General features: G+C 31.7%; 2 protein-coding genes and 1 long non-coding RNA gene across 9 annotated transcripts; 2 read left to right on the forward strand and 1 right to left on the reverse strand.

Annotated features, from left to right (window-relative positions):
* The first annotated feature begins 1901 nt into the window (after positions 1–1901).
* On the forward strand, positions 1902–55806 carry LOC134716179 (exocyst complex component 6B-like). 6 transcript variants are annotated; one of them, XM_063578999.1, is made up of 26 exons: positions 1902–2090; positions 3959–4124; positions 4484–4622; positions 10988–11033; positions 11901–12105; positions 16309–16470; positions 18391–18459; positions 19093–19176; positions 19628–19672; positions 21372–21418; positions 21813–21933; positions 22485–22556; positions 24932–24981; positions 25688–25841; positions 28201–28215; positions 28893–29002; positions 29979–30090; positions 32266–32345; positions 34916–34970; positions 35742–35814; positions 37308–37414; positions 39845–39865; positions 44338–44479; positions 45126–45199; positions 47571–47683; positions 49614–55806. In XM_063578999.1, the coding sequence occupies exons 1-26, from the start codon at positions 1933–1935 to the stop codon at positions 49753–49755; spliced, it is 2562 nt and encodes an 853-aa protein (XP_063435069.1). In that variant the 5' UTR covers positions 1902–1932; the 3' UTR covers positions 49756–55806. The 6 variants fall into 6 exon arrangements, with proteins under 6 accessions (XP_063435069.1, XP_063435072.1, XP_063435070.1 ...); XM_063579002.1 differs by lacking the exon at positions 39845–39865; XM_063579000.1 differs by lacking the exon at positions 28201–28215 and having other exon boundaries at positions 1903–2090.
* On the reverse strand, positions 7664–10870 carry LOC134716180 (uncharacterized). The gene is made up of 3 exons (XR_010106835.1): positions 10465–10870; positions 9249–9316; positions 7664–8806 (listed from the first exon to the last, which is right to left on the reverse strand). It is a non-coding gene; the product is annotated as an uncharacterized LOC134716180 (long non-coding RNA).
* Positions 55807–56210: 404 nt separating the features above from the next.
* On the forward strand, positions 56211–104987 carry LOC134716181 (uncharacterized). Of its 2 annotated transcripts, none has more exons than XM_063579007.1 (4): positions 56211–56234; positions 68144–69268; positions 90332–92214; positions 104877–104987. In XM_063579007.1, exons 2-4 carry the CDS (start codon positions 68815–68817, stop codon positions 104892–104894), a joined length of 2355 nt encoding a protein of 784 aa, XP_063435077.1. In that variant the 5' UTR covers positions 56211–56234; positions 68144–68814; the 3' UTR covers positions 104895–104987. The 2 variants fall into 2 exon arrangements, with proteins under 2 accessions (XP_063435077.1, XP_063435076.1); XM_063579006.1 differs by lacking the exon at positions 56211–56234 and adding an exon at positions 63918–64266.
* The last annotated feature ends 443 nt before the right edge of the window (positions 104988–105430 follow it).

Genomic DNA, 105430 nt, shown 5'->3' on the forward strand with positions numbered 1-105430 from the left:
GTATATATGCCTTGTAGTGTTACTTTGATACATCCCGCCATTATGGTATTGTGTTATTGTGTTATTGTGATATTGTGTTATTGTGTTCTTGTGTTATAGTGTTCTTGTGTTATTGTGTTCTTGTGTTATAGTGTTCTTGTGTTATTGTGTTATTGTGTTATAGTGTTCTTGTGTTATTGTGTTCTTGTGTTATAGTGTTATTGTGTTATTGTGATATTGTGTTCTTGTGTTCTTGTGTTATTGTGTTCTTGTGTTATAGTGTTATTGTGTTATTGTGTTATTGTGCTGTTGTGCTGTTGTATTTTTTTGCATTTGTGTCATTCATTTTTGCTAAAGTGCTTTGTCTATATGCCTTTTTGTGCTTCCTTGATACATATTTGTTTGTAACACAATTTTGACTACTGTATCCAAATTTTTGACATTTTTACCTATAATGGCAGTTTTGTTTTGTTCACACATCGTTGTCAATATAATGGAATTTGGTTCGACTGGCATACAAGTGAGAGGTTTGGCTAGCTATAAAACAGGTTTAATCCACCATTTCCTACATTAGAAAATGTCTGTACCAAGTCAAGAATATGGAAATTGTTATCCATTTGTTTGATGTGTTTAATTTTTTGATTTTTCCATTTGAATAGAGACTTTCCGTTTTGATTTTTCTGGCCAAGAGTTCAGTATTTTTGTGAATTTGTTTTTTTCTTACACATATTTGTATTAGTAATCATATATTTTTTAAGGATTTATGATGCGTTTAAATTTAATCACAAGTACATGTTGAAAATTTAACAATACTGGTTGTAATTGATTCTATGGGCAAAGAAAGATAAGTCCAATTTTACAGAATATTAAAGATGTTAATCATTATCTTTACTCAGAAAAAACGTAAATTAGTAAGTAAGTATAGTTATTTAAAGTCGGCATAATATATAAACACAATAACAGACGGCGAATAATGCCCCCCCCCCCCCCCCTTCCCCCCGAGAACAGAGAAAATTTGAGCCTTTATCCAATCCTTTTGTTTGGATGCTTAAGGGCATACGATACACTTCGATCCCATAATGATTATTTACGAAAATGTGCATACAATCTATTTATCACCTAAGCAATATAATGTCAAATATGTAATAAAAAGTCTATTTTCATGTGTTACTTTAAGAGATAAATGGGTCGACATATCAGACATCGTTACTAAAAAAAAAAATTTTTACCGTGATTTCTATCTTTTGGATAGACACACCTTACTTTTTTTTTTTTTTATTTCAATAGATAACCCAAACAGATTTTTGTAGAAACATTATGAAAATCTGCCGTGTCACTTACATAAATATATAAACCTTTTGAACATAATTAGTTTTTAACAAAGTTTCAGGATTTTAGGAAAAAAAGGCATTTTTGCAGTATATTTATCCTGGGAACAGTATTTCTGTTAATATATATGTTCCTGATTTATCAAATATAAAAAAAACAATGTTAATTTTTTTTGTTATTAAAATTGGTACAAATAATCTTCATAGGTATCAAATACAATGTTATTTTTAAAAAGAGGGGTCCATGTACTCGTTCAAATTAAATAAGATTAATGATACAAAAAGACACAGCCTCACGGTCGAAAGGTATCGAAGCCAATACCTGCCCTGTAACTGTAACGTATGCCTTATACGATAATTTTTTTTGCTTGGAAAAAGGACGGTCAGACAAACGCTCTGAACGCTTTATATAGGAATTATGCAAGCTTTTTATAAAAGCTTTTACTTGTTCTTCGTTAAACAAGTTCCTTCTTATATATGTGATGAATTTGTTTTAATTCACCATTTTAAAGGAGAAAAGTTTCGAATTGAAGTCGAAATATTTCTAAATTTAGGTAAAAGGGGGTGGTGAAGTTATTTTACCACCGGAAGTTGCCTTTGCTTCTGCTCCAAAAATAAAAATAAGATGGCGGAAGCAACACCCAAGAAACCTCCTGATTGGAAACATATAACTGAACCTATTCATGACGCTGAATCCTTGAAACAAGAATCAATCAATGCCAACCATGACCATCTTATAACTGAAATTGAAACTTCTGATGGCCCTTTAGGGACGACGTTGAGGTAGAATCCAGTTGTTAATGCAATAAAATGTCCCTTATTTATTTATGATTTATGAAGGCTTCTCTACTCGGTTTATACTGGATGTGTCAATGCGTTTAATTTAGTTTATGTTTTTATTCAATACTTAAAACGAACATACTTTTCATAAAGAAAACTCAACTTTGTTATTTCGTTAAAAACTCGACATGACATCACCAGCTGATCAAAGAAGAATTATCCACTATTTCCCAAAATAATAACAAACAAAAAGCCAAACACAATGATGTAAAAAGTTTTCTATTTATAATATTCATTGTCAGTCAGTAAAAAAGTAGCTGACCTTCCTTAAAAGCTGACTAAGTTAAACCAGAGATCATACCAGTCAACTGACCCGTTTTCTGCGGGTGTGACATGAGATTTTCACAATTCTGAGGGATCACCCGGGACACCCGCCGGGTCATTGAAATCACCCGGGAATTCCGAAAATGACCCGATTTCACCGGTATTTCTTAGCCTTGCGATTGATTTCATATGTAATATTCTTTTGAAATACCGGCAAATTCGTAATTCTTCCATGAACAGGAAGTTCATCTAGCTATGTAAACTGTCAATTTAAGTGACCCATTAAGTGCATGGCTTTACTTGACAGCTTTGGTGTCAAACACACTGTTAATTAACACCAATTACCTTAGCTTTAGGTCGTAAATAAACTGCTCTACATTTGTTTACAAATAGAGTTAGAGTTACTTCCCCTAATTTGTCACCATTCAAAATTATTCCTTATATTTACGTTTTATGGGTGAAAAAGATAAAATGATATAAAATTTAGAATTCAAATACATTTTGAAAAATAACTTTTTCATTATTTTAATACTTTTATACAATTTAAAAAAAAAAGTTGAAAATTATTTTTTACATTTATACTTCCTTTAACTGTATTACTATATTTTATCTTAGTCTAATTTCCTACTTTGTTCAGAGTTGACCGACCGTGCAAGGGCTGTATAGCCAGTCAAGGTCGTTAAAAACTTCCATTTGTTGTTCAGAGTTGCTGTGTGAGCCAATAGTCTCAAACATTTTAAATTACAATTGAAAAAAAATTCTAGTATCTGATAATTACAAAAAGTAAAGAACATAAAACTGTATTACACAAATTTATTAAAATCTTTAAAATGCAATGAAATAATAATTAATTAGAATAAAATGACTTAACCAAGTGAACATGCATTGATGTTTTGGTATTTTCCATATACATAATAAGAAAATGTACCATTAATACTGAAATTCAGCTCGAAAAAGTTCGTACACGTTATGACCTGAGATTTGATTCTTCAATGCAGGTCATGACCTGCATTTTCATCGTCACAGGTTGACAGGTATGAGAGATTATAGTCTTAGTACAGGATCCTAGCTTACACCAGACATATGATCTGAACTTCATTAAAAGAGATTTAAAGGTTAATTCTAAAACAGTTAAAGAAAAAGCATACATAGCACTAGTACGACCAAAGCTAGAATACAGCAGCTACATCTGGGACCCACATACCAAATCACAAACACACCAACTTGAGACTGAGAAACCTATACCTGTATTTAGACCTTGATATTAATCATGTTAATGACTTTAAAATAAAGTTTAAATATACTTTGTAAGGCATAAGATTGTGCACTCATGTAAAAGTTTAATACCATTTTGATTATAACAGCTATTTTCTAAGTTATGATAAACAAAATAATTTTTGAAGTTTCTAGGTTCTGTGTTGTACTATTAATTTATTTCTGCAAATAGAATTTTTATAGTAATAATTGATAAATTGATTTTAGATGAAAGTATATTTTAAAAGCAAACTGTAGGCATGATGTCAGCATATGTTTTATGTCTTTTTTAGGGCTGTTTATGAAGGAAAAGAATTAAGTAAATTCAGAATTCGACTTGATGACAAAATCAGAAACCATGATCGTGAAATTGAGCGCATGTGTAATTTTCACTACCAAGGTTTTATTGACTCTATCAGAGAATTATTAACTGTACGACAAGATGCTGCAAAGTTGAAGGTTTGTTAAATTTTTAGTTGCTGCCTCATAGACATTTTCCCAATATCTCTTAGGGACGACATCAAAAGTTCAATGTAGGATAAAAAACTTAATTCACATAGTTTTTTCACTGACTCAACATACATTTACATGATATGTAAAAAAATGGATAATGATACTATTACTTTTTCATAGGAGTACATGTTTTACATTATTGTGTTTAGTAACGGATGGGGTAAAATGTTTTGCTTGGGAAGGTTTTGAACAGTTTTCTGTAGGAATAGACATTTTTTAAATACAAGCTGTTAGGTCGCAGAAAAAAAATTAGTTGAATATCATAATATATTTGGAGATTGACATGGAATTTTTGTTTTCTTTAGGATGAAGTTCAGCAGGTAGACCAACATCTCCAAGAATCATGTGTTCCACTGATGACAAAAGGAGAAGAACTGGTGAAATGTAGGAGAATACAAGGCAATATTGCCACTGCTGTGGAGAGTCTTAATTTGTGTCTGCCAGGTAACTAATAATTTAAAGGGAACTTAAGTAAGTCATTTGGGCATTTGATGTAAAGCAATCTATTTTATTATGTACAAGCTGTTGAATATTCACCATATAAAAGTTTAAGGTAATAAACAGCTTTTGAAAACTTACCTCAATAGATAGCAGTGCTTTGTGACTTTAGTATAAACATTTGTGTTGGTAATGGTGTCCTCTGTTATATGAACACTATAAAACTAATTTAAAGGCTAGAATGCAGCTTATTTTAGAAAATTGTGGTTTTGCTGTTTTTAATTTTTGATAGTCATAATTATCAAATCAAAACATGTATTTTTGTGAAGTACATTTGTGTACTGACAAAATTATGAAAAAGATCAAGGTAAACCTCAAATTTTTTGAATTGATATGACAAAATCATTTGCCTCCTGCATCTCTTGAATAGTGGTAATGAAAAGGAAGAGGTTCACTGTAGTCAAATACAGCATTGAATTTCAATTTTATCTTAGATTTTCAAAATTGTGATTATTTGGTTCTCAAATGGATGTATTTCAAAAGTCCTACCACTAGGTTAAACAAATTGCTTCATAAGATCAAATTTTTGGCTTCAGAACATTATATTTGTATATATTGTTAAAATAAAATGATGATAAAATTGAGAATGGAAATGGGGAATGTGTCAAAGAGACAACAACCCGACCAAATAAAAAACAACAGCAGAAGGTCACCAACAGGTCTTCAATGTAGCGAGAAATTCCCGCACCCGGAGGCGTCCTTCAGCTGGCCCCTAAACAAATATATACTAGTTCAGTGATAATGAACGCCATACTAATTTCCAAATTGTACACAAGAAACTAATATAAAAATAATTCAAGATGTACATTTTTCAGACCTAAAAGCTTGAGAAAACCCTTGACTGAACCTAGAATTGAAAATGTTCTGTTAGGCTTGATTGACAAAAACTTCAAAATCTTACGCGGGTAGGTTAATGCTGTATTTTCAAAAAAAATAAAAAATGATACTTAAATTTCAACTTTTAATAAAAAGACTTTTTGTCTCATTGTTAGTGTAATGTGTTATATTTTTTAGTTTTGCTAGTATGTTGACAATATAAATTTTCATTTTCAAAAATAACATTATCAAATTATCACGTGGTTATCACGTGACACTCAAAATCTATTTATATACATGAAAACAGTAAACTCAAAAGTGCTAGCGTGTAGACACTCTTGTTTTTCTAAGTATTGTTATCTATGGATAGCTTATATACCAAAGTATTAGAAAAGTGCTACTCGCCTCCTTTGAATGAAAAGATTAATTAAATAACGGAGATTTTCGACTAAATTGCGCCAAAAATACTACGACCTTCAGATATTACATCGTCTAACACTTAACCGGAATAAACAACATGGACCGAGTAGCAGTTTTCGTAAAATATTAATATTCAGCTTTCTGTACGTGTATTTGAATCGAAATTTCATCATTTCTACACGCTAGCACTTTTGAGTCAAAGTTAACTTGTTTCATAAGTTTTCGGGTCCGTCATTGTTTACAAACGCACAAGTGACTTTCAAAGGGAAGTAATTCTGTCAAAAGAACTAAAATTTTCAGTCATCGGGTAATTGTTGCTGATCTTTATTTAAATGTACTTTTTGTTGCATCTTCTCCATAAACAATTTATTTAATAAAAGAAATATATATTTTACTCGGAGAATAGATTAGAATAATTATAACTACACATCGGCTTGGTATGAAGCCCCTTTTCTTTCTGTTTGGTATATTTTGGCCAAAAAATTATGTACGGAATTTTTCGACGGACACTAGCTTTATCTACCAATAAAACATGACCTCCGTGTATTCGCACAACAGTGTGGGAAGTGTTATTAAACACCATTCAATCAATCAGATAGTTCTTTGAATTGTGTTTTCTTTTTTGTCAGATGAGGTGCCTCTCATGTTTGGGTTTTGCCTCTTGTAACAGTGTAAACTGTCAGAGTGTACAATAAAATCTTGAATCTTGCTCATTCTTCATAAATCATACAGATCCATACTCTGTACATCATTCAGTCGTTGGTCACAGTGGCAATCACACCATATATAATGACAGCTTGGAATATATATTCAATGTCCTGCTTATTTTTTCTCTCAATAAATTTAATTACCACATACTGATAGAAAACATAGTTAAAGAAAAATAGATGTTGATTTCATAAAAAAAAACTTATGATGTATTAAAGTATGGGACTATTAAATAAATTTATACCAAATATGATAGTCCAAGAGCTAATGGAAATTTAATTATATTTCAAATCCTGCAACATTTTCATCACACATGTTCCCTTTACACCATGTACACATTCAATGAACATTCTGTGTCTCATCAAGCATACTTAAAACTCTAGAATATGTATTTATTCTATGTATGTATATATGTACCATTATCTCTGTAACTTAAATTTGTATTTAGTTTATGAGAATAAAATATTCTAAAACTGCAGAATATTTTCTTTTACAGCTAATTTCCTAAAGCTTGTGGAGTAAAAGTTTGGTTGGCCTGCTTTTTTTGTTTGTATAAACATTTACCCAAGCTTAAAGCACTTAAGATTGTCATCTTCAAACAATAAATATAGACAAACTTAAACCTGTAAATATTAAAGTTAAATGCAATTGGGTGTTATTTAAATTATCATTGTACAATATATACAAAAAAGCAAACAAGGTAACCAAAGTCTTGCTCTACATACCAATAGGAAATCAGCTGTAATATGTGCCTTCTTTTTAAGGTATAAGACACAGAAATACAGGTATATATAGGGTGTAAAGTTTTTTTAAAGAAAATATAATAATAATTTAGCAGGGTAAAGAAAAGATGCCCCCCCCCCCCCCCCCCCCCCCCCCCCCAGTTCAGACCCCAATTTGTGTATCTGTGGCCCAAGCCTGTATAAATTAGAAAAAATCATGAACTTGGACAACTGTTTTAATTATCTATATTTTATTTATATCAATATAGAAATATCTTTATAATTGCAATGCTAACCATCAATGAGGTGTTTATTTTTAAGGATAAACAGCATAAAACTAGCAGACATCAGTTTAAACCATGTTGAAAAGTTAAAGTTATAATATTGATCATCTTTTTTAGCTTCATGTAATTAGATAATTGAATTATTGATAATTGCTCTTCAATAAGCATTATTTGGTACTTTCTTAAAAAGGTGGAGTGAATGTTTTTATAAGGGAATATATGGTCAGTGTCTGACAGAAAACACTACAGGGCAATCTCAAAGTAGTTTCACTTAACCCAAGTTATTTAAAATATATACATTCACTGATTGATTGATTTGAAATTGTGTATTAAATGCAGCCAACATGACTTATTTTACTTCATGTGCTACAAAATGTATGTTTTTCTATGTGTCACAAAACTTACCATCATAACCAAATAACATAAGATTTTTTTGTTTTAGTTATAAAACATGTTTCACAATCATAAAAATTAGGGACTGGGTGATCCTATTGATGAATCTATTTGCTAATTTGTATGTGAAAACATTTCATCATTCATAATACTTTTGCTTTTGTTTCACATTATTATTAATAAACAATATTAATAATTTTGATTTTAATATTCCATGAAGCACAGCTAAATATACTTTATCCACCGAATGAAATCACAATTTGTCCACAGTGACACATTTATGAAGTAAAAGTTCTGTGAAACATCCTCTCCGCAGTGATCATAATTATGACACAATATCACATACTATATGTATTCCACTTTCTTATAAATTTTTCCTTTAATGACAATGAATTAATCACATGTTCCAGAATCATTGCAGTTAGTTATTCATTCATTTCAACTTATTTCCTTTTGTTGAACCTGCTTTTTCATACAGCAAATTTTTTTCTCACTTATTTTTAATACAGTCAATTAACTTCTAATTTGTATTCCTTTTAGCACAGTTAAAACAGTCTTGATTCCATTCATTTTGTTACACATATGTATAAGTAAAGAGTCTTTTCAGGAAAATTCATTTTCTCTTTATATCTCATGTACAGGAATCTAATATGAAAATAATATCCTTGTTTGTGTTTCATTTGTTGATCTTCCTTAGAATGACAAGTGCAGTCCTAGTGTCTTATTCATTTTATCAAATGTGCTATTGTATTGGAAGTAGCCATTGTTTCTCATTCATCTTAAAATCCTGCAAAAAAAAATTATACTATTATACACAATATATTTAATTTATAAGCCCCATTGCTATACATACTAGTATATGCATAATATCTATTACTATAATCATTGTGCTTGATGTATTGCTCTAAAAGTGCCCTGTTATTAATATTTGAACATAAAAATCATCTTATTCTTATTCTGTTACAAAAAGAGAACTTCAATATAATCAAATTTAAGTAAGCTTAAAAGCCTAAGCCCTTAGCATCAGCAGTGATTGGTAAAACCAATAGTAAACTTACATGTTTGTAATAAAATAATTGCCATGTTTGTTTACTTTCTTCACACATAAATATAGATATAGACAGATTAATCTAAACTCATAAGCAATTAATCTTTAAATAGCTTTCATATCACTTCATGTGACTATAAAATTAGTGCCAGTTACAATAATATAATATTTGAATGCTTACATGATAATGCAGACTTCCTACATGTCAAGTCACTTGGAAGCAGTAAAAAAAACCAGTGAATACAAATTCTGCAAAAGACAAATATAAAATTGCAAAACCAAAACTTTAAAAGCAATAAACACACCAACAGATTTTTTTAAAACATGTAGGAAATAGGCAATAAAGGAGATATTTAAAAAAAAAGATTGATTGTTGGTTGCTTAACATCCAGTGGCAAATATTTAAAAAAAAAAACCTGTAAGGTATTTAATCTGAATGATATTGAAATATTTACATCAATGTAGATTGACAACTTTTAAAGTCACTTATTTGGATTATAACATTTTAATAGTTATCAAGCAAATCCTACAAGTAATAAATAATCTTTAAAATGTCAATTGAATGAAAGTGGTGATCAATTTAAAATGTTCATATCTTTAACTAAAAATTAAATTAGATAATATCTATTAACTGAGATGAGCCAATTCTCTCATTTTGTAAAATCTCAGTAGCCTGTTAACTGAAATATGACCTAATAGTACCTTTTATTTGTTTGTAAATGCATTTATAAATTATTTTGTCTTTGTGTGACTGGTATTTTCTCATAAACTTAGAAATGACAATGAATATATAATACTATTTGTGAAACAAATCCAAGTTTTATATTTATATACATTCATGCTTGAGTTAAATCACAATTAAAAACAAATAATTCTGAATTGAAACATGCAATGTCATTTTCTGTTTAACATGTAAAAACACCAACACTACTCATGTGTGGACTTTGTGTGGGTGGTGTATAAAAGTATAAAAAAAAGGACTAAGCCTATTAAGGAGAGGTAGACTGGGTATATATGATAAAAAAAAAAGGGGTGCACCCCTTACTACCAAAGTTAAGGTGCTATGTATACATGAATGAATAGTTTTAATTTATTGCATACACTGAACCAAGGGGGAATTAAAGGGGGCCCGGGGAGGTAATTATTATGTAACAGTTGGCATGGGAAAAATCGGAAAAAATCAAGTCTACTATAACTTATATTAAAACAACCTTTCTCCGAGCATTTTTTCCATTTAGCTAACTTTATTGCTTCATTGATTGATTCATAGGTCAACGGTTTTCGTCGTCGGGTATCGAAATAAATGACGAATTATGAATGTTTTGATTCACTTCAACAAATTCAATGAGAAGAAATGGGTACCGATGATAAAGAGTTACAATTTACAACGTATTTACCTCAAAATGTATGCAAAATCCTCCTTTCCATTGTGATTTCCATGTGCCGACTTCTTTGACAAGGTGCTCAACAGCTGATGATAATGAGTGTGACGTGACAAGCTAAACATGGACGTTGACGAATCTTAGTTTTTGGCGATTTTCTTACTCAAAACTGTAAGTGTTCAAGGGAACAACGGTCACGTTTGAAGATATTGTTAATGTCGCAATGATGTTGTCGAAAAACAACAAGTTGATAAATCTGTGATCTCGGTGTAGCCACAAAATCACCACTCCATAGCAAATTCTCCCAACGTCCGATTTAGCCAATCAAAATTCGTATAGTTTCGAAAATGACGTAATAGATGAGATTTCGATGCAATCAACAAAAATCGTCAAAAATGATTTGAAACCGCATTAACCTACCCGCGTAGGGCAAATCTTAACCCTTTGGGAACTTACTCTTTTGTATGCAATATTTTAAATTGTAAATTGTTGTATTAATGTATTTTGATAGAAGAATTTTTTTTCTTTTTTTTTCCAGTTCTTGAAATGTACCGTAAACTACAAGAACAGATGACTAGTCGAAGGTAATTATTCAACTTCTACATTTGGTTTCCTTTTATTTTTACATACAGGTATGATAATGACTCAACAAACAACTGAAATCTGGTTATCTACAATATATTTAAAGAGTATTTTGTTTTTCTTATTCCATGTCTGAAACAATACAAAATGTAGGGAAAAAGATACAGGGGTTTGGGGATCCACATTCGAAAGAAACAAAGATACCACCATGCCACAAGAAAAGAGACAACAGTCAACATTACACTACAAAAATTAAAAAAATAGGCAACAAGATCCCAAAGGAAAATCTGTGTTAAACTTGGCAGTGCTGAGGAAGGGTCAGCTGTTCTTGCTCAACATCAAGACGTTAAGAAATTGAAGGGGAAAAAAAGTATATTTTTAATGACATATAAACTGAATTTAAAACATACAAGTAATTGAATAACCTTCAGCTTGAGAGTTTACATTTTGATGATGTGTCCTTGCATGTTTAGGATCTCCTGTATGAATCGATTATAATAAAATAAAAAATGAATCTACCAAATGGCAATATTATAGTTACGGCAACATGCTCTATGGAAGTAAAAACCAAGGGGAACAATTCTTATGAACATTCATTTATCAAAGGCAGAGTATCTTGAAATCTGTTTGACTGACAAAATGTCCCACAAAAAAAATCATTGGGACAGAGAAAAAAATCTTCTGATGGTTAAGTTTAAAATATAGTACCAGTAGTCCAAGGTCAGTTCTTTTTCCGTCAGACAAACCCTAAAACAATTTGGCATAGACTGATTAGGTATGCAAATAATTATAGACATTTAAATATGGCCAATAATATATACAACCATGATATAATGAATTTCTTTAATAAAAAGTATTCTATATTCTAGGTTTTATCCTGCATTGAAAACATTAGAACAATTAGAGCATACATACTTACCAAGAGTTAACTCCCATTGGTTTGCTCAGACAATGGCAGATGATATTCCTAAACAGAGAGAAAGTATCAAAGAAGCTTCTATGTCCGATCTGAAAGATTTCCTAGAAAATATTAGAAAGCATTCTGGAAAAATTGGAGAAGTAGCAATGTTGCATGTAAGAATGGATTTAATATTATGGATGTCTAATAACCATCTCATGCAGTTAATATGAATGAATAGAAATTAAGGAAATACAGAAATTGTGCATTAAGGGAAAATCAATTCTAATGCTGTCAATGTTTTGAATACCTATTTAAATTTCTTGAATAGTAACTTATAAGGATGGATATTGTATTTATTCAATGAAAAATTAAAAAGTCTTTTTTGACTATGGTTGTTTTCTAAGCATCCCCATTTCACAATACCAATTGGCCCAAATTGTTGCAATGTACAAAATAACTTTACACTGATCCACTGGTGAGAAAAATGAGTCTATTGCTAGTTAAAATTTCTAATGCAATTATTTTGTATCAATGGTTCTGATTGAATGACAGTTAGTGCAAAATTCTCTATCTCCTTGTCTATAACTAAGGAGTGCCGACATTTTGAATTGCTGAATGTATTAACATGTAATTTCTACAATAATAAGCCAAAAAAACTCACATGTTGCACCTAAAAATCTTCTTATTATCAAATTTTATTACATTATGAAGCGGCACAGAAGCCAGAAAACGCCCGGTGTTTGTGTTTGATGCCGGAAGCATACCTATGACGTCACCTAGTGTAGGGACCAAAATGGATAACATCTTTTTGCAGAATTTTTTTTAATGAAGATTTTACTCTGATATAATGATTGAAATTTAATACTCTAGTTCAGGGAAGCAATGTGCAGGTGCAAGATCGATCGTGATTTTGCGTTATCGACTAATTAGATACGAGATTTGATGAACTGGGGGCATTATCAGTTGATTGATTTATCAGATCGGCATCGTTATTACTGTAGTCAGATTAATGAATACTTTATTTTCAAGAAGCATATACATGCTATGGCAATCGAAAATATATACAATACGACAAACAAAAGACAGCAGAGGACAGTAGTTACAGACAGAGACATATAATACAATTGTATTATATGTCTCTGTTACAGAGTATACAATAATATAATGACAATAAATGTGATTGAATTTTCCAAGCTGCATTTAAATAATTGCTTAGTTTTACTGTTATAGAATTAAAATAAATGATCTCACTTGAAGTTGTGCCGATTTGGTCAAGAACAGTAGAATTAATATAAAACTCTATACGCACAGATCTATACGTTGGACATGATAAAACAAAATGATATTCGTCCCCCAAAACATTCATATTGCAGCAAATACAAATTATATTTTCTCTTTGAGTATTTAGATTACGACCAACTTCAACATTTAATCTAAGTGTGCCACTACGCAATTTTGTTAATATAGATACATTACAATGAAAATCTAAGTATATTTCAAAACCAAATACTTGTTTAAATTGTTCATAAGTACAAAGTTTGTTACATCCTTCTAAAGCTGAAGATAAAACTGACATATTAAAACAGACTATTTTGACCGTTATGTTAATTAATCTTAATTACAAAAGGAACGGTTTCATATGTCACCTGACTTTGAGTGTTTACCTTCACGCAAACATGATCAGATTCATGCTTTGATGTTCACTTAGCAGATCGTCTTTATATTTAAGAAGGTAGTCGAGTGCTATTTCATAGCCATATCTTCGGCACTGATCTTAAGTCCTAAAAATAAAAGTCAATCAACACCTAGGCCATATGGTATCATAAAGTTTTACCTTAGACTATTAATCTCACCAGGCGACAGTTAGACACAATTAATATACCCTTGATCATAATCATGTTCTGACAGTTAGGTTCCATTAAAATATATGTTCAAAATGCTAGCCCTGATTGCATAAGTGTATTAGATTTACATAAAGTATAATGTGTTTAATTCAAATGCATCAGATATTGACAATTTTTGAAAGGAGGGGGATCTGGGTAGTTCAGTATTTTATTGTGACATATTGTGAAGCATACATAATATTGTATACAGAATATCTAAATAATTTAACAAGATCTTAAACAGAATAAAAGATACTTTATATTTTTTTGTTGTATCTTTAGAAAGTGAATTTTTACACACATATATCTAGTTTGACATTTGATAACATACTTTTAATGAACAGTTCTGTTGTATATTTATTTTTGTTTCAGAAAATTCACGTTAATAGGTAGAAAAATGATACTAAATTAAAAAAAATTTTTTTTTGTTTTATTACAATTACAATAGAAAAAAAGACACCCCCCTATACAATAAAGCAAGGAGGTCTTTAAGATTTAAGGGTGAAATTACTGCCTACTTGGATCTTTTGACATACAACCTTCTTTTTGACAAATTTCGCGAAAGCGATACTTGCCGATCCTAGATTCCGTCGTCAGCATACAGTCTGTAGTTAAGTTTTGATTTACATCAAAATCGTTGTCAAACATAATGGTATTTCGGGAAATTGGGACAGAAGTTTGCTCAGTCAAGTCCAAAATACAGTATCCGGGGCAAAACTTTGCAAATATTTACTTTCATTTTACCGCATTTTACAAATAGATGGACTTTGTTTTCCTGAAAAGTTTCAAATTCCAAGTTTAGTCTGAGGTGAAAGTTTTTTATACAGTCATCAATAACCGTTTTGTTTTAATCGTCCAGTTGCACGTTAAATGCATATAACCATACAGGTCAAGATCATGATATCTTTCTTTAGTATGGTTTGAACAAGGAACGTGTATACTGTTCCAAGGTTTAACGATCAGACTATTTATACAATATTGAAAACATAACATTTATGAAGCAATGGTTATGTTTTTTTTAATACATCGCATAATATCATTCATTGTATCGACTATGTGTTTGACCAGCAACAACTTTTAAAAAAGCTCCGTTTTACATGAAAATCAAATGGTTTAAATTGTTAGTTTATATTTTCCCGAAACAAGCTAAAGAGATCTAAAGAGAATAAATTATGTAGTGTCACCGTAGTATGATATGCTATTTTGGCAATTATAATGCCTTTCATCAGCATGTTTCTGGAAATTATTCTCAATCGCCAAAGATGATATTTCTGCAAATAAATAAACTTCCTCAAAGTTTTTAACACTTTTCAGGGACTTGAAGGACCTTGTTCCTTCTTTATCAATTATTTCGATCGTTTTGTTTTTTTGCAAGCCGTAATTTTCAAGTTTCCTTCAAATTTCTTTCTCAATTTTCTCCCGTAATTTTCAACACTGGGTCTCGAAATTTTCTACAATATTTTTTATTTTACTTTATTACACATGAACATAAACAAATAAAAAACAGATGACACTGAACGACTTCACAGGTAAACGGGAAAGTGGCCGGTGTCCTAATAAACATCGAATATTGATGTGTACCATATCGAATATTGATGTGTACCATATCGAATATTGATGTGTACCATATCGAATATTGATGTGTACCATATATGACTTTGCCCCCAGTTCATCCAAATCTCGCATAATCTCGTATGAATTTTAATTAAACGCTTGACCCACTCAGAATTCTAGGTCGCGAACAAGCTTTCCCTGAACTAGTCTATTATGAACTTGTTTTGCATTAGAATAGAGATAACTGTATTGTATTTGAAGCTTTGGGGACGTCCATCGGTAGTTATACTGTTGCAAATACCTGTTTACCTGTCTCCGCTACGCGTCGCCAGGTAAACTAAATTTGCGACAGTAAAACTACCAATGGACATCCTTAAAGCTTCAAATACAACACAGTTATCTCTTAAATGTAAACTAAGATCCAAGTTCTGTGTAATAAAAAAAAACATGCCATACAGTTTTAATGACTAACGTTCTGAATCTTTTCATGTGAAATATCAGATACACTCAAAAACTCAAAAGTTCTGGCTTTGAAAGGTTGAAATATTGTTTTATTGAACTTTTTATTATTGCTTTGTTTTCTAAAAAAAAAGTTATTGTATTTTTTTTTTGTGAAGTGATTTAATTTTTTGCCCACTCAATGTGACATAGAAATGCTATGTGTTCATTTGTCATCTATCTGGTCATCCAAGCCCTATTACATCTATTTTTATGAAATTGATATCAGCAATTGCTCTGATAACTTGGAGATCAAGGTAATCTCTTTTTGAGGGAGTTATGCCCCTTGGAAAAAGAAATAATGAAAATTACTTTGTAAGGGGTCTCATGTCTTAAATTCATGTAAAATTTCAAAATAGCATAAATTATTAGAGTTATTGTAATATTGACAAAAATAAAATATTGTATCGTTATGTTTGAAACATTTTCTTTATGTTATAGGCAGCTGAACAAAATAATATGGATCCTGCAATTGTAAAAGCTACTCGCAAGAAAGTGAAAAAGAGAAGAGCCCCTCCCCCACCAAACCCCTTCACAGGGGAAGTAGATGCCCCACCCCCTCCAGTCATCCAGGACGAAGAGGATGAAATAGAAGATAGTGCAGTAAGTTCATATATAATCAATTATGATCCATTATCATTTTCACCAATGATTGGATTGTTACATATATTCAAAAATAAAAGTTAAATTAAGTAAGACTTTGTCACTATTTTTTGTCGTTCATGTGAGTAGTTTTGAATGTTCAAGTCTAAAGTGTGCATCAATTTCATTTGAAGAACTATATATATTTGAAAATTTTTTTTTTTTTGATATATGATTTTCATAAAAAATTGCTGTCATGGAAATAGTTTATTGTTTTTAGCCTCAGCTACGGAAAATCATGTACTTTAAACAAACTGATTTTCTTTACAGTACATTGTATAGTATAACAATAAAAAAATAAAATTAGACATACACATTTTACAGGATAGTGATTTTCTTAGTGATGATGATGATGATGTTTGGGTGAGATGTATTTTGAATATTTCCTGACCGTCTGCTATCAACACAATGCTTTATAAAATGTTTGAAATTATATGCATTTCCTGTTCATAGTTATTTATTATCATAAAACAGAAGAATTTTGAAACACTGTTCAAGAAAAAATTTCCTTGCACATTGATTTGAGCTGTGAAGTCAAGGAAATATTTGCACTTATGTTGATATCCACTATACATTTTACTAAAAATTGAAATCAAGTTTGTGTGTTTAAAGATTCTTGCCAAAAAAGGGTTTCTTTTGGGTCAATTTTCAAGTTAACCACCTCTTTCGTCAAAACAATATATTTTTTGCCACTTTCAATTTTTTCCCCAACTAACATAACATCATTTGATTAAAATTTTCTTTCTTTCTAACAAAAAATATAAAATTGGAATGCGCCACATTGTTGTCTGTTATAATTCTACATACATGTATCTATTTTCTTATCTACATTGTGATGAATTTATAGTCAATAAAAGCAACCTTTTACTTTTAAAAGATACTGTAAATTTGCAACTTGCATCATAAATCATAAAATCATCTTTTTTTTTTATTAAAAGCATGAGATTCATCTCCAATAAGTTTATCAGATACTTCCTTTTCTGTTAAAGGATAAGGACTAAATTCAGAGATTTTTTTAACTTTTGTAATATTTCATCATTGCAATAGTTTTCTTTTCTGAGAAATGATTTTAAAGACACTGCAAACACATTTCGTTGCTAAAATGATTGGGAAGTAAAACAAACATTTCTATCAAAGTTGTAAACAAATTCTTAATGTGACATGACACCATTTAAACACATCAATTCTTTGAACAATACAATCAACACTATTGATAAGTCCAGTTATGCCAATAGCTATAAAATGCAATAAGCCAATTGTTGATTTTCTGTCAAAATTGTAACAAAATTCAGTATTTTCTGATCCAGGGGAAAAATCAAAGAAACCTCAAATAAGAAAACAATATGGACAAAGAATAACCATTCAATTTCTTTGCCAATATTTAATTATAATCACCAAAGTTTTGATTTTTTTTTAACAAAATATGAACAACATTATAGGTTGGGATTTTTGATTAGTTATGAGCCCAAAAATATTGTATTCACAAAGCCTGGTTTTTGTGGTTTACCTGAAGTTAACCATTTGTGAATTTAAATGAACAAAATGACAATGTTTTTTATCAATCTTTCTTTTTTTATGGAATCATAATAACTGATATGTTGCATTGAATTGGTGAACATGCACTTTTGAAAACTAGGATAAGAGAGCTCTAAATTAGGGTCATCGAAGACACTTTTAAGCACACTTATTTTATATATGGCCTCACTAGTCTTACACAAAGATTTCCCCCAGAAATCCCCCTTACTATTAACCTTCCAGTACACTCTGTTGCCATTGCATTCAATTTAGCTTATAAAAAGTATGTAATTTGTAGATTGACTGAATTACGAGTAAAGTTTTCAAGAACATTATTTTATATGTTTTATAAAATGTTTATTACAGGAATTAAGTGCCCAAGATCTGATAGATTTCTCTCCTGTGTATAGGTGTTTACATATATACAGTGTATTGGTGAGTAAATATATTATCAATTAAAGGAGTTGTCTATTCCATGATTTTAATTATTCTGCAACACAAGCACATTATTTTTTTGTTACAATAAATGCTTCGTAAAATTTTAATATCTTAAGAGTAATTGTTTGTTGCCACTGTGTAATAGTTATAACATTGTAAACAAATTTCTTTAAATCACAAAAATGAGTTGTTTCCAGATGACAATTATGAGACTGCTTTGAACTAACTCAAAACCTTTAAATATTGGTTAAAACAATTTTCTGATTAAAGCAGTTAATGAGTTATGTCCCTTAGATAGATGTTGACCAAAATTTATTGTTTATGAACTTGTATTTGTTTTGTCAAAATCATTTTATAATGAGATAACACTATGATTAATTGGTACTCCAAGTTAAAGTTCTAACTTGCAACTGTTATTGTTCAGGAGTTATGCCCCTTTACAGAAATACTGAGGAATTGACCTTTCATATTTCCTTCTTCAGTTTGCTTTAAATAGTTCTTTTTATTAAATTTTCATAAGTAATATGTTTTTCAAAATAGTTCCACAAGAATATTTTACATATGTATTGACTATTCGTCCAAGTGGAACAAATATCAGTTGGCTGCACCAAACCTTCATTTTTTTTTTAGGGAGATCGAGAAAGATTTGAAACATATTATAGAAAACAGAGATGGAAACAAGCTAGACTGTCATTACAACCTCCGTCAAATATGGTGAGATTAAATATTGTTTGGCAGCTCAGTAGCAGGCATCACAACAGTGATTTTCTGATGAGTAAAATTACCAAATTAGTTTTTGTTGTCTGCATAGGGGATCCAAAGAATTCCTATTGGGCTAAAGAAAATTGTGGAAACAACATAAATTATCAGTTGTTAGTCACTAGGGTGCCTTGTAATCAATAAGAAATTACTTCACATATTACTATAAAAAAAAACTTTGTACGAGATAAGCAAAATATTATATTTGAGAGGGAATACCCAAACTTTTGAACTGATTCACACATGATAGGGAGAGCTAGAGTGGTATTTGTATACAATTTTGTTAGCTGAAAATAATCCTTTTACTGATTTAAAATTTAAAAAAAGGGAATATTTTTTTTGTATTTAAAAGAAAGACTATTAAATTGTTATAAGAAATTGGATAAAGGGTAAACTCATTTTTCAGGTCATGTCAATAAAAATTGATACTTCAGATCAGCAGCAAACAGAAGTGAGATTCTAATTACAGGAAATCTAATATTTAACCATTATACTTTCTGTCTTGGTTTTAATCTATTTTTATATATCAAAATAGAAACTTATTATTATGACCATTCGCTATTGTTTATGTAAATGATAATGTTTTTCACAGCTGTATCTTATATTGTATGATTCTATGACAATATATATATATAAATATATGTATTTAACATGTATAGTGAATCTTGTCTACATTGATCCCTATGTGAGCAGGGAAATTTGTGTACTATACTGTTGTATTAGCCTGATTGGCATGACAGATGATGAATACTATAAGGGATATATTTTTTCAAAGTTTACATTTCACAATTTTCAGGGACAAACCTATTTGTAAAGTAAATATTTGCTTCTTTCTTGTTCCTGGTTCTAATCTTCCTTAAAGATGTTGTCATATAGATTTCTCATTTGTTATGAGTTATATGATAAGGTCTACAATCTACATGTCCATCAGACCAGGTTCACCTGACCTCCACTTTATTTCGAGGGTCAGTGATCAGAGGTGGCTTTAAGGGGGGCAGGGGGACTGGGCCCCCTTTTATAAGGATTTTTGTTGTTGTTGGTATTATACAGAATCATTGAAGCATGTCAGGAGTGGGCCCCTTCTTTAGCAGTCAGTGGGCCCACTGATAAAAATTTCTGGATCTGCCACTGATGATCAAGGTTTTAAGGTTATTTGGTTAGTTCTATTTCTAAGATACTATATGCAAGGGGTCAACTATATTTGGTGTATGGAATTATTGTTAGGAGTTTTTGTCTTAGTGGCAGGGTTCATCTGACCATGACTTCATTTACATGGATCATTCATAATGTTAAATGTATGCATTGCAGTAAAACCTTTCTTTATCTTAAAGATTTTTAACATAAAATCAATCATGATAACTATGATTATGATTAAAGCAGGTGAGACAGTTCAGCATGTGCACTTTTATTATGAAATAGCCTTATATGGCAAAAAAATATGCATAAAATCTTATTCCTATGACTTTTTCATACTATCAAACGGCATATTATCATGGCAATCTGTTGACATCAGAATATTCTCCATGTTTACACTTGAAATGTGAACATAACCTGCTTATCATTTCTAATGTAACTTCATGTTTTATTACATTAAGCTTTGCATAAGGCTCATCCACTCAGGCTGGCTGATTTCTATCATGCCTTGAAGAATTTCTACTACATGCCGCCGGAACTTGAGAGTCTGGCCTTTGGTTATCCTAAAGACAGAATATTTCTTTTAGCTTTAAAAATGTACAATCATATTATGGCATCAATTTTCAGTAATTGTATTTTATTATAAGCATTGCACATCTATATAAAAAAAATATGAAGATAAATAAAAAGAATTGGAACTAAGGAGGTATCAACCTGTCATTCTGTTGAGAAATAAATTTGACATACATTTCAGAAATCCTCAGAGATTCAGCATTTTATTTATGTCATAAGATATCATCCATGATTTAAAATTTGAACAAATCTCATCACTTATTTGTGACAGAACTATGTACTGTGTAAGAACTTTAGTATGTAATTCTGTGTGTTTCATTATTGATAAGAATGTTTTTGTATACATACATTTGAGTTGGTCAAAATTAAAGCCATATGCATACTGTATCAGATTCTCAAACAAATACTTGCAAATCTCTTATTCACTTTTCTTGTCTTTTCAGCATGAGTCTTTAGATAGTTTTAAAAGATATTTTCATGATATTGTTGGGTAAGTACACTTAAAGGAACAGCAGTTCTGTGTTTAGATAGTTGCCACTGTCAATCTATGATTTGATGTTTGGTTTTACTGGAGACATGGGATAAATAAACCAACATATTTTTGACTGTTATATTTACAGAACTCATCCAAACAGACATGGCATTACACATCATATCGGATTTATGTACTGTTATATATAATATGTATTGTGTGTGCCCATACATCAAATAACACAGGAATTTGACTATTGTTTAGAAAATACAATGACAAATAGCTTTTTCTTAAATTTCTAGAAGACTGAAAACTACACAAAATAATGTGAATTAACAGAAGTTTGACAGTCTGTCAGTTAACATGTATTTGTGTTCATGTTTATGATTGAAATAAATTGCTTTCATTACAGTTTTTTCGTTGTCGAAGATCATATTTTAAATACAACACAAGGACTTGTTAACCGGGCATACATTGATGAACTGTGGGAAATGGCAGTATCAAAACTAGCAGCATCCCTACGAACAAATACAGTATGTATTATAAATATATTAGCTTAAGAATAGGCTTTCAACAACAGAAGGGATAATTTGAAAATAAATCCTTACAATTTGTCAAACTGATCTTATCATATATGAATTTATCTAAGAAGTTATAATATTGCCAAAATAAATAACTGCCCAGTTGGCTTGAAAATTGTATCTGAGCCTTTTGTAGATAGTACATATTTATAGTTCTCATCCTGAATATGCCCATTGTGCAGAAGGAGTTAAGTCAATGAATCAATTTAGTCAACACATTCCCAACACTTAAATATGAAATGAGCTAAGGAACAACATATGTAACACATAGGGAAGAAGTATAAAAAATTACAAAGATGCATATATAATTTAAATAAAATACTCTACACTATTAAACAACAACATTGCCCTTTTTCCACATGACTGGTTCCAAACACAACTTGAAGGGTAAAATTCACTTTTATAAAAGATTACAAAATCAATGTTAATATGTATTGTTCAAATAGTTATGGCTTTTTAACTGTTTTTGCTCACATATTTAAGGTTAATATGGTTCATTACAGGTACAATGTAAAGATACCAGTATGCTGTTGGATGTCAAGAACTTGATTATCTTGTTTTGCCACACTTTAAGGGTAAGTAACCTTTATCATTTGATGTAGACGGTGTAATAATGACAAAGATGAAGTAAATATTGAAAAAACTTTTTAACTTGATAGTTTTCAATTTTCCAGACTTTATGATAAACAAAACATAGTGTATTGAGCATAACATTATATACCTCCCGGCGTTTTGTATTTGCGTGGATCTTTATTTCATTTGCGCTGATTTTTTCTTTCGTTTGCGCTGATTTTTGTTTTCATTTTCGCCGATTTTATTTCAGGTAAATTACAGGTGAATAGATATAAGAAGATGTGATATGAGTGTCAATGAGAGAACTCTCAATCCAAGTCATGTTATTTTTCATTTACCAATTCATTATAGACTTCTTCCATTTGCCACTTGTACAAATGTAATGAATTGTCAATCACAACATGTATATAACTGTTGTCCCCTGCTCACCACAGTGAGGTGGAAGAAGGCCTACAAGATACATCCCCAGACTTTTTTCCTTGTTGACCGTATCCGTAGTTCTTTAGCATCTGTCTTTCGACATCTACCACATGGTTATGCTTGACCTGTGTTTTGACAATAGAATCCGTGGTAACTCTGGCTTTATATGATTTTATGGTACATTAGTAAGATATGTAGTTATGTTCAAGAACACTGACCTTCCGATATGTATGGCCCTCGATTATTAAAGAATTTACTTCTCGGTCCGTTTCAATGTACAATATGACCATCAAGTTACAAGGAAGTTCCAAAATTAATATGAATCAAAATTAACTTAAACATGGATGAAAAACAATTATAACCAGATTTTACCAATGGTATAGCACAGTACATGTACAAGTTTTAACTTACCGGTAAAACTAATTAGGAGCAAATATAAAATCGGCTCAAATGAAAGAATGAAAATTTTCAAAATCGGCGCAAATGTCATACGCCCATACCTCCCCATTGAATTTGATTTGTATAGCTGAAATATGTACTCTGATACTAAAGTAACAAAACAATGTGTATGTGTATAAACATACTTAAATTGTGCATTGGGCCTGAATCTAATATCTGTTCTAAGTAGTGTTGTCAAAGATTAACCGGTTAACCGGTGGAAAGATCGAATACCGAATACCAAAAACGCTAACCGGTTAACCGGACTTTTTTTCAATTTTGATAGATTTAATATAAATTTGCATGGAAATCATTAAATTGTTATGTTTTATTTAAATATTGTCGTCGTTGTTATTAATTTGACAGATTCATTGTCCAGGATATTGATTGCTATTGTTGATCGTAAATACATAAAATTAATTAGTCTACGGGGCAGCTCGGGGCAGGACCTTAAAGAAACATGATTGGTAAACATGTTTTTTTAACAATAACTTTAAATCAGAGATGCGATTAAATTTTACTAATTAGTTCATTATTTCGTTTTTGATCTAATTTTGTGTAAACCTACATCTAAATGTGTAATCTCCGTAGTGCAAGGTTAAGTCTTACTTTAAACAAAACGCTACCTAAAAAATTGTGAAATGCAAACCAATGTGAATGTACTCAAGGTATACGTGATAGTATGAGTAACATGGTTAAAGAAACAAGCAAACAAAGTAAAGAATCAGGTCGTATGGTGACCTATAGTTCTTGTGGAGAATTGTTTCATTGGCAATCATACCATTTTTTTTTTATATAATTAATCATTTCAAATTGAACCACTCTGCATTATTTTCGAAGACAACAAGAGAAAATTAAACAATGATCGGTTTCAGACAAATTCAATTCTATGAGATCAAGACGTTTTTTTAATTTTTTTTTTTTTTTTTTTTGATATTTTTCAATTTGAAGTTGGTACAAATGCTATATTTGATACGGTGTATTTGTTTATTAAAAGTCAAACTTCACCAGGAATCTTCACGGACAAGCCTTATATATATAATGCTAAAGGACAAACTTCAATTCTTTAATCGTAATATTATGACTTGGATGGAAGGTTGTCAAATTGACACTCATACCACATCTTATAACTATTTGTACATGTAGGGATCTATTGATAAGGCTTTCAAACGACAACTTAAACTACCGGTTAACCGGTTAATCGGTCGAACGATTATCTGAGTAACCGGTTAGGCAAAAGTGTACGATTTGACAACACTAGTTCTAAGTAATATTTAAAACTTGAGTTATCTTCCTTTCGCCATAATTGTAGTGGAACCTATTCGTAGTATTGCCTTTTAATGCAAAGTTTATTTTTAGATCCCACGGCAAAATAGATGCTGTCTTAACTATTCAGTGAACACTAGCACTTAATTAAATAAATTCATTATTATAAAAGATATTTTGAATTTTCTGTTTTTTGTTTTCTCATTTTAAAAATTGGTCTTATCTTTGGTAATAAGGATTACTTTTATTTCAGGGGTATGGTTTTAGTGTTGGTCATGTGCTGGAGCTGCTCCTTGAAATGAGGTAAATAGGAATATTTATAATTAGTCAAAATGATGTAAAAAAAAAATACACGATATTTTAGAGGTTTTTTTTTAATTGAAATTTTTAATAAAATTAATCACTTATATATTTAATCATAAGCATTGATTCGGTTAATTCTTTGTGACTTGATGGTTAACCGTATTCTGTCAAATATTTTGTCAGACTTTCTTCAGGGTTTTTGTCTCACCTGTAAGAAAGTTCTGTTATGTTGTAAACATTTAGATTCATTCTATTGTTAATGTTCTTTGAGGCATCACAATTTGTAGACATTTTAGTATAATTAACAAATGACTGTAATATTTTTTCTGTCTATGAAGAAATAACATCACAAATGTGGTGCACACTGAATAATCTATTTATATCACATCAACTTGTTCTCATCCTGAGATGCATGTAATATTTGCCACTTGAAATGGATACCAACCCATTCATTTATCATACTATATTAAAACATGGGAGAAAATTCGTGATTATTTATTTTGCATAAATTGTGATGTGTAGGTTTCACAAGAATAAAAATCCATTTAGAAAATTGTATTGATTAATCATTTTGTCAATCATTCAACAATGGAATTAATATATACACACAAACATTTCTAACTTTACATTATGCTAACAATAATTAAAATTTACAGAAATGTCTTTGATGTATCAACAGCATAATCCAATGAATTTTATTTAACAGGGACCAGTATAATGATGTTCTGACACGACAGTGGGTAGACATTTTTAATGAAATCTTCAGTGAAGATAACTATACGCCTATCTATGTTGAAAGCATAGAGGAATATACAGCAATAGTCACACAGTTTCCGATCCAGGATGAAAACTTGGAAAGGGTTAGTATTTATAAGGATAACTGCCTATTTTCTCTCATTTTTGTTCAATTAATCTGAAATTTGTTGATTTATTAGAAAGATAATTAGGCAAAATTGTGAGTGGTTACAATAAAAAATAACAATCCTTCCGTCATTTGTGAAAATGTTTTTATGAATGATAATTAAGTCAGGAATAAAGTTTCTTTTCAAGGAAGTAAATTCTGAAAGTCAGACACCAACTTTTTTAATATACATTTTGCAAAATAATGGTTTATTGATTTGATATCAAAATTATACTTACAGCAGTCAAACAGTCAATGTTTATACATGAATTAAAGTTAGGCAAAAACCAAAATTCCTAACTGTTTATGCAGTTCTGTTATTATAACAGTTCCCATTCAAACAGTAAACAAATTCTATATAAAATTCTATATTTTCTACTCAATGGCGGATCCAGAAATTTCATAAAAGGAGCCCACTAACTGACTAAGAGGGAACCCACTCCAGTCAAGCTGCAGTGATTTCCTATATGAACAACCAAATTTTTCCCACCAAAAGGGAGGGCGGGGCTGAAAAACCATCTTAATCCGCCTCTGCTACTTTAAACAATAAGGTGAAATGTTCGTGAATAAGATGTGCTTAAGTTATCTCCCCTATTTTGACCAGTCGTAGTGCCTTCCATACATTTTACATGATGAAAATAAGTTTTGTTTATGTTATTGATTTATTCTCTGAATTTTACTTGTGTTTTTATCAAGTCTTTTAACATTGCCTGAATCAGAGGAATAACAATACTATTTTATAACAGTATCAAAACATTTATAAGAAATCCTTAGCTATTTTCCCAATAAAATATTAACAAGTGAACCATTATCCTTAGACAAAAAAATGAATATCATCATACTATTTAAAATACATAAGTCCTTTTGATTATAGTTATCTTTACGATTGAGTATAAGTCAAAATGGTGTGAGTACAAAGTGGGTCGTAAATCATATAGTTTATTTATATGAATGTTTTCTCTGTATAAATGTTGTGTACTGCTCATTATACAAACAATTTTATCAATCATACGCTGTGGAAGTTCTTTTATTTGTGGATATCAATTATTTTGAATTAGGTTGGGACTCCCCTTCTGTCAAAAAAGGTCTCAAACTATTTTGGCTGTAAGTTTAGGTCCTTATGATTCTACCAAATTGTATGTGTAATTGTCTTCCTAGAATCTTGAGTGCCAAATATTTTTTGCTAGCAATTTATTTTCTTGACTTTAGTGATTAGAAAAAAATCATGAATATAAATTGTCACTAATGTGTAAAACTTGAATCTTTTCTTATTCAAATATATCAATTAACTGCAAAATTGTTAAATTAAAGTGTATGAAGTAGGATAAAAGAGGCTAAATGTGAAATAAAGTATTTGCTTAAATAAGAAGGTTTACACTGACTGATGGAAAGATATTCAAGAAACATTGTTCTTATTGAAATATACATACATGAACGGATTTGTTTAATATTGAAATTCGTGAAAATTGATATCCAAGAAATTAAGACTTTCACAGTGGTAGTATTAACCTAGAATCCTTACAAATTATGTTTAGAAGTAATTAATAAGTGCCATTTCCCCAAATGAGAAAACAGAAAATTACAAATATTTTTCTATACAAAATAGAATATTTTTTAAATTCAGAAGAAGTTTGATTTTGATGAAAAATTCAATGGTCAAAGTCAAAGTCGCTTTGAATAGGTAGAAGCAAAAAATATACAACCAAACTCTTTCTTTTATTACAAATTTCATATTTCAAATGATTTTGATTTTATTGTCTGTTTTCTCATTTCACACAATAGCATGTAAACTATAAAATATGGTTCAATGTCAAACAGAAATCTCTTGCTTATTTTTAACAGTATCAGTGATAGCTTTGTACAGACTTTGGTATTTTTATGAAATAAAACATCACTGTTTCAGAAAATAAAGATTTTCTAAAATGTCCCTTGATATGTAATATTGCATGAATGAAGTAGATAAGGAGTACATTTCATTGAGACAGCGACAGAACAGCACAAATTATGTAGGTGAATATTGGCCCTCTTAAAATCTAAGGTACACTCATAATCTGGTACAATTTAATATTTTTCTCCATACAAAACTCATCCTACTTATGCAGTTACACTATACTAAGATATTAATTAACATGTAAAACAGGTTGCAGCTCTTGTGAGTAACTACATGAAATGTCCTTTTATTTGCATCATATACAATTCCCATGTTTCACATGTGTATATATTCCTTCTGATAATTCCCATTAACCATGAATGCATCAATACCGCTTTGTTACACAGAAGTTAAAGTAAAAAAAATCTCATGTGAAAATTTTATGTAGTTCATCAAAATGGAGGTATGTATTTTAAAGCTTTAACAAAAGATTTTTTTTCAATGGAATGACATTTTAAAAGCTTTATATTATGAATCTACTATACTTTCTCTGACTATTTTTTTTTTAATGAACCATCATCTATCATCTATCTAAATATTCATTTCGGTATGCATGTTGAAATCAAATAGTGGTTTTTTTTCAGATTTAAAAAAAAATAATACTGCTTTATTTCTTTTTATGAAAAAAAGAAAGGGTTGATCATTTTTTTCCCAAAAACTTGTTTACAGGTGTAAACGCTGCTTCTTACAACACTGCCTGACTGTTGCTTTCATATCATATTGGTGTATTATTCCTTCGTTTTTATCAGTTTTACATTATATTGGTTTTGATTACCGATTTATTTATTCAAAGATTTCGTTCATCTGTTTTAGATGAAACTTTGTGGTTATGCAAGGAATATGTTAAGTTTTTTGTTAGTTTGTAAAATACATGTTTGTAGCTGCCTTTTCCTTTTACAATTAAGTATACTAATATATTTAATACATTGAACACATTTTACTCTTAAATTGATACATGTGATTTTATAGGTAAAAGGACTGGGAAAAATATATTCAAAGGTTAAGATATATTTGTATAAGACCTTGTTTTATCTAAGAAAGTTACTTATAATGTATAAATAGTTTTTGTTTATTTTTCAGGAATCTTTTCCAAAGAGATTTCCTTTCTCTCAATTTGTCCCTGATGTTTACAATCAAGTCAAAGCATACATCAATGCATGTTTAAAATACTCAGCAGATCTGCATTTAAGGTAAGTAAATAGATCATGATAATAAATATAAAGTCATAGTTTACGTTTCATGTTTAGTAAAATTATGCACTGGTATTCAAATGAGGTTGATAGCATACATGAAAATTATCGAAATTACACATTAGATAACACATCATAAAAATTAAAAAATGCAAGATAATTTATGTATGTACATATCATGCAGATGTTGAATCATGTAGAAGAATACCTTAATACATGACAGACAAGAAAGACAGGAAAGACACAACACTAATTTATAAAAAGAGATGTTGGATAAAGTTATAATAAATTAGTAAAAAAAACTTTCTCTAATTCTTACTTGATTTATCCATTTCATATCTGACACAGTCAATGCAGTGGTAGAATCAATATTTATTTTAGAAAACTCTGTATTTCACCTTCAAATATAAAACACTCTTATATTCTTGCATAGATGCCAACCATTACGATTTTCCCGTAGTTTTTCTGATTTTGCGATAAAAACTACGCTATTACCGTCAAAGTCGAATAGTTACGGATTCCCAATCATCGCCGTTCAATTTTGTAATACACAGATTTTTATCATGACTATTCGGTCCTGGTCCGGTACATAGAAAACGCCAATGTAATGCTTCCGGTTTCTCAGAAGTTTTCAACCTATTGTTAGGTAAATAACTGACTTCCGAAGAGGCAAACTTGCATATGAAGTAGCTTTACCCCTTTCTCTACTTCTTCTTGACAAAACGAAAATGTACGAGTCGAGAACATCTGAACAATGAATGGAATACATACTACAGACAACATGTTAAACGACAAATTTTAGTGCACATCACTTTGCAACCACTCGTCAGTAATTTTTATTGGTAAATGCACGTTTATGAATGATTACTGAAAACTTTTCAAAAATACGGATAATTTGATAGATTGTTACTGATTGTGTCAGAAGGGGGTTGGCATCTATGTTCTTGTAAATGTGACATCATTTGTATTATTGCAGTCACACAGAAATAGATGATATGATAAGAAAATCAACCAATTTGCTGTTGACTCGAACACTTGGAAGTTGTTTGTCTTCTCTTATAAAAAAACCTAGTCTTACATTGTTACAGGTAAGTTTTATCCTAGTCTTACATTGTTACAGGTAAGTTTTATCCTGTAGTCTTACATTGTTACAGGTAAGTTTTATCCTGTAGACTTACATTGTTACAGGTAAGTTTCATCCTAGTCTTACATTGTTACAGGTAAGTTTTATCCTGTAGTCTTACATTGTTACAGGTAAGTTTTATCCTAGTCTTACATTGTTACAGGTAAGTTTTATCCTAGTTTTACATTGTTACAGGTAAGTTTTATCCTAGTCTTACATTGTTACAGGTAAGTTTTATCCTAGTCTTACATTGTTACAGGTAAGTTTTATCCTGTAGACTTACATTGTTACAGGTAAGTTTTATCCTAGTCTTACATTGTTACAGGTAAGTTTTATCCTAGTCTTACATTGTTACAGGTAAGTTTTATCCTAGTTTTACATTGTTACAGGTAAGTTTTATCCTAGTCTTACATTGTTACAGGTAAGTTTTATCCTAGTCTTACATTGTTACAGGTAAGTTTTATCCTGTAGTCTTACATTGTTACAGGTAATTTTTATCCTAGTCTTACATTGTTACAGGTAAGTTTTATCCTAGTCTTACATTGTTACAGGTAAGTTTTATCCTAGTCTTACATTGTTACAGGTAAGTTTTATCCTAGTCTTACATTGTTACAGGTAATTTTCATCCTAGTCTTACATTGTTACAGGTAAGTTTTATCCTGTAGTCTTACATTGTTACAGGTAAGTTTTATCCTGTAGTCTTACATTGTTACAGGTAAGTTTTATCCTAGTCTTACATTGTTACAGGTAAGTTTTATCCTGTAGTCTTACATTGTTACAGGTATGTTTTATCCTAGTCTTACATTGTTACAGGTAAGTTTTATCCTAGTCTTACATTGTAACAGGTAAGTTTTATCCTAGTCTTACATTGTAACAGGTAAGTTTTATCCTAGTCTTACATTGTTACAGGTAAGTTTTATCCAGGTAAGTTTTATCCTAGTCTTACATTGTTACAGGTAAGTTTTATCCTAGTCTTACATTGTTACAGGTAAGTTTTATCCTAGTTTTACATTGTTACAGGTAAGTTTTATCCTAGTTTTACATTGTTACAGGTAAGTTTTATCCTAGTCTTACATTGTTACAGGTAAGTTTTATCCTGTAGTCTTACATTGTTACAGGTAAGTTTTATCCTAGTCTTACATTGTTACAGGTAAGTTTTATCCTAGTCTTACATTGTTACAGGTAAGTTTTATCCTAGTCTTACATTGTTACAGGTAAGTTTTATCCTGTAGTCTTACATTGTTACAGGTAAGTTTTATCCTGTAGTCTTACATTGTTACAGGTAAGTTTATCCTGTAGACACCATTGGTTATTGCTGTTACTTTCAAATATATATAGTTCTCAATTATTAGAGTTATGGTTTTGGTCTTAAAACTAGGGTACAGTTTGAACAAAATTATGCGACATATTAAAATTGCATTTTTGAATACCGTTAGGTAAGTGAAGTTTAAAAGTTAAGCAGCCAAAACTGTTTTACAGTATTGCTATTATTATTATGATTTATGACAGGGACACTTTTGGAAATAGTTATGGAATCTTTTGTTAACAGAAAACTTAAACTTGTATCTCAGGGCAGAATGTATATTATTTAAAATTTAAACAGTATGAGTGAACAAATTCTCAGTCTTTATACATGTTTCACAATATTTTTATTTTTCCTATACCCTTTTCTCATTGCTTCAAAGGAAAGGAGAACTGTGGATTCATTAATTTTTGTGGGTATCAATTTTTGTGGATTGCTGAAAACGTGCATTTTTGTGGATATTATATTTTGTGGTTTTGCCGATCTCTGCATGAAAAGCTTATTGAAAAATAATTATGTGTGAACATTTGAATTTGTGGTTAACCTGTACCAAGGAAACCCACGTAAATTGGTATCCAACAAATGATAATGAATCCACTGTATACCCTGTCTCATCTATCTGTCCATGTGTCTTGGACCAAAATCTGTTTTCAACATTACTGCATTACTGCTGGTAATTTGGATTTCTATTGATCAGGAAGTAGCAAATCTCTATGTTAACGGTATTATTAAATGACTTGACTGACTCTTTCAAAAATGATAGTTGATATGTACTACTTAAAGATTTCCTTACAGAAACAAAATTGTTCATAATTTTTATATTTATTTTATTTTTAGTTAATACAGATTTCAATAAACATGAACTACTTAGAAAAATCATGTTTATATTTAGAAGAATATATTTCCAGTATAACTGGGTAAGTCTTGTTGTATGTGAAAGTGTTACATATAAAATAATTTTGGTAGATTTTTTTTAGACACATTTTTAGCTCACCTGTCCCGAAGGGACAAGTGAGCTTATGCCATCACTTGGCGTCCGTGGTCGTCCGTCGTCTGTTGCGTCTGTCGTCGTCGTCGTCTGTCGTCGTAAACTATTTCAAGAATCTTCTCCTCTGAAACTACTGGGCCAAATACTTTCAAACTTTAACTGAATGTTCCTTAGGGTATCTAATTTATAAATTGTATCCGAAGTTTTGATCTATCAACAAACATGGTCGCCATTGCTAAAAATAGAACATAGGGGTCAAATGCAGTTTTTGGCTTATAACTCAAAAACCAAAGCATTTAGAGCAAATCTGACAAGGGGTAATATTGTTTATCAGGTCAAGATCTATCTGTCCCGAAATTTTCAGATGAATCAGACAACCCGTTGTTGGGTTGCTGCCCCTGAATTGGTAATTTTAAGGAAATTTTGCTGTTTTTGGTTATTATCTTGAATATTATAATAGATAGAGATAAACTGTAAACAGGAATAATGTTCAGCAAAGTAAGATTTACAAATAAGTCAACATAATGGAAATGGTCAGTTGACCCCTTTAGGAGTAATTGCCCTTTATAGTCAATTTTTAACCATTTTTCGTAAATCTTAGTAATCTTTTACAAAAATCTTTTTCTCTGAAACTACTGGGCCAAATACTTCCAAACTTTAAATGAATGTTCCTTAGGGTATCTAGTTTGTAAATTGTATCCGAAGTTATGATCTATCAACAAACATGGTCGCCATTGCTTAAAATAGAACATAGGGGTCAAATGCAGTTTTTGGCTTATAACTCAAAAACCAAAGCATTTAGAGCAAATCTGACATGGGTGATTTTGTTTATCAGGTCAAGATCTATCTGCCCTGAAATTTTCAGATGAATCAGACAACCCGTTGTTGGGTTGCTGTCCCTGAATTGGTAATTTTAAGGAAATTTTGCTGTTTTTGGTTATTATCTTGAATATTATAATAGATAGAGATAAACTGTAAACAGGAATAATGTTCAGCAAAGTAAGATTTACAAATAAGTCAACATGACGAAAATGGTCAGTTGACCCCTTTAGGAGTTATTGCCCTTTATATTCAATTTTTAACCATTTTTCGTAAATCTTAGTAATCTTTTACAAAAATTTTCTCCTCTGAAACTACTGGGCCAAATACTTCCAAACTTTAACTGAATGTTCCTTAGGGTATCTAGTTTGTAAATTGTATCCGAGGTTATGATCTATCAACAAACATGGTTGCCATTGCTAAAATAGAACATAGGGGTCAAATGCAGTTTTTGGCTTATAACTCAAAAACCAAAGCATTTAGAGCAAATCTGACGTGGGTAATATTGTTTATCAGGTCAAGATCTATCTGCCCTGAAATTTTCAGATGAATCAGACAACCTGTTGTTGGGTTGCTGCCCCTGAATTGATAATTTTAAGGAAATTTTGCTGTTTTTGTTTATTATCTTGATTATAATTATAGATAGAAATAAACTGTAAACAGCAATAATGTTCAGCAAAGTAAGATCTTCAATTAAGTCAATTTGACCAAAATTGTCAATTGACCCCTTAAGCAGTTATTGCCCTTTAAAGACTTTTTTCACAATTTGTTCATCATGTTGACTTACTTTAAAAAATCTTCTCCTTAGAAACTGCTGTATCAATTTCAGCCAAACTTAGGCTAAATGAGTTTCAGAGTATCTAGTATAAATTTTATATTTTATTTCCTTGTATGTCAAGAAACATAGCTCCTATGGCTAAAATAGAACATAGGAGAAAATGATTATTTTTTTTGGCTTTTGAAGAAAATAGGACGATCCAAAAAACATTTAAATAAATTGAAAAGCCAAAATAATCATTGATGAGAGATTTAACCAAAAGAATTAAGGTGAGCGATTCAGGCTCTTGAGAGCCTCTTGTTAATTATATCCCCACTTTAAAAAAAAAATGGGGGTATATGGTTTTACCTTTGTCAGTCTTTCTCTCTGCCCAATATATATTTTTTGTCACATCTTTCTTTAATTTTAGGGATTTCTGAAAGCTACATGTATATTGAGTGATGTGTTTTACACATTATAGCCAACTTTTAACTTTTGGTCACATTTTTATTTGTCTCGGGAACTACAATACAAGTATTTCTGAAATTGAGTTTCAGGTTTTAAGTGAGATATACAGTGTGATGCTTTTTTAGATTCATTACCCTACAACTTCCTTTTTACTGAAATATTTGAGTTTGGGGTATCATCATTGAGCAGTAACTCACAGTTTCACTTTAATATTGCATTTATTTAAAAAAAAAAAATGAAAAATTAAAATATCCATGTCACTCTATTTTCACACATACACTTCTGAATATTTATATCACATTAGGGAAAGGTCCCTATTGATCATTACATGGAGACCTTCAGGAGATATGAACCCATATCCAAAAATGAAGATCCCTAATAATATATGTATGTATATAAGAACATGTAGATAGATATTTTGTTATAAAGTACACATGTGTTATGTTTTATTACAGTGCTCAAAATGACAGTGTTCATATGGCCAGATTACATGGTACAACTATGTTTAAGGTTAGTACATTATAGGAATAAGAGTGCCTTAGTAGCTGAATGGTACAAGTAGTTCATCGTATGTATCACTAGTCTAACAACTCTGTGGTTGTGAATTAGAACACCAAACATGGAAGGTACATTGGACTCCAATCTTCATTGACTTAGATTGTCAGTTTTCCTGCCGAAGTTCATTTTTCTTTTCTTTCTGTGGACTCCAGCTTGCCCCACCAATAAAAACTTGCTGCCACAATATAACCAATAGTGCTGAAAATAGTATAAACACAACTATCAACTAATCAAGCATTCATGTTATCAAAATATTTATATAAGTTATGAGTTCATTGAATAAGGTTGTAAAATTGCATCTATGTATAAGTTTAAAGGTATTAGATTAGATATTAAAACCTCAAATTGCACTGGTGATATTGGGAGAAAAAAACTGTTCAATTCCTTGCAAACTACGCTTTGTCTATGAATTTTGTTTCTGTTCAACTGTCTTTTGGATTTCCCTGACCTTCACTTAGAGATTACCTTAAGAATGGAGAAATACAATTTGATCTCTGAAATCTTGAAGGGGAGATAATTAACTTTTCAATATTTAGAAGGTAAATTGTATAAGTCGTTTTGCAATAGCTCATCATTTCCAGCAGTTCTTCTAGTGGTCTGCATGTATAAGTTGATTTTAACAGTGTGTACTTAAAAGCAAATGTAAGTTTACTTTTAGCCTGTGACATTAAGATTGCAATTATATTATGTGATATTTAAATATTCTTTTTTTCGCTGTTTTAGGATGCAAAAAGTGATGCAGAGGAACATATATACAAACAGCTGAATTTGAAAATAGATGAATTTTTGGATCTTGGTGAGTAGTCTTATGACTCATAAACATGCTTACATTCTATGCTTGACATATATGCATCATGTTTCATTTTCAGAATTATAGCCCTTTATTAAATATTTTGGAGAGTCATGTGCCATTTTAGGTTTTTTAAAACAACATTATTACACTTTTACACTGACAGCAGCAATTGAAATTCAAACACAGTGTCCCCCAGAACCTTTTACAAATTTTGACATTGAAGGTTGTGTGGTTACTGTAAAAAAACTGGTTTAGATCTACAACCAATTCAAGAAAACAGTTTTTTACCGAATTTCCAAAAGAAAAAAATGATTATTGATTTGTGGATGTAAGGTTGTTGGGCATCTGGGTGGGAAGGTGGCTCTCAAACAGGATTGGTGCATTTACTCATGAACCATTCAATTAAAGCTATTCAAATTTTAATACATTGTTACTGATGACAAAATGGAGGTCAACTTCAATTTTGACTATTTTCACTTCACTGTCAGAAGTTATGGTTCTTGAAAAATTGATTAACGGTCTTTCAAGTCGTGTCTGTGCTTTAACACATGAAAAATTCAGCCGAAGCTTTTCAAATTTTGATATGTTGTCACTGATAACAAAATAGAGGTCAAGAGCACTTGAAACATGAAACATTGAAACATTTTATTTCACTAAAGGCCTCACATGAGGCATGATAGTACAATAATATAACAAACATATTTACAAATGCATGAATAAATGGGAAGGTAAATATCGTTTGTAAATTGACATTAAATTTTTACAGAACTTGGCTTAGCCAACAAGAACAAATTTATCTTTGCTGTTCATTAAATTGGAGTACCTCATAGTATTTTTAATTTTACAAATATCTGCAGGCAAAAATTTCAGCCTTTCAGCATTAAAGAAAGTACAATCATATATATATAACGAAATTCATCTCCTAGCACATTGCTGTTACATAAATCACATATTCTTTCTGATCTATCAATGCTATAAAATCTACCACGCTCAATAGGTAACCTATGACTACTGCATCTATATTTACACAAATTAATTCCAAGAACAAAAGGCAATGTAGTTAAATAATCTTCAAAACCAAACTCAGACTTATACATTCTATAATTTAAACATTTTGAGGTATTAAATGAGCCTTCCATTCATTTACAAACAAATTGTGGTAATAGTGTTTCACATTTTTAGACAACTGACAATTTTTATCTATATATTGATTATTCCAGGCATTAATAAAACCACATTCAGATATAATATCTTTAATTCAACCACTTAGAGTGGTAAACATTACCAGAATCAAGTTTATATAGCATTTCATACACTGTACGAGAAATTTTCTAACTATTGAAGATTTTCACTTTTACTGTTCAAGAATTATGGTTCTTGTGATATATATTGAAAAATGGCAGATCACAAATAAATGTTAAAAACTCCAGTTTGCTGCTGCTCTGACAGTCTCTTGTTATACACTTTATATAACATTTTTTTTTATCATTTTACAGCAAGCTATGATTGGTTGTTACCAGAAGCCAAAGGTCATGCCTGTGGCTATGTCATAGATTTAGTGGCATTCCTACAAAGTACCTTTATGTCTTTCACAAACTTACCTGTAAGTATATCAATAACTTATGTAGGTTCATAGTATTATTACTGGTGGTATATTGTATTATTACTATTGGTGTATAGTATTATTTCTGGATTACTGGTGGTGATTAGTATAATTAATAGTACTGCCATTTCTGTTATATTTATATATGTTCACTCATAATTTATTTTCCTCTTTACTTATATCTTTTTGAGGGTCCTTTCATATTTCTTCTGTATTGTTTTAGGGTCAAAATGTGCTTTAAAACAAAAAAAAGTACATACACTAGATTTTGTTTAAAAAGAAAAGCAATAACATAAGTTGGGAACATACACATGTTATATTCTTTGACAGATTTGATTTTAATTTCTATTGAAAGAGACATGATGAGGTTTGTCTTATTACAAGAGAATTTACATTGGTTAAGTAAAGTTAAAGTTTTTATACGACCGCAAAATTTGAAAAAAATTTCGTCGTATATTGCTATCATGTTGGCGTCGTCGTCGTCGTCGTCGTCCGAATACTTTTAGTTTTCACACTCTAACTTTAGTAAAAGTAAATAGAAATCTATGAAATTTTAACACAAGGTTTTATGACCACAAAAGAAAGGGTGGTATTGATTTTGGAAGTTTTGGTCCCAACATTTTAGGAATTAGGGGCCAAAAAGGGCCCAAATAAGCATTTTCTTGGTTTTCGCACTATAACTGTACTTTAAGTTAATAGAAATCTATGAAATTTTGACACAAGGTTTATGACGACAAAAGAAAGGTTGGGATTGATTTTGGGAGTTTTGGTTTCAACATTTTAGGAATTATGGGCCAAAAAAGGGCCCAAATAAGCATTATTCTTAGTTTTCGCACCATAACGTTAGTATAAGTAAATAGAAATCTATGAAATTCAAACACAAGGTTTATGACCATAAAAGGAAGGTTGGTATTGATATTTCGGAGTTTTGGTCCCAACAGTTTAGGAATAAAGGGCCCAAAGGGTCCAAAATTAAACTTTGTTTGATTTCATCAAAATTGAATAATTGGGGTTCTTTGATATGCTGAATCTAACTGTGTATGTAGATTCTTATATTTGGTCCCGTTTTCAAATTGGTCTACATAAAGGTTCAAAGGGTCCAAAATTAAACTTAGTTTGATTTTGACAAAAAATGAATCGGTTGGGTTCTTTGATATGCTGAATCTAAAAGTGTACTTAGATTCTTGATTATTGGCACAGTTTTCAAGTTGGTCCAAATCGGGGTCCAAAATTAAACTTTGTTTGATTTCATCAAAAATTGAATAAATGGGGTTCTTTGATATGCCAAATCTAACTGTGTATGTAGATTCTTCATTTTTGGTCTTGTTTTCAAATTGGTCTACATTAAAGTCCAAAGGGTCCAAAATTAAACTTAGTTTGATTTTAACAAAAATTGAAATCTTGGGGTTCTTTGATATGCTGAATCCAAACATGTACTTAGATTTTTGATTTTAGGCCCAGTTTTCAAGTTGGTCCAAATCAGGATCTAAAATTATTATATTAAGTATTGTGCAATAGCAAGTCTTTTCAATTGCACAATGGCAAGAAATACCTAATTACACAATATTGTGAAATAGCAATTTTTTTTTTAATTAGAGTTATCTTTCTTTGTCCAGAATAGTAAGCAAGAAATATCTAATTGCACAATATTGTGCAATTGCAAGAATTTTTTTTAATTGGAGTTATCTTTCTTTGTCCAGAATCAACTTAAATCTTTGTTATATACAATATACAATGTATATTCACTTTTTACTACCAACTGATAAATTAAAACAATCTTTACCATTCAGTGATAACAATCAGTTTTTTTACATCTTAATATATTATGATGTATTTAAATGAGTAGTTATTGTTGCAAACTCCATTAGAAATTTTAATTGAGATTAGTTTTGGAATAAGGGAAAGGGGGATGTGATTAAAAAAATTGGGTTCAATTTCATAAATAAAAAGAAAATTTCTTCAAACATTTTTTTGAGAGGATTAATATTCAACAGCATAGTGAATTGCTGTAAGAGAAAACAAAAAAATTTAAGTTCATTAGAACACATTCATTCTGTGTCAGAAACCTATGCTGTGTCAACTATTTAATCACAATCCAAATTTAGAGCTGAATCCAGCTTGAATGTTGTGTCCATACTTGCCCCAACCGTTCAGGGTTCAACCTCTGCGGTCGTATAAAGCTACGCCCTGCGGAGCATCTGGTTTTATTGAGTATCAATACCACATTTGCTAGTGCCCTTAAAGCTGGTTTAATGTAACCTGTTTTAGAGCTGTTTCAAATATTAATATGAACAGAAAAATTATATAAACTGGTTTTGTTATGTATTTAAAAGAAAAATTTGTTAAAATGTCAATAATAATCATTTAATGTTAGCGTTATATGATAAATTAGTTAGAAAATATTCATTCATACATGTATACAACTTTCAGGATATATATTTACATCTATTGGTAAAATAATCTAATTCTTTAGCATCTTGTTAGTTGCATTTTCTTGTATTTAAGACATCTTTTGTTACATTTTAATGCTTCAGTTAGATTGTTCTTCAGCAGTTCTTTTTAACAATATAGAAATTAATTTTGAGAGAGAAAATAGAGTTTTAAGTGTCAGAATGGAACCCTTAGTAAGTCCTGACTCCAATCTTGAATGACTAGAGTTGTCTGTATGATTGGCATGCCTCTATATTTACATAAATATAAACATTGTTATATTCTACTTATAACTACAACTTATTTTGCCAAAAGCAATGTGATGTAAAAATAACCTAATGTCTTTTAATCATGACAAGTTACAGATCAAGTATATCACTTGGTGTCCATCGTCATATATAGAAAATCTGATAGTAAAATTGTTCTTTTAGCCATGAAATTTTCAGATGAATATGATAACCCATTGTTGGGTTGCTGCCACTAAAATGGTAATTTTAAGAAAAGTTTGCAGTACTATTTGGTTATTATCTTAAATATTATTAATGATAAAGACAAACTGTAAACAGCAAAAATGTTCAGCAAAGTAAGATCTACAAAAAACTTTTATATGACATGAATTGTCAAAAAGACCTCTTTGGAGTTACTGCCCTTTAAAGACATTTTTTTCTGAATTTTTTCATCTAGTTTGCTTGCTTTAAAACTGCTGAATCAATTTCATCAAAACTTAGGCTGAATGAGTTTCAGAATATCTTGTATAAATTTTGTATTTTATTTCCTTGTATGTTAATAGCACTATGATTAAAATGGAACATAGGGGGTAAAATGCATTTTTTTGGCTTTTGAAGAAAATATGACAGATTCAAACTTATTACAAAGAACATTTAAATGGAATTTAAAGACACTCATTAATATATATTGGAAAGAATTTAAGCAAACAATAATAGGTGAGCGATTCAGACTCTTGAGAGCCTTTTGTTTATTCAAAGTTTTAAAACTTTTAAGGAAAGTAAGTCTGACTCACTCAAACATAATATGAAAAAGATATAAAATTTCTGTAGTTTTATGGTTATGTTTTTGAGAAAAATTGTGATTTAAATAAAAATCAGATTGAATGTTCAATAGGTACTTATCTAGTAACTAACCTTATTCATAACAATATCAATATCACATAAAATGCTGGAATTTGAATCTTCATGTTTATATAATAATTCCCTTCATCATTTTCTATGGGAAGACTTTATTTGTGGACTCATAAATTGAAGTATGAATCATGAAAATGTAATTTTACCTTTACTTTGGGAAACTATGAAACACAAATTGATGACATTTTTTTAGATCAATGAAATGTGCTCCTTGTATTTAATAAAGTGACATACATTTGTTATTATTTTGTATGTTAAAGTTCACATTTTCATTTCTTTAATATTATTGTTGAATATCTAAACCAAATTTTATCAATTGGCCATTTGGGGCCTCTGTGACAGAGCTGTCTTAGTAGATCTGTTATATTATCCTGTCAACACTGAGGTTGTGAGTGCAAACCCTGTGTGCTCAACTCCAATTTTACTTGACTAGAATAGCCATCTTTCCTACTGAAGCTCCTGGTTCTTCATCCAATAATATCTAGCAGTCTGCAGAGCTGAAAGTGGCTTCAAAATACAGAAACAAATCATTGGAATTTCATTCATTTTTATAGATCTAATTATGAATGTTTGTTGTTTAAAATTAGCCACGAGTTGATGTGAATTCCACAATATGTTATAAACACTAAAACTTGCAAAAATAAAAAAAACATAGTCAAAACTAAATCTACCTGAACTTAGTCTACATATACATAGATAAAGCATGATTGCACTTAAAGAATTTATGCATTTCCCTTTTAAGAATATATGCATTTCCTTCCTTTAAGTATAAACAAAAGTAAAAATTGTGTTCCATTTTAAGAGATTTTAGTTTAAATTTTGTTGCATGTAATGAACAACAGCGGGTATGTATCATGTATGCCCCTCCCCCTTGTATTGTTTCAAATATTCTTCTAGAATTAATTGTGTAAAGTATGCACTTGAACTGTTGAAAGGTATATTTTTAATATTTTTATATAATTTTATTCACACCAAAATTTTTTTTGGAAGATGTTGTCCAGGGATTGAGATATTTAAAAAGTTACCTAATTAAGTCAGGTTAAATTTCAAAAATTAGCTATATACCGGTATATAGGAAATGAATTATATTTGTATGTCTTTTCCAAGAAAATAACACCACATTAAATTTAATATAAAAATAAAAAAATGTGGTAATGCACTGGTATCATTGCCAAGGAGAAATAAAATGAATGTAAGCAATTATAGGCTACTGTATGGCCTTCACCCATGAGAAAAACCCTAACATACGGTTGGCTATAAAATGCCCTGGTATGAAAAATGTAAAAGAATTCAATTGAGAAAACTAACAGCATAATTAGTAACAAAACAGTTTACAAAAACAATTATGACAGACATGAACCGACAATAGCCACTGAACTACACGCTCCTGACTTGGGACAGGCACCTAAAATATGTGGCTTGGTTTAACATGTTTGTAGCAATCAGCCGTACCCCAAACCTAACCTGGAACCTTTAGGTAACATTACAACAGAAAAAGCAAACAATTAAAATCTGTTGAAAAAGGTCAAACTCATTAGATAGATACAAGCAGAAATACATCTAACAAAAACACAAAGTGGACGTGGATGGGTACTTGTACATCCCATATTTCATATAGAACATAATGAAAATAAAAAGCTTATTCTTAAACTGCAGCTTATGAAATTGAACATGCCATATGGTGACAAGTAGAAGCAAAATCTAATTGAAAAAATACAACATTAAGAGACTTGTTTGAAACTTTTATATTACTTTTAAAGGATTTTCCAATTTAAACAAAAATAGAAGCTCAAAATAAAAGCGATACAACACAAGTTTTAGCTATAAACAAATTATGTCAGAGCAATTGCACCTTTTTTGTGGTATATTAGGGTTTAATCTGCACACTGAAAAATAAACAGAAATCATTGCTTACAATTTCCATCTTGCTTGTAACCTTTACCATAAGTTTCGATGACCTTTGCCAAACACTGTCATTAATGCCTCAAAGTTCATGTTATAATGCACATTTCTTCATGCCACATTATGTAAACGAATCTTGCTTCATGTTAACTTCTTCTCCTTTAGTATTTGTAATCAAGATTAAGCTTGTTTCAGTGTTCGGTGAAAACATGGTAAAATTCTGATAACTCTGCATTGTCTTAGAACTAGTCATTTTACCTCAAATATAAAATAAGGAATCAAGTATCCTCGTGGATACTTTTATAGCAAATATGTTTATATTGCTCCTTTTGGAAAATAAGGGTACATGTTTCAAAGCTCATAACAATCTGCTATCCCTAAACAAATTATACAATAAATTTATGGTCATAGGTACATTTATATTTAAAGAAAGTAAACATTTTTTTAATTAATTGTCCAGTTGAAAATGTTGTCATTTCAATTCAACTATCATATAGATTTTAGTATTTCCAAAGGAGTAGGTCCAGTAAGACCCCTTTTTGGCCCCAAAATATAGCAGTTTTACAAAATTGTTAAAATGTTAATTTTAGTTATTTATTGGACAGTTGAATGCTTCTGCTTCAAAAATATGGGCTGTTTTTGACAATACAATGCACATATATCGGGTTGTAACACCATTAAGTCATGCTAAATTACTGAAATCTTCAAAATTCTATCATTTTAGTTAAATTTTAGACGGTTTCCGTGTAAAACAAAAGTGGCCACATTCGTGTTCATCCTTAATATTGAAATGTGAGTTGTATTTTATGATAATACATAACATATATAAAGATTGTGGATGAACACAGATGCGGTCAGTTTCATTTTTGATAAAAACCATCTGAAAAGTGACGTTTTTTGGCATATTTGAGAGATTTTTCATATTTGAGCTTGAATCGGATCGTTTTTAATGACTAAATCAGTTAAAATATCTTTCACATAAACTAATTCAATCAAGTGAAATAGACACTTAAGTGTTTAAAAGGTGGTCAAAATCTTTCGTCAGATTAAATTGAAATTTGAGGCCAAAATAAGTCCTTACCGGACCTACTCCTTTACTTTAAGATACATTGTTTTGACTATTAAAAGGACCACTTCTTAAATAGGAACATCTCATATATGAAGTTAATGGTACTGTAAATTCATATATTATTGCAATGGATTTTTTATTGTGAGAAATGTGACAATATCAGGTAAACAACAATAAAAGCTCACATTCAAAGCACCATAAAATTTTGCAATCATACTAATTAGAATACTCATTTACCCCTGAATCACAATACAGTTGATATTAACTTGTGTTTGTTTTACTTGTTTCTAGACCATCAAAATTTAAGACAATATCTGCAAGAGTTTTAAAGACTTACTATGGTTGAAGAAAAATTTGTAACTCTAAAATTTATTTTTTAGGAAAAGGTAGCCAAAACTGCCTGTATGTCAGCTTGTAAACACATAGCTAACAGTCTCAAAGAATTCCTGTTGGACAACGAAACACGACAACTGACAATGGGATCACTTCAACAGTTTAACCTAGATCTTATACAATGTGAACGTAAGTATAGTTATTATCTTTATTGTGTGCTTACTATATAGATATAGGAAGATGTGGTGTGAGTGCCAATGAGACAACTCTCCATCCAAATAACAATTTATAAAAGTAAACCATTATAGGTCAATGTATGTCCTTCAACACGGAGCCTTGGCTCACTCCGAACAACAAGCTATATATACCTATTCCTGCTTCACCAAGAGTACAACTCTGTCTGTTTGTCTAAAAAACTTTGGTACTTAACTTTTGTCAAGCTTTTCTTGACTTCTTTTAAAGGGCATGACTTTATATTTGATATGCAGCTTAACAATCCTTGAGTTGTAATGGGTAAGCAATTTGTACAACTGTTGTGCAACTAGTTGATGTTTACCAATAAGTTTGAATTTAATTAAACAATGGTTTTATCAGGAAAATAATGTCAGGTTTTCTGGGCACCAATTAAGGGGTATGATCAGTTAAGTTTCAGTGTACATGCAACCTCAATCAATTGCATACAGCATAGCAAGTTCAGACCTGAAATTTTTCTTCTATAAGTATTACATTAAGTCAACCCTTAAAATGTTAAGTCTATAGAATACATGTCTTCTCAAATTAAAACTAATTACATCTTGTCAACACTCATTATAATTTGATGTTATTGTTTTTACAGATTTTGCAGCATCAGAACCTATTCCTGGGGCAAATGATGGCAATCTGCTGCTTGCCTTTGCTGGCATTAGACAGGTAAAATGACTTCCTTTAATGTTTATCTACAACAAAGAACTTTTTATACGACCGCAAATTTTGAAAAATTTTTCGTCGTATATTGCTATCATGTTGTCGTCGTCGTCGTCGTCCAAATACTTTTAGTTTTCGCACTCTAACTTTAGTAAAAGTGAATAGAAATCTATGAAATTTTAACACAAGGTTTATGACCATAAAAGGAAGGCTGGTATTGATTTTGGGAGTTTTGGTCCCAACATTTTAGGAATTAGGGGCCAAAAAGGGCCCAAATAAGCATTTTCTTGGTTTTCGCACTATAACTTTAGTTTAAGTTAATAGAAATCTATGAAATTTTGACACAAGGTTTATAACCACAAAATAAAGGTTGGGATTGATTTGGGGAGTTTAATTTTCAACAGTTTAGGAATAAGGGGCCAAAAAAGGGCCCAAATAAGCATTATTCTTGGTTTTCGCACAATAACTTTAGTTAAAGTAAATAGAAATCAATGAAATTTAAACACAATGTTTATGACCACAAAAGGAAGGTTGGTATTGATTTTGGGAGTTTCGGTCCCAACAGTTTAGGAATTAGGGGCCAAAAAGGGACCCAAATAAGCATTTTTCTTGGTTTTCGCACCATAGCGTTAGTATAAGTAAATAGAAATCCATGAAATTTAAACACAAGGTTTATGACTATAAAAGGAAGGTTGGTATTGATTTTGGTAGTTTTGGTCCCAACAGTTAAGGAAAAAGGGGCCCAAAGGGTCCAAAATTAAACTTTGTTTGATTTCATCAAAATTGAATAATTGGGGTTCTTTAATATGCCGAATCTAACTGTGTATGTAGATTCTTAATTTTTGGTCCCGTTTTCAAATTGGTCTACATTAAGGTCCAAAGGGTCCAAAATTAAACTTAGTTTGATTTTAACAAAAATTGAAACCTTGGGGTTCTTTGATATGCTGAATCTAAAAATGTACTTAGATTTTTGATTATTGACCCAGTTTTCAAGTTGGCCCAAATCGGGGTCCAAAATTAAACATTGTTTGATTTCATCAAAAATTGAATAATTGGGGTTCTTTGATATGCCAAATCTAACTGTGTATGTAGATTCTTCATTTTTGGTCCAGTTTTAAAATTGGTCTAAATTAAAGTGCAAAGGGTCCAAAATTAAACTAAGTTTGATTTTAACAAAAATTAAATTCTTGGGCCTCTTTGATATGCTGAATCTAAACATGTACTTAGATTTTTGATTATGGGCCCAGTTTTCAAGTTGGTCCAAATCAGGATCTTAAATTATTATATTAAGTATTGTGCAATAGCAAGTCTTTTCAATTGCACAGTATTGTGCAATGGCAAGAAATATCTTATTTCACAATATTGTGAAATAGCAAATTTTTTTTTAATTAGAGTTATCTTTCTTTATCCAGAATAGTAAGCAAGAAATATCTTATTGCAAGAACTTTTTTTAATTGGAGTTATCTTTCTTTGTCCAGAATCAACTTAAATCTTTGTTATATACAATATACAATGTATATTCACTTTTTACTACCAACTGATAAATTTAAATAATCTTTACCATTCAGTGATAACAAGCAGTTTTTTTACATCTTAATATTTTATGATGTATTTAAATGAGTAGTTATTGTTGCAAACTCCATTAGAATATTTTAATTGAGATTAGTTTTGGAATAAGGGAAAGGGGGATGTGATTAAAAAATTGGGTTCAATTTTTCTCATTTGAAATTTCATAAATAAAAAGAAATTTCTTCAAACATTTTTTTGAGAGGATTAATATTCAACAGCATAGTGAATTGCTCTAAGAGAAAACAAAAAATTTAAGTTTATTAGAACACATTCATTCTGTGTCAGAAACCTATGCTGTGTCAACTATTTAATCACAATCCAAATTTAGAGCGGAATCCAGCTTGAATGTTGTGTCCATACTTGCCCCAACCGTTCAGGGTTCAACCTCTGCGGTCGTATAAAGCTACGCCCTGCGGAGCATCTGGTTAATTCAGAAATTAGCAAAAAAATAATGGTCATACTGTTTTCACCACAATGAATTATATTTCGATATTTGCTTATGCTATTTTTTGGCTGTTTTAGCAAGGGATTTTACAAACACAAGATATACTCTTATAAATAGATAAAATGATGTAGATGTTAGAAACCATTAACAGGAAAATTCTCAACAACTTGCCTTATTTTTGAATTTGACATTTTTTGCCCATGTACAAATATTATGCCTTTACAAAATACTGATTTGTTTCTTGTTTTCTTGATTTTGACACTTTCTGTACTTGCACCTGTACTTATTTTATAAAGTACAATGATAGAATTGTGAATAATTAATTGTGTATATATTATCGCTTGCTGACTGTTCTACTTACAGTTACTTGATTTGTTCCTGAATTGGGATTGGTCTTTGTATCTAGCAGATTATGGACAAACAAACTCTAAATATGTCAGAGTACAACCACAAGTGGCATTAAGTTTATTAGAAAAGTAAGTTTAGATCAAAGTTAGAATCTGAACAGTTGGTTAACTCTGAATAGTACAACCACAAGTGGCATTAAGTCTATTAGAAAAGTAAGTTTAGATCAAAGTTAGAATCTGAACAGTTGGTTAACTCTGAATAGTACAACCACAAGTGGCATTAAGTCTATTAGAAAAGTAAGTTTAGATCAAAGTTAGAATCTGAACAGTTGGTTAACTCTGAATAGTACAACCACAAGTGGCATTTAGTCTATTAGAAAAGTAAGTTAAGATCAAAGTTAGAATCTGAACAGTTGGTTAACTCTGAATAGTACAACCACAAGTGGCATTAAGTCTATTAGAAAAGTAAGTTTAGATCAAAGGTAGAATCTGAACTGTTGGTTAACTCTGAATAGTACAACCACAAGTGGCATTAAGTCTATTAGAAAAGTAAGTTTAGATCAAAGGTAGAATCTGAACTGTTGGTTAACTCTGAATAGTACAACCACAAGTGGCATTAAGTTTATTAGAAAAGTAAGTTTAGATCAAAGTTAGAATCTGAACTGTTGGTTAACTCTGAATAGTACAACCACAAGTGGCATTAAGTCTATTAGAAAAGTAAGTTTAGATCAAAGGTAGAATCTGAACTGTTGGTTAACTCTAAATAGTACAACCACAAGTGGCATTAAGTCTATTAGAAAAGTAAGTTTAGATCAAAGGTAGAATCTGAACTGTTGGTTAATTCTGAATAGTACAACCACAAGTGGCATTAAGTCTATTAGAAAAGTAAGTTTAGATCAAAGGTAGAATCTGAACTGTTGGTTAACTCTGAATAGTACAACCACAAGTGGCATTAAGTTTATTAGAAAAGTAAGTTTAGATCAAAGGTAGAATCTGAACTGTTGGTTAACTCTGAATAGTACAACCACAAGTGGCATTAAGTCTATTAGAAAAGTAAGTTTAGATCAAAGGTAGAATCTGAACTGTTGGTTAACTATGAATAGTACAACCACAAGTGGCATTAAGTTTATTAGAAAAGTAAGTTAAGATCAAAGGTAGAATCTGAACTGTTGGTTAACTCTGAATAGTACAACCACAAGTGGCATTAAGTCTATTAGAAAAGTAAGTTAAGATCAAAGGTAGAATCTGAACTGTTGGTTAACTCTGAATAGTACAACCACAATTGGCTTTAAGTTTATTAGAAAAGTAAGTTTAGATCAAAGGTAGAATCTGAACTGTTGGTTAACTTTGAATAGAACAACCACAAGTGGCATCAAGTTTATTAGAAAAGTAAGTTTAGATCAAAGGTAGAATCTGAACTGTTGGTTAACTCTGAATAGAACAACCACAAGTGGCATCAAGTTTATTAGAAAAGTAAGTTTAGATCAAAGGTAGAATCTGAACTGTTGGTTATTGTGAGCTTAAATGAACGGTGATCCCATATTTTTTTTAATTTTATATTTCTACAAGTTATAAGATGAAGTTTAATCATAGAATTTTTTTTGTAAAATCCTATATTAGAAAAAAAGGTAATTTAGACCCCAAACCCCCTTAGCATGTATATTGAACATTGTATTGTAAGCACACTCACATCAACATTTCAGCAAGGTTTATACCTCTTGGAAACAAACTTATTTGAAAAATATAACTGTTAGCCATCACAACTCTACCTTTCTTGTAGGATATTTGTAGAAAAGATTCAAAGAAAAAAAATCCTTTTTGGAGTTAAACCTCTTTATCCAGATAAAATGCAGCAGATATTGGAACACTGTTCTTTTTCTTCTCATATATTTTGTTAAATGTTTCATTCATTTAAAATGAATAATTCTGATTATTTTTTAATTCAAGTTTCTCCAAGCATGTGATACAGTTTGTAAAAAAGTGGAACAAAAAATAAATGAGTCATTTTTATTACTCTTGGAAAATAATATATATTACATCTTCGCTGTTCTTTTCATAGATTACACAATGCTGATAAAAAGAAGAACACCATTTTTGGATCCCTCAATAAAAAAGAAAGAGACAAGAAAAAATTATTGGACACTGTATTGAAACAGCTAAGAGGTTTGGTGAATGGATCAACTCAACAAATACAAGGGTGACATTTCCTTGCCAAGTAGACAAGTGAACAAAATAATGACAGATTTGCCATGTATAAAACCAATGGATGGCAGAATGGAGTTAGCCAAATTCTCTCCTAGAAAAAAAAGATTTAATCTTGTCAGGTTATTTATGACATGGGAGATAACTCCACAACTGGAGTTTCAGTGGAATCACTGCCTCTCATGCTATTTTGCAGACCTGTGATCAGATTTTATGATAACATTGTATTTTGATGATCCCACAATTTCCTATACTATCTGTGATCATTTCCATGGTATTTTATAATAGTATTTGTTAAGTTTGACTTTAATTTACTTTGTTGACCAGTATGTTATTGCTTAGCAATTTTAGGAGTATTTTCCAATTTTGCAATTCCAACTTTTTCACATTTTTGTTCTCAAAATATCTGTTATCAATTGGTAAATAATGTTGAGGATTTTTGTGGAAGCATTGCCTGTGGTTTGGGACAAAGGCATCTGTCATTTATGATTAAGATGAGTTAGTGAAGAGAAATATACTGTAAATTCAGAAATTATTGCGTGCATTTATTATTGCCATTTTGTAATTTTAGACTTAAATGCAATTTGAATTTTTATGATTTTGAGAAAAAATTCTGTTTAATTCATATAAAATATTTCAAAATGTGAGTTCAGATTATTGCGTTTTCAACTCTCGCATTTTTCGCAATAATAAAAACCTCGCATTAATTTCTGAATTTACAGTACCTTATTCTTCTACATTTATAATGAAATGACACGTTTCTCAAAAAAAAAAATCTGAAGGAAAAAACATTCTATGAAAAATGTATTTCTATATTTAATATATTATTTAGATATAGCAGCACTGTGCTAGTCTGATTATTGTTTAAAAAGGTGTCTTGATCTGAAACCATTAAACACCATCTCATTCACAAGTGGCATACTCTACTGCCAAATAAAACTAGTTCAGGGATAGTCAATCTGTATGAAAGTATAACTCTATATATCCACATTGAATATATTAAGCACAAAGATAATAACATTGTAAAGTGTCTGGTTAACATTTCCAAGGCTTTTTGGCTATGAATACAAGTAAATTAGTAATTCAAATCAGACATCTTTAAAGTCGTACAAAGAAAGCATAGTATAAGTATATGGAATTCAATTATTTTTGCTTAATGCTACATTGTGTAGTGCCATTAAAAAGAAGTTTAAAAGATAAGTTTTGTGTTGGATTGGTATTTTAATCAGCTTGTTTTCATCAATATCTAGATCTGTAAAAGTCATATCATTTTACATGTTTCAATAGTTTTTGATCATATCAATCAATCATTTGTTAAAAATATAATTAATATTTTTAAATGGCCATATATGTTTCATTTACTTGTATTTATCTGTCAGACTGTAATTAAAAGATATGCTGGAACATTTTTTGAAATAATTATGATTTAATTACAAATTATCTTGCTTTTTTAAATGTATTTCACAAATAAATTACTTCTTCAGTGATAGGAAATTAATATATTTTATATGTTGAGAATTATTTTCAGCAAATATGGTTTCTGCATTTGTATTAAATATTCCAAATGGAGCTTACACCAAATATATTTGGTAAAATGGCATAAATTTATTATTTTGTTTTCAGAATTTTCCTTGTTAAATGATAACAGTTACATTCCCCTACTGTAATATTGCAATTTCTAGACTTTTAACTTTACAAGGAAGAAAGAATTTTTCACCTTCTTTCCATGTCCTTATTTAAATTTGGACACACCAAATCAATGGATATTGTCCTTTGACAAGAAAGCCATTTTTTTTTGTGCACATGTACTAGTAAATACAAATAAAAAATATAGATTTTCATGTTTTGCAAATTTGTGCTATTTTGGGGTTGTCCTACAAAAGCGAGAAGAAAAGTTTTATTGAAAAAGCTAAATTAAAAGTTAAATACATATCACTATATTGTAAAACCTTGACTGATACTTTTAAAACCATAAAGATTGGATGTTGTGAAATATTAATATATGTAGGAATACAAAATTCATTTAAATATTTTGATTGTTATGGTCACGAAATCTCATGTTAGATGTTTAATTTAAAACTATGATGAGTGACATCTTTGCTGAGTTTTCATTATTATTTATGAAGTACTGTAAATTCAGAAATTATTGGGAGGTTTTAATTATTGCGAATAATACGACAGACTTGTAAATGCAATAATTAAAACTCGCATTGTGTAATATTTTATCTGAATTAAGCAGGATTTTTCAAAAAATCGTAAAAATTAAAAAATAACAAAATCGCAATAATAAATGCTCGCAATAATTTCTGAATTTACAGTACTTGGGTTTCATGTGTTAAGGTGAACCAAAATTTCAGAGTTAACAAAATACAAGTTTATTAGAGACATGGTAGTATGCAGAACTCATTACAATCAAATTTCTATGAAAATATATTTTTTTCTTTTATCTATAAATATTTTTATGAACAAAAATAGGAGGATCTAGAGCAGGTTTACCTAGCAGCTTCCTCTAAAATTCACTCATGAACAATCTATGAAGTTCAGACTTGTTATTGCATAGTCAGCAACTTTTTAATTTAGCAAAATTATTTAGGTATGAAACCTAGACATTCAAAATTGTATCTATCTAAATATTATGCAAGACTTTCATAAATTTAGTATGTAAAACATGTCAAAAAAAGATAATCACACTTTTTGAATATGGCTTTGTGCTTATTAAATATGGCTTTGTGGTAAGATTAAGTACAATGACCTATTTTGGGGTCCTTCCCTATACATAGCTCTGCGACATCCATCATTTTAGTACAGATTCCTTAATCGTTGATGATTTATGAAGTGTTTTGGAACACCCATCACAGCAAGTTTAGGGATTCATTTTGACAGATTTGAATTTACATACAATGTAGATATATATCAAAACTACTGAGATTTTGATTGGCCACTTCAACCATGAAATTGAAATGTACGAGGAATCCACAGGTACAATGGACTGTCAATTAAATTTATATTAGTCACAAATTAAAGCACCATTGACCCAAAGATATGAAAATCTGTATCAATAAAAGCTAGACAAATTATTAAAAATACCTCCCAGCATTTCATGTTTTATGTTTAAATTATTAATTTCTGTTTAAAGAACATGCTACTAATGAATTCTTTTTGTTAAATGTTTTATTGAAAGAGACAGGTATTTTTAAAAATATACAACATTTAGGAATGATTAACAGTTTGCTCAATTAAATATCAAGAATTTTAAAATGAAATTATAAAAGTAAACTAAAGAATCTTTTATCTAGGAATGGAAAATATGCCAAGAAAGTTTTGATACATAAAAAGTGCATTTGTAGATGAAATAAAATAAAACAATTAATTTTAGATTGATGAATTGAAGTTATGTTTGATGTATTGCTTTTTTCTGATTTTGTTTTTACAATTGATAGTTAAATAATAAGCTGTCGCAGATAATGACCAATAATATTGAACCTGTATGACCTATGTTGAAAGGTTTCAAAGTACTTAAGGATTAATGGATGCAATAGATTTTTGTTGTGGTTTAAATGTCAATTTAGGTGCCATATCGATTCCTAACAATATATAAACATTGGACATCATGCTTGCAACTATTTAAATATTAAAATCACACCTTATGAATATTAATGTGGATTATTTTGACACTTTGTGGAATGTAAGATGTTTTATTGAAAAGGATGAATTCAAGATAATATAGAAAAAAAATAAGACCTGCAAGTCAAAATAAATGGCCCAAAGTACACTGACCCTTACATTAATATGTAAAATGTTCAGGTCATGTGATGGTGTTTGCATTTGCAAACATGAGTGTCCTGCTTTCGAACATTTAGTTGGGGAGACTCATTTTGCTGGTAATATTTGAATGGGGGGGAGAGTTGCACCTATTTATCATATTGATTTCAGAGACGGAGGTAATACAGGCGCGGATCCAGAAGGGCGGGGGTCCGGGTTGGAACCCCCCCTTTTTTTTTGGACGATCAATGCATTTGAATGGGGACATTTAGTAGGAACCCCCCTTTTTAAAATGCCTGGATCCGCCCCTGTAATATGTACAGTAGAAACAATAAGCTAAAAAGAGAAGGAGGAAATTTGAAGAAAAGATACAAATAGACAGCATCCCCCCTCATAAGACATTTTGATATAGGAGAGACACTTGGTGATGAAAATGGCATTAGGTTTTATTTTTTTCTAGAATTCAAAGAATGGACATATACGGTAACACATCTTTGTTATAAATAAACTGATATTATCAAAAGCTTTAGCTATCTATTTTGGGCATTTTAGTATTATGCTAGTGTAGTATTTTTCAGTAAGTATTTGCATTATATATCTATCTCACTTTATTTCATATATGTCAGTAAATATGTGCTCTATAGTATTGCTATGCAAATATTTGTTTTCTTTATTGTTATTGCATACAGATAAGTGCTTTAGATTGAAATACAGAAGAATTGTAGTTTTTTGTCACAAATAGACATACTTTTTGTTAAGGGCTATTTTAAAAAAATATAATAGTAGGGGGAGACACTTTGTTTTTTATGGCCACCATCTGTACAATTGCATTTTACTTTGAAAACATAACAACTCAATTTGAACTTCATGACCTTCCCCAACCCATTCAAAAATAATCAAAGTGCCTTTCAACCCCCCCATTTTTTTTCTGGAATAGCCTTAAACAAAAATTTGAGATTATAGTGCTATTGACTGTAGTTCATATAGTTCTACAGTATTATAGACTTTCATGTTATGAACAAATAAGTCCTTCCTTGAGTAATTCTGTGATAATGTGGCCTACATTTTAAAATTCCAAGAAATGACCGTGAAAAGAAGGATCATTCTAACATTCAAATTTGAAATCATCTGTTTTATGATAATAGAAATAGATAGAGATTAAAACTTTCTGGTATTTATCATTCTAGACGGAAGTTGGCTTCAAAGAGAAATATTTGAGGCATCATAAATGAACAGTCTGCTTTTGTTTGAACATTCACAAGGGGACACCTGTAGGTATTTTAAATAAATTAAAGTGTTTTTTCTACTCTTTTGAGGTTTATAATCAATATTCAGGTGGCCTTCAACTTAGCTATAATATGATCATTGTACTACACTCGGTTTATATGTATGTGGAAGGATTTATTTTCCTCTTCTGTTAATGAACAATTTATCAACTTCCTATCTTATAGTAAATAACTTTGCATTTAAAAACAAATAGATTTTTAAACTAATTTTGTGATATCTTTTGCTTCTGTTCTGTCTGTCTTGTTAGAATGATTCATACTTTAATTGCTACCAGAATTTTCTTTTCAATCTTTGTTTCCAAATTGATTTGCATTAAGTACATGGGCTGATAATTAGATTGTCTTGTTGCGATTTGATTTTTTTTTCACTCATTTTTGTTTTTATTGCCTCCTACTCATTATAATTCATTTTAATCACAGTTTATTTTTCTCTTAGAAAAAAGAATGAGGCAAATTGAAAAGACAACAAAGATTGATCTATTTGCATTAAGTACATTTGCTAATAATTTTATCTTGTATTGTTGCCATTTGATTTTTTTGTGTGTGTAGCCTCCCACTCACTATTATTCATTTAAATCAAAGTTTATTTTCTGTATGAAAGAAAAAAAAGACGAAACAAATTTAAAAGACAAGAAAGGTTGATATAACGGTTAGAAGAAATATTTTCTGAAACGAAAAAAAGAACGAAACAAATTTAAAAGACAAAAAAGATTGAAACAGAAAGCATGTATTCAATTAAAGTTTCCTTATATCAACAGATGCTTCCTGGGAAAAGTAAATTCTCATCTGTCAAGATGTTGACACAACCTTTTCTTTGTATGTTTATCTAACATTATTTATTGGTGCACTATTGTTTGTGTTAACTATGTAAATTGTATAACTTGTTCATAATTGTAACATATTGTTGATTGCTTTTAATTTGTGTAAGCTTCCATTATGAAAGCTGTATTTGAAAGTGCAATATCAAATAAAGACCCAATAAAAATACATAAAGACACTTTGTATCTTTGTTCATGTTTTCCTTGTTTATATAGTTTTTAAGGTTTTGTATGTATGTGATATTTGGAATGTTTGTACCCACCTCAATGACAGGTGGTGTAAAAAAATTAAAAACATGACTTAGTGACATAAAAAGATAGTTATGTTGACATGAGCTTTCAATTTCTTAACCTCTGCATTGCCATTTCTCATCATTGACATAACAAATTCTTAAGTATCAGTTTGTTAAAAAGTGGGCATACAAGTTATTTTAACAAGTTAGATAATTTCTGTCCACCATTGTGCTGCTTGAATTCAAATGCATGTCTGAATCAAAGGTGTAGATAAGAAAAGTTATAGATGTGGGATTTTCTGATGCAAGTAAAGGAAGTGTGAATTAACTTTAAAACAGAAAGTAAGGATAGAAAAGAAGAAAGGTTATCTGAGGCCAGGTTAGTTTTGTTCTAGTATATATATTATCGATAGATCTGTATAGTATTGAAAGCAAACCAGGGTTGATTGTGATACATATGATATAGTCTTCTGTTCTTCTGTCTGGTAAGAACTTTTCTGAGATGTTTCTGGCTGAGCAGAGAGTTAATATGGCAAGCACACCCATGTGAACAACAATTTGATTGAAATTATATATTTCACTTTGGAATAATACACTCAAGAAAACTTGTTTGTGAAGTATTGTGGAGTATTTGAAAATTTATATTTTTTTGCCAGAAAGAAATCTTGATTTTATTATAGAAAACCTTGCCTTGAGAAGTTCAGAAATCAGCAGCATTTAAACACAACAGGTGCTTCTAATTTATCATAGACTTTTATATGCAAAGTAAAATGGAGGAAATAGTGCTTGCAATCTGTTCTGTCAAATCAGACTGACATTGTTATAGTGGTATTACATAAGTTATATAATAGGGTTTTAGTCCACTACTTTATACAAGTGTTATCTGTAACAAATCTTAATGTACTTATATCATGGTGACACTAATTTATTTATTATGAGTTTGGCTGTCCTTTTTGGTATCTTTCGTCCCTCTTTAAATATTACCTCTAACAGTTTCAAGCAATTTTCAAAACTACACAGTGAATTTCATCTAATATTGTCTCAATATATTGTTACTTTTGTGCATCCTGGTCTATATGTTGTGCATTTAGTTATTTTTTTTTAAATACATTCTGTACATTATGGAATACCCCTGTAATGTGAAAACCTCTGAAGTGCACTGCTTATTAACTTTCATACCACTGAATGGATACCTTCTATTAACATTACTTCTTTATATTGTGAATTTATGCATCCTGTTTTTTGTTGTTTAGTGAGAGTGTTCAATACAGAGAATTCTACAATCTATTCTTTTGCTTTCAAACCTCTGAATTGAATTGAGAAAAGTTTTTAAGTTATTCTATACCATGCTTACTATGCAGTATATTTTTGTATCCTGTATTGTGAAAATTATAAGATTGGGTTCAAATAAGATAAAGTGACATACTCCCATATACCTGGTGTATATTTATATATTATTATCAGTCCTATCCCCGAAATTCACTGAATGAACTGAATAAAAAACACAATTGAATTAGTGTAAATAACATTATCTGAAACAGCTGGACTTAACTACGGAAAGAGTGGCAAATATGCCATACATATTCATGACCAGATGGATTGAATAATGTCAAAAGTGTCATTGTAAAATATCTTCATAAGAATAACTTTATAAGTGGTAGGTATTAACTATGACATGTAACAACACATTGTTATTGGTTTAGAATCTTATTTAAAAATATTTGAAATCTAGGACATTGAAAAATCAATAATAGGAACATTGATGTCTTCAACTAATATCAAGATACCAAATCCACAAAGAAATTATCATATGTATATGAATATGGGTAAACTGTTTAAACAGAACTATCTCATAAACAGTATCGCACAACAGTTAGAACATTTTCCATGAATGAAAATGTAAATATATAGAATATCAAAAATGTAACCTCATTTTTCGTTAAATGATATTGGTGTTAACTATTGGACTTGGCAATACAGTTCAAACTAATGTTCTTACCCCAGGAGTAGATTACCTTAGCCGTATTTGGCACAACTTTTTGGAATTTTGGATCCTCAATGCTCTTCAACTTTGTATTTATTTGGCTTTTTAACTATTTTGATCTGAGCGTCACTGATGAGTCTTATGTAGACGAAACGCGCGTCTGGCGTATAAAATTATAATCCTGGTAATTTTGATAACTATTATGTAAGAATTAATTTATGAGATATGTACAACTCTTGGGAAAATACCACTAGACGATAGGTGGTTATGAATATAAACAGTTTTATTTTAGAGTTTTATGGCAACAACGGTTTATACTAAAAAATGACTGAATGATTTTTTATCCTTTTGTTAGCAAGGGTACAAAAAGAGCCACACAGAAACAGTATGATGCCTTTTCTTTTACATCTAGCAGTTGGCCCTAGATTTTTCTTTTAGTTCGATTTGTATTGGCAATATTAAAAAGGTTATCTTTCGGTTGAAAAAATGAAATAACTCATATAATGTTATTTTAACATAAAACGTTTCGGCTTAAACATAGCTAATGTGTTGTTATTTTGTTCAATGGATGAACTTGTGTTCGTAACAACAATGTTTTCTTCTCCAAAGTGTTGTCTCATGCATGTATTGGAATTTGATTGCATCTTCTTTTGCAATACTACCAACGTTAATTTGATTATGTTCGCCACCACCACCATAGCATATATGAGTATCTTCCTACTTGTGTATACCTTGAATACAGTGTTTCCACTGCTCAGCTGGTTCCATCATCAGGTGTTTCGGGGATGTCCACGAAAATCTCCAGGAGGTGCGCCGATTGAGTTGATCAGGCTCAGACAGGAACCAGCTAGCTCTTTCACTGCTTTTCTCTCTTCCTCCATACTCAACCAGAGGCTTCCTCTGCCTGTTTCACAACTTTTCCAATTAAGCTTCTTACTGGTCCAGTTAGTCCTATAGGGATCCCAAGACTCTCCAAAACGTTTGAGAAACAAAGCCTCTACAGCCTACCTTTAATGGAAAATACTATGCCTTCCAATTCTTCTCTTGGGTGTCTATTACCTATTACCAATTCTTGGTACTTTGCAATCTTTCTCTCATGGGCTTCTTCCTTTTTTGTTCCCCTTGGCACTGTTAGCTCTACGAGAATGACCTGTCTGCTGATTCTGGACCACTGTACAATGTCTGGTCTCAGATTTGTTAAAATCTCTCTTGAGAAGGTGGTCTTTCCCTCAACGTTGGCCTGCATATCCCAGTCATTTGCAGTTGCTAGAATACCACTGGCTTTGCTGTATGTGTTTCTTGATCACTCTCCACCTCCTTTGATGAATTTTGCCCCTTTCTCTATCTTAGTCTTCTTCCTACTCTGTGTGTCCAAAACTGCTTCTATTTCTCGAAGGACTTGGTCATATATATCTACCATCCTTCAGAGCTGTCCTCTAAGACAACAAACATGTTCTAGGTGTGTTGGCTTATCGCACAACTTACAACTAGGGTCTTCAATCGTTAACCATTGTAAGGTTTGTGTGTTGGTAGTACGTCGTATACTGATCTTAGTAAGAAGCTTATCTTCTGACCGTCCATTCACCACATCTCATGCCAACTGATCTTATCATTTCCCATTTCATATATTGCCCTTGTTTTTTCATACTAACGACCCTTGCTTGTCGATCATATTCTTCTTCTCCACGACAAACTTATTGATGAACAAGTTTCCTTCTATTATATATATGTCTTGCATCTGCTGACTGTCATAATGATTGCTGAATGTTGCCAAAACCAAGTTACTCTGATGTAACCACTCCCACTTTGTGTCTATGTCTTAATCGGCTGTCTGCATCTTCAACAGCGCTCTTGGCCACCCATTTCTCTCCTGTCCTGACATCAACATTTTCCTCTTTCACCATGTCATCTTTACTATCTCTTAGCATCATAACTTATCCGGGTTTTTATGACTTTAAACTACTCTGCATTAGAAGACAGTGGTAGTTGAAGTTTTGAACTGGTGTTGTACAAGCCAATGCTGCTAAAACTTTTTGGAACCCCAAGCCATTTGCATAAGTGTCTGTTGAACATCGTCTCTAAACTTTCAACCTTGGTTAGAGGTATTTCGTACATCAACAGAGGCCATGTTATCCACGCCTTGTACTCCCAAGGTAAACTGGACTTGTCAATAATGTCCATCCACTTTCCTGCCTGTGATACCATGTTATCTACACTTTCTCTGTCATTCAAGGAGTCTCTTAACCACTTGCCCAAGCTTTTGACTGCTTCTCCATGATTGTTGGAATGATGTCTCCTCCAATTCTGATCTTTCTGTTATGCACCTTTCCTTTCTTTAATTCCAGACTCCTTGACTTTGAAGGCGTGAACTTCATATGTGCCCAGTCTATATTCTCACCTAGATATTGCAGCATTCACTTGCCTTCCAGAAATGACTTACTGTTTTTGTCATGTCATCCATGAATGCTCTTGTTGGTGCCTGACCCCAGATGACATTACAGGTCTTCTGCTCATCTTCTCTGCTGATTTTACTAGCATAATATGGCTCAACCTTTCTTTTGAACAATCTAACCGGCCTGATCTTTTATTTCTAAAAGTTTCTTTACAAAGCCAAATGGATTGGCTGTAAGTTGTGAACTCTTTCTTACTCTTTCCCTTTGGTTCTTTCTAAGGTTATCTGCTCTCCTCAGCGGTTTTACTCTTTCCCTCTGTTGACATCTCTTCGCTCTTTTAGTGCCTTTTGTTTGCGTACCTTTAGTTTCTTGAAGCACTTTGTTAAGTTGCGTTGTTCTTTCCTCAGTTTGGCAATTTCACTTACTTCTCTGTTCTCTTTCATGGCCTGACTTTTACCTTTTTTCTGTTTTTCCATTCTAAACCTGTCTTTTCCTATGCGTAGATAATGGTACTCATTGCTTTGATATTTCTGCCGCAGGTCGATTGTAACACTTTTGATGCGTCTTCATCAAACTGTATCCACTCTTTCTTTGAAGTTGCTGTTGGCTACTTAATTTGTGGTGTTAGTGGGTCTCTTTTAGGTTTCTCTCCTTCCTGTCGGTTAAGAATCATTCCTAACTGACCATGAGCTTCTTTCTTTTTCTTCCATGACGTCCTCCCCTTGTACATGAAGGTGTTGAACACTGTGGTACGTTTCCTGGATCATCCCCTCCTCCGTCTCAGCAGGTTTCCCTTTGTGTCGTTTAAGACTTGGTGTCACTGAACAGCCCATCTTTGAGCGATGAATAATTACATATGTTTCCAAAACTCCATTTCCTGTCTCGTTGTTCGTGTTTAAGTTCAAGTTGTTTCTGTTGTCCTTCATGTTGGTCGATCATCCTACCCCGCTCTCACACGACCATGGGGTGTCTTATAACATATCTGTCCATAGCAATTCTCTAGGCTCTTTATTGCTGGAGATATACTCGGGTCTGCCAAACCGTTGTATGCTTTGGTACCGGTCTTTTCCGGTTGCCAACAGTCTTTCCTTGTTGTCACCATCCTATCCATGGTTTTAAACTAGTCTTTCCTTATAGTCACTGGAGTCTACAGATGTGTGATCTGCTCATCTGGTTCCATCATCAGGTGGATCCCCTCTGATAGACTGTTTCGGCGTAGTAGTAGATCTACCAGGGGTAGAGCCGACTGAGTTGATCAGGCTCAGCCAGGAACCAGCTAACTCTTCCACTGCTATTTTCTCTTCCTCCATACCAACCAGAGGCTTCCTGTGCCTGTCTCCCAACTTTTCCAACCAAGCTTCTTCTTTTGGTCCAGTTAGTCCTAGGGACCCCAGGGCTCTGTACATTGTACTCAAAAGTTCTATATCGACCAAATAGACTGATTAAATTAAATTGGTATCGCTTCAATGGTATACTTATGCATGCAACCTGTCTTCTGATTGTACATTTACATCTTTCCCGTGCTTGTACTTGGACTTTCACTGGCAACACGTTTACAAATACTTAGTATGACTTTTGTTTAAACTTGGGGTCTAGCTTGAAATGTTTATGGGTAAGAATGTATACTAACAATATATTTGACAAACAAAATCAGTGAGATAGTTGTCTTTGTTGCGTGTTCAATGAGTTATGCATGCTTTCCAGTTACTGGTTAATTGGGATACGACAAACAGTAAAACAAGATTAAATGGGATTGTAGGATACATCGGAGATGTAAGATTCTATCTAAAAACACTTTTATTCTGGAAATGTTGATTCATTTTCGATCTTTTATTACCGACGCGTGGATTATCCATGACTTTGCGAGTTCGAACACAGTCCCTGCACTGATCCACGACCACATCTAACACTACTGTAAACCTGACACGCGTCATAAATATTTTAAATCAAATTTTTCTATACTTTTACAACTGGCTGTTTTATGACATTAATGTATTTCCCCAGTGAAGCAAAACATCATCTGATTTTCCTTTGTATCAAAAGTAAAAATGTATTTAATTGATAAATTTTATTTCAAATAGTAAGAGAACAAAGCCTATTATATGTTGAAGATGTGGAATAAATGCCAAATGTATTCGGATACATTTTTATTTAAGAAGGTAATTATAAAACCTTTGAATGGCCTATATGCTTAATTGTTCAAGCAATATACACGCCCTTTAAGTCTTTGAATTGTGTATAATTAGTGGAAATTGGAATTTAAAGAGATTTATTGTATGTAACAAGACACAATATTGGTCATCAATAACGTTTCGTCTTTTTGTTAAAGTGTTGAAACCTTATTTTTTCAATATAAAAAACGAAAACAAGAAAACGCCGTAATAGATATATATATAATGTATTGTATTAGTTTCACTTCATTATGAAGCGACATTGTTTTAAGCTTCGAGTATGTTTATACATGTATTTACTTTTAATATGCTTTACAGCTTATGTTTGCTCGTCTGTAATATTCACTCCGAGTTTGAGACTTTCGAATTTTGTGCGTCAATAAAAATCGCCCCGATGCAAAAAAGGCCATACAAAATCATATTCTGGCGAGCATATGATCGTAATTGGTTCTGCAATATATTATCCAAATGTATGCTCCATATATATTTGACATGTGTATTCTTTGCATTGATTTGTACTGAAAATGACACTACAAGCTAAGACCGTACATTGACTTAAAGCTGTTAATATCTGTGTCATTTGGTCTTTTGTGGGGAGTTGTCTCATTGACAATCATACCACATCTTATTTTTTATTTTTATATCTGAACAATTACCATTTCAAGAGTCTAGGTAGATATGTCACAGTACTCAGCGGCATGCTTAGTACAAAAAAAGTAAATAAACATAATCCGCAAAGAATTTTATTTATATGCCAAATAAAATTTATATTCTGTGTTACAACCCTGGGTGAAGCCAACGACAAGAGGAAAGGAATTACTCAACTCATATATTTTATTTTTGAGAAGTTGGCTGAGTTCTAGACTGTTGGACACAGACTGAGAGGTAGGGGGTTCAAATCACACTTAATGAATAAAAAATTCAACAATGCTGTAAATCTCAAACAATATAAAAAGAAGGAAGAAACAAACAAATAAAACTAAAAGATAGCAAGTTGTACAAGTTATTATCTTTTTCTCAACAAAAACTGTACAGGTAATTACTCGTACAATTATATTTGTACAAGTAATAACTTGTATGATGGCTTTTGTACAGGTAATAACCTGTACAAAATAATAAGATGTACACGACACATATACTTGTATCCAATATCAGTAAATCGCATAAAATTTAAGTTGTTTAAGCATGGAATAACTACATTGGGCAGCTGTGTGTTACTGGAGAACTATAACACATTATGATGATCTGTCGATTTCATAGAACAGCAAATGTAATTATTTTCGCTTTCTAATCCTGATTTCTAATTACACGTGCATTTCCCTTCTAATTGCACCTGATTTTCACGCATCATTAAATGATCACGAGCGTATGCAAAATCAAGTTCCCTACTGTTTGATGAGTTTCCCTTGAAGCACTTAAATCACGACAAAATTCCAATATGTCAATGAAATAAATATAATTACACTTTTGTTTGCTGTAAATTGTCATTTTAGTTTTTGTGATGAAGCTATTTGAACCTCGTTTACAAAGTAATGGAAAACATATAACTGTACTGATTGAAGCTGGGTAATCAACCATCACATTTAAAACCGACCTCCAATAAATATGAATAATAAATGCAACGCTATAGAAATTGGCTTTGAGTTACTACATTCAGGTTATTCTTTAGATTACTGATATTTCGGAAATACAAACTCTCGGATAAAGGAGGCTTGATGTAAATATCAGAAAGGTAAAAGTTATTAAACAATATTTTTTCAATAACTTCAAGGCTCTGTGAACACGATTACAACTGTATTTAAACCACATGGCTTTCGTCTATTTACACGTTACATCATGAGAGGAGAGATGCCAAGAATTCAGGTAAGTTATTTGTTAGTTTTGGACACCTTTTGTCTTTTTAGAGTTAGAAATGTATACCAATGTCACTTAAATTATTTGTTTTATGTAAAACTATTCTTTACGAGATATTGACACTATTTTTGAAATATACTTTATTATTTTACTTATCCTATACTTGTGTATTGATCTTTCAGTATTTCCCCCCTGTATTCTTGTTGTAAACTTAAAATACCTAAATCTTAAATTGGCCATTCCTTAAAATCAGAAATCTTCTAGTCGAAAATATGTGTGTATTTGCATATCACCAAGGTCATAGCAACTTCTCTGCATGCAGATGGGTTTTAAATGCAATTGTAAATAATCTACACAAAAGTTAAACATGAACCATGGTGTCGATTTCCGTCAATATACAATTAGATATAACATGATTGAAAGTTTTTTAAGTAGGCAAACATTTTAGATGTTGAAAAATATATGTTATTCTCACGTACGACCTAAGTGTGTATTTAAAGTTTGGTTGATTAAAATCAGCATCTTTGTTTGATATTTCAATGTAAACATGTTTTATTTGTTAAAACCACTTCAGGTATATTGTTACTTAAATACACAACGGATTCAGTTTAACCAGTTTTAAATTTGAATTAAATCTTTCAGGTTTAAAGTTAAACTTCCGGCGATCTTACATCCTTTTATAATCTATTTTAGAATCCCATCAGAGATAAAATTCTTGTTTTGGGGTAGATTTTAGATAAGATTTGGCTCAAGATCTCAACAGGTTTTATTACTTCAATGATTATATTGCATACTTTATAAACAGTGCAACATATTCGAATTGTACAGAGTAGAAAATAATACACTGATTAAGATAAAGACAGCATATTTTAGAACTTTATCTATTTTTCGATGGAGTGGTTCAAATTGTTACTATTGAAGTTTTATTCTAAAATTATTCTTCCTCACTGTATGTCACTCAGACACTCATGGGTTCGAAGCTACCTCGCGGGTAATGATGCACAAATATCATATATCATTATCCCTGTTTATAATTTACTCTTTCAGTCAAAAGTTGGCTTATTTGATAAACAGTGTAATTCATTTCGCAGTGTCAATATTTTTTCTTCACATTTTAGTGAAAAATCTCTTATTCATTCATACCGCTTGTACTTTGAATTGAAAAGTAACCATATACATGTTACTCGCACACTTACAACATCGCTTAGAAAGATGATTATGGTGTTTACTTGTTTTAAAATAATTTTCACATAAAAGACAATTCTAATAAATATATTTATCTCTTTAAAATACCAACAAAAAGTATAGTTCAAACACTCGGATCAAAAGTGAATGACAAATACATGTCTGAATATTGAATTAGTGTTTCTATGCTACAGATATTTGTATAGTCAATTGTTACGTTTATTTTTTTCTTAGAGGAATACGTAAACTGTTTTAATTGGGTGCATCACTTAGTTGCATCGGCTTCCTTCTCTCAGAGGGATCAACGCTTCTCTTCCGATAGAAAAACGTTTTTATTCCATAAACAGAGGCAGATCAAGATATTTTCTTTAAGGGGTGGGTGGGGGGTGGGTGGGGGGGGGGGGGGAAGTCATGCTTCAGTGATTCGATAAATAATCAATTTTTGCCTACAAAAGGTAGAGGCGGGCCTCTGATGAAGTTCAGTTGTGGAGCAGTTTTGAATAGTTTGCTTCCGACTTTTCTTCCTCGGATTTTTAACATATCTGTGGAATCATATTAGCTTAATTTATACTAGAGGTGTAAGAAAAAAACCAGATGCATTGCTATAACTATTGTTTGATTACACCTATCCATGTCGAGAAAAAAACCAGCAAAGATTTTTGGACCCCCCCTTTTTTCCCTAAAAAACAAATAACCTCAAAGTATGAAACAGTAACTACCAAGATACTTAAAAACCATCTTATTTTATGGGCAACGAGAGAGAGAAAAAACCTCAGCAAGTGCCTACATTCATAATTATGGATTCTCTATTGATCATACAAAATAGATGTTGTTCGTCTTCAAAACACTTTACAAGACAAATGATATCTATATATAGCCACCTTTAAATTTTCGAAATGTGTTTAAAAAATTAAAAAATTCATGATAAAATTGGGCCATTGTTTTTGATGAGGTTTACAATAGGAAATCTGCACAACCGGTTGTAAAGACTGTTGGCAATTTAATTGCATGAATATATGAAGTGCAAGAACAGGCTTTCAAAATGCGAATAGAAATGAGCGTACAAATCAAACTCATGATAAGACCAGATACAAACAATACGGAACGATGACTACAATGTCCTACCAAATATTCGTGCCTCTATATATAGATGTTAATAAGTTCAGAGCACTCTAACCGATCTATATTTACGTTAAAACAACACATTTTACCGGCTGCATGTATACAATAGTCAAACAATGTTCATTGATGCGCCGTGAAGATGTTCGAAGTTGTCATGTTGCCAGTTATCTGTTTTAATGAAAACTAAATCATTTTTTTCAATCACAATAAAAATAAGAATTTGCCATTTTAAACACTGAAATCATAAATGAATTGATGAAATCTTACAAAATTGAAGGTGTTCCTTTTGTTGGTACAAGAACCCGCCTTGATTTAATGCACCAAAACTCAATCTTCCTGATAATGGTTACCTGCCAATCTCTGATTATGTTTATTAAAGTAGACAGGTATATATGTTGGTGATGAAAATATTACTATTTTACATTTCAGTAGCTTAATTCGTCTGATTTTATGATAACCATTGCGCAACTTTTTTCGGTATACATTTTGTGTTAGGCATTTGGATATGTACTCGGCATACCAACACCGGGAAACAAGTTTTCTTCGTCAATTTACATTTTTTAAAGATATGCCTTTAATACGTATAACAAAGCTCACTAGTGATCGAGTAACATACTAAGTTGTCATAAGTATATGATTGAATGGTAGAACCTTTCATTTTGCATTTACTTCAGTCTAAGATCAGAAAACATACTTGACAACTGAACATTGTTGTGTGGAAAAGTTAACCTTTTGTTCTAAGAAGATGCACCAATAACAAAGTGAAACAAAACCTAATTCATTATGTGATACAGTTTGGACATATTATCACCGATATTTTTATCAGTCAAAAAATCCCATCATGTATGCGACAAAGGAATATAAACATTTCAATGTTTATACAGTAGCACTATAAGTATTGCTTTATATTATATAACAAAATGTATACGCATATAGGATAAAATTGAGAATGAAAATGGGAATGTGTCAAAGAGACAACAACCCGATCATAAAACAAGACACGAACGTTCCCATTCGGACGGTTAACAAAAAAGACTGAATTTTGTTTTTAAGATCTGAAAGCTCCATTACATGGCGTCACTCCAAAACACCTAATCCAAAGGAAAAATATATTTCTTAACAAAGGAATGCAATTTCATAAAACAGCAGAACCTGCTTAACAAAACAATAAAGGTTGAACTGCTTGTCTTATAAATGAATAAAATCAAAATTAGCATACTTGTGTTGAAAAGAAGTTTCAAGTAGTTTAGTAATAGAGAAAATGAATATAAGCTGCGGCTATATTATTTATTTAATTGTAAAGATGTAAAGTCTGATTATTGCTTAGATAGAAACTTCCTTTCTGTTGGAAATATTTCGTTACTCTACTATGGGAATGAAAAGATGTTTCTCTCGCAAAAACTATCTAATTAGTTTGTTTGTTATTCCAATAAAAAGGAGTTATATGGTATTTGTATATGTCCAATCTGCCAATCGATTCCCCTAAGCTAATTTATCTTGATCACTTTTTACTAAGCTCATCATCTTAAACTAATGCTCCGTGGTTCACTGATCCTAGACCTAATTTCCTGTGTTTCAGAGAGAAGAAGTTCCACTGGCTGGTTCAAATTGATAGGAACCAATCGCTTGCACAGATAGCGATGATTTACCACAGCTAAACATGTGAATATTTTCTCCTTGGAAAAAACAAACAACTGTCGCGGTTCATTACAAAGTAGAGATGTGTATACAATAGAAAGACATACATGATGTGATTTATGAAAAACTCTGATCAAACGACGCCTTGATTACCATGGAAATCAATCTAATACGAAAATAGTTTATACTTGTGCATGTAGGAGCACCCTTCGCCGCATTAATCGCATTGTGTAACAGAGGAATTAAAAGTAAAAAATTATCTACAGCATGAAGTCTCTTGTGTTGCAATTTTCTCGTTAGCGGGATAATGCATTGGAACTTATACGTTCTCAGTGATTAGAACTTCGTCAATGAATACCAGATTTTTCTTATCATAACAGTATTATCAAAAAACCAACATGGGAATACTAATCTTATATGTCTCTGTTTAAAATTGAAACCTTGAAGAAATATACAAATTGAACTTTTGAACTGTTGGTAAATCAAGGGATATAATCCAATAAAGTGGACTGAATAAATCCGAACCACAGAGACATTCAAATTTAAATTCAGATATACGGACATCTCGAAAAGGAGGAATATATCTTTGGACAGGAGAAACGATCCACAAACATGTTATTGAAGCCGAGAGGGAGTTATGTTAACTCATTGTCATCCATCGTATACTGTGTTATTGCGACTCTTGCCCAGTGTTACATATGCTATTCATATCTAGGACCATACGAGACAACATTGGACGAAAAATGGAGCGGGACATATCGGAGCGGATATGGTGTTAGACTAGGCCTTCCTATTATTGGATTGTTTGTTTTACCACTGTTTATACTCTTCAGTGTTTTTCGTGTTGGAAACTATGCCAATGATGGTTTCAAGATAGGGAGAGACCATGCACTAACCGCTCAAACGAACTTTTTTGGAGATAGATTTGAGAGAGAGCTGACAAGAAGGATCTGGAGGAATTTCTGTCCGTTTGCGCCAACCCTTCATCTTTTTATAGCCTTTTCTCTGATCCTGCCAGACACCATTTTAACTGGACTGGACGTCAAGTATGGCCATCAAAATTCTGGTAAGTATTTTATTCTAAGATTAACATTGTGTTTGTGTAATTGTAAGTTTTATTTATATATTTCTCAGTTGATAGAACCTCTAGAGGAAATAGAGTAGTAATATTGTTAATCTATTCATTTAAGGAGCAAGAACTTTGATACAGGTATTGCTTTTCTACTCATTATATCCGGAGTAAAATAATAAGTTATATTTTTGTTCAACTCATCATACATGCCATAATCGAACAGTAAAACTAAATGGGTGGTACGAAAACCGTCCAAACAAGGCCGTAGCGCAAGGCCGAACGAAGTGAGGCAAATCGCCGAGCGGAGCGAGGCGAAAAATTTTTGAGCCGAGCGAAGCGAGGCGAAAAATTTTTTTGGGGGGGTTCGGGTGTCTGAAACGGGAAAAGCTTATTTCAGCATAACTATGGGAGAAGTCAATGTATTTATAATAAGAAACAAAAGAAACAAATTAACAGAAATGCGTTTTTTTTAATAGCTAGCCTAGTAAGTAACAAAACAAGTTTCACTGTATATCATAGTTAATCTCTGTTGGTCAACCAAAACTTCCCGATTCTCCTATGTCCTGTGCTATCGAATAGCTTCAATACACGTTCTTTGTCCACTGCATCATTCCTATGCACATGGAGCATGGCAAGCCCACAAAGCCTGTCACCACCCATTGTAGCCCGTTCCCATGTTTTCAAACGCCTTAAACTGGAAAACGATCTCTCACAACAGACTGATGTGACAGGCATAGTTAAAAGTACTTGCAATATTGTGAAAACATTTGGGTACAAGTCTTTGTTAGCCAGCTTAATTGCTGTCGTGAGGCTTCCTTCATCTAGCATACCTACTGTCTTTCTTACCCACCTTTCAAGTTCACATGTTAACTCTTCCATGTTTGTTACGTCCGGAAATGCTTGGAAAAGGTGTTCAATTAATTCCGGTGTTAACTTGCCTACATTTTTTGGAATAAGGTAATATCCTAACATTTGATTTTTTACCTCATCAGGAAACCGGCGTTGCATTTCACTAATAACGTGATCCAAAAATGGGAAAAATAAATTAATTCGCCAATGCTGCTCTGCAGTAGAGGCAGTTGCTGCGTTCTCCCTATGAACTTGACGACCAACTCGCCTACGTGGCATTAAGTCTATTTCAATAGCATCTGCTATGACAGTACCTCGCCTGAAAAGTTCTGAAAAAATTTCCTCTGTTCTCTTTTCCTGCAATAATTCCAGAAGAATTTTTGATTCCTCAAAAGCATCCACCATGTTGCAGTCAGTCTTTTGAAGGAACAATGTTAGTGGCTTAAGAATGCTCAAAACAAATTGGGCAACTAACACGGCAACAATGCATTCGGGGTCTTCCAGGTAGCGCCGATAACCACTTGCATTTGTCCTAGCATCACTTGTGCTTACATTTTCAATTTTAGTCAGAGCAGCATGAACAGATTTGTAGTTTGCAAGAAGTGACGAAACCGTGTCTACTCTTGCTGTCCACCTTGTTTCGCATAAACGCTTCACCGAAACATCTGTTCCCTTTTTCAAAAGTTTTATGTCGACATCTTCTTCTTCATTTTGTAAACCTTCAAGCATATCATCTACTAATTTTGTATTACCTGTAAATGAGTTTAGGATGGTTTTACGCTTGTGGGATGCACACAAGAACCATGTCATTTGGCCGACTGATGACATCAAATTTCGTATCTGGCGCACATCCTTGCAACTCTGCGTCACCACAAGGTTAAGGTTGTGCGACTTGCAGTGCACGAAGGGTGCATCTGGACATTGTTCACGTATGCGCTGTTGTACACCTGATACATGTCCACTCATGACAGAGGCTCCATCGTACCCTTGTCCACGCAGTTTCTGCAATGGTAGTCCCCATTTGTCTAGGTTACTAACAATTGCATTAGCAATATGTTCAGCGTCAACTTCCTTAGGTTCAACAAATCCTAAAAAATCCTCTCTAACCTCATACGTGTCATTATCAACATATCTGATACACAGCGATAGTTGCTCTGTCACGGAAACATCTGTAGTTTCATCGGCCATTATGGAATAAAAGCCAGATGCTTTACATTTTTGCACAATTCGTTCTCTTATTTCAAGTTCACAGCATTGTATCAATTCGTTCTGAATCTGTGGTGATAGGTATGTCATAGATTTGTGTGCTGTTTCGAGATGATCTTTTAATACCGTATCAAAGTTAGATTTCCAATTGATGAAAAATTGAAAGTTTCCGTCTTCCTGGTGAGATATTTTATCCCAATTTCCCCTTAATGCAATGTTCCTCTGCCCTAACACGATTATCACATCAATTATGGAAAGAAGTATATCATGATTTTTCTTGACCTTGTCTTCATATGCTTTGCTTAATGATGAACATATACTAGGTTTCTTGCCTTCGCATACAGAGATAAAATTTTCAGCCTTCTCAACTGCATTTCTATGGTCAACGGAGTCGTCATGTGATTTTAAAGTTGATCTTTTATTACCCACTGCATTTTTCCAGTCCGTGAAACCTTTACTGCTAAAAAGTCCACCTTCATCCCGAAAAACAACACAATACTTGCAATATGCAGCATCTTCCGTACAGGAATATCTTAACCATGGAAACTGGGATTCCCAAGATGGCAAATATCGTCTCCCCCCTTTTTTAGGATAAACATTAGATATTTCGTCAGCATCTTTTAGCATCGCCAATTTCTGTTCATCTGTACTATGTTGGTTTTCAATAAGAAATATAGCTGGATCAAGCCCCTTTTGACTACTAACTGACATTAGAGTGGACTTTTTACTAGTACTCGGCTCTGGTGTTTCCCTTATTTCTGGATCTGGTTCATTTTGAATGGGAGAGGATATATCTGGAGTTAATTTTTCTGTATCAGAATGGTCATCTACAAAGAAATTGAACAAATAAACCTGATGCTAGCATGATGATAATGATGATGAATGCCTTTTTCATCTCCTATCCAGCAGCAAGTTATAAGCTTATAAAAGACGAGAACATATTATAAGCATCAATTAGGATATATCTATTTTTAATACATAATCATAATCCGCTGGAAGACATGTCAACCTAACTGGACACATTTATTCTACCAACTTTCAAGTCATTGGTTTTAACTATGAACAACCTGGATTCGAACCCACGACCTTACCGCTCAAGAAGCAATGGAACACATTAGCATACAACCAGACAATGCTGATCATAATCAGAAAAAGAAACACGAAAAAAATATTTTCAAACAATACCAAAAAATATATTTCACACTTTTATTACTGATAAATAAATATAATGAATTGCCTTAAATTAATACAACTCAAACGAGAGAATATGACGGCCTGATTAATGATTTGCATGCCCACTTTTAAATGAGCATGTGTTGCTTATAAATCATATGAGTCTCCCATAAAAAGGCGCTTCATGATTTTGTTTAAACTAATTATAAATAATTATTATATTTTTGGTCAATGAATTATTTTATCGATTAGCATTTGTTGTTCAGTGAATTGATAGTGTATACATTGGTAACTATAGCATTATCCATCCAAAAAATAAAACAAGCAGAAAGCCTGCATACTTATAGGGGGTGTTTATACTCATGAGTTACCTTTCTCATCTTTTTTTCTCTTTAAAGAACCCGTCTTCAACCAGTTTTGTAAAGACATCACGAGTTTGTTTCAATTTTCTATTTTGATTTGTATTCGGAACACTTATTGTTTTACCGTCAGCGCTATGGTAAAAGCTGCACGCTGCAACATAGTGGACACACTGTATGTAGTGTGCCGGTAGATAATTTGAAACTCGAAACTCGCATAATGATATTAGTATGATAATGTAAAATACATAATTGAAAAAAATGACACTTTTAAAGTTTGGTCGCCGTTTCAAAAGTGAGGCATTTGCCTCATTTGCCTCCATTACGCTACGGCCCTGCCAAAGTGTGGTTCTACATCTTTTTTTAAGAGCAATACTAATTTCGCATTGCTGTTGTTGACACCTTGGCTAATACGTTATTTTTTTTCGCTATGGCGAAATGAGTTTTTAACGTAAAGAGCTGGCAAGAAAATCATTACTGATGGCATGTGGTCATCACTTTTGATCCATCTGTTCGATTTTGTTCTTAATGGTGATGAATCAACTTCTGGACACATTGGACCTAAACAATAGATATCCTGCTTTGCATTTCGATAAATAATTCATTAATACGTGATAAACGCTGCATTAATCAGTATTGAATTCATAACTAATTAGTATACGAAATACCACTCATCCAGGTTGATTTAGTTTATTTCAAAGATTTTTGATCAAAATCAGAATGAAAAATTACATTCAGACTTCAAGCTACAGTTAGTTTGCTTCAGTACCTGTGCTGAACATGCATGAAATATTTTCCACAACCAACCAACAATCAATCAAGTATTACAGTTTTATTGATTGAATTCATATACAGTATAAACTGAAGGATGTCGTGATCAGACAGCAAGAGAAGACACTAGCAAAAGATATCATGACTACAAAATGATTGTTTGTATATATCCGGGTATCTCTAAACATTGTAAATAATTTAATTATCGCCAACAAACAACAAACAAATATCAGGAAGAAATCCGAACAACTTGAGACTCGGAGTAAATGAATGCTGTTTTTGGTTGTTTTTTCTTCTTCATTTCTATTATACGTAAAAGTGGAAGCATCGGTAGTGATTATTTAGATGAAATGTTTTTAAAGAAATGTTGCAAAGATATCTTTGCACATATAAAGTGAGAAGGTAACCGTATTTTCCACCTTCTTCTTCCGCTGCATTAGAATTGTCCCTCGAACTTTTTGGTTCGAGTCTTGGTGCAAATCTTATTCTGTTGATAATTCTCTAGTTGCATTATATAATAAAAGAAGAAAAAAAGAAATCATGAACTATATTCGGTTAAAATCTCCGTCAGTTGATTCTTGTTCTGTTAAATTTTTTTCAACTGAATTCTATACATTCGATATAAAAAAATAGTCCAAGTGACGATATGACTAAATACTTCTACGTTGATCTAACAAATCAAGTATATATATCATTATTCGATCTTAATAGAAACGGAGAAATGACTTTATAACCCAGGAAAAATAACCAGTTCTTAGTACATATATATAAATAAGAAATGTTTCAGAAAGGTCTTTAAACCAGTAGTAAACAACTGAATTTGATAACGTACAGGAATGCAATTAGCCGAACTTCGTGTCGTAATTGTTATCTATCCATTCATAATGAATTTATGATTTTGATTCACTATATCAGGTTTACTGGGTAAAAAAAAATCTGTAAAATATCACCATTATCAAGGATGTACCGAAACTCGAACCCCGCAGTAATCATTGGTATGACACAATTATAGTATTTTAAACAACAGTGGAAACCATTAAATTGTAAAATAGTGTTTAAGGTGCAATTTTATTTTTTATTCAATGTGGGCGCATTTTATTATTTTGAAAGCACAAAGCTTTCAAAATAAAAGAAAACTTTATAATTGTAGTCTGACGGTTTACATGTATAATTCGTTTAAATTGTATAATTGTGCGTTTTAGGTATTTCAATGGTTCAATTGCTGCAAAAACAGCAATAAAATACTTTACAAGTCGTTAACATCCCAGGATGTCATTTGACTTATAGCAATGAGTAAGCATTTTCAGATTTCATTTAAATATATATAGAAATATAATTTATAGGGGAATAAAAATAATAGATGTAGAAAACATATGGCATAATACATGTCTGTTCATGCATATATACCCGTAAAGCACCTGGCCCAAATTTGAACTATTTCTCTAGCCTTCTATGATCACATAAGGATGCAACAGTATACGTTCGTCTGGGGGTTATGATCCTCCATTTAAAAAAAATCGGTGTTTTGGTGCTAAATTGAACTTTATGACGGTACACCCGGAAATATCGCAGCACCTTCACACAAACCCAAATATTAGACCATATAATATTGTTTATCACCATATGAATTATGTCATTTTGTAATATGTATTTCAAGCATAAATAGGTTAAAAAGGTTGAAGTAAAATAAAGAATTTAATTAAGCACGAATTTCGAAAACAAGAGGATATCTTGGGAACTCGATGGACTATGTTTACCATTGGGTGCTTACAAGTAAAGAAGTTCAGCAGCACCATTCTTGTTGTTTGGAAAACAAAGATATGTGTCTCTGGTTTCAATCAGTAAATCTACAATGTCAACATCCCAGTTAAACCACCGTTCATACGGAAAATGATGCTGTTGTCTTCCGTCTTCTCTGTTGGTGTTGTTGTCTGTCATTCCTGGTGCAAAACTTGAGATCAATCGTCAAAAAAATGCGTGCACGACTACCTATCTTAGAATTTATATAATTTATATACTTTTAAAGCCATAAAACAGTTTTATTTGTCAGTATATTTTGGTTTGGTGGTGCGAAACATTTTCCCATGCCGAGTATTGAAATGTAAGGAATACAAATAATATTTGGAAAAAATTGACAATAGGTATGTTCATGAAGATATTGACAAATATTGTCTAAAACTATTTTGAATGTTAAAAATAAGACAAGAACATGCCAATGAATTACGTATTGATATCCAACGAATTTAAGAAACTGTCCATGTGTGTCTTTTCTGGAACTAATCAACATGCATGCATGTTTCATTGGCCTTGAAGCTGCAGAATTTACAGTGTAGATTGGTATCCTTAATAAGCACGATTATTTTGGCGTATCGAAAAGAAAATGGTTTCGAATGCTTTTCCTGTAATATAGGTAAATTGGATTTAGGATTTATGTCAATGCTTCGTTCCCACGAAACGGTCAGCCGGTAAACAAAGGATTAACAACGGTACCTACAATATAACCAAATAACACTAACAAACCGGCTAACAGAAACAATATTTGTCAAAAAAAAGTCACCATTCTTTCAACGTTCTGAATGGGAAAATTGCATTAAAATGAATAGAGAGGATAGTCGGGTTAACGTCATGGAGATGAAGCAACCCAAACACTCACTCAAAAAGAAACCCAATAGAAATGCAACTTCCATTATAGAGGTCAATAACCATATATATGGTCTTCAACAATAGACAGGTGTCAACGCTATATACTATATTCAAGCTTTTAATCAACTCGAGCCCGAAAAGAGTTACTACATTTAACGCCAAATTTTGAAAATGACTGATAATAAGAAATGTTTGGAACTTGGCCATCTTAAACAAGGCAAACTATTTAAAATCCGTTTCGAAAGAAGCCTAGCGAAAAATGAACAAAGAATCCTTAGGGATTGCAATGTAAATTGTAACGATATGTATTTTGACGTGTAATTATTCATCTTTGTCAACGCCGGAATTAAAAGTATCACATCATTTGTTTTTTGAAATTTTACCGAAAGAATATACTCAAGTCAATAAATCAGAAGAAAAGTGTCTCAAGATCGGTTTCCTTTATTTAAATATTAACAGTAATGATACAGTGTCATATTTTACAGTTGTATATGTTTTGTTAAGAATTCTCTTAAAAAGTCCGAACTAAGTATAAAACGTTTAAAACTGATGTCTTATTTTAATTGATCGTATTTTTATGACGTGTGGGAGACATGTTATTCATTGCATATTGCAGCTTAAAATGTAACCCTGCTTGACGTCAGACGTACGACCTTACTTCTGTAACCATACACGTGTCCGATTGGATCGTAAACCGCTTTTGTATTTACATTCTTCTTTCATGGGAAACCACAGAAATAATGTCACACTCTTTGAAATTTAAACTTAAAACGATTGGAGAAATATAGATGATATCAAACGGTTCATTGGTTGATTGTACTATTAAAACACATTTACGGAAATGCAAATGACATTCTTGTCTCGTTGCGCATTACGCCAATAGTAACACCGCATAGGGTTTTGAAAGTGATAGATTTCTTTGCCATCAATGGCCTTATGAATTTCACATAAATGATATCAATTCATCATGATCTTCATGAATATTAGAAAACTTACGTTTATCAACTTCAACAAAAAGACAGCATAATAAATATCTATAGCAAATGATAAGAACTAGAAATAACAGAGCTGTTGGGTTAGAGTGTGAATTAATGACACACAAAACCTCTTACATTTCCTCGTAGTATGTAATATAATAAACCCACAGTGAATAAACCACGCAGTTTGCCACACTCGGTAAATAATCAACTGAACAAACTATAAATGATAAAGTTAGAACTGAATTGTGGCATATATATAATGAAAATGTTGCGAAATTACCCAACTTTCCTCTATAATATCTTGATCAGTGTTATAACAACAGTATTTATATATAGGGGTGTGGGATGTTCTCGCTGCGTTGGAGACACATTGGTGGCTTTCGGCTGTTGTATGCTTTTTAGTCGGGTTTTGTTGTCTCTTTAATATATTTCCCACTGCCATTCACAATTTTATTTTATAAAGAGATTTTTTTTAAAAGCTGAACGAAGTATAACAAAGTATAAAAAGCTTATAACAAATGATTGCAACTACTGCATGGATATAACCTTCTATCTTAAACTCTCATACCATCGGAAAAACGCAGACTTAAGCCACAAGTATATTATAACCCTGGCTATATTGGATATCTCAAGTCACGCTTGCAGCTACCGAATAAAACCAGAAAGTACTTTTGATTAATAAACCACGCCTTCTTGTAATCTCGATTTAATTATTATGCTAAATACTTTAGTTTTCTAAAGGAATAAGAATTTATGAAATGATTGAGTGTTGCAATGTTTTAGCTCGTTTTAAACAACTTTACAACAAGTCGTGCATGAAGACAAGCCCATATGGTAACAGGTTTGTGCATGATGTACGAGTCAAACAAAACGGAATGACAAATAATTGATTAGACAATCTATAGACGTACAAAAGTAGTATAGCTGCACATGTTGCATGCATGTCTTTTTTTCTATACAAAGCAGCTGCTAGAATCATGTATGTCGCTATGGAAAAGAGAGGAAAAGCTATAGCGAAAAAGTCCGAGCCATCTAACGCATTATGTCTGTTAGCTGAGCACTAATTGACTTTGAACATGTTGAAGGGTAACACTTTGAAACGCCAACGTTCTAACCACAACAAGAGAAAACTGGAGTTTCTATAACTTATTTTTCAATAAATTAACGTCATTTTAATTTTAAGCAGGTGCATTAGAAAAATAATTTAACGTTCTGTTGTATTATTTCAGAATCTCTTGTTTACCACATTTTACTTTTTTTGCACGTGCCCATTCAGGTTGATCTTAATACCGAATAGGTATATAATAAAAGCATACAATGAAAACATGGAATAAAATTTGATTATGTATACTTATAAAGTTAAACTATTTGATGAAAGGAGTTCTTAAGGTGTCAATAAACATTGAATATAAATAAATAAATAAAATGAGCAAACATATAATAATCTAAAATGATTCAAATTTCTCATGCAACGTAAATGCGATTGTTATGGTTTGAAAGCAAATTAGTTGACTCTTATAAAAATTTACTGAAAGTTCGTGGGAAAAATTACGATATTTAAAGTTTTACTGTGCAACGGTTATTTATTATAATGAGAAATTTAAATAAGATTTTGTTTGTTACACACCAAGTTGCATACTTTGAGCAATCCGATTAACTTTAAATCATCATTTCTACATGGTATTAGTATTTGCAGTAACTGTTGTGCATGTCATTTTCAAATTATTAATATCGTCATTTTATCCATATAGATATACGGTTAGATAATGAGCCATTCTCCACAGTACTCGTGTCATAATTGGTACCACAAAAGTCACTACCGACTATGAATTGTTCCATGATTTTAGATTTTTCAGCGGCTAAATAATAGAAATTGCTGAAAAATGTGTGATCATCTGACATTAAAAAAAAATCAACAAGTTTTAGACAATTTTGATATTTGAAACATAAAAAAAACAACAATTAAAGAATCTCACATTGAACTTGAATTTGAATTTCCCTTTTTGTTAAACCGAAAAATTAAGTTGCAGGCGATCTCGAACTTTCTTGGTAATCTAAGCGAAATTATAAAACACTGAAAAAGAAACTCTTTTTTGAAATAAACATGAATTTTTGATTGCACCGTATGTTATACAAACTGTACAAAATAAATTGATACATGCAATACGACATGAGTTAAGTTTTTTGCCTAATGTTCAATTTCTAAATAGGGCAGTTTTATGTTGGCATAAAAAGAAATTCTAGTCGCAAATGATAAACATTTCTGAGCCATTACAATGATCATAACATAATACAGCTGCATAACTATGTAAAACGTGTATGTTCCTAAATTATATATATACATAACGGCTACATTATAAATTTTATAACAGTTTTGGCATCATTAGAATTACTCTTTGCCTGCAACTTATTTTAGACAAACTTTGAAATAAACTTAATTGCGATGAAATCTTTTATTTCCAACCTTGAATTCCTATTCTTTTATTCCAAAAATCTCTATCTTTTTTAAAAGAATACCGACTTCACAGTTATATTGCGTAATAGTAATAGTATTCAATATAATTATGTGACATACACATTTATTGTATTCAAGACAAGACGCTGAATTCGGAAACAGTTCCAAGGTTAATACAGGCTTTTTTTTGGTAAAGACGAAACCGCAAGTTGGTTTAGTTTTATATAAATGTAATACAGTGATTTTTTCTTTAATGTGTTTTCATCTTCATGTTTTGCATGTGAAAATTGTAATAATCTTTCAGGGGCTTATTTGTTTGATATCAACCAAACCGCCAAAATTCGTTTGCCTCCGTTTTATCGATATCGACCAAACCGACAAAAAATGTTAGCGATATCAACCAAACTGTCGAAAGTCGTTAGCTTCTACTGTAAGTGGAAGCACGGACTATTGTTGTAGTTGTAAATTTACCTTAATATTTTGAGTGCCCAAAGAAAATTATAAAGCATAATGTTCAGTATGATAATTTCGGTTTACCAGTCACTATTTATGTAATAGAAGTCTAAGTCGAGTGAAAATAATGCATGTTCTAAATGAGTACTTGTATACTAATTTTCCACACAAATAAACCTTTCTTTCTCTGTGCTTTGGGTACCACACCATTTCCCGCCAAAAAAGAAAATATCATCAATATTAGATATTCAAACTCCATTGAAGTCTTCTGCTGACAATTGGCATTTTACCACGACTTCTGTGACGCTGAAAGTCAAATTAACAGAAATATTTTTTATCTATAATTATCCGGTGCATAATTTACCCAACATCTATTTTTATACGACACCACAAGATATATCGTTTAAATCAAGTCGAGTACAAAAGAAAAATCCTACATGTGCTCTTGAAATGTGAATCTCATACTATCATTCCTTCATAATTTCACAAAATATGCACTGACAATTACCATTATCAGAACCTGTGGAAATGTGCATTTCGTTCTTTTATCTTCTTATCAGCTGTGGGGCGTTTAATTACCAATTCAGGTGCAGTCAGAATAATCATTAATAAGGAACAAGATGAGGGTTTCATTCATTTCTGGCGGACGTTTAAGATAATTTCGTATATCACTTATTAATACAATTTGATATAAAATAACCGTACCTCGAGAACCGAGCTTTGTCTCATGATAAAAAAATTTGTATGACGCCTAAAAACATGAAGAATGCAAGGTCAATTCCGACATTTATATCTTCTTTCAAGCCGAGTACAAATACAGACAATGCTTGATTAATTTCTGCATACTGCAACGCGTAATCGGCATTCTACTTTGTTTCGGGCCGATTATACAAAGTTTATACTTTTGGGTGATGTGTGGTTATTCTCTTTATACTACAACTTTTATAAATGTTCTCGATAAAACATTTTGGTAGAAACAATCTTTTCAATCAAAACCATGAATCTACGAAGAATCATATTTTTTTTAAGTCACGATAGCTCATTTTTCGTTATACTACGGTTTTTCCACTGTTTTTACCAAAACCTTTTGGAGTTTTAGAACCTTAATGTTCTTTTGACTTCGTACTTTATTTGGCCTTTTCACCTTTTTTGTTCGAGCGTCCCTGTTGAGTCTTTTTAGACGAAACAAGCGTCTGGCATACAATATTTCAATCCTGGTATCTATGATGAGTTTTTCATTGTTACTCAATAAACCCAGCCTTAAAGTGTGCTTACTAGTGACGTGCTTGCTGTATGCTTGCTATAACTAAAGTGGAAATTACCAAAGCAAAGATATGACGATTATATGATAAAAATACTTGATAGATCTTCCGTTGCCAATTATTTCTCATCGTCTCTATCTTAAACATGTGTTGAAACAGATCGCTAAAGTCATCGAGATTCCATCGAATGGTAATGTCATTGTTACTGTGTTTGACATGTATTATCTTTGATAAAACAGAAACACAGACATCCATTCTCGCCATTAGAACGCCTGTAGGAATGTGTAGCATAGTCTCTTGTTTTTGTTTACTTATTATTATAGACAGGATGCATTAAATATCATATAAATAAAATTATACGAATATTTGTTATAACGTTGAATTCATCAGTATGACGTTGATACGGGTGAAAAAATGCGTTCTTTTTCTGGCAATGATGTTTTATTATCATTTATATATCTGGATACCCTCATCCGTACTTTTTGTTTTAATTTCAGTAAAAATTTCTTTCAAATTAACCTTTAGGTTTGTATCGTGTACAAATATCTAATCTCGCATCGTTGGCTTCGTAGTTTTTGAAAATTCCCTGCGTTTATTTTTAGCCGAAAAACATAAAAACTGTAAATTCTTAAGAATTTGATGTAAAACGGAAGTTTCTTGAAGTTCTTTGTCAGAGAGGGCGTGTGATATATCAGATACCATAACAAGTATGTGAAATTATTTGAACAATCCACAAGTTGTGGCATCTGGTAAAACAAAACCTTTTGATTTAGAAAACAGAGCTTGTTAACGCCATTAATACGTGGGAGATTCAGTTCTGTCAAAAAAGTTTTATCGTATGTTATCGTATTAAAGTATAAATCCAAACTCTGTGAATTTCAAATAAATCATTCAACGTTAACAATTTATAGTCTTTTATGAGATTTTCAAGACATTAAATAGGAACTTTTAGGCAGATTATGTAATTCAGTTTTTCAAGGTCATCGGAAAATGGCAAATGCTTGTGTTTTGTTGGTTTTTTATCTAGTGGAAATGCTTTTAACAGCAGACAAGTGAAAGTAATAGTCTAATAACGAACTACCATCCGATAGTCTTATAGTGAACTCAAAGAAAATCATAGTCTAATAACCAACTACCATCCGATAGTCTTATAGTGAACTCAAAGAAAATCATAGTCTAATAACCAACTACCATCCGATAGTCTTATAGTGAACTCAAAGAAAATCATAGTCTTATAACCAACTACCATCCGATAGTCTTATAGTGAACTCAAAGAAAATCATAGTCTAATAACCAACTACCATCCGATAGTCTTATAGTGAACTCAAAGAAAATCATAGTCTAATAACATAATTAATATAATGATATAACTGTATTGTTATATATACACTTGAAGTTGTTTGTGTCAAAGAATAAACAAAAAATATAACAAAGAAAAGGCATTTCAATTGACAATGCAAGTTCAAATCGAAAATTAAAAAACTCATTGACGATAGTCTATAATAACGATCTCCAGACTAGCTGCCAGTAGCATAGCAATGCCATTTTAAGTATATAGGGTGCAAAACACCAGAACGTTATCGTAAAAAAGATACATTTGAGTCTGCAGTTCAATGGTAGTATATACATGGCTCGATCTTTTTACGGCAAAACTAATGATCTACGATTGTTAACTGATAAAAAAAGAAGAAGAAAAACATTTGAAGATCTGCAAATTGTTTTCGGTTGGAAGGAATTTAACATGTTAACTCTGATTAAAAGAATAGAGAAAGAATGTGCGAATGACGTATTTTACATATGGTTCTATAAGTTCTAATGATTACATTGTATATATAGTTATAAGAAGATGTGGTATGAGTGCCAAAGAGACAATTCTCCATCCAAGTTACAATTTGAAAATATTCAGTTCTACCGATTAAGTAAGATTTGAGAGAATAAACGAGAAAAAATATATGTGTGACGGCTACTTAATTTATGTTAGCCTAAGATACCAATAGTTCGATGTTATTTTTAAACATTCAAAATACAGAACCAAAACCCTGATCCTCCCGAAATTTTGAGGTCGAATCATCGACTTTCTTTCACCTCTTAGATAAATAACGTTTCATCACGTCAGTATGGAAATTCTGTATCTGAAATAGTCCAGCATTTTTCTCTCTACTTTACTACTACTACATCAACAGCTGTGCATATTAACTAAATATTATTTTTCTGACAGTTATTACCATTTTTGTTGTCTTAGCTTATATTATTAGTTTGTACTGAGTGTGATAATTGCAGGGTGTAAACAAAATAGTATATGTATACTATCTATCATATGCAACATTCATGCATACGTATATATATATAAAAGAAGATGTGGTATGATTGCCAATGAGACAACTGTCCACAAGAGACAAAAAATAACACAGACATTAACAACTATAGATCACCGTACGGCCTTCAACAATGAGCAAAGCCCATACCGCATAGTCAACTATAAAAGGCCCCGATAAGACAATGTCAATATAGTTGTTTAAACATCTATGATATTTGGTCTCTGTTGGGTAGTGGTCTCATTTGCAATAATACCACATTTTTATAAGCACCGTATCATAAATTAAAAGAGAGAAAAAAAGGGTACTTTTGTCTAATCCCGCATGCTCGAACGAAAATTAACCGAGTTTTTAAACACGACCACTAATTTGTACTATAAGAGAGAGAGAGCTAGTTACGCACGATCAAATTGGGCAAAAAGAGAGTAATTTAACACGACCACCAGTGACTGTGCTCTGTGATCGATTTAACACGACCAATTTGTACATTCAGAGAGAGATTAAAAACGACCAAACTGTACTATGAGAGATAAATACGACCAAATTATCCACCAAAAGAGACAAAACACGACCAAATTGTACATTAAGAGATATTATATATGACCAAATTGTGATATAAGAAAGATTAAACACGACCAAATTGTGATATGAGAGAGAGATTAAACACGACCAAATTATGATATGAGAGAGATTAAACACGACCAAATTGTGATATAAGAGAGGGATTCAACACAACCAAATTGTGATATGAGAGAGATTAAACACGACCAAATTGTGATATGAGAGAGAGATTAAATACGACCAAATTGTGACATGAGAGAGAGATTAAACACGACCAAAACAAAATCGTCCAATATTATTATTCTTTGTGCCAAGTCCAGCTGTTTTCCATTCGTTTGGAGTGTTTGAGCTTTTGGTTTTGCCATTTTTTAGGGGAGTTCGGTATTTTTGTAATTTTACTTTTTGTTGATCTTACCGTTGGTACTACAATGTCGAACGTAACATGCGTCACAGTTCTTAACATTTTAATTTTCAAGAAGCCAATTAATTCTACTGTCTTGACACTTAATATGTTATATGTCTCTGCATACGACAACTTTAATAGGCTTTAATGTGTTCTGAACATCACATAATGCAGTTAAATCCCAAACCGGCATGCCAATGAAGTTTATATGATGTACGATAACGGTCTTAAACAGGATGATAGGGAAATTGTAATGAATTGAACATTTATTTGATGCGTTGTTTAAAACTCGAGACATATTCACTCCTACTTGTTGAGGCTAAAATTTTAATAACATTGCTTCATTTTATTTAGGCATTAAATCGATTTAAGATTTCTTTCTTTTTAAAATTAATATATTCCAAATGCGTTGGTACATATAGTCATTATCTTTGCTGATATTGCAATATTTTCTCACTTCATTACAGCTGTTTTCCAGCCATCCTCACATTTCTAATTTCCGTTTCTGTCTTGTATATATAACCTTTGTAATATTATTCATCTGTAATTAATATGAAACAAATATTATCTAATGCCGATTTCGCATTTTTTTAAACAAAATCCTTACATGCTTAATCTATCTGTCTTTAGATATTAGCATTGGAATATGCAAATTTAATGTACTTTTCTGTATATCAGACATGAAATTTTACCCGGAAGAGTAGGATATTGCTATCCATCACCTAGGTGCATCTTAAAATGTAGTAAAATCAATGCTGCATGTTTAATGTCATTACTACAGTATGATCGACACCTCTCTCATAGCTTGGAGACTTTAAGTCCCCCGGGATATATCACCAGCCAGAAACTAAGTACTTTGGTACTGTCATCATAGGCTTGATTAGTGAAGAAAATTATGTATATTGTCTCATTGAAACATTCTTTTAAGAAACTGAGGAAATCATTTAAAATAAAGGAACGCACATCCCTCATGTAAAGCTACGATTGCCTGTCCGTAAATTGGTCTTTTTAGGCTAAATCAGCTCTTGAATATTTGAATATTATTTTTGGATTTTTCAATATTCAGTTTCCTTCGAACAGCACTGAAATACCTTAATTACGAATCTGTTACAGTAAAATGAGTACCGTTTAATGATATAACTAGAGATAACAGTTTCAAAAAGACGTTCATACTCAATGTTGTTACAAAACAGATAGATCAATTGAGATTTAATGCATAAAAACAAACTACTTGATACCCTCTCCAAATTGAGATTATTGGTAAAGAAGAACTACTTGACACCCTCTCCAATGACCAGATCCCCTTTTTGATCTCCTCTTGAGTTTAATATGTGGCTTAATTACCAGACTAAACAATTGAACGTTCCCTAGAGGAGGATTATTGCATAAGGTAGGCATACTTATCTCCACACCTGAGGTCAGCTGTGGATGATATTGTTTGTGATTACAGCAGATATGTTTATATTAATCAGATGTAGTTTGTGTTGATCTTAGCAACTTTGTTTTGATAACCAGGTTGTAAGGTTAATTGATAAACAGGTATTTTGGACGGATACCTGGTGCTAAAACAGCTGTTATTGACAAGATGCATCTTTTGTAGATCATAACAATTTACTTTTTGTATAAATTGTGTAAATTATGTTCGATAGGCAACGTGTGTTTTAAGACGGACATTGGTCTCGTTAATAGCTTTAAAGCATCATTGTGTAACTTCATTTTGACATGTCTTCTTTGGTGACCTTACAACAAAAATTCACGACGGTAGAAGACACATCCATTATTGATGTATTGGATACACCTCGAGCTTATCCCAAATCGGTGCATCTAATTTTTCCCAATGGATGTATCTAATTTTCCCCAGTGGATGTATCTAATTTTCCCCAATGGATGTATCTAATTTTTCCAAATGGATGTATCTAATTTCCCCCCATGGATGTATATAATTTCCACAATGGGTGTATCTAATTTTTTCCCAATGGATGTATCTAATTTCCCCCAATAGGTGTATCTAATTTTCCCCAATGGGTGTATCGAATTTTCCCCAATGGATGTATCTAATTTCCACAATGGGTGTATCTAATTTTTCCCAATGGATATATCGAATTTTCCCCAATGGGTGTATCTAATTTTCCCCAATGGGTGTATCTAATTTTCCCGGATGTATCTAATTTTACCCAAGGTATTATAGTCAATGTAGAATGATTATTTTAAATAAATTAAAAGGGGGTCTTTCTGCGATTTGATTTATTCAGGGTATTCAATTTCATTTAACCACATCTTGGTGTAAGATATTATCAAGTTGCGTTTACAGCAACGGATTTGCTTAGAATTGACAAAACAGACAATAAGACGCAAAAATGAAAGCAATCAAAGTCTGGAACACTCATCTTATAATGATCGTGCAATTCGAAACTGTTATAGTTATGGTACCAGTTTAGGGCCCAACGTCGACAAGTCAAGTTATGTGACAATGTTTGTGGTCTGCCAGGAAATGACTACAGACAGTAAAGTCTCATGGCAAGAATAATAAATCAATAAATCGTATTTTAAGGATGTGATTGGAAATTCACTATTTCGGAACAAAATAATAAACGTTTTTATTTATTTTATTTTTCTTTATTTTGGTTTTGGATATATAAGAAGATGTAGCCAATGAGACAGCTACCCTACGATACGAAAATATTATATAAATGACAGTTTATGTTTTCAGTACATTTGATTTTTTAGAAGCATAATTTAAATGCTTTGGCCGCTGGTCTATCCCCTGCATGAATTCTTGAAAGTATGCAATCTGTTTGTGGTTGCATTTTAGTCTAACAGGCAATATTCAACGCTTTTAGGTCGCTTTTAGATCATTCACAACATCTATCGCAGATTATGCCAACTCATAAATAAAAATAAGGAATTCTATGCAATTTATCTATTTTGCGTGAAACAATTAGTCGCAAATTGCATATTACGTTGAACGACGCCTTCTATTCGTGATACTTACGAAAATCATTTTTATAATATAATGAAGTAAAATCATATTTTTTGTTGTTGTTTGGACATGATCCAGAAAGGTTACATAATAACTTTTGTTTTTATTAATTACTATTCAGGATGTTATGAGAATAAAAGTAGATGTAAAGTATGTTACAACTATCTTCCAAATACACCGACTCTTCCAAGCACATGTAAATGACACGCCAAAGCAACGAAATGTGTACTGCTACAAATAGGCCCTTACGGAGAGGGAGAGTCATTTAAAAAAGATAAATTCCATTCTTTACATTTGAAATATTTATAAAGCGAAATTCATTCTTAAAATTCTGTATGTTTTATAGCGTATTCTAAAGTTTATAAATTATGATAAAAATCATTAATGCATTCAAAATTGGTGTTTCAGTCAATCATTAGAATCTCTATTTGATAAATCTTGTCTCTTACAAGTTTTTAAGAGGTGCTGTATAGATTGAAGTGTTTTTGATAGTAGTTTTCTTGACATAATTCCAATTCGACAATAATCGTTTAGTCTGCAGAAACCTATGATTACATACAATCTAAACTCATGTAATAAAGTCATTTAGCCGCTATGACTTTTTAGCTGTACTCAATTCACTGCTAAGAATGTTTAAGCCTTCTTCCATTTGTTTTTAAAAGAACTAGAGCCGGTCCATACTTGGCTTAGTTTCTAACGTTGCCCAATATTCCCCGTGTATTGCCCCCTTGTGTGTCAAATCCTACACCCTTCTCATTTCGTATTTATTTATATTTCTCTTTGCTTATATTAATGGCTCGATGTATCTTTTGTATGCCGCTAGGGTGTTAAAAACCTATGATCAATCAATTAAACAAACATAACATCAAGATCAAAATAATTTCAGTAGCTCATTATACCTTTAAAAGACAAGGGGAGGAAGGAGAAGCACTCGCAAACATGGTTAACCCCGCTGCATTCTTCAGGTGTCGGTACAAATTCAGGAGCCTGTAATCATGGTTGTCGTTGGTTATACCACTGTCTGTTATTTTAGTTTTTTGTAAAGTGCATTGTAAGAATTAGACAGTCAAATTTCTAGTTTATATGGACTTCTGAGTTTTTGTTGTTGTAACGGACTATATACAGAATAGGTTTAACTCATCGAGATCGTACGGTGACCTATAATTCCTTGCATCCACGTCATTGGTACGTTGGTGGATATATAGTTGTCTCAATGGCAATCATACATCATGTGCTTATTTTTTATATTAGAATAGCGTAAATATTGCCGCAGACTATTCAAGAGGGAAGATAACAAATTATAACCATACAAGTATAGTAACGTCGGGAAAAGATATATAAGGATACAAACAATCTGTCTGCGTGGAAATCTATTAAGATTGAAAAGATATATCAATATACTGTAAAAGTTCTCTTAAGAAGATTCCCTTCATTAATCACGTTTTATTCCAGCAGTAATCCTCAAATGAAAATTTTAGTCACTGATTAATATATATCCATTTGCTAACCAGACGTTACAAATATAAAATATACGAGATCGGGGTTTTAACGAATTGTGAAACCAACCATGTTGCATTTCTTCATTAAACTCCTCCGAGTTATAGTCTCTAAATCTTAGATCAATGATACTATATGAAATTTGCTACACGAGTAACATCTATGATACTTCCTGTCTGTCAGAACGAAATAATAGGTCAAAATAAGTTGACCACAAAAAATAAATTTTGCCTGTTATCAATTTTCATGGTTATTATTATTATTTTGGCGCTGAAAATAAAGTTGTGAACTGTTTGGATAAAACATGTGACTGAAATGTGAAAACATCTATCTGCTGTAATTATTATGATGAAAAATGGTAGTCTTGTGGATACATAGATTTTATCTTTACGCAATTTACAGCCTCTTGTGAAATTTGGAAATGTTTGAAAATGCTATGTCAGATTGTATTTCTTAATCGTTTAATGTCTGGTTAAATGACAGTAGTACAAATGTCACATTATGTTCTGTCTGCAATTGCATTTTGGCACATTCATAGAATTGCTTAAATTTTCATATAATAATATGTTAATTTACGTAACTCTGTGCCACTTTTCTGGCGAAAAATATGCACTTTATTCATTGTTTGCATATCAGTTTGAGCAGGTATGACAATTCCAGACGTCTGTCCACGTAATGTCTGGAATTACAAGACAGACATTTGGACAAGAATGCCAGATTCACACATTACTGAATTAAAGCCAACCACAAATATCACAGCGATATTTAGAATAACATTAAAGCTGTACCAAATTTATTGCACCATCATCAACAATAAATGTCTCTTCGGTGATGCTCAAGGCCAAACGGTTATACGAAAAACCAAAATACAGACGTTTAAAAGCTGCTAAACAAAAATTAACACAACATCCAAAAATAGTTAATTTTGGTCCTCGGTGCAATTTGGGTACCGCTACGTTATAATCTTTAGGTTTTTCTAAAAGCACATTAATATACATTTTCATTGTTATTTATTGTTTCTCTGTGCTTTCTTTTGTCAGATCGTTAGGAAAGGCATGAAATATTTGACACTGGGTTATCTATACAAAAATCAATCAATGAATGTATGTCTTATTCAACAAAATTAATCGTATTAATTGTTTAATTTCAGATGCTGTATGGTCCACGGATGTCGACTTTTTATATTCAAAGGACAGACCATTACTCACTGATCATGTAGTTCGACTTAACGCCACCCCTACAACCATCAACTTAACGATTCATCCATTGTATACTACCTCAAACAATGGCGGATACCGCCCGTCTGCAGCGTTCGTGTACTTCCTAGCAGCTTTAGCGACGTATGCCATTAGGTATGCCTCCGTTTTTTGGTATACCAATAAATATCTGTCGATTGTGTTCGTTTTTCAACTATTATTCATGAGTGTGAATTCAATATTTTCGTATAGCGGATTTTCGATTCTATACAAAATTGCTCTGAATTCAAATTTATATGGAAATATAAATCTTAATCTTGGTTGCGGAAGCGTCATTTTTCTCTTCATAGTTTCTGGAATTGTTTTGATGTTGTCATCATTTGCCGTTTTTGAGTACGGATTTAACAAATATTACGACAAATACAAATTAGTTGACAGAAGGCATAATCCACAAATTTATACTCGTAAAATTTTAAAAGACAGGGGTCCGTGTAATGGCCATATTGCCCACACATTTGCTATGATCACTCTTGTGTTGTTGGCCATTTTTAAAGGCCCAATTTTATATGACTTGATATCGGTTTATCGAACATCGAAAGACACCTTAGTTTTAACAACTGTTATAATAGAAGTTTGCTATTTAGTGTATTGGATATTTTTATGGACTATGTTTACGATCAAAGAAACCTGGCTTTTTAGAATTCTAGATTACGCCAATGTTGGACAGCCGATCTTTGTGATAAAAAGTAACAATCTAACACGAACGCCGTCCATTTCAATAGCCTCTATTGACATAAAGGATCTTAGTCTACCAATGGTAAAGCCAAAACGTCCGGGTTCGATACAAAGTATGGATATAACTCCGAGTGAAAGTGGGTATGATGAAGGAGAAACTGCTCCATCAACCGAAGACGAGAAGTTTGGAATAAGTCTTCCACCTTTGAGAGAATACGACGAGCACATGGACCAAAATGACGTAATTTTACGTCGGAGTCGTAATAGACGTAGTGGCGGCCGATGCGTTACATTTCACGACAATGTAAGGGGATCGTTAAGCACAGAAGCGCTGAACGAATCCCAGCGCAGTAAATCTCCTATGTCGGAAGACTTGCGAATGAACGTAACTGCAGATATACATTCTGGCAGTAGAAATAAGTATGTACGAAGAAGCTCAGATCCAGATGCTAAACGTTTACGGAATAATAGACATATCTGCCATTCAGTACCGCGCCAAAATGGTGCAACTGATAAGCAGTTTAATCATGAACTCGCAGATTATATAGCAAATATACAAGAAATCACACAAAATCATAGAGAAACTTCCGTAGATGACGTCGAAAAAAGTGAAATAGAAGTTGACTATTTATCGCCTAACCGCAATAGGCCCGAAAAACGTTCAAGAACTCCACAGGGGCAAACACCTGAAAGAGTGATACTTCGACACAGTGGTCCTAAAAATTCGCGGGAACAGACGCCCGAAAAAATATTAAATAAGAATCTTGTAAATAAATTTAACCGAAATTCAGACCCAGAAACTACTAAAATTAATATAACAGAAGATCCGGCAAACAACAAAAATGTTAACAAAGCCAAAAAGGGTGAACTAATTTCAAATGAGGACAAACAATTACAAAAACAAAATAATGATTTTTTCACAAGGAGTGAAAAACCAGACATAGTGCCGAATGAAAACAGAGGTCAAGTTTACCCACGTCCGATTAAATTTGTACCAAAAAAGCCAGAAAATATCCGAAGAGATTCGGCTAACTATTCACAAACGTCATCACAGGACAACTCATCGAACGATTCATCGGAGCAGTCGACGCTGTTCAGTCAAGTATGACTTTTACTGATACGCATGACTGTTTTATCGCATGATGGTTTCTGAATCATTTTGAAAAAATTTAAGTACTGTTTTATTTATTGTAATATGCATGCTATACTACATACATTACGCTGCATGCTATTAAAAGTGTAAAAATTGTGTATTTTGGCAAAGATATTTGTTGAGTAATCTACAGAAATGTGTGTTGTTTGTTACATAATCAGCACATGAGGAAACCATCAATCAAATACATGCATCGTAAAATTATGTAAACAATTATTTACGTCATGATACATTTTCAAATTAATGCTTTTCCATTTAATTCTTTCAGACTACGTGTATGAATTTACAAACAAATTCCTATTCTTTAGATTGAAAAAGGCGAGAAAATCATCATGTATATATATATGACAAAATTTTCTTCTAAATTGTTATCCAAAAAGCAATATCTAGACTTGCTTTAATTCCCTTTCTTTCTTTTATTTCTTTTGTACTAATTTATATGTTTACTGACGACTGCCAATATACGGAGTGCCCTTGAAGCCTTCCTCTACACATGTCAGTATAATGGTAATCTAGTTATAGCAGTAAAATTGTTAAAGGGACAAAAGTGAACAAATAAAATAAGGAAGGGGCATGTAACAATTCTAAGCAATATCGTATTCAAGTTATCACAAAAGAAATACCCCATAAGTTACATGTACAAGTTGTTTGTTGAAAATATACTTTTCTTTTCAAAACGCTCAGATAAATCGAACCCTTCTCAACTGATTTTTACAGTTTGATCTTACGTTGACATTAAATATTGTGCTTTTCAGAAAATCTGACAGCCATTTGTATATTTTTATGTTCCTGAAATGTATTTGTATCTACTTTATTCGTTGAAAACCAAGATGATTGTTGTTCATCGATTGCCTGGTTGTTGGTTTGAAAACACAGACTGATGTGAAGTTGGGTTTGAATTGGTTTATCTGTATTAGTTCGAAATCAACATGCTTATCATCTCAGTAGAATGAAAGCACCAAGCTAAATTTTAAGCAAATCTTGGCAGGAAATAGTAAGTGGAAGGTCTTTTTTCGTAACGATCGGACACAGATATAAAGGAGAAAGGGTTCTATACATCGGGGATGAACTATATTTAGACCCTCTATAAATGATGAAAACATTAGCCGCTAAATGCAATCTCTCAATCTGGTTGACTTAACATCTCTTCTGAAAGCAAATTGTTTCGAATTTTTGGTGTAATCATTGAAAGCAAAACTATCTTTATAGCTGCTAAACGATATCTTGACTTTAGCAAAAAAGATTTATAAGTTTACAAAGTGTGACAATGAGGCACAGAACCCTCGTTTTTTCTGTGTTGTTTTGTTACATGTTGTTGTTGTTTTATTGGGGTAAAGGGGGAAGTTTAAACTCGACCTTCCCCCTTAGAAAATAAGGCACCAAAAATTAAGCCAACTTGAAGCTATAAATTATTTTGTGTGTTACCAATTTTTTTTAAAATCTAAATTTCATGTCAAAGCAAGCTTGTTGAACTTGTCTATGCTTGACACGACATGTTGATGTTGTTTTAATTTATCAAAAATTAAGGTATTTGACTGTAAATATAGTTTTAATAAAAAAATAACGACAAGTTCTAGATACCGGTCTCATCATCAAATGAAGTCAAAAGCATAATATATAGTTCTTTTCAATTTGTAATTTTCATCTTAATGATTGCAAAAAGACGATTGCATAATTGCCGTTTTTAAAGATTTAAAAAATAAAAGGAAATGAAACGCCTCAACATTAATTTGTAATTAATTGGAAGTTCCAATTGGATTCTTTAACTGAGAGTTGTTTAAGTATTGACAATACTATACTAACGAGGTACCATTGGAGCCAAGACAAATATCAACTTCTAACTTAAGTGCCAATGTAATAGATTTCGTCATGCATGGTGTACCACTAAAGACTAGAAGGAAGTACTAAAATCTTTGTTTTACATACACTGTAGACTATTTTTCGATTGTTTTTATGACAAAATGATATCACCGTGGTATACGCAGGACCATTAAGAAAGATGAATGCACGTATAAAAAAATAACGAAAACTGAAAAAAAATGTAGCTCCGGCATATAGTTAGTTCGTGTCAAAGCGTGGTAATCTCTTTACACGAGGCCTCGGATTCAACGTCCATATTTTCATCAGATGAATCTGCATACTTATTTACCCCGTGTAGCCACATACGTCCCACTTTGGCAAGGAATTTGCTGCCGGTCGAAAGAAAACCATAGTGACCATATTTCACGGTAGTTCATTTCACAGACATTGTGCCAATATAGAACAAGATTTTTTTTTAAAACCACACAATTTTAAAATGAAGGGGAATGGTAGTACTGCCAATGAAAAGACTATCTACCAGAGATAAGATAAATATCTAACTTATAGCTAGAATATCTAGAATGACAGCAATGTGATAGTGTTTTCTTTTCATGTTTAACGGTTATGTTGATGATGGTCATAGCTAGAATATCTAGAATGACAGCAATAAGATAGTGTTTTCTTTTCATGTTTAACGGTTATGTTGATGATGGTCATAGCTAGAATCTCTAAATGACAACAATTTGATAGTGTTTACATATGTCATGTTTTTCGGCTATGTTGATGATGGTCATAGCTAGAATCTCTAGATTGACAACAATGTGATAGTGTTTACATATGTCATGTTTTTCGGCTATGTTGATGGTGTTCATAGCTAGAATCTCTAGATTGACAACAATGTGATAGTGTTTACATATGTCATGTTTTTCGGCTATGTTGTTGATGGTTACAGCTAGAATCTCTAGATTGACAACAATGTGATAGTGTTAACATATGTCATGTTTTTCGGCAATGTTGATGGTGTTCATAGCTAGAATCTCTAGATTGACAACAATGTGATAGTGTTAACATATGTCATGTTTTTCGGCTATGTTGTTGATGGTTATAGCTAGAATCTCTAGATTGACAACAATGTGATAGTGTTTACATATGTCATGTTTTTCGGCTATGTTGATGGTGTTCATAGCTAGAATATCTAGATTGACAGCAATGTGATAGTGTTTACATATGTCATGTTTTTCGGTTATTTGATGATGGTCATAGCCGGAATCTCTAGATGGACAGCAATTTGATAGTATTTTTGTGTCATGTTATTCGGTTATGTTGGTGATGTTTATAGCTAGAATCTCTAGATTGACAACAATGTGATAGTGTTTACATATGTCATGTTTTTCGGCTATGTTGGTGATGGTCATAGCTGGAATCTCTAGATTGACAGCAATTTGATAGTGTTTACATATGTCATGTTTTTCGGCTATGTTGGTGATGGTCATAGCTGGAATCTCTAGATTGACAGCAATTTGATAGTATTTTTGTGTCATGTTATTCGGTTATGTTGGTGATGTTTATAGCTAAAATCTCTAGATTGACAGCAATGTGATAGTGTTAACATATGTCATGTTTTTCGATTATTTGATGATGGTCAGAGCTGGAATCTCTAGATGGACAGCAATTTGATAGTATTTTTGTGTCATGTTATTCGGTTATGTTGGTGATGTTTATAGCTAGAATCTCTAGATTGACAACAATGTGATAGTGTTTACATATGTCATGTTTTTCGGCTATGTTGGTGATGGTCATAGCTGGAATCTCTAGATTGACAGCAATTTGATAGTATTTTTGTGTCATGTTATTCGGTTATGTTGGTGATGTTTATAGCTAAAATCTCTAGATTGACAGCAATGTGATAGTGTTTACATATGTCATGTTTTTCGGTTATTTGATGATGGTCATAGCTGGAATCTCTAGATGGACAGCAATTTGATAGTATTTTTGTGTCATGTTATTCGGTTATGTTGGTGATGTTTATAGCTAGAATCTCTAGATTGACAACAATGTGATAGTGTTTACATATGTCATGTTTTTCGGCTATGTTGGTGATGGTCATAGCTGGAATCTCTAGATTGACAGCAATTTGATAGTATTTTTGTGTCATGTTATTCGGTTATGTTGGTGATGTTTATAGCTAAAATCTCTAGATTGACAGCAATGTGATAGTGTTTACATATGTCATGTTTTTCGGTTATTTGATGATGGTCATAGCCGGAATCTCTAGATGGACAGCAATTTGATAGTATTTTTGTGTCATTTTATTCGGTTATGTTGGTGATGTTTATAGCTAGAATCTCTAGATTGACAACAATGTGATAGTGTTTACATATGTCATGTTTTTCGGCTATGTTGGTGATGGTCATAGCTGGAATCTCTAGATTGACAGCAATTTGATAGTGTTTACATGTGTCATGTTTTTCGGCTATGTTGGTGATGGTCATAGCTGGAATCTCTAGATTGACAGCAATTTGATAGTATTTTTGTGTCATGTTATTCGGTTATGTTGGTGATGTTTATAGCTAAAATCTCTAGATTGACAGCAATGTGATAGTGTTTACATATGTCATGTTTTTCGATTATTTGATGATGGTCATAGCTGGAATCTCTAGATGGACAGCAATTTGATTGTATTTTTGTGTCATGTTATTCGGTTATGTTGGTGATGTTTATAGCTAGAATCTCTAGATTGACAACAATGTGATAGTGTTTACATATGTCATGTTTTTCGGCTATGTTGGTGATGGTCATAGCTGGAATCTCTAGATTGACAGCAATTTGATAGTATTTTTGTGTCATGTTATTCGGTTATGTTGGTGATGTTTATAGCTAAAATCTCTAGATTGACAGCAATGTGATAGTGTTTACATATGTCATGTTTTTCGGTTATTTGATGATGGTCATAGCTGGAATCTCTAGATGGACAGCAATTTGATAGTATTTTTGTGTCATGTTATTCGGTTATGTTGGTGATGTTTATAGCTAGAATCTCTAGATTGACAACAATGTGATAGTGTTTACATATGTCATGTTTTTCGGCTATGTTGGTGATGGTCATAGCTGGAATCTCTAGATTGACAGCAATTTGATAGTATTTTTGTGTCATGTTATTCGGTTATGTTGGTGATGTTTATAGCTAAAATCTCTAGATTGACAGCAATGTGATAGTGTTTACATATGTCATGTTTTTCGGTTATTTGATGATGGTCATAGCCGGAATCTCTAGATGGACAGCAATTTGATAGTATTTTTGTGTCATTTTATTCGGTTATGTTGGTGATGTTTATAGCTAGAATCTCTAGATTGACAACAATGTGATAGTGTTTACATATGTCATGTTTTTCGGCTATGTTGGTGATGGTCATAGCTGGAATCTCTAGATTGACAGCAATTTGATAGTGTTTACATATGTCATGTTTTTCGGCTATGTTGGTGATGGTCATAGCTGGAATCTCTAGATTGACAGCAATTTGATAGTATTTTTGTGTCATGTTATTCGGTTATGTTGGTGATGTTTATAGCTAAAATCTCTAGATTGACAGCAATGTGATAGTGTTTACATATGTCATGTTTTTCGATTATTTGATGATGGTCATAGCTGGAATCTCTAGATGGACAGCAATTTGATAGTATTTTTGTGTCATGTTATTCGGTTATGTTGGTGATGTTTATAGCTAGAATCTCTAGATTGACAACAATGTGATAGTGTTTACATATGTCATGTTTTTCGGCTATGTTGGTGATGGTCATAGCTGGAATCTCTAGATTGACAGCAATTTGATAGTATTTTTGTGTCATGTTATTCGGTTATGTTGGTGATGTTTATAGCTAAAATCTCTAGATTGACAGCAATGTGATAGTGTTTACATATGTCATGTTTTTCGGTTATTTGATGATGGTCATAGCTGGAATCTCTAGATGGACAGCAATTTGATAGTATTTTTGTGTCATGTTATTCGGTTATGTTGGTGATGTTTATAGCTAGAATCTCTAGATTGACAACAATGTGATAGTGTTTACATATGTCATGTTTTTCGGCTATGTTGGTGATGGTCATAGCTGGAATCTCTAGATTGACAGCAATTTGATAGTATTTTTGTGTCATGTTATTCGGTTATGTTGGTGATGTTTATAGCTAAAATCTCTAGATTGACAGCAATGTGATAGTGTTTACATATGTCATGTTTTTCGGTTATTTGATGAAGGTCATAGCCGGAATCTCTAGATGGACAGCAATTTGATAGTATTTTTGTGTCATTTTATTCGGTTATGTTGGTGATGTTTATAGCTAGAATCTCTAGATTGACAACAATGTGATAGTGTTTACATATGTCATGTTTTTCGGCTATGTTGGTGATGGTCATAGCTGGAATCTCCAGATTGACAGCAATTTGATAGTATTTTTGTGTCATGTTATTCTGTTATGTTGGTGATGTTTATAGCTAAAATCTCTAGATTGACAGCAATGTGATAGTGTTTTCGTGTCATGTTTTTCGGCTATGTTGTTGATGGTTATAGCTAGAATCTCTAAATGACAACAATTTGATAGTGTTTACATATGTCATGTTTTTCGGCTATGTTGATGATGGTCATAGCTGGAATCTCCAGATTGACAGCAATTTGATAGTATTTTTGTGTCATGTTATTCTGTTATGTTGGTGATGTTTATAGCTAAAATCTCTAGATTGACAGCAATGTGATAGTGTTTTCGTGTCATGTTTTTCGGCTATGTTGTTGATGGTTATAGCTAGAATCTCTAAATGACAACAATTTGATAGTGTTTACATATGTCATGTTTTTCGGCTATGTTGATGATGGTCATAGCTAGAATCTCTAGATTGACAACAATGTGATAGTGTTTACATATGTCATGTTTTTCGGCTATGTTGATGGTGTTCATAGCTAGAATCTCTAGATTGACAACAATGTGATAGTGTTTACATATGTCATGTTTTTCGGCTATGTTGTTGATGGTTACAGCTAGAATCTCTAGATTGACAACAATGTGATAGTGTTTACATATGTCATGTTTTTCGGCTATGTTGATTGTGTTCATAGCTAGAATCTCTAGATTGACAACAATGTGATAGTGTTTACATATGTCATGTTTTTCGGCTATGTTGTTGATGGTTATAGCTAGAATCTCTAGATTGACAACAATTTGATAGTGTTTACATATGTCATGTTTTTCGGCTATTTTGATGGTGTTCATAGCTAGAATCTCTAGATTGACAACAATGTGATAGTGTTTACATATGTCATGTTTTTCGGCTAGGTTGTTGATGGTTATAGCTAGAATCTCTAGATTGACAACAATGTGATAGTGTTTACATATGTCATGTTTTTCGGCTATGTTGTTGATGGTTATAGCTAGAATCTCTAGATTGACAACAATGTGATAGTGTTTACATATGTCATGTTTTTCGGCTATGTTGTTGATGGTTATAGCTAGAATCTCTAGATTGACAACAATGTGATAGTGTTTTCGTGTCATGTTTTTCGGCTATGTTGTTGATGGTTATAGCTAGAATCTCTAGATTGACAACAATGTGATAGTGTTTACATATGTCATGTTTTTCGGCTATGTTGTTGATGGTTATGGCTAGAATCTCTAGATTGACAACAATGTGATAGTGTTTACATATGTCATGTTTTTCAGCTATGTTGATGATGGTCATAGCTAGAATATCTAGATTGACAACAATGTGATAGTGTTTACATATGTCATGTTATTGGGCTATGTTGCTGATGGTCATAGCTGGAATCTCTAGAATGACAACAATGTGATAGTGTTTTCATGTCATGTTAACCAGTTATGTTGGTGATGGTTATAGCTGGAATCTCTAAAATGACAATAATGTGATAGTGTTTTCTTGTCATGTTATTGGGCTATGCGGCTATGTTAATGATGAAGACATGAACACTTAAACGAAAAACGAAATCAGTCCTTTACTATATATATATATACATATGTCTTTGTATAATTTCAGATTTGGCACTTGATTTGTATCTATTTATTATTTAGGTTAAAATTAAGGATATCAAAAAGGAAACAAAGGTCTTCTTGTATATATTGAGGTCATATTTCGAAATTTTTGCTGGGCCGAGTATTTATTGTCCTTATTCAATAAACTCTCGTGACCTCTGAACGTTTCATGTTGCATATCTGTCCATATATCGCGTCTCGGCACTTACTTGATTCTTTTAATTTTTAATCATTATTTTTAACTATAAGTGTGACCCGAGCCTGAGAGTTCAACTAGTGTTAAGCGCTTGTTTTTGTAAAATAATTTATGGGTTGTTGATTTTCTGTTTCTTCTTTTTATGAATGATTGTGTTTAATGCTGTTTAATCTGTTATAAAACATGAGTCTCGTGCACATACACATGAGTTAAATTGCTTTATACCATCAAAGAAGACGTAAACTTTATATCTATATGTAAATCTGTATCTGGATAAATCATTATCCAACAATTTGTAAACTTTTCAATGAACAGTGATGGCATTGCTCAATTATGAGAGGCGCGATTCCTATCAATCAAGCTAATCCCGGAGTATGCTTAACAGTTAATCAAGCTGACACATGAAGCAAACTAAAAGGAAAGATTTCAAATTGAAGAATGTAAATTGAATTTTCATCTTGTTGACTTTAAATTACAGATTACGACGAAGTGATAACGAAATGCTCCATTTAGAAATCATTATCCATATTTATTGACAATTTTTCTTCGTGAAAATGATTCATCATGTCGATTTCTTTGCCAAGAAGTCGTCATAACAAGCAAATGAATGAATTGTATTAGATACGCGCGAACTTTAACGATACAATGAAAAAATATTAGATGCAGGAAGATCATTTGCAAAGAAGTATTAGCACCAAAAACAAAGAATATAAGGTCAAACTTTTTCCTAGAACATTTTGATAATTTAATACTTTAACAAAAAATGTTAAGGTTTTCCCACTATCTTTACGGAGCTTAATACTCTAAAAGCTGCACGTTAATTCTGTGTGATATTTTACAAAAAAAAATATAATAGAAAATGTTTTGCAAGTTATACAAAATCACTTCCAGAATAGGAAAAAGGATAAAGAAACGTGTTGTAATTCATCTCAAATTTACAGAAAAGCCTTCAACGTTTGAGCGGATCACTTTGCTAGATGTCAACCAATCTGGACTAAAGAACACGGCTTCTAATACATATTTTTTATAATCTGGCAAAAAAAATCTAACAATATACGGTCATAATTGTCCGACAATAGCACAGTAAACAAAAATATAGACAAGATAATTTATTATCAACAGGTACACAAAGATGTATATCAAAGAACTTGGTAAGAAATTACTTAAGAATAGAAAAGTTTTGGCAGACTGCATAATAATGATATATTTTCTTGATTTTTTTGTGTTGTTGTGTTGTTCTTTATCTGTTCCTCACAACTGATTTTTAAAGTGTCAAATTGTAAAAAAATATATGGAGTTTTTTGTATTGGTTACTTTGAACGATTGTCCAGCTGTTAACCGTGTGCAGTTTATGAAATGAACACAAAAATAAGTAAATGACACTTTTTAAATTATTCTTTCATTGTTTTGAAAATAGTATTTGAAGTTTCTATAAAAGCTGATTTCATTTTCATTATTCTTTTTCGTTAAACGATCTAAACCATAATATTCTAAAATTCCTTGCCATTTTCAGTATTGAAATATTCTCATTAGATTTTCTTTCTAAAAGAAACGCAAAGGAGCAGAACAATTTTGCAGCAACCTTAACAACAAGATTAAACACATTATGTTCCCGTTTTTATATGCACGTCAATCTCTTACATTGATCTATACCACTAGACCATTAAATTTCAATCAAGCTTGTTTCTGGTAGATATCATTGTTGATGCAGGTTGTTGCATAACTTGGCGCATCATTTGAAAGTTCTATATTTTGACGTATTCAAGATATTTCACAAATAGTATGTAATATGATCATCAGCATTTATTTTATACTATTATACTATAAATGCTGACAATTGGGATATGAAAATACTTAAGCACATGTTAAGCTTGAATTCGAATATTGTTGAAGCCCGCATATTAACAGTCTAAGTGTCAATTTAGGTGTTTGTTTTATTCTGCTGGCTTATTAATGAATAGCCAGTCATTTTTCCAAACACTCCTAAAACTTATGTCAAAGAGAAAAGAGTTTCTAAAATATTTCTTGCGTTTCATTTTTACTACCAGACTATTTAAAAACACAATCCTTGTGTAGCGAGTGGACTCAAAACAAAGGTTAAATTTCACGTCAGACTTTAAAAAGACAATCAGCAAGCGGACACTAAAGCAAGCGATATCAGATGCCAGACTATCAAAAACCAATCAGTTGCGGACACAAAACAAAGGTTAATGACGCCAGACTATCAAAGACTAACCAGCAAGCGTGGCCTGACGCAAATCAAAACATATTCACGTCAGACTATCAAAAACCAACCAGCAAGCGCGGAAGCAAGGCCAAAAATATTGACGCTGACAGACTATCAAAACATATGATTTTGACGCTAGACTAGCAAAAAGCAAACAAAGAATGATTTTGACTTCGAACCATGTTAAAAAAACAAGCATACGGAAGCAAAGCAAAGACTTCACGACATCAGAAAAGCCCACCATTAGATTTAAAGAACGATTCAATTGTTACAAGGAATTTTGATAGAAATGTTTCATACAAACCAGCAAGTACTTGTTTTTTTGACTGTACATAATGTCATTCCGGCTTTGTGAATGTTCGCAATCTTAGTTGTATGCTGCTTATTTGTAACCATTTTGATTAACTGTCTGCTTTTTTGTTGTTGTCTTACTTTAATTTCTCTTTTAGTCTAGTCGTTGAAATTTATATGCATAACACATTTATAGTTAGTTATTACGTTCAACTCCAAATGAAGTGGGCGAATAATTAACAGGTATCAGGTAGCTTTACAATGGAATTAACTTTGCATTTAAAATGCAGACAATTTCCAGCACGATATGCATTAACAGTGAATGCATTGGTATGACTGTTATATCCATTTGTCTGTCAATCACTTCCATTGCTCTGTATACTAGTAGATCATTAAACATCTGTCATGGTGGTTTTCTCTCAGACATTTTATAGTCTTGACGAAACATGTTGCTTTTGTATTTGTTTAGCATAAACTAATTGTTCTTTCCAAATTGACTTTTAATATATGTAGAATTAAAAGAACGTTAGATTTGCACGTAAGCTCTGTTGGTAGTATATTGGTTATGATTTATGTATATGCTTTATTTCAACCAAGGCTAATTGGTACACATAGCATGCATTTTTTAAATCTTGGTGAAAAATATACATCATTCTTAACAAGGCAAGTTCAAATGTTTTACAAAGGAATTGAGAAAACATGTTTCATATCCTTAACTTTATCTTCAGTGATCATAAAAGAGAAAGAACGAACTTAATTATAGATGTCTGTTGAATTAAAAAGTAAAAAATGTACACCGATTCAACCCATTGAACTTTTCCCTAAGTTATTATACTGTTAGATATAAGTACATCTTTGGCGTGATTTATTGTAGACTGCCAGACTGGCCTAATTCAATTTGAAATAAACATTGCTCAGCCTTACAGAAAGGCATATTTTCATCACGTTTGGATAGCAAAGTTGTATTATTATAATAATTTGACAAAGGTTATGTATCTGGTGTGACTTAACACAAGTACATCTGTACTTAACTTTCGAGACCATGCACATAAAAATAATAGCAAGTAAATGATTATCAACAAAATTGTCATATTTTGAGTCAGATAATGAAAACTCCTTTTTGACTGTGGCAATGGAACAATTGTAAAACACAACATTTAGCAGGTAGAGCAGTCTTGTTGGAAAGAAAGATAATTAAAAAAGCACAACAATCAAGATGAGAATACCAAATATTTAAAATCAGAAGTTCAAAATAATTCAAAACTCATTAGCAACCCTAAAAGCCAAAAAAAAAGGATCGAGAGTATACTAATGACAAAAACAATTCAAAACCAAACAGAAATTAAGGTCAAACTGGAAAGTAATGAATTAGAAACTCTTTGATATCAACAAATTACGAAACAACTGCCACCAGCAAACATATGTATATACAAAATTGAAAACAACAATGAACAAGATTGCTACAGAGCTATAGATAAATTGCTTTTCTAAAAAATATCAGGTGCAAGTAACAATGTGAACCTTTACTGTGATAGTTTCTACTCAGACATTGTGGTCAGGTTTGAAAGCTGTGATATGATAATTGCAGAATGCTATATGAAAAGGGAAGGACAATAGTAGTCAATATTCTAGGGTCTATTTTGTTGAATTTTCTCTTGTATTTCAAAGGGCCATAACTTTCCTGAACCATTAATTTTTTAACTTAATATGCAATGCTTTGACATTTCACTTTGCAGCAGGGCAAAAAGAAAGGGTTGGTAGAATAAAGCTAAATTATTATTTCTTAACACTTCATAAACAATAATAGTTAAAGTGGGCGTCGTAGTTGCTTTGAAGTGTATATCTTTCACTATGTGTACTCAAACAGCATTGAGCTATGCACTTGTTTTTGTTGGTTAAGATTATAGTAAAACTATATCACTGTCAGTGAAAAAGATGTCTTGTAATATTGCCAAATGAATTAATAAAACTATGTGCATGTAATTTCATTCTTAACCAGAAGGTATTCAAATACACATATCTATATATAGTATATTTTTATCATTTTTCTTTTTCTTTTTCAGGAAGAACAGAAGAAATAACAGTAAAGAATCTAGGATTTTTTTATTGAAAAGTTTGACTTTTATATTTTTGCTGTTTGGATTTGGCTAAATAAAATATTTATTCAGAGTCAATTATGTTTACTTGTCTGACCCTAATAAAACTTTTAAGCTTTAGTTATAAACAAGAATGTGTCCATAGTACACATGCACCACTCACACTATCATTTTCTATGTTCAGTAAACCATGAAATTTGGGTCAAAACTTGAATTTGACATTCAAATTAGAAAGATCATATCACAGGGTACATGTGTACTAAGTTTTAATTTGATTTAGTTTTAATTACACTTCATCTTCATCAAAAACTACCTTCATTAAAAAACCTGAATCAGACAGATGGACAGACAAACGGATGCATAGACTCAATAAACCTTATGTGGGGCATAAAAAAATGTATGGTACAAATTTTCTAGCAGACATCATTGTAATCAGGTGAAGGAACAGTCTGATCAATTGCGTTGGAAGCAAGAACTTTTTAAATTGGCATACATAACCTATTAGGGGCTAAATGATATCA

The sequence above is a fragment of the Mytilus trossulus genome, chromosome 4 (genome assembly GCF_036588685.1).
Source record: "Mytilus trossulus isolate FHL-02 chromosome 4, PNRI_Mtr1.1.1.hap1, whole genome shotgun sequence".
NCBI classification, from domain to species: domain Eukaryota; kingdom Metazoa; phylum Mollusca; class Bivalvia; order Mytilida; family Mytilidae; genus Mytilus; species Mytilus trossulus.

What these genes read in the sequence shown, in the direction of transcription:
- LOC134716179 (XM_063578999.1), top strand. Translation starts at nt 1,933, where the DNA reads ATGGCGGAAGCAACACCCAAGAAACCTCCTGATTGGAAACATATAACT. An exon ending in TACAACCTCCGTCAAATATG is followed by an intron (nt 19,177 to 19,627) that starts GTGAGATTAAAT and finishes CTCATTTTTCAG; the next exon opens with GTCATGTCAATAAAAATTGA. An exon ending in AGATCTTATACAATGTGAAC is followed by an intron (nt 44,480 to 45,125) that starts GTAAGTATAGTT and finishes TTGTTTTTACAG; the next exon opens with ATTTTGCAGCATCAGAACCT.
- LOC134716181 (XM_063579007.1), top strand. Translation starts at nt 68,815, where the DNA reads ATGTTATTGAAGCCGAGAGGGAGTTATGTTAACTCATTGTCATCCATC. An exon ending in GTATGGCCATCAAAATTCTG is followed by an intron (nt 69,269 to 90,331) that starts GTAAGTATTTTA and finishes GTTTAATTTCAG; the next exon opens with ATGCTGTATGGTCCACGGAT.